Source organism: Sminthopsis crassicaudata, chromosome 2 (assembly GCF_048593235.1).
Source record: "Sminthopsis crassicaudata isolate SCR6 chromosome 2, ASM4859323v1, whole genome shotgun sequence".
Lineage (NCBI taxonomy): Eukaryota > Metazoa > Chordata > Mammalia > Dasyuromorphia > Dasyuridae > Sminthopsis > Sminthopsis crassicaudata.
Genome location: NC_133618.1, coordinates 258,616,780 through 258,760,958, shown reverse-complemented (window position 1 = coordinate 258,760,958; position 144,179 = coordinate 258,616,780). Strand labels below are relative to the sequence as shown.

The window sequence follows — 144,179 nt, the reverse complement described above, 5'->3', positions numbered from 1 at the left end:
CTGAGTTTACCCATCAGTACAGTGATAAATACTAACAAAAGATGTTATCTAAGAATAAAATATAAACACGGATTTGTGTGTCAACTTTTTCACTTCAATTTTGGGATTAAAAGGATGGTCATCTATGGTTCTTTTCAACAATGAGGTGATTCAGGTCAATTCCAATAGACTTGTGATGGAGAGAACCATCTACATCCTGAGAGAAAACTGTGGGGACTGAAGATGGATCACAACATAGTATTTTCACCTTTTTGTTGTTATTGTTGTTTGGTTTTTTTTTTTCATTTTTTTTTCCTTTTTGATCTGATTTTTCTTGTGCAGCATCATAAATGTGGAAATATGTATGGAAGAATTGTACATGTTTAACATTTATGGATTATTTAATGTCTGGGGAGAACATGGGGAAAGGGAGGAATAAAATTTTAGAACATAAGATTTTGCACAAAAACTATCTTTGCATATATTTTGAAAAAAAAACCCTATTATTAAAAAAAAAAAAAAAAAAAAAAAAAAAAAGATGGTCGTCAGAGATCCTGACCAGGGTTTTAAATTAGTTGAGCCATTGACAGTTGTTTTATTGTCAGTCAAGAGCAATAGAGTTTGGGCAATTTGCTAATTGATAGAGGCCAGAAATTCTTCGAATATTTGATATTGAAATTAATCAGATTTTTCAGAGAAGAACCAATTGCTATGTTGTATAGTGTACCACAAAGTACTTGGTAAATGAATGTAACATCATCTGCTGTGAGAAGAAAAAGCTAGATGACTTTTTCTGTCAAGAGAAAAGTACTAGCAGGATAATACTGATCTGTTGCTGTTGGATTGGGTACTAAAATACCTGCTTGGTCTGATACTTCCACCTTTCTCATCACATCAAAAATAGTGGTACATACCATAGAAACTGAAATTCCAGTGTAAGAAGATGTAAAACACAAAGCCACAATTTTTTTAAAATAAGATAGCAACATTCTCTTTTTAATTAAAAAATATTTATGTTGTAACAACTCCTTGGTTAGGCTGTTTCTGGAAGGTTAGGTCTATGATGCTACATTTAAATTTTAGTGTATAATGGAAACTCTTTGGGGAACAGCTTACATAAGAGGAAATTCATCTCTACAACCTGTGTTGTACTTTCAGGTTCCTGCACCCTCAGAGAATACTGACAGCAGGCTTCTTGAATGAGATTGCCTCTCCTTGGTCAAACTGAGATTTTATATCATCCCTAACTCAAAGAACCTATTTATTCTTATATAGGCAGCACAGGGTTCAGACCTGGATCGTTTGTATGAGGCTTTCCTCATTAGTGGAGAGACTGATGACTGGCTGTTGCATATCTCCACAGGGCTGTGCTTAGAAGAGGAGAGATATTCTTTCTTCCGGTTTTAAGAGAGTTCACACACACTCTTAGAACACTAAGCTGTCTTCAGGGAGAGACCTATATAGAAAGAGAAAGCAGTTTAAAAAGCAGACATATGGGAGAAAACCAGTTTCTCAAAATGTCCTTAATTTCTAGCTTCCTTCACTAGAGACTTCAGGGAATTTCTCCTTGAGTGAGCTTGGAAGCTTTCTCTAGATGGAGCTGAGAGAATTTGCTTAATGGGAGAGCTCATTTATTGTGTTTATTGCATAGTATGCTTTCATAGCATCTTTTTTCTCTTGGTTATCTGCTTGGATAAATGAATTTATTATTCACTATTTGTGAAGGCCTTTTATTAAGTAAAACATGGGGGGAAGGGTCAAACTTTTAATAAAAGATTGATAAATTCCTTCCTTTTTAAAGAATTATGATCAGGAAAGTATTTTTAATTCATTATAAAATTATTCCCCTAGACTAGGACTTCTTGAACTTTTTCACTTGAAGGGCAACTAGATGACTTGTGGATTAGAGCACCAGTCCTGAAGTCAGGAGGACTTGAGTTCAAATTGGCCTCAGACACTTAACATGTCTTGGCTCTGTGATCCTGGGCAAGTCACTTAACCCCAATTACCTCAGGGAGGAAAAATTTTTCCACTTGTGACCCCTTTTTGCCTGAGAAATTTTTAGGTGACTTCAGATACATAGACATATAAAATAGGTATACAAATCAAACATTTACTGATAATAAATCATAATTTTATGACCCCCATATTCAGTTACAAGACCCTACAGTTTAAAAAGCTGGGCCCTAAACTACCAGTATTCAGCAGGGTAATAATAATTAGCATTTTAAAAGCACTCACTGGGCACTGCTCTTAATGCTCTACAAATATCTCATTTAATCTTCACAACAACTCTGGGAGGTAGTTGCTATTTATTATGCCCATTTTGCAGTTAAAGAAACTAAAGCAAAGAGAGGATTTCACAGCAGTAAGTAGTTGAAGCTGAATTTGAATTTAAGACACCTGGGGGCAGCTAGGTGGCACAGTGGATAGAGCACCAGTCCTGAAGTCAGGAGGACCTGAGTTCAAATCTGATCTCAGACACTTCACACTTCCTAGCTGTGTGACCCTGGGCAAGTCACTTAACCCCAGACTCAGGGGAAAAAAAAAAAAAAAGAATTTAAGACACCTGTAGGATCTAGATCCAGATCTAGTACTCTGTCTACTATACCACCAAGCTGGCTAATCTCATACAATCTCTGAGGAATGCAGAGCAGCCAGTTCCCAAAGGACTGACCCCTTCTCCTGCTCCCTTCCAGGCAAGGATCAAAGCCTCTGGAGAGGGATGGGTAAGATTCCTGAGACATTCACCCAATTCTCACTCCAAACGCATTTAGACATAACCCACATGCTCAACGCAAAACCCCAGTGCTTGCTGTATTATCTGCCCTGCTGTGCATCACTTCCCCAGTTTCTGTTATCTTGGATGAGTGTTTGCTAGATAACAACGATTGTCTTGTATATGACAAGTTTGTGATTGGAGGGAACTAAGTAGGCCAAGAATAAGCCATTATTTTTCAATCTAGAATAGGACTTTCCTCCCAGAATGACCAGGAAAAGTAGTTTTTAGTCTGAATTGCACCTCCTCCCCCCTGGAACAAGGAGTATTATGTCCTTATGCTGCAAATATTTGCTATGGATTAGATAGATATCATTCTAGCCTAGAGATGGGATAATGGAGGAATAAACCCTAGTCACTTCTCTCTTCCTGCTTCAATTGAAAATGGAAATGGGGCTTTCTGGATCCCAGATATTATCTGTTTTTATCCCTGCACAATAGGCAGTCTGGGGCCCTGTGGCTCAGGTTTAAGCCTTGTAACATGAGCTAATCTATATTATATATTTTTTTGTCTTTATATGATTTACATTTCCTAATAAATTATCCTTCCACTGAGCCCTCCACTTTTGAGCCATGTTTTACAACAAAGAGTTAAAAATAGAAGGGAGGAAAAAAGTCAATAAAACTCATCAAAAATGTATGACATTATCAGCCAGCTTTATTTTCAAGGTCACTTTTCTGGCATTCCTAGAATGAATGCTTCCTCTGGATCTAGAAGCTCCACAAACCTTGAATCAATCCAATTCCAATACAACAAACCTTCATGTATATAATGCTTCCTTGGTCTTGTTTGTCTCCTCATTATTCCCCCATATTCCATACATCCCAATGGAGGGAAATGTGTATGACCTGAGTAGCTTCAGGGGACTAACATAAAAGTAATTGTCCAAACACACCAAAACACGAGCTACTTGTAGCATTGCAGCCAAGTTTTTTTACAACAAAGGCCATTGATTTTTTATGGTAGATTGGTCAGACATGGTAAGCTTGCAGGCTATTGTAGGGACTCTGCTAAATGGGCTGTATTGTTTCCTCCCTCTCTCCTGCCCTTTTCCTGGGCATCCAAGCATCTCAGTGAACTTGTTAATGAGGTCATGGTTGCTTTGATGAGGAGCTCACCACCGAGAAAAAAAAAAAAAAAAAGACCTGGAAGAGAGGGGAATCATGCTTAATATACCATGTGCACTTAATCCCAGGGCCCAAATACAGCAGGCTGAGGAATAGGGATGAATATTAGAAACAAGCAAACAAAAAAATCTTTTTATTGATCACTGTACTTTTTATTATTTGCTTGTCAATGAGCCAGGAAGCAGCTATGGTCTCTACAGGAGTTAATATAGGGAGCAACCTCAACCAGATTTGTGAAAATGCCCTTTCCTACTCTTTTTAACTTTGATATTGGGGTGGGGGATACCTGATACAAGTGTCCTCTGGGCAAATATGTACCCTTAGAAAAAATGAAGTTGTGAGAGCAGATTTTAATGGGACTTTATGGCTGATATCTGTCTGTGGAGAGTTCAGTTCTTGTAAGAAGCAATGAATCTCGAACTGTTCATGAGTGTTTATGTTGTGATTTGTAAAAGGTATTCTCCAGTTGATAAGTGGTCAAAGGATATGATCAAGCAATTGTTAGAAGAAATCAAAACAAGCTATAGTCATAAAATATATCTAAATCATTATTGACAAGAGAAATGCAAATTAAAAACAACTCTGAACTATGACCTCATACTTATCAGATTAGCTGATATGGCAGAATAGGAAAATGACAAATGCTAGAAGGAATGTGGAAAAGTAATGCACTTTTGATGATACAACCATTATGGAGAATGATTTGGAACTATGCCCTAAAGGCTATAAAAATGTACATGATTTTTACCTAATAAGACCACTACTGGGTCTATAATCACACAAATATCAAAACAAAAAAGGACCTATATATATAAAATATTTATAGAAATTCTCTTTGAGATCTTAAAGAAGGGAAAGGGAAAAAATGTTTGTGGCAGTCCTTTTTGTAGTGTCAAGAAACTGGAAACTGAGTGAATGCCCATCAGAGAATGGCTGAATAAGTTATGATATGTATTAGGCAATATTGTTCTATAAGAAACAAAAAGGAGGATGATTTTAGAGAGGCCTGGAGATAGTTACATGAACATCAGTTAGCATCAGCTAAGTAAAATGAGCAGAAGCAGGAGATCATTGTACACAGCATCAAGATTATATGATGATCAATTTTGATGGACATGGCTCTTTCCAACAATGAGATGATTCAGACCAATGGTCTTGTGATAAAGAGCCATCTATACTCAGAGAGAGGACTATGGGAACTGAGTGTGGATCATAACATAAGAGTTGTCATTCTTTCTGTTATTGTTTGCTTGCATTTTGTTTTCTTTCTCGATTTTTTTTCTTCTTGATCTGATTTTTCTTGTGCAGCAAGATAATTGTATAAATATGTATACATATATAGGATTTAATATATATTTTAACATATTTAACATTTATTGGATTTCCCACCATCTAGGGGAAGGGTTGGGGGAAGGAGGGGAAAATTTGGAACAGAAGGCTTTGCAATTGAAAAATTACCCATGTATATATTTTGTAAATAAAAAGCTTTAATTAAAAAGAAAAGAAAAGAAACTAGAAAGGCCAAAAAGAAAATTAAATAAATAAAATTTAATTAAGAAATATGTTGTAATTTTATTTGTAATGTTGTTTAGTTAATTTTTGTAATTAGTAGCACAATTTATATTTCTTCAAATTCCATAATTAGGAGATAAGAATCTTAATTAGAATCACTATTGATCAGAGAAATGCAAATCAAGACAAATCTGAGATATCACTACACACCTCTTAGATTGGCTAAAATGACAGGAAAAGATAATGACAAATGTTGGAGGGGATGTGAGAAAACTGGGTAAATTGGTGGTGGAACTGTGAACAGATCCAGCCATTCTGGAGAGCAATTTGGAATTATGCTCAAAAAGTTATCAAACTGTACATTATGACCCAGCAGCATTACTACTGAGCTTATATCCCAAAGAGATCTTAAAGGAGGGAAAGGTACCTGTATGTGCAAGAATGTTTGTGGCAGCCCTCTTTGTAGTGGCCAGAAACTAGAAACTGAGTGGATGCCTGGAGAATGACTGAATAAGTTATAGTGTATGAATGATATAGAACATAATTGTTCTATAAGAAATGACCAGTGGGATGAATACAGAGAGGCCTGGGGAGACTTACATAAGCTGATGCTGAGTGAAAGGAGCAGGACCAGGAGAATGTTGTTATTAACAAGATTATGCTATGATCCATTCTGAGGGACATGGTTTTTTTCAATAATGAGATGATTGAGGCCAGTTCCAATGATTTTGTGATGAAGAGAGCCATCTGCACGCAGAGAGAGGATTCTAGAAACTGAGTGTGGATCACTACCTAGTATTTTCACTCTTTTTGTTGTTTGCTTGCATTTTGTTTTCTTTCTCATTTTCTCCCTTTTTGATCTGTTCTTGTGCAGCATGATAATTGTGAAAATATGTATAGAATAATTGCACATGTTTAACAAATTTCGGATTACCTGCTGTCTAGGAGAGGGGGTGAGAGGAAAGGAGGGGAAAAATCTGGAATACTGGGTTTTGCTAGGATGAATGTTGAAAATTATCTATGCATATGTTTTGAAAATAAAAAAAGCTTTAATAATAATAAAAAAGGAGGGGAAAGAATCTTAATTAGGGCAGAGAATGAGCTAATTTGGGTAGATTTATGAAATATTGTATGATAACCTTCAAAGCATTTTAAACCATAGACTAAACAAAATAAAGACTGGGGACCCTAGGAAGTCAGGAAGGTCTGAGTGTGCAGAGGTCTAGGCAGGCTCAGGGTGAAGGGAGGCTTTGTCCTGCTAAGCTCTAGTTCATAGCACTACCTGGTGGTTAATATAGAGACTGCAATCTGAGAACTAATCGCTTCCCATACATCTGGGAGGTAAGAGGGTGTGGTCTGTCATCCATCCACCTTGTCTTTCTGTTTCTTTTAATAGACTGCCTTCTGTGTCAAGAAAAGCCAAGAAGTATTTGTTAATCACTTGCTCTGTTCCTAGAAGAGGAAACACCCGTTTCTTTTTTCAAAGTTATTATTCTTATTATATCATTATTATTTACTAACCCCTACAATGTTTGGTTGTTGTCCTTTGTCTCCAAGAGGACCAAAATGACATCACCATTTTAGAGTCAAGTTGCAGGGTGTCCGACTGTGGCTGATAGATCAAGAAGAGCTCAGAGTACTACAGACAGCGCACAAATTGTCCATATGAACAGTCGGGGTGACTTTTCTAATTGTGCACATTTTGCGTTTCCTTTGAGCTAATTCAATCTCACTTTGCTCATAGAGCACAAGGGCACGCCATGCTGGGCTGAGTGTCCTTGTATCACTTTTTCTGACCACCTTGTGAGCGCTTGTCCTCTATGAATTCTCCATAAAATAATCTTTCTGGCAAGTATACATTTCAAGACAAAGATGAAGAATCATACAATGAGTACATCCTTACCAGAAAAAGCCTCCCCTTCACCATTTACATGACAAGTGGTCATCCAGTCTTTACTTGGAAATCTGTAATGAGGGGAACTCCTATTTCTTTATCTATATCCTTTTAGGTAACTCTAATTTTCAGGACATTTTCTTCTATATCTAGCTTAAATTTACCTCTTTGTAATTTAATTTTAAAGTGCTCATTTGACAATTGAGTAGAGAACATATTGAGAGAGGGGAATCATGGAAGTAGTAAGGGGCTGTTAAAATAGTACAGGTAAGAGAAGAAGAGGGTTTAGACCAGGGTAGTTGCCTTGTGAATGGACAGAAGGGGATAAAGGCAAGTGAGGTTGTAGATATAAAACTGACTGAATTTGGCAGCATAAGAGATAAGAGGGTTAAGATTAAAGAGTTAAGACACAGAAAAGAGTCAAAAATGACTCCAAGGTTATAGACCTTTTCTAAGCTTACCTGAAAGAGGCAAGCTTAGAAAATGGATTAATTTGAGAGCAGGTGGACAGAGATAACAAGTTTTGTTTGTGACATATTGAGTTTGAAATGCTGATGAAACATTTAGGTTAAAATGAGCAGATTAGGTTAAAAACAATGCAGGACCCAGGAAAGATTAGGCCTAGAGATATTGATTTGAAAATTGAGAATTAAGCCCATGAGCAGGAAGAGAAAAAGGCATAAGGAAGAACCTTACAGGACATTAGTGGGCAGGAGATACATAGTAATACAGCAAAGGAGGCTGAAAAGCCAGTACCTCAAAAATTCACTGGGTTTGGGTTTTTGTTTTTTTGGGGTTTTTTTCACTTTCGAATCTGTATGAATGGAGCTGGAAGAAGTGAAAGCTTGCTGAACTGGGCCATCACAAATTTATGTCATAAAATCCCAAAGGGGGCCTCACTGTAACGAGATGTGCCTTGGACCCTTATGCCTGAAATATTCTTCTTTATCTTTGCTTCCTGACAGTTTCTTCAAAAACTCAGTTCATATCCCAACTTCTGCAGCAAATTTTTCTTGGACCCCCCTCCCACTCTTCCATCCCCTGCGCCCCTTCACCGCTGCTAAAATAAGAACACTTCCTATTAAAATATTTATTTTCTCATTAATTATTGATTTTCACCTGTCCGGGACATCTACTCTTCCAAGGGTATATAAAAGGTCAGCAGACCCCCTATATCCAATCCATTCAAAAGTCAAGATTTCATCCTGTAATATCATTGCTTTTCTTTAAAACAAAGCACAGACAATGATTTGTATAATTAGCACTTAGTGCATAAGAGCTTGGTAAATATTCTATCTGCCAAATATCTGTCTATTTTATCTATTTTAACTTTCTAACTTTTTCTATACATGGTTGTTTGTGTGTTCTTTCCTACTAGAATGTGAACTTCTTATGGGAAGTGATCATGCCTTTCTTTATATCGCCAGCTCTCAAATATTAAATACTTAATAAATGCCTCTTGATTAGTTTTCCCATTTGTTGGTTGTATGATCAGATAAATGCTTTCACCCCTTAGTTGCTCTCTGTGATGGTCCTTTATGTCATGTTTGATGAGAAGTTCTTAAGCTAAAGGATAAGATCCGGGGAAGTAAATTTTGTTTTGTGATGATAAACCAATATTTAATAAGGCAATTCTAGTCCTTTACTCCTATCGGATATAAGAGAGGGAAGGAGTAAATACCCAGACCTGGCCATTCTTCAACTTCCTTCAAGCCTGGCAGCTCCATGATACAGTGCATAGAGACTGGTCTGAGTAAGGAAGATCTGAGTTCAAATCTAACCTCAGACATTTACCAACTGTGGGATCCTGGGCAAGTCACTTTACCTCTCCCTCCTTCAGTTTCCTCAGTCATATGTAATATGAGTCCCAAAGCCCACTGGTACTTGACTCTCTCCTCTTGGTGGAGATCAATGCCTTAAAGAAGAGAAGAATTGGCAAGAGCCAGAGAGAAGAAACCTGAGGCATTTCTTTGGAGTTCCTTCTGGCTTTTCTGCTTCTTCAGGCTTGGCAATTACTTCTGGCTCCAGTTTAGAAATAGAAGATGGATAATACCAACCTCACATCAGGATGCTGTGGGAAGGACTCTGGGAGGAAGCTGTCAGAAGAGGAGCTGGCAGTCTCCATCATCTCTCTATCCCTAGAATGCCGTTCCAGAGACTCTGGGAAATTTCCCCTTCAATGAGACCAGTGACTCTTTCTTTTGGTTAAGTTAAGTAGCCCTTTCCTTTCTTCCTCTCTCCCTTCATTCTTTTTTCCTTTCCTCCCTCATTTCTTCTCTCCCTTCTTTCCTTCCTCAAGGAAGAAACTCTAGTATATCTTGAAGAAGAGTCAGCCAGATTTCAGAGCTATTTAGCTGTACCACCCACCTGCAGTCACATTTAGACTACACATGTGGACAGATGTATCCTTGAGCACTTTACTATTCTCTATGGTTACTGTGGATTTGCTATGAAAGTACGTGTGTGTGTAGAGGACTTGCATATGTTCAACATATATTGTTAATCAATTACTATCTAGAGGAGGGGAGTGCGGAAAGGGAGGGACAAAAATTTGGAACACGAGTTTTGCAGGGATGAATGCTGAAAACTACTTTTGCATATATTGTGAAAATAAAAAGCTATAATTAATGGGGGAAAGAAAAGTATACATTTTCACACATCTGTATGTATATTTGTATCTATATGTATTAGCAGGGAAAGTTTTAAGTTTTTGCTTTTGTATTCTTAGCTCAGCACAATGCTTGGAAGATAAATACTTGTGATTAGTCTTTGGACAATAAACACGGAGGTTTATATTCAGACTTTCCACTTTGGAAAGACCTTTCAGAGTTTGCAATCTGTTGGGACAGACTTAAAAAGTTCAGGGTTGATCAATTAGGAAATGGCTGAATAAGTTATGTTTATGAAGGTAATGGGAATGTTATTGTTCTATAAGAAATGATGAACAGGCTGATTTCGGAAAAGCCTAAAAAGACTTACTTGAACTGATGTTCATGTAAGTGAAGTGAGCAGAACCAAGAGAACATTGTACACAGCAACAACAAGATTATGTGATGATCAGTTGTGATGATCTTGGCTCTTCAGTTGTAAGGGAGAGAGCCATCTGCATCCAAAGAGAGAACTATGGAGATTGAATGTGGATCAAAACATACTATTTTCACCTTTTTGTTATTTGCTTTTTTCTTCTTGTGGTTTTTTTCCCCTTTTGATCTGATTTTTCTTCTACAGCAAGACAAATATGGACATATGCTTAGAAGAATTGCATATTATCAAATTGTTTGCTGTCTTGGGGAGGAGGAATGGAGGAAAGAAGAAAAAATTGGAACCCAAGATTTTGCAAAGGTGAATGTTGAAAACCATCTGCATGAGCATGATATTTGTGGAAATATATATAGAAGAATTGCACATGTTTAACATATGTTGGATTACTTTCCATCTAGTGGAAGGAGTAGGGGGAGGAGAGGAAAAAACTTAGAACACAAGATTTTGTAAGGGTGAATGTTGAAAATTATCCATGTATATATTTTGAACATAAAAAGCTTTAATTAAAAAAGAATCAGAAAAGAAAAAGAAAGAAAACTATTTGCACATATGTGGACAAATAAAATACTATTAACAGAAAATTTAATTTAATTTTTAAAAAGTTCTGGATCACTGCCATATCTCAAGGAGGCATCTAAAAATTATATTCCTTTAATATTAATATCCTTTTAAAAGTTCAAGATCAAATTGAAAGAGGTGTTTTTTTTCCTCCTAATTTAAACAGTCAGTTTATGGAGAGGCAGGGATTAAGATACCTGTCATTATGTCAGGAGTACTCCCAACAAAAGTTGATTGATGGGAAAATTTAATGTGAGCCCTTACTGAAACTGTCATTAACTTTATTCCTCATGTAGAATAAATGCATTTAGCTTTTAATTTTGAATTCAACACAAACTTCCTATCTCTTTGATCCTTATGACTTGAGCTGGAGAATTAGAAGAGTCCACTGAATTCCTAGAAGGATTTCAGCCAGGTATGCCCCAATCTGAATTTTTATTTTAACTCTTTTATACTTAGATTCAATTGTTCAATCATTTTTCAGTTGTGTCTGACTCTTTATCACCTCATTTGGGGTTTTCTTGGCGAAGATTCTGGAAAAGTTTGCCATTTCCTTCTCCAGCTCATTTTATAAGTAAGTAAAATAAGGTAAACAGGGTTAAGTGACTTGCCCAGTGTCATACAGTTAGTGTGTGCTATCAGATTTGAATTCAGGAAGAGTCTTCTTGACTCCAGATTCAGCATTCTCTATCCACTGCACAATCTAACTGCTCAATGAATGCTTATAATCATCTTTGAGGGGAAAAAAAAAACAAAACATTTTCCTATTATTGACTAACTTTTTCTTGCTGAGCAAATATAGGGGGGAATTTGAATTGAAAATGAGTAGTAAAAGAGAAGTTCTGCTGGATTAGCAATTTATTTTTCTTTATTTGTAAAACTAGTATATTAACTTTAAAGTCAGAGGACTTGGATTCAAATTATGCTTCTGACACTATGTGACCTGTAACAAATAATTTAACTTAATTTCCCTGGACCTCTAATGTCCCTTCTACCTTATAATCTATGATTCTTTGATGAAAAGAAAGAATTCATTCTCTTCACCTATGATTTGTGTGATGGTTGAAAAGTAAATGCTCACCTAGGACCATACTATTGTTTGAATGGACTTGGATTAATTTGTTTATATTTAAGTTCTAAATCAAATTAGGAGAAGAAGAGGAAAAGAGGAAAAATTAGATTTAATGGATCAAATAACTTCCTAACAATCAGTGCTGTCTAAAATTTGAAAGACGTAGTGTATTCTCCTTCACTGCAGGTTTTCAATCAAAGACTGGATGGGAACACTGTTTTTCAGGTATGAATTGTACCATCTATGGCTTCTAAAATCCTGAACTTTTGTGATCCTGATATCATAAAATGGCTAACAATTTAAGTTGTATTTCTTAAAAAGAAAAATATATATCCACAAATATCTAGAGGGATTATAAGCAGCTTTTAATATGCAGCTAGAATAAATAAGAAAAAAGATTGGCACGAGTACTATAATATATAAGCAACTTTGAATTTTAAAAAAAGGAATCAAAATGTTCAGCAATCTCAAAAAGATTATGATTTTCATATTCCACTAGTGACTGTGAAGATTAAAGTACATCAATTCTTGTTTCTTCAGAAGGAATTTGCCTCATTCCTTTGAATATTAATGAAATATTCTAAAGGGGAAAATACATCAAGAGAAGCTACAGTTAGATTAGTTTGACATTGTCTTGTTTTCCAGGATAATTTAAATGTCTTCTGATTAAAAGTTTCTGAAAAAAAAAGTGGCTCATTTTTCCAGCCTATTTCTTAGCTTTAAACTTTATGTTAAAGTTAGGTTCTGCTTCCAAAGTCAAGGGAGCACTGTCCCAAACTTCAGATTTTTAATGCTGCTGTTTTCAGACCTAGTTCTGGGAGTCCGTAAAAGTTTTCAATTCTTCCAAGGTAGTATGCTCTAAGGAGATATGTGCTCACTGCAAGCACAAGTGTTAGAGCTCTCTTGGCCCTGGAATTGTGAACAGGGCTCCTGTTCCTATGTGGCTGCAAGTACTAAGGCTCCTCCTCTTTGTTCTGGGACTTGAATCCAGAGCTAGTTTTCTTACTATTAAAGAAATTAGCTCTTTTCCCTCCCCCCAACTTACTTCATAGCCATTAATTGTGGCTTAGTGAGATCTCTGCTCCTGGAGGAAGCAACTTGAGTTGTTTTAAAAAATAGCTATTACATACTAGTTCTCAAAAAAGCAATAGCCATGAGTAGAGCCAAGATGGGCTTAATTTTGACAACTGACTCCCTACATTTGATTCTCTAATTTTGTCAATTTTGTTTCCTAATTTTAAATTTCTATTTTTGACTCCCTAGTTTTAATTTTTACTATTTGACTCCCTAATTTTGATTTAACTCAATTTTAACTTACTCAATTTGACAATATGACTACATAATTTCAATTCTCTAATTTTTACAATTAAACTTTTTACATTTTGACTCACTAACTTTGAATTCTTGATTTTGATTCTTTAATTTTTGACAATCTATTTCCCTAGCTTTCACTCCCTAATTTTGACAATTTGATTCCCTTGATGTCAAGGTCATCTACTACAATCATTCTGACTTTTGTCTTTGGACTTTGGGTTTTGATGATTCTGGAAGAGAAAGTGAAGTCGGCAACTTTGTGGAAAATTTTCCTTACTTAAATTCAATTCACTTGGAAGTCAAGACATCACTCATTGATTTTTTAAAATGAAGGACAAACAACGATCTTTCTCAGGTCATCCTGAATCACAGAAACAAAGAGCCAAAAAGAGCTTCATTGACCATCTTATCCAACCCATACACAAAGGAGATCTCCATAATTACATATCCAAGAAATGATGGTCCAGCCTCTGCTTGAAGACCTTTAAGGAGAGGAAAACTACTGCTTATTGAGGCAAGAAATTCCACTTTTGGATAGTTCTAATTGTTAAGTTTTGGGGTATTTTGTTTTGTTTTTCCTGACAGGAAGCCTAAATCAGGATGGATAGAGAGAAAGAGAAGTTTCAGGGTGAGAAGACTACAAGGGTGAAAGAAAATCTAGAAAAAATTTAAATCCTTTTTTTCCACAAAATAATTCTTCAAATACTTAAAAGACCCTATCATTATTTGCACCATCTGTCCTCCAGGGCAAACTTCTAAATTCTTTCAACAGATCCTCATAATGCACAGGTATAAGGCTTTTCATCTAATATTCTGAATGTTTTCCAACTTGTCAATATCTTCTTGAACAAAATATTGCAGATGAACTCTGACTTGGCAGTATAGACATACTGTCACTTTTTTTATTCCTGGAGTTATGGCTCTCTTAATGCTATTCAAGATTGCATTAGCTTTTTTGGCTGCCATGCCACACTGAGACTTATATTGAACTTGCAATATACTAAAATGTCCAATCTTTTTTCAGAAAAACTGCTGTTTAATCATATTTCCTTTATTTTTCATTTGAAAAGGCAAGTTGTGAGGGGCATCTAGGTGACACAGTGGATAGGACACCAGCCCTGAAGTCAGGAGGACCTGAGTTCAAATGTGGTCTTAGACACTTAACACTTCCTAGCTGTGTGACCCTGGGAAGGTCACTTAACCCCAATTACCTCAGGCCAAAACAAATTTAAGTTATTAAACTCAAGCATAAGACTTTTCATTTATTCCTATTATTGAAAAATTTATTTAATTTTCTGCAAATTTCTCTTCTTTAGTCAAAGCACCATTCTTTATTTTTATTGTCCATCTTTCATTTTTGATGAGGAACAATCATGAGGTGGTAGTTTAATTTGTGAGTGAATTGGATTTAAGGGAGGAAGAACTGCACAAAGTACTTTTTCTTCCAGATTTCTTCCACATTCACTGAACTCTAGTGACAAAGATAAAAGTCAGGAAGACTTTACAATGGTCCACGATACAATGGATGATCTTGGTATCTTTAATGTCTGACCAAGCTCTCAATGCTCCTCAATGCCTGCATAAGTCGCCTGAGAACACATTACTCATAACCACCCATTCCAACGGGGAAATCTTCACATGACTTGGTAGAGATTTCCATAACTCACAGACAGGCTTAAGGTCTATCACTTACCCTCAACCTGGCAAACCAACCACCAAGACAGTTTTACCAGGCTGTGGCCACTGGGCATTCTACAGGTGAGAGGTGGGTGACAGATGGACATCAAAGAAAGACGAGCAGCCCTGAAAAGGACCACATGTGCTAATCCTCCCAGAATACTCCATATTTCTCCCTTTATTCCCTTTATTAAAGAACTTGGATATATGTACTGGTGAATGTCTAAACCAAATCCTTTGCTGAACTGGACAAAATCTTTACATTTTATTTAAAAATTAAAGACAAATAGACATAGTATAGAGCTGGAAAAACAGGTAAGAGTAATAAGTAAACTATTAACAGGATATGTTTAAGGCAAATTAAAGCAAAGCAAAATTTCCCATGGGAAAGAAAATTTCTCTAAGTCCTTCAAGGTAGCAAGCAATATCTAATCTTTCCATAGTCCTTGGCAATAATGTCCATTTTTCTAGAAGTACAACAAAATCAGATAGAACTTGAACTTTGATTCCACACTATTACATTTTAGTTAATTAGATTCATCCCAATGTATTAAACTGTTTAGATTCTTTTAAATCTTGATTCTATCATGCAATGTGTTAGCTAGCAGTGTACTGAAAAATGTTTAGCAATTTGTCCTGTAGGGAAAAAAAAGTGACATACTTTTAAAATTATTAATGTTTTCTCCATCCCTTTAAGTCTAGATAATAAATTTTAAAAAATAAATCAGACCAATTTGCAGAATTTGCCCATTTTTAAGGTATAAATGCTCACATTGAAAACTTATAACAGTTGTCATAAGCTGATAACAGCTACAGAGTACCATTGGTATTAACTCTCAGATTTGTGTCCCCTGAAAATAAGCAGCCATCTGTCTTTATCCAAATTATTAATAAAAGTAGTAAGCAGAAGAGGAACAAATACAAATCTTTGTGGTACTCCACTATAGAACTTCTTCCAAGTTGATATCAAGCCCTTCCTTAGTGACTACTCTTTAGATTTGACCATTCAAGTAGTTTTGAATATATGTAATTGTCTTATAGACTGGTCTATATCATTCCATCTTTTCCACAAAATAGCATGAGATATAGTATAAAATCTATTTATAAAATTAGGATAAACTATCTATTCAATATTGTTTTGATCTACCAATTTTCTGATTAACTATATGTATATGTATATGTGTGTATACATACATGCACACAGTATTCTCAGTGTAGTAATGTTGCCCAAAAAAAGAAATAGACTGGAATAACATTCTTGGAGAAGCCATACTGAATCTTTATTATCATTATTTTCTTTGCTAGAGGTTCATTAACTCTTTTTACTACTGTTTTAGAATTTTTCCAGGAGTCAAATTGAAACTCACTGGTATATAGATTAGATACACAATATAAGCAATAAAGACTATCCCTGCCCTCAAGAAACTTATATTCTAATGGGATAAGGCAAAGCATAAAAGAAAGCAGAATTTAAGGAGGGCAACAATTTATGGTTATCATGATTCAGGGTCAGCTTTAGAACAAGTCTTGTATTTGAAAATCAGATTTTCCATTCAGCTCTGGTCTTTTCATAGGAAATGCTTGGAAACCCTCTGTAGCATTTTCCTACTCTACTACTCTGTTTTTAACTCTTTGTTAGAGTAGGGCTCTGTTTTCAGAGTGGAGGGTGCCCTGTTCCAAGCTTCAGGGGTTTTGTGCAGCTGTTTTCAGAGAGCCTTCTAGGAACCTGACCACAAGCCCTCTTTTCTATCCTGGAGCTGTTAGGTGTGTCCCCACTTCACCGTAGCAGATAAGATCTAGTGTGCTGGTTGGGCTCCCACAGGATGGGGCTGATCTGGGACCGCACATTAGGTTTTCACTGGTTGCCACAGACCCTCTCCACTGACTTTCTGAGTCCTCTCTGGTGTCCCCAGGCTGAGAGACCCAGAAGCCTCCAGTACTGCTGCTGATTCAGAAGTCCTTCCCCACTCACACTGAGGTCTGGTAAGGAACTGGGGCTGTGCTGGGATTGTGCACCTGGCTCCCACTCTGGTTCCATGGACTTTCTCTGCTGACCTTCCAGGCCCTCCTTAGTGTTTCTGGGCTGAGACGTCTAGAAGCCACCAGGACTGCTGGTCTGACTGGGCTGGGTTGGTCTGGGCCTGGGAGCTGCACCAATGTCCTGCTACTCTGATGTCACAGACTTTTTGTGCTGAACTTCTAAGTTGCCTTCAGCTGGAAAATGTTATACTCTGTCTTTTTGGATATTCTGAGGTTCTAAAATTTGCTGCATACTTCAAGGCACATAGTGGTTAAACTGAACAATTCTATGGACAAACAACAAATTCTGCAATCAACCAAGAGAAAGATTTTCAAATATAAAGGAAAGAAAATTCAAAGAATGAAAAATTCTTCTGTACCCACCAGAAATAGCTTGAGGGAATAGAACAATGTGTTCCAAAGAGCAAAGCTCAAGATGGAGCCAATTGTTCCCTACCCTGCCAATCTGATCATAAATGAAAAAGATGAATGTTCAATCAAAAAAGAGAAAAACATTAGAAATATTTCTATAAAGAAAACTAGATTTGAAGAAATAATTTCCTTCTCAACAATATCCCTAACAATAGAGGTACAAGAAAAATAAACAAATATAGCAAACAACAAAACAACTACAAAAAGACCATTTTTTTCTTCTCTTCCTATGGGAGAAGATGATGATAGTAGAAGTCAAATAGAAAATGGTTGTGAAAAAATAGATAAAAAACATTATAGATTAAAGTTCACAATACCTTATCTAACTGTGAATCAATATTTTTGGGGGGCAAGGATTATATTGCCAGAATAGGAAACCACATAAAAGGGGGTAAAAAAAGAATCTGCAGTGTACCTTTATTAAACCAAAGGCTAACAATGAAGGAAAAATTACTCTTTTAATCTCTCAGAAAGAAGAGAGAATATAGGAGAATGAGTGAGGAGGCAAAAGGAGGCATTGAAAAAAAAGGGGAAAGGGAGAAATCTTATATCAGTGGTGATTGTTGTTTGTATACAATTCTTTGTGACTCCATTTGGGGTTTTCTTGGTAAAGATACCAGTTTGCCATTTCTTTCTCCAAATAGGGTCATAAAGGGATACAACTGAAGAACAACTCAACATGTATCTTGTATATACAACATATCTTGTATCTTGTATACATCTTATTTTTATACAGTCTATTTCCATCTGACTCTGAACTACTTGAGAAAAGTGTCTATCTTTTTTTTTTTGCCTTTCTTTGTATCACAATAATTTAGAACATAGTAGGTCATGATAAATAATTTATTGACTTGACAATTTCCATGTCACAGCTATCAGATTAGCAAAATGATAACAAGAGAGATGGCATTTATTGGACAGGGACACTAATACACTACTAGTGGAACTGTGAATTGATCCAACCATTCTCATAAAGAACCTGGAACTATACTAAAAAGGCAGTACTTATGCATACCCTTTGATGCAGCAATACCATTACTATGCCCCAATAAGATCAAAGAAAGAAGAAAAAAATCAAATGCACTAAAATATTCATAGCAACTCTTTATGTTGTAGCAAAGAATAAGAAACTAAGAGGGTACTTATTAGTTGAAGAATAGTTGAACAAAAATTATGACATATGAACAAAATTATGATAGATGAATACATCATGAGAAATGATTTTTAAAAATGATAATTTCTCATGAAACCTGGGAAGACTTATATAAACTGATGGAGAATAAAGTGAGCATATTCAAGAGGTGGTCAGTCAACAAGCATTTATTGTGCCTTCTAAGTTGCACAGAGTGTGGTGAGCTCTAGAAATCAATTCACATACAAGGGTAAGGCTAAAATCACTCTATCCAATTTAACTCTAGTATCATGTAAGAACACATATAGTGTTCTTATTCAATTAATCAAGGACTCAATTGATCAGTCATTCCAAGAGTTTAGTCTAAGTGGGAAAAGTTGTTAAAAATCATTAGAAAGCCTGTAGTGACTACATAGGAAGTCTTTTGCAAGTGAGTGAAAGACTTGATAACATCCTATGCAACCCATATAAAAAGAGAGAGTTTAGAAGCCAAGAGAATTGAACAAGTGGAGAGAAGAGAGTACGATTTAGAGGAGGTTATTAGGAGAGCATTCTGACTTGGGAGACTGAGAGCACATTTTCTCTCAGAATTGCTTTTCAGTACTGCTCCAACTATCTAAACTATTACAAAGGACATGATTGAAAGAGAGGAGCAGAGCTATAAGCTCAGTTTTAGTGTGGTCTCCCCTTTTCTACCATTATTTGGAGAAAATTCTTGCAAATTTCAAAGGGTTTGGAAGATTTGGGATTTCCCATTTCCCACTTGTGAATTTGCAATGGATCTATTTGACCAATAAATCAATAAGTATTTATAAAGCACCTACCAATTTCCAGGATATATGTTGTTTCCTAAGCAAGAGAAAGAAGTTTTTCTTCCTCCCTGATGGTTATGAACATATGGCAAGGAGAACGTGTGTGTGTGTGTGTGTGTGTGTGTGTGTGTGTGTGTAGAGGATCCTGAAACTGGATCTCAAGTCCTGAATGTTTCTTCTGTTTCGTCTTCCTTCACTGGTCAGTAATCCTAAGAAACAGATGTGCCCACCCTTGACATTCACAGAGCACACTCTCAGCTCCATGAGAAGAGTCTCAAGCCGGCAAATCGGGGTGCTCTCCGTCTGGATTCGTTCTCTGAGCAGGCATGGAGGAGAGCCTGTGCAAGGAGGTGAAGCTGTGACATAGAAGTCTTTGTTTGATGAACAACAAAAGCCATTTTGGCTGTATCAGTGTTGGGGCAAGGTGGGGGTGGGGAAAGGGAGAGGGTGATGTTTAATTAATTTCGAAAGGCAGGCTGTAACCAAGTGTGGAGGTCTTTACATTTTAAAAAGGAGGGTCTATCCTTTATTTCAGAGGCTACAGGATCTACCCAAATTTCTTAAGCAGGGACATGGCTAAATCTCCATTGGGAATATCACATTGGCCACTGTATATAGGACAGATTGAAGAGGAGAAAGACTGCAAGGACTTAAATATATTTAAAAATTCTAGGTGGGCAGTCCTAGATAAGTGGAGAAGGGTTTCCTCTTTCTCAGACCATTATGAGTAGAGAAAAGGGACTGGATATGAGAGTTGTTGAGGAGATAGAGTATATACATACACACATATACACCTGCCCTCCCTGCCCCCATCTACACACACTTATCTTTCCTTTCCCTGCTTTCTTTGCTTTAATTCTGCTCCTTAAATTGCCTTGCTATTACTTATCCCCCCCCATCTATGAATACCTCCCCCGTATTCTTCTCTCATCCTTTGCTTCCCTGTCCTCCCATCATCTAGTGTTAATGTACCAACTCTACTTTCCTCTCCTTAAGCTAAGTAATTTTACTGCCAGAAGATTTTGATTCTTCTTACTTGAGAAAGTAAAGGCATCTACTATCAGCTTCTTATTACCTAATCCATGCCTCACATTCCCATTCTCTGTTCCTTTGAAGGAGGTGACCTTTCTCCTTACCAAGGTCAAATCTTCAATATGTGTGCGCTTGATCCTATCCTTGGACTTGATTACTGTTGTACAAGGGAGTCCTGTGACTCAGCAGAGGAACCTCAGCCCCATACGCCTCAAGGTTAGTGGAGGTAGCTGGGCCTGAGAGCAATTTCACCCAAGCCAAGATTAAATGCTTTCTCTGCAGCTTGGTGGTGCAGTGGATAGATGGAGGGACTTGGAGTTAAGAAGATCTAAATTCTAGTCCTGCCTCAGGCATGCTATGTGATCCTGGGCAAACACCTCAGTTTCCTCAGCTACACAGTGGGGATGACGATGCTACCTATTTCACAGGTTTGTTGTGAGAACTAACAGAGGCATGGATATAAAGTGTTTTGTAAGCCTTGGAACACTATGTAAGTTCTAGCTTCTATTATTGAACCTGGCCCAAAGCCAATTGGTATGAGACTCTTCTCACAATAGAGATAAATGTCCAGTGCCTTCCAGACAGTCAGAGAGCAACTGATGAGTGTGGAAGAAAAGAGAGAGCGGATCTGGGCTCTTCAGCCAATTTGGCTTCTTCTGTCTTCCAGATTCAAGAGAGATCTGCAATGACAACTTCCCTTCAAGTTGCTTAAGCGAAAGAAAGACTCTGGACAGAAGTTAACATGGGAGGAACTTGCAATGTGCGTGGAGATTCTATCCACTTATTACATTAGAAAGTTTGGAGAATTTCTCTTTGAAGTTTAGGACGTTGTCTCCCTCTTTCCTTCTCTTTTGTTTGAGCTGAGTTATCTTGCTCCCATTGGGAGAGTTCAGGTATTGTCTGGAATGGATCCTCAGCTGTGTACTTTCTCTGGTTTCTACTTTTTCTATCATCTTGGATATATTTTTTTCTTTGCTATTGGCTACATATGTATTCATTGTAAAACTGGCATGTGGTGGGAAGGGGATCAAACCTAAGATATAAAGTTTGGCCTCCTCTTCCTCCATTAGGAAATAGTGATCAGTAATTTAGCTTTAACCAAAGAATTACATCTCCTAAACTAACAATACTTAGGGGAGCAGGTAGGTACAACTTTATCCCAATGCTCCATGGCTTAAGAGAGCCTAGCAGCCAGCCTCTAGTCCCAAACTCCTGCTTACCTTCCCGGCAGGAATGAAAGTCTCTTTTGGAATAAAGGAAAGAAAGGAAATGTTAAGTGTCTAATCTTGTCTTTCCTGAAGCCACATCCAACACTTCTTGCTAAATTATTACTAATGAATAGTACTATGATTAATATTCACTAAATTTATATCTAGAACTCAGGGGTTCTGACTTCTCTCCTTCCTTTCCCCCCTTATTTTATATGCCTTATCCAAGATAATTCTGTTTCTTCATCAAGAGTGTCAAGAAATGTCTGTATAACCTGCTTGGATAAAGTCCAGCAAGACTGTGTCACACATACCTGGGAAGAAGGGGAGAGAAAAAGGAGCCATCTACATCTAACCTTTTGAAGACCAGAAGCTGGCTCAGCTCACATATTCATAGGACTTAAAGTTAAAGCTGGGAGGGTTTTTAGGGACCACCTACTCCAACCCCCTCATTTTACAGAGAGGAAAGTTGAAGCACAAAAGAGTTGTATGGCGTGCTCTAGGACACACAATTAGTGAGTAACAGAGGTAGGACTGAAATCTAGATCCTCTGGTTCCAAACCCAAATATCAGTCCCCATTCTCATCCCAGCCCTGCTCAACCCAGTAGCATTACTTAGCCAACACAGGTAGTTCTTCATGTGCTGTAAGAGTAATGACACAGACCAAGTAGGGAGTTACCAGAGATGGCAAAGTGCAAGGAAGAACAAAGTGCAAGAAAGGTAACAACATTCACAAAACAACAACAAGAAAATGATAATAGAATAACAGAAGCTAGGTGACATCCTGGAACCAGGAGGAGCAGGGTTCAAATTCAGCCTCACTTACTTACCTTCAGACCTGGGCGGACAAGGTGCCTCCCTTTGATATGGATGTAACAGTCTGTGAATCTCTCTGGATCTCAACTTCTTTGTCTAAAGAGAGAGGAATTAATTCTATGGGGTGATTTCTTCTGAGCCTTCTGGGTCTGAGTTCTGTGAGAACAGGAGACTAGTTTACTGTCCCAAACCCTCAACGCCTCTTCCCGTGGCAGGGTCCTGGGAGAACTACCACTCATTCAGCCGAGGCCCACAGGCATTGGTAGCCTTCATGTAATAGGACCGCTCTAGGCCCCGTGTCACCAGTGAACGAGCATTCAACTGGATGGCTGTCACATCCTTGCACTGGAAGCCTGAGGAAGCGTTTACTTTGAGTATTCCGAAAATCTTTTAAATCCCTATTGTGCTCCAAAAAGTAAAGCTGTCTTTTGTCCAGCAGATGGCAATAACACACTCTAATTATTTGTTGCAGTAATTAAATAATAATGAATCATGTATACTAGGAGTGTCAAGAGGCTCAAATGAGACAAGGGATATAAAGCACTTTGCAAACCTTAAAGTTGTATATAAGCACCTGTTACCATTATCTCTATTATTTTTGCTGCAGTTGAGTCATTTTAGTTTGTGTCACATTCTTTGGGGTTTCTTGGTAAAGATACTGGCCTGTGTTGCCATTTCTTTCTCCAGTTCATTTAACAGATGAGGCACTGGGGTTTAAGTGACTTGCCTAAGTCACACAGTTAGGAAGTGTCTAAGGCCAGATTTGAACTTGTGAGGAAGTCTTCCTGACTCTATTTAGGCCCAATGAAGGCATCTCTGGAAATAGTGGGAATAGGAGTAGTGGAGGCAGAGAAGGAGAAGGGAGGAGAAAAAGGAGGAGGAGGAGCAAGAGGAGCAAGAGGAAGGGGAAGAGAAGGAGGGAGAAAAGGAGAAAAAAATAATAGGAATATAAATAATATTAGTAGTATGGTGGTGGTGATAGTCATCAGCTGGCCTCCAATCTGGTGATAACTTAATTCCCTGAGTCTTTAACGTCACTCCTCCTGAGCTGAAGCAACAAATATATGTATGAACTTCAAAGTTTAATCTGTACCATTAACACTTTAAGTCTAGCCAATCGACAAAACAAGTGCCAATTTCTGAGGTGTAAGTCCTTACACTGAAAACTTAATTTCTGGTAACCAAGCCAGTTAGAATTGGCTCCAGCACATCCCTAAACACTACTCTATATTTTTTCAAAAGTCCACAATATCAACATATTAATTCACTAAATTCCTGAAAATTAAGAGGATCTGGGCAATTTTTGTAAGTGGAGACTCTAAGGCATTAGAAAGTGAAACATTTGCCTAAAATCTCGCAATTACAAAATATTAAATTCTGGAAGTTGAACCCAATTCTCTTCTGGAAGGGAAAGAGATTGTGATAGCTTATTTTCCTCCAAGACCACTTGCAGGTACACTACAATCTACTCCTACTACTACAAAATTCATTAAAAAGTCATTTCAGTTGGAAACCAGAAAACACTGCATGCTTTATTTTCATAATACTGCTTCCTTACTTGGGTTTGATTTAGGCTAACATTCAAGTCAATTTGTATTTTCTGTATATACACCTACTGGCAATGAATAGAGGTATTTTAAGTGGGGAAGAGAAGTCAGGCCAGAATTTAAAAGTTGCCATGGATATGCACAAGTTTGAGAACATGTTCATATTCAACTAATCAAATCTTTGCTTTTGCCTTTGAACTATGCTGTGCATAAGCATACTTGTATATTTATGCTTCTATCTGTGGCTTTAAAGCTGAGTAAACTACCCTCTGGTGTTATTTTTGGAGGGGGATTTCTGGGCCCCAAGTAGGGTGATAGATCTTTATAGAAATGTTACTGTCAGATGACTTCAGAGTGATTATGAAACTAGCCTCTTTCTGAAATCCCAGACACATCATAAAGCTAGTCTTCAAAAAAACCCAAAAACTTTCTTGAGGAACAATTTGGTTTATAAAATACAGTAATAGCATATTATGGACTTAGAGCCTTACTTTTCTCCAGATTCTATTTGAATCATTTCTTCCTTGTCCACAGGAAAATGATGTCTTTGTTTAGAACCCAAAAAATTAGCACTGTCCTCTCTGGCTCTATACATGTATTATTAACAGTAGCACTGTTATGAAATCCTGAATTCTAAGATCTAAAAGGTATGTGCAGGAAGTATCATCACTGATTTCTTGGATTCTAATAGGGCTTCAGATCTGACTACATTTTACCTAGTGTCAAAGGCAAAACCATAATTAGGGAAGGGGGAATTGAGGCTTCTTAAGGAGAATACAAAATTTGGAGAGCACTAACAATGGGTACAATCCTTCCAGGTAAAAAACAGTTTAACACCTTGTTAACAAGAAGCTAATCACTAGGAAGCTGCCAGATGGACATCTAGATGGTGCAGTGCATAGAGAACATAGCCTAGAATCAAAATGTACCTGAGTTCAAATCCGGTCTCAGACACTTACTGAGCTGTATGACTCTAAGCAAGTCACTTAATCCTGTTTGCCTCAGTTTCCTCATCTGTAAAATGATCTGGAGAAAGAAATGGTAAATTATCCCAGTATCTCCCAAGAAAACCCCAGATGAGGTTACGAAGAGCTGACTTGGCTGAAAACAACTAAACAAACAACCGGAGAGTAAGCTTCTCTTGACCTCCTCTGTTCTCTCCTCCCCTTCAAGGAGGCATAATAGTGCCCTGGAAAGGCCTATCTTTCTTTCCTCATATGAGGACACAAATCATGCTGTTCTTCCTCTTTTCTCCCCATCTCAAGTCAATCCCTCTTCAAGTCATTCCCAGTTTGTCTTCCAGGCCATCAATGACTTGTGATCCTTATCCTGATACAAATATTACTCTTCATGGCTTTGATCAAAGGGACTTTCATGAATGTCCCACATAAAATGCTAATTTATGTCATGAAGCAGATGTCATCCCATTCCAGGAATCTAAGCCTTACTACTGAAGTCTAGGGTATGTAGGACCAGGGAGGATCTGACTTGCAAGAAAATATTTCTCTGTCTCTGTCTCTGTCTCTGTCTCTCTGTCTCTGTCTCTCTCTCTCTCTCTCTCTCTCTCTCTCTCTCTCTCTCTCTCTCTCTCTCTCTCTCTGTCTCTCTCCATCCCTCCCTCTCTCTCTCTCTGTCTCTCTCCTTCCTTTCTTCTCCTGCCCTCCCTCCCTCTCTCTTTCTCTCTCTCTCTGTCTCTCTCTGTCTCTCTCTCTGTCTCTCTCTGTCTCTCTCTGTCTCTCTCTGTCTCTCTCTCTCTCTCTCTCTCTCTCTCTCTCTCTCTCTGTCTCTCTCTGTCTCTCTCTGTGTCTCTGTCTCTGTCTCTCTCTCTCTCTCTCTCTCTCTCTCTCTCTCTCTCTCTCTCTCTCTCTCTCTCTGTCTCTCTCCATCCCTCCCTTTCTCTCTCTCTGTCTCTCTCCTTCCTTTCTTCTCCTGCCCTCCCTCCCTCTGTCTTTCTCTCTCTATCTCTGTCTCTCCCCCCCCCTCCCTCCCCTTCCTCTTTAGTAGTTGATGCTATTAGATGTAATGGAAGTCTGGCATATCAAAAGAATCCCTCAGGTAGCATTTTGTAGCATAGGAGCTTATTTCCATTAGACTAATGATAATAAAGAATGGAAATGACTTGGAAAGACTGTAGAGTACTTATGAATGTTCTGTGGCTAGTTCCGATTGGCCAGCTAGGTGATAAAGAGGTGGCTCTTTGGCTGTGGAGATATTCAAAAAGACCTGCCAGGCTCTCACAGCTTCTTTGTCTTCATTCTTTTGGGGATCTCATTGACTAACCTTTGTTCTCAGTGATAAAGGCGATAGAACCTATGGCCTTGTGAGGAAAATCTAGATGTGACTAAAATATCCTCAAGTTTCAGCTTTGTCCGTAGCCAATGAAACATTGAGATATGAAGAAAATATAACCTCTCTCTGTGGATGCATCATTCTAGTCTGGTTTTGCAGTCAGTGAAGCACTGATGTCCTGAGGGGAAAGGTATAATCTTCTGAATACTAACCTAGAAAGCAAGAATTCATGCAGCAGTAATGCTGAACTTGTTTTGAACTTGGTGGGAGCTATGCTATGTAGAAGGGCAGCTGGGTGGTACAGGAGATAGAGTGCCAGAATCATCTTCCTAAATTCAAATCTGCCTTCAGACTCTTTCACCAGCTGTGTGATCCTGGGCAATCACTTAGCCTATTTGCTTCCGTTTCTTCTCAGTAAAATGAGCTAGAGAAGGAAATGGCAAATTATTTCAGTATCTCTGCCAAAAAATCAAACAAACCTAAATGGGGTCACAAAATGACTAGACAATAATAACATGTTAGGTCAAATGCATTTTTCTTAGATATTGAAATGGCATAGTAGAAGAGTTTATAGCCTTAAGGTATCAGGGAAAATATTTATACATTGTTCTTGTCATATCTTTGAAGTAAATATCCCTTTGGTTTGAGCTTCAGGTGTTAAATGGAACAAAGATAGTACCTAAATGGGGGCAATACAGGTGAGTCAATGGCAATAGAGACAATATACTTCAGTCCCTTAAGGCATTTATTTTCTCTAGAATCTTGAAGGAGAGAAATAGTTTCCTGGTCCCATTTGAGTGGATCAAAGTATTTACACTATTTTTTTCTAGGGGTCCCCATATATTCCAGTGTTTCTATAAGGCGCTTCTATTCTGTGTCATCACAATTCTCTGAAAAGAGGTTTTTTAGAGTCCTCCACATGGAGAAAAGCCAAATAAGAAACTCTATGCCTGCACAGACCTTTCCCTATCATTACACATATCTTGGACCCCATTTGATTTTTTTTTTTTTTTTGGATAGGTATTTCTGATGATTGGGCCTTGTAGATCTCTCACTATTTATTTTTCTAGTATCTCCCTAAGTGATGTCATCTTCTAGATGGGGAAACAACCTTGGAAACCTGTCATAACAGAATTTTTCTTGTTGTAGGAAACATACTCAAACATCCTGATCTTCAATACAGCATGTTTAAATTAAAAAAAAAAAAATCAGAATATCACATCAATGACTTTCTTTAAAGAACATGATTGAGAAGGGCTGGAATTCGTGTTTGAAATGTCAATAATTAACAATTGTCAATAATTAAGCTACTTATTCTCGATAAACTGCCTCTCAGAGCTTTGTTATTTAAAGTTCAAAAAAGTTGTTTTTCTAAGCCTGTTCAACAAGTGAGACATGCAGTTTATGATTTTCATTTGCTATTCAAGATCTGAAATTTCCCAGTCAGATTTTAGCAAGACAAGTTTTACTTTCTTTTCCGTTAAAAAAGAGAGAGGGTGGGGATAGAGAAAAAGGGGGGGAGGAAAGAGAAAAGGGGGAAGAGAGAGATAGAGACACAGATACAGACACAGACAGAGAGGAGAAAGGAAGGGAGAGAAGAGAGGGAGATTAAGATTTCGAGAATCAGACTGCTCTGGGACTAGTAATGAGTCACCCTCTTTTTTAAGCTGGTAACAGCCCCTCCCAGTGTGCTAAAGTAACATGACGTCAGAATTGAGTCTGGGCTTTTAACTTCTACAAGCCCCAACCACTCCACTGACTTCATAGGCTACTGAGGAGGAAGACAAGGAGTGCTAATTCTGTGGGTGTGTCACAATTCTCCCCAGAGTTAGCATGGACCTTGATTCTGGGCTCCTGGGTCATCTTCCCAACTCTGCTGCCAATCTCTTGCGTGATCTTGGTGGAGTCACTGCTCCCCTCTGTTCCTCAGTTTCTCCGTCTGTAACAATGGGGAGATTATTTTTCAACAACAGGTAACATATGGAATTGTAACATATTTCTCTGATGGCTAATGATGTATTCAGTGTTTCAAATTTGACTAATGGAAGTTTTTAAAGTTTGAGTATATTGGCTTATTATTTCTTTTCTTCTCCTCAGAACATTTCCCTCGGGTGAGCAGAGACAGCCTAATACTCCCTGGAGCCTGATATCAATGGGACATGGACAAAATGCAGCAAAAGTTTCTCTGACTTCTGGACAAGACCCTGTCCAGGTAGTCTCTGATACTGGACCCCTCAGTCCAGTTCTGGATCAGGTAGGCACTACTTGGTAGTAACAGAAAAAACGTTATTTTATTCAAAAGGGACCCCTAGCTAGTTAAGGCTGTGGAGTTGCCCTTTGGATGATAATGATAGTAAAACTGGAGATAAGGATTTCCAGGACTGGAAACTGGCTGCTTATTCCGAGAATGAGTGTATGTGATCTAAATGAGGGAAACCCCAGATTCATTTCAAGGTTGAAAAGCTGGGAGATCCCCTATCTGTATAACTTTTCTGAGTGTGAAGGGTGGTTTGGTTTGCTCTGAAATGTAGAGCTATGGGAGGAAGATAAAGTGTCTCAAGGTTTCTAGCTGTGAAACCATTATCATCAAACCATCTGGTAGTTTTGTGCCTAATTCCGAAGAGAATATATTTGTAGTGTTTTATTAAAAGCCCTTTATAATTTTATTCTTACTTCTCCCCATATATATTTTATCTTATGGAAAGGAAATATTTTTTATATTAAATAATTTAATCATCCTTACATTCTGAGAGAACTCTACATCTTTTTTTTTTTTTAATTGTGGAAGACAATGAGGTAGAAAATTTTAAAAATTGTTATTTTGATCAATTAGAGCCGTGGATAAAAAAAAAAAAAAATCCTTTGGCAGTAGAGACATTGGTGAACTGGGCAAGGATGGAGGTCAATTTTTGAAAAGACTAAGTTTAATCAGAAAGGGAAAGAGAGATAAGAGAAGTTAGAACTTTCAGCCAGAAAGAAGGAGGCTTATATTAGATGCTGGAAATTAATCTTGGATGGTCTTCATATCAAGTTTAGATTCAGAACGGGTATGCATTGAAGAAAAAAAAGCCAACCACTGAGACAATCTATGAAAGGAACATCCAGAGTTCAGTGTTATAGGGGAAAGCATAGTTTATCCAAGCCAAGAAGTTGATCATGAATGTTGCAATGGCATATGCTGGTATTTGTACAGCTATTTTCCAACTTCAAGTTCAACTGTTATTTCTGAGGATTCAAAAGATAACTTGAAGAAACTTTTTCTAAGCAATTACTAAGTACTAGACAGTGTATAAAACACTTTACAAATATTATCTCATTTGATTCTCAAGAGCTTTGGGAGATAGATGCTCTTAATATGCCTCTTTTAGGGGGCAGCTAGGTGGCGCAGTGGAGTAGAGCACCAGCCTTGAATTCAGGAGAGTCGGGGTTCAAATTTGACCTCAGACACTTAACCCTTCCTGGCTGTGTGACCCTGGGCAAGTCACTTAACCCCAGCCTCAGGGGAAAAAAAATGCCCCTTTTACAGTTGAGAAAACTGAGGCAGAGATTAAATGATGAGTCACAGAGTTAGTAAGGGTCTAAGGCCAAAATTGAACACAGGTTTTCCTAATTCCAGGCCCAGAGTTCTATTCACTAGACTAACTAGTTGTCTCTTTAGAGAACATCATTCCCTTCATTATTTTTGATTTTACTGTTTTTTTGAAGTTATTGCATAAAACATCCCTCACTGGAGATGAAAAGAGAAGAGGAAAATTAATTTAAAGAAAATTTTAAAATAAATTCAATTCTTTTTCTTTTAAGAATATAGGATAATTTTTTTTAAAGTATTAGGCTTAATTTTTTGCCAAATAATTTTGATAGGAAATTTTACAAAAGAATTTATTTACTAAAACAATGGATTGTATGTAAATGATACTTCTGAAGTGTTTTTAAAATCTTTATTTTCTTTAAAATAGGGACTGGAACTTTGATTTCATTGGTACAGGGAACTCCCCTGTGGAGTTCCTTTTACTAAGGTAGGTAGGCCAGCAATCTGCTTCTCGGTAATTTATAGGTTGAGAGAGCTGCCTAGAGTCTCTAGAGATAAAGTATTTTGGGTCTCTTTTTTCAGGTTTATTTAAATTTTTTCTATAATAGCTTTTTATTTTTCAAAATACATCCAAACATAGTTTTCAACATTCACTCTTGCAAAACCTTGTTTTCCATATTTTTCTCCCTCCCTCCCTTCTCCTCCCTTTTCTTCCTTTCTTCCCTAGACAGGAAGTAATCCAATAGGTTAAACATGTGCAATTCTTCTGAACATATTTCCACATTTATCATGTTGCACGAAAAAAATCAGATCAAAATGAAGAAAAAAATGAGAGGAAAAAAAACAAGTAAACTACAATAACAAAAAAAGGTCAAAATACTATGTTGTGATCCACATTCAGTTCCAATAGTCCTCTCCCTGAATGCAGATGGCTTTCTCCATCACAAGTCTACTGTAATTGGCCTGAATAACCTCATTATTGAAAAAGCCAAGTTCATCACATAAATCTTGTTGCTCTTGTGTACAATATTCTTTTGGTTCTACTCACTTCATTCAGCATCAGTTCTTGTAAATCTTTCTGGGCTTTTCTGAAATCATCCTGATGATTGTTTCTTACAGAATTATAATATTCCATTACATTTATATATCATAATTTATTCAGTCATTCCCCAATTGATGGGCATCCACTCAGTTTCTATTTTTTCTTTGCCACACAAAAACAGGGCTGCTACAAATATTTTTGCACATGTGGGTCCTTTCCCCTTTTTTATGATCTCTTTGGAATACAGACCCAGTAGAGACACTGTTGGATCAAATGGTATGATAGCTTTTGGGGAGATAAAATGATTTGTTCAGGATAATGCTAAGAAGCTAGATCTGCACTTAGGCCTCCCTAGTTCTGACTTTATCTCTCAATCTATTAAACTATGTTGACTTTTCTTTAAAAGATAATGAATTTGTTCAACAAATAACCTTGTTAGAAGGGACCTCAGAGATCATCCAGTCCTACCCACTCATTTTACAAATATTAAAACTTTAGAGACATTATCAAGTCACTTGCTTATAGTCACATAATAGTGTTCGAGTCATTTCTCTTAGAATATATCAGTGCCTTTTCCCAGTCTCTTCTTAAAAGCAAATTTCAGCAGTTTATTCAAAATTATTCAAATTTTAAAAAGAGGGTGGAGGTGGTTGGGTCTGTAATTTTACTGTAATTCCTTAGAAATTGAATGACATAAAGTTGAACAACTTCCTCATATTCTAGTCTACACAGGCTTCCTATTGTCTGATAGTGTATTAACAATATCATTTGGGACTGTCATATCTTTGAAATTCTGTAATACAGCAGAAGATTCTTGAAAGTTATCTATTTGATTTAAAATAAAGCCCTGGGGAAGAATCTTTGACTATTTCCAATCATTGGCTATAAAAAAAAAAATTCCATTTTAAAGCCTCCTTTTTCAGGTATGTCTAATTTAATTTTAACTATAATTGAGACCTGTCTTCATCAGCAATCGGAAAGGTCTTGATTTGTTGTAGAAATAGCATAGTCTTAGAGAAATTTCTACTCTAAGTAAAATGTATCTAAGGATAATTTAAACTATTATTTAGGGTGCTTGGTTTGGATTATTTTAACTAATTATGTAACATCCTTATAGCTATCTAGAATCAAAGAATGCTAAAGTTGAATGGGAATTTAGGAATCAGACTACAACTGCCTCATGTTAACTTTCATATCTATTGATGTAATTTTATTCTCATAACAACTCTGTTAAGAGGCAGCAAAGGTGTTGACAAGAATACAGTTCAAATGCTACCCCCAAGACACATATTAGTTGTAAGGCTACAGGGCTTACACTCAAACTCTCATGATGTTCCAGCAACTCTGTAACACTAAATTTCAAGGAAATTGCTTTGCTGAAACGCCTTGGTTTTTCTAGTAGTTGCTATATGGGGAACTGCTTTTCTTGATAAAATTATGAGTCCAAATTTCCTCTTTCTCTTTCCACCTGTCTCCCTACAGGGAAAAATCCCACCAGTTCCATGTAGCAGATACTCTCATTAAACAAATGAGGCAAATGAGAGAATACAGGTCACCTAAGCAGTGAGTGGGCCCCTGGGTTTAAGAATCCTAGAACTCCAGATTCCTAGCTTTTTCCTATTTAAATTAGACAATTCAGCTTCAGGGCTAGCTGTTTCCTCCAGATATGTTTTTTGCCTTCAAGTACCTTTATATCAGGTACTGTGTCTTTCATAAAGATCTATACCAGAGGAGTTTTAACTGGTTAAATTATTTTCAATTTTTTTTTCAAATAATTTAGCCATCTCTTGTAGCATAACATTCTTTGAAAGGTGCCAGAATATTCAAGGTAAAGGAACATTAGCTTAAGATATTTGTTTAATTTCTTCTGTATTGTTTCAGAATATTAGAGTCTTAATCTCAAAGACTGATAAGCATCGAGTTACAGAATTAGGGGATGATTTTGAAAAGTTGTCAAATTCAGGGTATTTTCTGGGCAAAGTTTCACTGTTCCTCATTTTTATTCCTTTCAAGAACCTTCTGATATAAAACATTCTATTATTTATTATTGCTATCCATTGAGGAGAATTATGTGAAATATATAAGGTGATTACTTGGATTAGAGGTTACCTGCTGCTGGTTTTTTGATACAGTGGCTTATTTCACACCAGCATGTTCTGGGGGCAAGGAGTGAAGCTAATTAGTTCAATTAGTTAAAAAAAAACAAACCTTTTTTGGGGCCTTAGGATCTCCATCTCAATTCAACATTCATTAAGCACCTACTGGATGCCCTGCACTGGAGAAAGGAAGTTGTTGTTTTAAAGCAGCCCTTGCTTATAAGCAATTTACAGCTTAATGGAGAAAATAATAATTGATAGACGGGAGAAAAAATTTTCAAATGCCAGTATTATTTTTAGTAAGGCGGGGATGGTATTGTCAAATTTCTTCCAGCTGTGTAAGACTAAAGAGAAAGTGACGCCCTTGGCCCTGACGCCTGGGGAGGGGTGGGCCCACTTAGGAATTTTATGCAAAGGCCCTGCCCCATATCAATGGGGCACCTGTGTATATAATCCATAGTATCTCACTACTTCAAGGAAAAGAGGAGGTGCATTTTTCTTCATTTTCCCCCAGGATCCAAGACTGGCCTTTGCAATTATACCGTGTGGAAAAATGCTCATTCTTTAAAGACTAAGTAACTGAGATAGGAAGGGTTTCCAGCTCGGACCAAACAAAGCAGAATCCTAAGCTCGGGCTACTCGAGGGGAGTTATTCCTGTAAGCTGCCCCACAGGGAGCCTCCCTCATACCTCCCCACCCCGGGGGTGAGAGGACCCCCAACCGAGCTCGGAAAAGGCGGGAGGACGACTTAAGTAATAACGGTCGCCACCTAGCCGGCCAATCAGCGGTGGCTGCGGCTCTCCATTTCCCCCCCGCCCCTCGCTCCGTTCTTCCCAGGCTTTCCCCCACCCCCAACTCCGTTCTTCTCCGCGGTCCCCCCTATCGCCGCCGCGGCCGCCTCTTGGGCCCTCCTCCTGCCTGTCAGTCACTGCCCCGGGAGTAGGGGGGTGGGGCCGGCGGCGGCGGCTGCGGCGGCGACTCAGGCTCCAGTTCCGGGGCGATCGGCGGCCGTTGGGGTGAGTTGTAGGCGGTTTGGGGCCGCTGAAGCCCGGAGCGGGAGGGGAGACGGGGAGAGCGTAGCATTGAGCCGGGCCGAGCCCGCCCGAACCGAGGGAAGCGGCAGTGGCCGTAGCCATCCCTGGAGGGGGCGGACGGGTTGAGAGCTGGGGGCCCGGTCTCCTGCGTCCCCTCCTCAGGCGTCCGAGGAAGGGAGCGGGGGAACGCTCCGGGCCCTTCGGGACGGGTCCTCCGGCTCCCCGGGCCCTTCTTGCCCACGCTTCCTTGGGCCAGGTCGGCCTGGGCCGGGGCACGCTCCTCGGCCTCGGCCTTCTCTTGCTCGCGCCGCCCAGGCGGACCCTCACCCTCGCGGACATTGGGCCCGGGGTGGGAAAGGTGTGGGGAGGCCAGTGTGGGGGTAGGGAGGTGGGGGGAAACCGAGATTTCCAAACTCTGTTTCGCCCTTATTTGCATCGAGTCCTGGAGAGAGGAAGTCGGCGGGGGGGTGGGGGTGGGGAAGGACCTGGTGGAGGGGAATTTCCAGCTCTTCCCCAGGATCGGGGCTTGACAGGAAGCGCTTCGCCTGGAGCCCTTGACATGTTTCTCAGCGGAGGAGAGGAGCTCTGCAAATGGGGGAAGGCCCCTGGGGCCCCTCTCCCGGGTCCCCCCCCCCCCCCCAGGGACTTTACCCTGGGAATCGTCCTGAAACCGAAAGCCAGCGTTTTGTTTTGTGATTGTTTTATCTGTGCAGACCATGAATGGACTCCCCCGGCCGGTTGGTCCCAAAGACTCCTGACCTATGAGTGCGTGCATGCCTTTCCTGGGGGCAGGCCTGAAGGGCTCGGTGTGGGTGGGAGAGCCTCGCACTCTTTTTAAACCCTCACTTTCCATAGTGCTGGGGTCCGGAGAGGGCGAAGGAGACCCCTGCTATTGGAATTCACCTCGGTGCTTTTACAAAGAACTTCCCCTCTGGATTCTCAGCATGTACTGCGTGGAATATTTTTATTGTTTTGAGGGTACTCTACTTGATCAGCTCCAGTTAAATGTATGGCTTTATATCCAGGCTTCAGACTCCCTTGTCTTTAATTATCTTTAATCCTGTTCTAGGCTCCTTTACGACCTTTAATAGTTTTTATTGTTTTACAGATAATGAAACGTGAGACTCCCCGAAATACTAAGTCACTGCTTGTTTAAGTTCATAAAATACTATAGTTTCTATCTGGCAGAATCAGGATTTTATGCGCAGTCTTCAGACTCCCAGCTCCCTGGTCTTTAAGAGAATGCTCTGTTTCTTTTAGGGTCATTCAGCTTCACCTGTATCGGATGGCCAAAGAATGTATTACACTCCCTAGCAAGCTTCATCTTAGTGGGTCACCGGTCAAGAGCGTGATCTCATCCCTGTGGGAAAAACAGTTGAAAAAATAATTTTTTTTTTTTTTTTCTGTTTTCGGTGGAGTGGCGACTTTTTAGATCAGGGACAGCACACTTTGTCATTTACTAGGACTTAAAGCCTTGATAGCAAAGCATGAAAGTCTGATTAGAATGAAATTTGGCTTTCCTTGTTTGGAGCCTTAGATCTGGTTTCTAGTCTCAATCATGGATATGATACAAGTTGTATCATTTTGAGCAAACTGTTTCATCAGCAGATACCCATTCTGTCACATAGAACAAGCACTGGATTAGGTCTTTGGAGACCTGGATTCAAATCTTAGCTTTTCTACTATGTAAAAATGCAATTTGGGATAAATCATTTTAGCTATTTGGGCCCCAGCGTCTTTATTTGTAAATGGGGGAAAGAGGCAGATTAGATCTATTATTAGGATTTTTGGAAATTTAAAGAGGCAAATTTTAATTTTGTTATAAAGAAAAAACTTTCTAGCAGGGCTTTTCCAGAGTGCAGTGGTTTTTTTTGGAGGAGCTAATCAGTTCCCCTTTCCTGGAAGTCTTCATTACAAAGCCTGATTAACTTCTTTCCAGGGTATAGTTGCAGTGATTCTTTTTTGGATATGGGTTAGACCATAGTCAATCTTTTGAAGTCTTTTACAACTCTGAAATTTGTAATTCTTTGCTTTTTTCCTTCAACTTTCTCTTTAAAAAACTTTCCATGAATCCCTAACAGAGCGAATATAGAAATAGAAGATATAATGCTGCTTTTTGAGAAACTTGTATTCTACTAGGAGATCAAAAATAAGCCACTGGAAAAAAAATGTAAATAGTTGAATATTAAACCATTTGATATTGACTGACATTCATATGATCATCTTAGGATGGACTATCTGGGCTGGAATAATCAGAAGGCTTCTTAGGATTTAAAGGATAGATAGGGGTTGGGCCTTGAAGAATGGGTAGAATTTAGATGGTATGTGGTGCAAAAGTGCTATATTTTGAGTCTCTGTAAGAGATGGGGGATGGGGAGGGGACTAGTTAGACTAATGGCCATTAAGATCCCATCCAGCTCTGTAGCTATGTTTTTGGTTTTTTTTTTGTCCTTCCTGGAACACAGTTTCCTCATCTGTAAAATGAGAGAAGTTAATGATTTTTGAGGTTCCTTCCTTCTCTAAATCTATAATCTGGTAATAGAAGGATACTTCCAAATTCCTAACATCCGGTCCTTCACTCTATCCACTATGCTTCCTATCTATCCTATCAGAGGCAGTTAAGTGACTCAGTGGATCTAGAGTCAAGGAGATCGGAATTCAAATTCATCTCAAATCCGTTTACTAGCTGTGTAGTCTTGGGCAAATAATTTAACTTCCTTATGGCTTAGTATTCCCATCTGCAAAATGAGGATAATGGCATCTTCCATTTCAGATAATATAAAATGGAGATATTTGTAAAGTGGGGTAAAACTTAAGAGTACTTTTAAAGTGTTATTATCTCACAGCATTGTAAGAATAAAATAAACTGTGAAATCAATTTAAGGGGTAAAATACTTTGTAATTGAAAGATACTATTTTTCTCTGAGAATGTCATATTTTCAATCATGAAAAAATGTATTTTGTAAGTAATTTCAGCACAATAATGCAACCATAATCTACTTTTTCTACTTTGTGAAGTCTCCATATTGCTCCATATTGCTGCATGCCTAAGCAATCTTTATGAAGAGATTGCTGTTAAAATTGTTTTCCATGTTATTATGCAAAATTAAAAATATATATTTCAGTACCTTTTGTCTTTATTTCTACATATGTTCTTTTTTTTTTTTTTTTTTTCTTCCTCTTTTTCTGAGGCAATTGGGGTTAAATGACTTGCCCAGGGTCACACAGCTAGGAAGTATTAAGTGTTTGAAACCAGATTTGACTCGGGTCCTCCTGATTTCAGGGCTGGTGCTCTACCCACTGTGCCACCTATCTGCCCCCAGATATATTCCTGTACTACTCCTTCCTTGATAGCTTTCTCCTATAAAAACCCAGTGATATAATAGTACTTGTGTTCCAATTCTGCTTTTGATACACTGATTTTATTTTAGGCTTGTCATTTTACCTCCCTGAACCTCAGTTTCCTTATCTGTAAAATGAGAGAACTTCCAGTTTAGGCTGTTTTTGCTTCTACCTCAATAGTCTTTTACCTCTCAAGGAAAAAGAGAAGATATATTTCTTCATTCCTTTTTCACTGTTTTGAGTTCCAATTTAGTGGAAGAATGCTATTCCTGAAAATTGACATTTGAATGATGTTTTGATAAAAATTATAATAGTTAAATGGAAAAACCTGGCCAGTTTTTGAGAGTACAAAGGAGCTAGACTTTGGTAGTATATAATTTGTATAGTTGTAAAAATTGCATCTTTTTGCCATAGTTGATGAAAAGCCCTCTTTAAAATCCCTTTCATACTTATAAGATTTAAGTTATTATTAAATGATATTTTGTGTTATTTGGTGAACAGCCAGTTAGAAAGTTATTGATCGTAATATGCAACACCTGTGTCGATTATGGGCAGAAGTGTGCTATAGTATATCCCTGGCTCTTGACTCAAATATGAGTTGTATTTGAAAACATATCATTGTAAAAATTTCTTACCAGTAGAAAAATTGACCTAGGTGGAAAAAATTATGTTTTCATGCTGCAACCAGCACAATGTTATGGATACTGGGTTGTGTGTGTGTGTTTTTTTTTTTTTTTTTTTTTTTTTAATGTTTTCAAAACTTGGTATCTTTAAAATCATTTATAAAAATAATTTTATTAGTGTTTTAGTCATTGAACTGTTTAGTATTCATAAGAATGGATTTTGTGTAATGAAAAGAAATTGGAATGAATTGGGGTATGTGATACAGGGTAAGCTTCATGAGGGCAGAATCTGTGTCTTTGAATCTTACAATATTTCTTGAATTAGTATTTATCTGCTTAAAATATTTGTTGAATGAATGAAAGACGTCCCTCCCTTTAAAATTAAATAATTTTTGGATTGAACTATATGCAACAAATTAAATGAATATACATTTGAATCTATTAATACTTAAAATTTGATTTCTGCACACCTGATAATCTCTCTATTTGTTGCAGAGTAGTTTACATATAAGCAGGTCCTTAATGAATGTTTGTGAATTGAATAGTGCTTCCTCTGTTGCCCTTTATTCATTTCTGTGTTGGGGCATTGTTTTTTCTTTTTATAACAAAATAATCAATAGATAAAATTAGCACCTACTATATTCCAAGCATTGGAAATATAAGTAAAAGTACTCTAAACAATTCTGTTTGCAAGGAACTTTCTAATAATAAGCATCCATAAGTACTTTTAGATTTGCAAAGCAATTGATGTATATTGTATTTTTTGATCTTTACAACTGTCCTGTGAGCTAAAGACTCATTTTATAGATGAACAAATTGAATTGCAAAGAAATCAAATGACCTCTCTATAGTCACAAAGCTACTAAGGATTATTGGGTCAAAGAGTGTGTGTGTGTGTGTGTGTGTGTGTGTGTGTGTGTGTGTGTGTGTGTGTGTGTGTGTATTTTGGTGACTCCTGTATACTACCAGATTGCTCTCCTAAAAAGTTCTTTCAAGCCTTCAATTCCACCACCAAGTATGAATCCATTAAACTTTGCCAACATTGTTTTATATCTCTTTCTTTCTAATTTGATAGTTATGAAAATAATAATAAATTGTTAATAACCTATTATGTATTGAGTATTAGTGATATAAATTTAAAAGTTAAGACAAACATGCCCGCCTTCTGGAGCCTCCCTCTAGAGGGATAAAAAGAGATAATCACTTAGTTTACGCAGTCCCAGGAATTGTGAGTATAAATAAAGACCAGTGGATTATTACAGTCTTAAGCAACAGCAACAATATTGATTTGATTGTTTTTTCTTGGAGTGTGGGGATTGGGGGGAAGATGGCTAGTTAATGGGACCTAGACAGGTGCCACTTAACTAAGCACTAAGCCTTGGTCTCCTAGTGACTAGCTGCTTAGGTAGTGATGATAATGATCACAATAACTAGCACATATAGTGCCTGCTATGTAGTAGGTGCTATGTTAAATACTTTGCAGATATTATCTACTTTGATCTTCACACAAAGATCCTGAGATGGAACTGCCATTATTCCCATTTTACAATTGAGGAGGTAGACAGAAGTGAAGTCAGACTCACATAGTATCTGAGGCTGGACTTGGACTTGAAGCTTTTCTGGCTCCAGATGCAGAGTAGCGCTACAGAATACTAGCTACATACAGAATATCTAGCTACAGAATACTGTGTTGAAATTTTAATAGTTTAAACAGTTTAAATTATTTAAATTATTAAAGCTGGATGGGGGGGGAGGGAGAGAATTTTAAATTTTCCTGATTATCAGTGGAATTAATGGTATTGTTTATATTCATATTTTTTGACTATCTAGTGGGGAGAAGGCACTACTTTTGAATATTTATAATTAGTCATTATAAATATATATGCTAATATTTACCTATTAAATTTGTTGCAAGTATTTTAACTTTTCATTTTTTGCAATGAAAGACAATTTCTTCCATTTGTTTAATAATTTATATCTGTTTTCAGTTGGAATAAAATAAATACATTATTTCCTTTTTTTCCCCATTTTATAATTCATTTTCTTGTCCTTAATTCTGTGATCCAGCAGGAATTTAGAATGGCATATATTGTTCTTTTATTTTTAAAATAATATTTTAAAATATTCCAAAATAAATGAGTACTATTCTTCCTAGAGCATTTATGGATTATCAAGCACTGTGTAAAACCATTGTAGATACAAAAAGAGGCCAAAGCCAGTTCCTGCCCTCAAGAAGCTCATAGTCTAATAAACAGCGCTGTACAGAATAAATAGGAAGTAAATAAGGGAGGAAAATACTAGAATTAAGATGGGATTTACGTTATTAAGAAAATGGGATTTTAGTTGGGACTGGAGCATTGAAATGGATATTATTTCCACACATAAACAGGAATTTGGTATCTTTTTTTTTTTTTTTTTTTTTTTTTTTTTTTGTAGAGAATTTTTCCCCTAAAAGTACTAATTGCATTATCAATTATTTAATTCTTTCTTTTCTATTCTCTTTTTTAAACTTAGGTTACCTTTTGTTCTTTCTGCTTAAATGAAGTTCAAACCTGCCTGTGGCTGATTTTGTTAGGAGTATTATAACAATTAATATCCAAAGTTAGTTTTATTAAACTATAACTTGAAGAGTTAGGTCTGATTCCTGTTCCTGCTTCCTTTCTTATGAAGTCAGGATAAAAGCTACCTATGACATTATAGAAGTGTTACACAAACTGATTAAATTCTATCCAAGATTAGTGTTATCTAAACTGTGACTTAGAGAGTTAATTAGAGCTGGGCTCTGATCCTAGTTCTTTTCTTGGTAAAAAAAAAAAAAAAAAAAAAAAAAAGGCACAATTGTCCAAGACCTACTTCACAGAAATGTTATGAAAATTGATGAAATGTCTACAGTCTGCTCTAGCCCAGATTTCTTAATGGTTCTTGCCCATGCTCTGTTCACTGTCTTCCTGCCTTTTTTGGCTAGAAGATTCTGGTGTGGGAAATCTTGGTTATTTATAGTAAGCAAGTGAGACAGGAGAGAGGGAAAAAACCAAAGGTGACAATAATACAGTTTTACTTAGAAAAAAATTCTTAATGCAATAATGTACAAATTAACTTGGACAAAGTAAATTAATTTATTGACTTTTACAGTAAAGTTTTCACATTTTTATTTAAACAAACCTTAATAAACAACATGTTTTCCTTTTGCTGTAATCATTTGTTTTACAAAATTTGACAGGGTTTTCAGTTTTGAGGTATATTCTTTAATATATCATTATGAAACCACACATCACATTGGATCATAAGCACAACTTTTGACAAGCATTCTATGTTTCCAAGTCTAGCCTTGATTATAGCCATATAAGTTTTCATTTAAGTTTGTCAGGAAAACTTTTATTTTCATCTTTTGGACAGATTTTTTTTATTATAAAGATTTTTTATGACTCTGTATGCATGAGTAATTTTTTTTTATAACATTATCCCTTGTATTCAGTTTCCCCTTACTCCCTCTCCTAGATGACAGGCAATCCCATACATTTTACATGTGTTACAGTATAACCTAGATATAATATATGTGTGTAAATCCAATTTTCTTGTTGCACATTAAGTATTAGATTCCAAAGGTATAAGTAACCTGGGTAGATAGACAGTAGTGCTAACAATTTATATTCACTTCCCAGTGTTCCTTCTCTGGGTGTAGTTGTTTCTGTCCATCATTGATCAACTGGAAGTGAGTTGGATCTTCTTTATGTTGAAGATATCCACTTCCATCAGAATATATCTTCATACAGCATTGAAGTGTACAGTGATCTTCTGGTTCTATTCATTTCACTCAGCATCAGTTCATGCAAGTCTCTCCAAGCCTTTCTGAATTCATCCTGCTGGTCATTTCTTACAGAGCAATCATATTCCATAACCTTCATATACCATTCTCCAATTAATGGACATCCATTCATCTTCCAGTTTCTAGATACAACAAAAAGAGCTGCCACAAACATTTTGGCACATACAGGTCCCTTTCCCCTCCTCAGTATTTCTTTGGGATATAAGCCCAATAGCAGCAATGCTGGATCAAAGGGTATGCACAGTTTGATAACTTTTTGGGCATAATTCCAGATTGCTCTTGGACAGATTTCTTAATCTGTGATATATGGCATAGTATATAATCATGTTAAAAAGTCTAGCTCTATTTTAGAATTTCTGTAATTTTTAAGTAGTTCAATATATTTACTAGAACTCAGTACTTCAAGGAGGAAAAGATTTTCAGGCATGCTGGAATTTTTTAAATCCCTTAAAATTTTTTTTTTGAGTGGATGGATTTGTATTCTGATTAAGATTCCCAGGTCTTAAAGGCTCACTTGGACCTATTCTTATGGTGTTTTTGGCTTTAACATTGAATAAGGAAGTCTCCTCAGTAAAAAAACAAACAAACAAAAAACATTCTTTAGTACTCCAGGCTTTGTACTGTCATGCCCATAATAAATTATGAGGGTGTGGTTTTTTGGTTGTTGTTTTGTTTTTAACATAGCATTGATTAGTAAGTTTTTTTTTTTAAACTGTTCTTCCAACTGTACACTAGAGCAGTCAGTAACAATCCCTTTTGATCCTCTGCTGAAGGTCGTTGTGTGGTGTGTGTGTGTGTGTGTGTGTGTGTGTGTGTGTGTGTGTGTTATTTAGGTTATTTTGCATGGACAGTTTTTTTCTCTTTTGACTTTCCTTTGCACTTCACGATATTGATGCTATTTCACTGTTAGTTTTAATGGGTCTTAACTTCTCAGCAACAGCTACCATGTTATCTCTAACATCTTTAAAGTTGCACACATAATACTGAAATGTGTGCTTTAGAGTTGTAATTTTTGTATGTTTTTTTTTAATCTATTCTTTAAAACCACATTGTTAAAAAATGCAATTAAGGTGAACAGTGTAATGTGGTTATGGAACTAAATCTAAGACTCAGCTCACAGAAGCATCTAACTAAAAGTTAGTCACCAAAATGACTTTACTAAATTATAGACCTGACATTTATCATTTCCTCATTCAGTAAGCTCCAGTGGATCTATCAATTCTAGGATCAAATACAAAAACCCTTTCTTTGCTTGGTGCTGTCTAATGATACTCTGGATAATAAACAAAGTACTTTGAAAATATTAGGCATTATTGATTAATTTCAAATGATGGCATTATTTGTAATTTCAGATTTCAAAGGTGATTCTTAATGATTCTTGCCTATACCTTTGTCTCCCTGCCTTTTCAGCTAGAAGATTCTGGTGTGGGAAATCTTGGTTATTTATAGTAAGCAAAAGTTGAATCTTTAGTGAATGGAGTTTTAAGATGTTACTAACACAAATAATATTACAAAATAATGTAATCGCTGTAGGCAAGTATTTGTTCTCCACCTCCCTGTCTTATTCAGTTTGCATGTATAAACGAATCATAAATTGCAGAATTGGAAATTCTCCTAGCAGCAGTGGCTTGCTTGATTTACTTTTGTTACTTTGACCTAACTAGTTGCATTTTAAATAAGTCCCAAAGCTTTAATTCATTTTTAATCTCATAAATAGTATTGCAAGTGACATTTCAATCTAATATTTTTTTGTAGGCTTTTGATTAAACTCAATGAAGTTTGCTGCATCAATTGACACTTCCTTTCATGAAAGATTTCTTTGTAGTATGTGATGCTTGCTACTTGATAGCATTTTATCCATAGTAGAACTTCTTTCAGAATTGGGAGGCAGTACTCTCCAACTCTGTTGCTGTTTTATCAACTAAGTTTATGTAATACTTTATATAATACACTTCAATATTGTTGTGTCTCAGGAATAGGGAGGCCCAAGGAATGAAAGAAAAACTGTGAATGACAGGTCAATGGAGCACACATTTATTAAATTTGCAGTCTTAATGGGCATGGTTTGTGGCACCCAAAAATACAGTATTAGCATCAAAGATCACTGATTACAGATTACTGTAACATATAATAATGATGAAAAATTTGAAATGTTGTAAGAATTATCAAAGTGTAACTTAGACAATATGTTAGTGCATATTGTTGGAAAAATGATTCAATAGACTTTGATAATGCAGAGTTGCCGTAGACCTTCAGTTTATTAAAACACAACAACATATCTGTGAAGAGTAATAAAGCAAAATGCAAAAAAGGGGGGGGGGAGTAAGCCTGTTATAAGGTCCTGAATGGTGGGTGTAACTGAAGAAGTGAGAAAATTGATTCCCGAGACAGTCTGGAACACCACAGGGGTAGAGATTTAGCTCCATGGTCACTCTCCAGGAAGTTCTTCCAGTCAGAAATCCAAGTTTTGAGGCCTACCTTCTGTAGAATTCTTGGGCAGCCTCACCTTGCTATGCCTTGTTAGAAATCCCGCTCATGTTGATGAGGCTTGGCTCCCCTTGATTCCTGGTCAGGAAACCAAAAATGATGTCGTTTGGCACAGGGCAGGGAGTTTTGGGAACCCCCTTTTGGTTGGTGCAAGTCCTTTTTTTTTTTTTTTTTTTGGTAGCTTTTTATTTACAAGATATATGCATGGGTAATTTTATAGCACTTACAATTGCCAAGCCTTTTGTTCCAATTGTTTCCCTCCTTCCCCCAGATGGCAGGTTGACCAATACATGTTAAATATGTTAAAATATAAATTAAATACAGTATATGTATACATGTCCATACAGTTATTTTGCTGTACAAAAAGAATCGGACTTTGAAATAATGTACGATTAGCCTGTGAAGGAATCAAAAATGTAGGCAGACAAAATTAGAGGGATTGAGAATTCAATGTAATGGTTCATAGTCATCTCCCAGAGTTCTTTTCCTGGGTGTAGCTGGTTCAGTTCATTACTGTTCTATTGGAACTGATTTGGTTCATCTCATTGTTGAAAATGGCCACGTCCATCAAAATTGATCATATAGTATTGTTGTTGAACGATCTCCTGGTCCTGCTCATTTCACTCAGCATCAGTTCATGTAAGTCTCTCCAGGCCTTTCTGAAATCATCCTGCTGGTCATTTCTTACAGAACAATAATATTCATATATCACAATTTATTCAGCCTTTCTCCAATTGATGAACATCCATGTAGTTTCCAGTTTCTGGCCACTACAAAGCGGGCTGGGTGCAAGTCCTTCTTAAATGAATTTATGAACCCAAAAAGTTAAACTGTCAAAAGAAGTTTATTATTAGAACTGAAAAGTCAGCTTTTATAGGCTGACTTTCTTAGTGGCAAGGTCCTAACAGAGAAGTAAAGAGGGGTAGGGTCCTGTTAGGGAAATAGGGGAGAGAGAGAAAGAGGGAGTAATGCTGAAAGAGAATGTCTTTTCAGCAGGCTTAGGATTGCAGCTATGCCAAGGAGAGAGAGAGGTTCCTTGGCATGATTAGATCCTCTACAAGGGATTGAGCTGAAGGAAGCTTGTTATATGGGTAGCTCTTGGTGGGGACTGGGAGCAGTTTGAGTTGAAATCAAAATAATCTTCTAATTGAATGTGTCTCTAATGTCCCTAGACTAATTTCCAACTCAGTAGAAGTCCATAGAAATCTAGTTCTCCAACTCCAGCTAAATAGGAGTGGCCCAAGACTCAACTAGTCCCACCCAGATAACAGAATGAAACCACTTTATCTTGATTCTCTGGGGCGGGTCTCTTAGGGGAGAGCTTCTCTGAGGGAGTTTCCCAAGCTTCCCCCCCCCCCCCCAAAGTCCGGAAGAGAGAGTGAGAGTTTTGGAGATCCGTTCATCAATGTCATAGAAGTTAAATTTTCCCCATAAAATCTACTTATGGGCCTTTCTGTGGCTGCTGCCCTCCTTTGGGTCAGTCTATCATGGCACTCTGCCTTGTGGTGATTTTTCCCCTTATCCTTCTCCCATGCCATGTGGTATCTACACTAACTCCACTATGCTTCCCAACTCCACTTTTTTTACTTACACCTAACTAACTTTTAGGATGGTGGCTCCCTTTCAAGATTTAGCCTGCCTACAAAGGGTATGGGCCAACTAGTTCAACTCTTTCTACTGGGAAATTGTGAGTTCCACTGAGTTACTTGTATTTCATATGCTCTGCCACTTTTTCATATTTACCTTTCCTAATGTCTGTTGTATCCCTTCATCTTGTCCATAACCTATTCCTTTAAATGTATCTACCTTTTCCCCCAAAAAAACTGGCCATTGTGAATTCTTCATATGACTTCAACTTTTTGTGTCTACCATAAACTGATGTCTACATCAACTATATCATTTATATTTGGTATGTTTCATAAGTCAAGCATTTAATACATGTTTACTGTATGCTAGACACTAGGGTTACAAAGATTAAAATAAAATAGTTCCTGCCCTTGAGAAACTTGTATTCTGGAGAAAATGTGTACATAGAGGTAGATATTTAGTCTCTATAAAATAAATAGAAGATAATGGACACTAGGAAGTGGTTAGCACCAAGAAAAGCTTCCTGTGGAGGTAGCATTATCCAAATTGAACTTTTTTTTTTTTAATTTTTATTTTATTTTATAATTATAACATTTTTTTGACAGTACATATGCATGGGTAATTTTTTACAACATTATCCCTTGCACTTACTTCTATTCAGATTTTTTCCCTCCCTCCCCCAACCCCCTCCCCCAGATGGCAAGCAGTCTTATATATGTTAAATATATTACAGTATATTCTAGATACAATATATGTGTGTAGAACCGAATTTTTTGTTGCACAGGAAGAATTGGATTCAGAAGGTAAAAATAACAGTTTACACTCATTTCCCATTGTTCCTTTTCTGGATGTAGCTGGTTCTGTCCATCATTAATCAATTGGAATTGGATTAGCTCTTCTCTATGTTGAAGAAATCCACTTCCATCAGCATACATCCTCGTACAGTATCATTGTTGAAGTGTATAATGATCTTCTGGTTCTGCTCGTTTCACTCAGCATCAGTTGATGTAAGTCTCTCCAAGCCTCTCTGTATTTCTCCTGCTGGTCATTTCTTACAGAACAATAATATTCCATAACATTCATATACCATAGTTTACCCAACCATTCTCCAATTGATGGGCATCCATTCAACTTCCAGTTTCTAGCCACTATGAAAAGGGCTGCCACAAACATTTTGGCACATACAGGTCCCTTTCCCTTCTTTAGTAGTTCCTTGGGGTATAAGCCCAATAGTAGTATGGCTGGGTCAAAGGGTATGCACATTTTGATAACTTTTTGGGCATAATTCCAGATTGCTCTCCAGAATGGTTGGATTCTTTCACAACTCCACCAACAATGCATCAGTGTCCCAGTTTTCCCACAGCCCCTCCAACATTCATCGTTATTTGTTCCTGTCATCTTAGCCAATCTGACAGGTGTGTAATGATACCTCAGAGTTGTCTTAATTTGCATTTCTCTGATCAATAGTGATTTGGAACACTCTTTCATATGAGTGGAAATAGTTTTAATTTCATCATCTGAAAATTGTCTGTTCATATCCTTTGACCATTTATCAATTGGAGAATGGCTTGATTTCTTATAAATTAAAGTCAATTCTCTGTATATTTTGGAGATGAGGCCTTTATCAGAACCTTTAACTGTAAAAAATTTTTTCCCAATTTGTTACTTCCCTTCTAATCTTGTTTGCATTAGTTTTGTTTGTGCAGAAACTTTTTAATTTGGTGTAATCAAAATGTTCTATTTTGTGATCAATAATGGTCTCTAGTTCTCCCTTGGACACAAACTCCTTCCTCCTCCACAAGTCTGAGAGGTAAACCATCCCATGTTCCTCCAATTTATTTATGATTTCGTTCTTTATGCCTAAATCTTGGACCCATTTTGATCTAATCTTAGTATGTGGTGTTAAATGTGGGTCCATGCCTAGTTTCTGCCATACTAATTTCCAGTTTTCCCAGCAGTTTTTGTCAAATAATGAATTCTTATCCCAAAATTTGGGATCTTTGGGTTTGTCAAAGATTAGATTGCTATTTTTATTCACTATCTTGCCCTGTGAACCTAACCTATGCCACTGATCAACTAGTCTCAAATTGAACTTTGGAAGAAGCTAGATATGTAAAGATGAAAAGATGAGGAATGTGGTGGAAAGGATAGCAAATCATCAGGTTAGTTGCATTGTGTAGGATAAGTGAAGTATAATATGAAGTGCTTGGAAAGGTAGGCTGGAGCCAGATTGAAGGGTTTTGAATATAAGAGCGCATATTATCATGCTAGCAACAGAGCTTCTGGAGCTCTTTAAGGAGATTGATGGGGGCAGCTAGGTGGCGAAGTGCATAGAGGACCAGCCTCCAGCCTTGAATTCAGGAGGACCTGAGTTCAAATGTGGTCTCAGACACTTAACACTTCCTAGCTGTGTGACCCTGGGCAAGTCACTTAACCCCAGCCTCAGGGGGAAAAAAAAAAAAGAAGAAGGGGATTGATATGATCTGACCTATGTTTTAGGACTTTTAGCTATGGGGAGTATGGATTGAATAGGATAAAGACTGATGAGAAGACAGCCAATTGAAGAAGCTGTTTTAATTGTTCAGGTAAGAGAATCTGAACTAAAATAGTACTATGTGATTTAGTATCGACCATAAAAACAGACTCTCAGAGCAAGAAAAAGCAAAAAAGGGTTTATTATGATCTCTGCCATGGGGCAAGGTGTTTTGTCAGCAAAGAAGTGCAAAGCATAAACTGCAAAACATCAGATTAAATAGAATAGAATCCCCCCCATGATCTTTTCTTCCTTTGGGGGAGTCCAGGCTTATATACCCTAAATCCAGAAATCTAAAATAAGTCAGTAATAATAAACTCTTAATTTAAATTTCCCTAGAGAACTAATTGCTACACCAGTAGATATCCAAAGGCATCATCACCTATAAAAGAAGTACTTAAATGCTAATTAAGAGGTGGTGGGAAACCTAAGGGGACAAGCCTACAACTTTTAGCTGTAGCTCTGTTTATTATAAAGTCTCAAGTCACAATTAAAGTATAGTTTAAAGCTATATACCCATGAGAGAATTCCACACAGAACCCACATGTGATAGTGGGGAAAAGACAGATATAAGAGATGTTATGAAGATAGAATTGACAAATGTGATAACTGATTGGAAATCAGGTGTAAGGGAGATTGAAGAGTTGAGAAGAACTTCTAAAGACCAGAAGGCCAGTGTTGTTCTTGGCAAAATCAGGAAAGTCAGATAGGAGGAGGGATAGATTTGGAAAAGAGGCAGAATTCTCTTGAATATGTTGAGTTTGAGATGTCTATGGAACATCCAGTTAGAAATGTCTAATAGAAAGTTAGTGTTGTGGGAATACAACTCAGAAGACAGATTAGGATGGATATATGAATTAGGAATCGTCTGCTTAAAAATGTATCCATGGAAGTCAGCAATCACCAAGAAAGGAGGACATATATGTAGAGAAAAGAGAGCTCAGGATAGAACCTTTGGATATACCTAGAGATTTGGGGGTGAGAGGGGAACAGTATATAGAATAATGATGCAACAAAGAAAACAGTAGGCTAGTAAGTATTTCCTAAGGAAGATTCTGGAATAACTGAATATCTCTGTATGGATGGCCTGAAAAAGCAACTGATGTGGGATTCAGAATATTTTATTTAGTAGCCCTGATTTGAGCATTAGATATTTAAGCAAACCATTTAATAATAATAAAAGTATCTACTATGTCAAAATCATGGAAATGTGATGCAGAAAACAGATTTTAAGATATAATACATAAAAAATCATTAGAAACCAAAATATCTTTGTTTCCTCCACCAAATTCCTCTCCTGTAGGCTTACATAAGACTATTAGCTAAACATTCCAAGGATGGATAAAATGAATTTAAGTTGAAGAAGAAAAGAAAGGATACATCAGTCAACCAATAGGTACTAAGTACCAATTGTGTGTCCAGCATTATGTTAAGATAATCTAGAAAAATAAAGAAATGCAAGATTCCTTGCCCTTAAGGAGTTTATGATTTGGTTGGGAAAGGTGAGAGGGACATATGTGAACTAAGAATTCTAAAATTTGTTGTTAAAAAGGAATAGTGTAGTTTCTCTTCTCAGGTGTTTAAAAAATTAGCATCTGTCTCCTCTGATAAGAGTTCTTTAGGTATTATACCTCCCAGAAGCAAAATCCCTTTCTGCTCTGTTTTAATGAATTTGTGAACTGTTATAGACAGATATTTCTGGTTAGGAGGGAGTACATAGTTTATTTTTGTAAAAATCTTAAAAAGCCATTAGAAATTATCTAACATGGTCTTTTGCAGTGTTCACTTTGTAAATCATGGTAATTTGAGAGTGAAAACTTTTTTTTAAAGGGAATACTTGTATTCTAATGCTTTTAAATTAAAACAGCTTTACTATTTTTAAAAAAACATTTTGGCATGCTCTATAAAGAGGAATTATTATTATTAATTGCTTGAAAATTGGTTGCTGTAAGAAGTCAATATGGTTATTGAGTCAGCATAACTTGTGAGGCTATATATATAAGTAGAAATGCCATTTTATGTGCTTTTCAAGAGTACTTTGGTTTAAAGGAGAACATTTAGTGTAAATAGGAAATTTCAGTGTTTTGATAATCTTTTCAAAAGGAACTACTAAAACCTTTCTGCTTAAAGTTTTTAAGGTGTTAAAGTGCCTATATTTTGGAGTTTTGTTGTCAGCTTGTTCACAAGCTGAGTAGAGACATTTGCTGAAGAATAAGACCTAGGTTTAAATTTCCCCATACCTATGTACTTAGGAGGCTTGCTATATACTGTACTCTAATAGAGAATCCTTTGTGAAACTGATATTTATTTTTGACATAATTACCCTCCTAACTTGCATGCTTTTGTAAATTGAGATCTTTTCATATGTTTTTAACAATAATATAAAAACTACATACATGTGTTTTTGACATACAGCGTGTATATGTGTATATATTTGTATTTATACATTTATGTGTATATGCACGCTCACATATATATAACCTTTTGTTGAAAATGAGTTCCTTGAAGTTATTGTGATTTCTTTGAAGGAAACCATTTGTGTGGTGAGACAATTGAAAGAATAAAATAATGATGAACAGAGACTAGGGGAAAAAAAGTGATTAATACAGGATTAAGACTTTTAAACAACATTTTAATATGAGGTTCATTCCTAATAAATTCAGTAAAAATGACAAAGCAGCCTAGTAAAGTTCTGTTGGGAAACTTACATTTGTATAAATGCTAATGTCTGCCTGGAAATAGTTCTTCCAGAGTTTAGATCATCATTATTGAGGTTTTTGTTTTGTTTTTAATTATAGGAGCATTACAAAAGAAAACTTGTAATTACCAGCAAGTTATTGCAATAGTCCAGGCATGAGGTCAGAGGAGAAAATGAGGCAGGTTGGAGAGATATTACAAAGGTGAAATAAACAGGCCTTGGCAGTAGTTTGGATACAGGAGAGTGAGGGATAGTGAGGAGTTAAAGATGGCATGACACTGAGCCTTAGGGACTGAAAGGTATAGGGATGGTGTTGCCCTTGACGGTAATGAGGAAGCCATAGGTGAGAAAGGGTTTAGGGAGAAAGATAATGAGTTCACTTTTTATATGTTCTGTTTAAGGTGTCTACTGGCTATCCAATTTGAGGTGTTTAAAAGGCAGGTGGAAATATGAAATTGGAGGTCACTTGAGAGATTAGGGGCAGGATAGATAGTTTTGAGAATTAGCACAGAGCTAGTAAATAATAAAATCCATGGGAGTTGATGAGACCACCAAGTGTAGGTGGTATAAAGGGAGAACAGAAGCAAACAGCATCCAGGACAGAACTTTGGGGATACATAAAAGCTTTAATTGGAATGAGAATTCAGCTAAGGAGACTAAACAATTGGAGATGTAAGAGAACCAAGCTGAATAGTATGCAGAATATCTAAAGAGAATGATGTAAAAGAGGAAAGTGATCTACAATATCAAAGACTACCGAAGGGTCAATGAGGACAATAAGAATAGAGAAAAGGTCGTTGGATTTGTCAATTAAGAGATAATTTTGGAGAGAGCAGTTTTAGTGGAATAATGTCAGAAGTTAGATTGTAGGGAGTTGAGAGAAAGAAGAGAAAGTAAAGCCACCTTTTGTAGCTGGAGATGGCTTTTATTTTTTTTTCTTCATTGGTATTTTATTTTTCCAATTACATGCAAGGATAGTTTTCCACATTCACTTTTGTAGTTTCATATTACATATTTTTTCTTCTTCCTTCCCCAAAACAGCAAACCATCTGATGTAGGCTATACATGTACAGGGCTTTTAAACATATTTTTGTAATAATTATGTTGGGAAAAAATTATGAGGAAAAAAACAAATTTAAAACAAGGTGAAAATGGTATGCTTAGATTCACATTAGGTCTCTCTAGATACAAATGGCATTTTCTATTGAAATTGTCTCTGATCACTGTATTGCTAAGAAGAACTAAGTGTGGTTGATAATTGATCCTATGTGATCATCATTGATCACAATGTTGCTATCAATATTTACAATGTTCTCCTAGTTCTGCTCACTTCAGTTAGGATCAGTAAGTCTTTCCAGACCTTTCTGAAATCAACTTGCTCATCAACAAAGATGCCTTTTCTGGAAGTTTAGCCACAAAAGGCAGACAAAATATATAAGATTGACAGCAAGGATGGAAGGATCAAATATGATGTTGTTTTTGTTTGTTTGTTTGTTTTTGTATGGGAAGGAGGCATTAAACAGGTAGAGACTGAGAACAAAATGTCAAAGGAGATAGGTTGGAATGGGATCACTTGAGCAAATAGAGAGCAAGTAGTCTTGGGAAAGAGTAAAGCAACCTTATCATGTGAGGTAACGGTAGTAGAAGGTGGAATCTGAGTGGCATAAAATAATGAAAAGGAATTAGGGAGTTCACAGTGAATGACTTCAATTTTTTCTGTAAAATAGGAAGTGATGGTCTCATGGGCGGAGGGGAAACCATGGGAAACTTAAGATGGGATGAAAAGGTTTAGAAGAGCTATTGTGAAGAGTGGGTTGGTGAATCAATAAGAATTAAAAAGCATTGCTTGGAAACAAGGAGGTCAAGTTGAAGTTGTATAACAAAAATTTGTAGTGCACCCAGTCAGAATAATAGTGTGATTTTCTGTTTTCATTCAGCAGCATTGTGTAGGAGTGAACCGAAGCTAAGGCTCAGCCAGGCACATTCAGTAAATGTTAAGGGTATTTGGTATTTGGACAAAGTAGAGTTAAATTACTTCACCAAGGATGAAATGGGGAAAAGAAGTGAAAGTGTTAACAGAGAATTGAGGAGTTAAGGATTGAAGGTCCTGATATAGACAAAAATTAAGGTGTAGTAAAGGGAGAAGTGGAGAGCAGTAAATAATGAGTGGATTTCAGAATTCTCAAAAAGGAGGTAATACTTTTTTTGTGATGATAAGATCCAGGGCATAACCATTTTTATTTGTATATGTGACTGAATTACCGTGGAAGAGTAGTTCATGGGAAGTTGAAGAACAAAATGATTAAGGTTTTTGAATGACATTAGTACCTATTATGGGGGCAGGAGTTGAGGAGGAGAGAGGTCTGTAGACTACAGTTGGGAATAGACAATTAGTTGGGAAATGATCAGTCATTTAGCAGACATTCATTAAATGTGCTTAGTGCCAGGAATGAAAACTTTTTTGTTCTTTTTCTCAAGGAGGAGACATTACATTACTAGATACATCCAAAATAGTGCTCTCAGAAGGGGAGGCACAGACACACTGAAGGTGGATGGAGTGGGGGTGATAGGGAAAGGCCTTCTCCAGAAGGTGGGATTTAAATTTAATAAGATCCAGGGAAGTGAAGAGGCAGAAGAGGTGAGGAATTTGAGTACTTCAGACATGAAGAGGGACAGCTGCTAGTGGAGGTTTATGTTTTGTGTGAGAAACAGCCAGCAAGTTACAATACTTAAATAATGTGGTATGATGAGAGTAATAAGAATGTTACAAAGATAGAGGTGACCAGATTTTATGAAAAATGTTACCTGGAATTGAAGGTAACAGTCACTGGAGTTTATTGAGTAGGGAAAATGATATAGTTAGATTTAAATACCTCAGAATTGTTATGTAAATGTAATAGGATAATATTATACCATAAAAATTATGGATATAAAGAATTCAGAGAAACAAGAAAAAACTTAGATGGATTGTAGAGTGAAGTAAGCAGGACCACGGAAACAATATATATAGCACACAGGAAATGAGAACAAAAGAAATTGAAACTTAATGCTCTTTAATTTTAATAACCAAATTTGTCCCCCCTGAAGGTAAAAATAAAAAAAAAAAAAAAAAGAAAAGAAAAAGAAACAATACCTTCCTTTTTTGCAGACATGAAAAAATGTGTGGAATTTTTTATATTTGATTTATATTAATTTTGTTTAATTACTCTTATTTTTATTTTACTACTGCTGCAACAGAGAAATAAATACTTTTGGATGTTTTTCAGAAATTAAGGTGACATCAAAAATAATATATCATTTTAAAACTTAAAAATCATCATAGATGGGGCAGCTAGGTGGTGCAGTGGATAGAGCACCAGCCTTGAATTCAGGAGGACCTGAGTTCAAATGTGGTCTCAGACACTTAACCCTTCCTAGCTGTGTGACCCTGGACAAGTCACTTAACCCCAGCCTGGAGGCGGGGGAGAATCATCATAGAGACCTTAAGGATAAACTAATGACCAAGGATAAGGCTATAACTAAGTTCACAAAAGTTAATCACCAGTTTGACTTTAGGTTGATAAATTTTTAAATAACCACATGAAGAATTTGGATTGTAAAACTATATTGGTGGAAGAAGGAATCCATACCAATGAAATCACAGATATTTGAAACTAAAAGAATTAGTAGATAAGATTACCAATCTGCTATTTGTGATCTTTGCAAGATTGAAGAACAGGAAAGATGGAAAGAGTACAAATGTTGTTTCTGTTTTCCAAAAAATGAAGAGGAAAAAAATCTTGAGAGAAGAATCTTCAAACAATGGACTTAATATACCTATATTTTATTCTTGACAATTTAGAAAAATAAAGGGAGAGATTAGTGAACATCTGGAAAAGAAAATGATGGTCATACAGAGCTTCAGATAACTTCAGCAAGAACTCATTCAACCAATCTTCATTTTAACTGTGTAGTGATTTAGCATTGTGTCTGAAATCCAAATCACTTTGGCTTGCTTTGATTGGCCAATCAAAGATCCCAGCTTTTGTCACAGACCAGTACTGGTAATCCTAGAAACAAAGGCAAAAGGAACTATTTCTTGCCCTTAAAGACTTTCTTCTAATTGAAGATTTATAAAACACATGTAAAAGAACATCACTAAAGCTTCATTTTTAGATAGCACTTTTGACCTTATCCCTTTGCAGATTTTATAGGAACTTTGTACGAAGGATAACATAAATTTGAAATTTTGCCTCATTTGCTAAAACCTGACATTTGAAGTAAAAGACCTTCATTACCAATCTCTCAATAGTCAGGATTATTTTATTACCTTCCCTTGTTTATTCCTTTTTTTTTTTTTTTTTTTAAGGAAGGTCTTGTCATCTCAGAAGAAACCCTATTTTTTCTTATTCTGACTTAATATCAAATAAATGTAATATTTCCATATACATTGTAGAACAAAAGGAGGTTATTGTATATTAAATAGTGAATTTATTGTGTAGAGCTTGCTTTTTAAAGTATGTAATAAAGTAATTATGAAACTTTGAAAGTTGTCAATTGCCTTATTTTTTGCGGCCTTCCTTCTGTTCTTTTTGCTATATTGTAAAAAGAAAAGAAAGAAAGAAACGATTCTTCAGTGATACTTTCTTTCCTCCCGTCCCCTTTCTTTTCTTTTCCTCTACTTTCTTCATTTTCCCTTGAGCTTATCACATATTCCATGGTCCGTGAAAGCCCCCAAAGCTTTTATAATAAATAGGCATGGTCAAGTAAAACACTTACCCATGTTGTCTTTTTCTAAAAGCATACATTTTACTTCACATCTTAAGTCTATAGACTCCATCAAAATATAGCTAATATGTTTTATCACTAGTGCTCTATCTAGAATCAGTTGATCAGTACATTGATCAATTATCAAGTTTTTCAAAATTGTTTTTATAATACTGTTATTATATAACTTGTTCTATAGTTTCTGCTTACTTCATTCTGAGCTGGTAAACATTTTTATTGAATGGGGTAAGTCAGGCCAAATAGCACTCTATGAACTTTGAGATATGTAGCAGAAAACCTGTTATATATAAATTATTTGATGCTATGTAGGTAGGGTATATGAGGGCAATCTTAGTCTATCTATTTTGGGAGTTCTATTCTTAGATTGCCCTCCATCAGGTATGGGGCAGCTTTAACTTGTCCAGGAATTCAGCTTTGAAACTTGAGTTGTGAGAGAATCAAAAGAGTCTTATTTTCCTGTAAGCTTTGAATACTAATAAATGAAAATACTCTAAATTGAACAATTAGAAATTAAGGCTTCTTTTCTGAAAGGAAAGGGGAGCCTCACTCAGCATGTTTAATTTATCTTGGACTGGAACTTATGAGTACTGGCCCTGGTTCTTCCCTTTACTAAATATAAAATATAACTTCCTTGAAATTCCTGATTTCTAAAGGAAGGTAAACTTAATGATCTCTAGAGTCCCTGTCATCCCTAAAATTCTGTGATTAGGGATTCATAGTCATAAATTTCTAACTCTTAAATTTTGGGTAAACATTGTGTCCTTTTCTGCTTAAAGGACTGTTTCCCCCAAGAGTTTATAAAAAATCTCAACTATGATCTACTATTTTCTCTTACAGGGTCTTGAAATTCATTTGGGGGTTGTAGCTCACATGGCAACAGCAAATTCTACTCCTCCAGGCTCTTTAGATTTGCTTCAGCCTGGATTTTCAAAGGATATCCTAGGAACAAAACTAGAAGATAAATATCTCTGCTCTGCATGCAAGAACATTTTGAGAAGACCATTTCAAGCTCAGTGTGGACATCGTTACTGCTCTTACTGTCTGACCAGCATCATAAGGTACAGATCATGATTTTTGAAACTTTTAAGACCCAGCATAGTGGTAATAATGTGTTCTTTGCTTATGCAGAAATGATCTTTCAGCATTTATTAGGTAACTGTCATGTGTAAGGCACTGTGCTAAGTGTTAGGGATACAAAGAAAAATAAAAAACAGCCCCTTCTCTAAAGAAGCTCACTGTCTAACGGGGAGACAACATACAATTATGTACAACAAACTATGTATAGGATAAATTGAGAATTATCAACTGGAGGGAAGGCAGTAGCTTTAAAGCAGATCAGGAAAAAATAGGAATTGGATTTTATCTGGGATATAAAGAAAGTCAGGAGGCCAGAATTAGGAAGGAGAACACTCCATTCATGGGGACAGACAGGAATTAGGAAATAGTGTCATGTCAGAAACTTAAGGAGAGGAGTGTCAGTTATACATATTCTTTTGTCATTGTTATAGGGAATTAGGATGTGGGTGTTAAATAAATACTAGTTGGGCAATGGCTATGAAAGACTAGAGGTTCCATTAAATTTACATAAGAATTAGTTTTTTCTGAAATAATAAATTATGATTTTGGTAGCATTTATTTATCAGATATTGTACCTTGTCAGAATATTTGTAAGCTCATATTTCTTCTCTATTTTCATAAGCACTGGGCCTCAGAATTGTGCTGCCTGCATTCAGGAGGGAATATATGAAGAAGGCATTTCTATTTTAGAAAGTAGTTCGGTAAGTAAAAGGTCTCTAAATTGTAAATACTTTAATTGCTAAATTGAATTTGCTTTGGTTTCAGAAATCATAGGATAAAATTTTAGAGTTGTAAAATTATTTCTTAACATTTAAACTTTATTAAGAGACTATTCTGTCAAGAGACTTGGCTTAGCTAAGGTTACAAAGACAAAAGCAGACAGTTCTTATGCTCATGGGTGATAATGAGTTTGTTAGTGTTTCTTCTATGCAAGATATTTTTTCTAGAGGAAATCGTAACCTCAGAGGAACATCTCTTTATTTTTTCTAAGGCTTTTCCAGATAATGCTGCTCGAAGAGAAGTAGAAAGCCTACCGGCTATCTGTGTCAATAATGGTTGCACATGGAAAGGCACTATAAAGGAATATGAGGTAAAGATTGGAGTTTTTCCATTTGCTTTCATATAGTTCTTTTTTTATGCATGTCTTAGTGGATACATGACTGAACTGTAAAATAATTTATTAAGTGTTTATTATGTGGCAGGTAGTCTACCACTGTTATTACCCTCATCAGCACCACTACTACTACTATCTACTACTTAATGTTTACTAATGCCAGGTTTTGTACTAAGTGCTTCACAGATGTTATCTTGTTTGATCTTAACCCTCTGTGAGGTAAGTGTTATTATTATCCTAATTGTACAAGGAAAGTAAGGCTAAGCACTTTTACCCACTGAGCCCCATTGTTGCCTCTAATGCTTGCTAAATAGTGGAGATATAAGTATGAAATTCAAGCTAATCCTTGACCTCAAGGAGTTTACACTTGAGTGTGAGATGAAGGGAGAATTTTTTCTGTGAAATATGAATCAAAGCTCTTAGCTGAAAAGGTAAAGAGAGGAAAGGGAGCCACTAGAGGTTTGAAGAAGGATGAAAAGGGTTTGGGAAAACTATTGTGAAGTACGACCTAACTAGCAGGCAGAAAGGGATTACCTTGCCACAGTGAAGATCCAATTGAGAGGATGTAACATAAATTTGTAGGGGCTTTAGTCAGCATAGCTTTGTGATTTCTCCAGCTTTGCTCAACAACATATGAGGAGGAGTGAAGACAGTGGAGGGTGAGAATGAAGCTGAGGCTGGGAAGGACAAGACTGGCAGGATAACAAGCACAAGGAACCCAAGATAAAAAGGAAGTGTAGAGTTGAACTGGTTTATCAAGGAAAGGGTTGAGATAGGGGAAGGAAGGAAATTATCACTATCACACGGGTGTTGATCTGGGAAAGACTTAAAGAGTAAAGAGATCATAGTGAGGTTGAACAAGGTTGGGGGTTTCAAGACAGAAGGAGAGGTAGAAAGACAATAGATCGTGATCAGATAAAGGAATTTCAGAGTGCATGAACATGGAAGATAGTGCATTTGTTGATGATAGCAGTATCAAAGGTATGACCATTCCTGCGTATAAATGAGGGTAGGAGAATATAAATTATGTGAAATAACAACTAAGCTGTTGAATTGGACAGTTAAAGTGAGGGAATGAAAGTATCATTATGTATATTGAAGTCTGCTAGTATGAAGAGTTGAGGAAGAAAGACTGTGAACCAAACACGGGACCTATTTAAAAAGAAAGGGAAGTTTCTAAGAAGTCAGCAGACATTAAGAATAAGGATTTTGTTTGGGTAGTAGATATGGAGTGAATAAACCTCTCAAAGGAAGAGAAATTATTAAGTGATTATAGTACAGGGAGAAATTATTTCAGCTCTTACCTCAACCTAGGAATCAGGGAAATGAATGAAAGAAAAGTAATGGTAGAAAGGGTGGCCAGGGATACTATATCATCACGAGGGAAATCATGTTTTTGATGAGGGTCAGAAAATAGGATAGGAAAGAAAATTTAAGATAAAGGCAAGTTTGTTACCTGTGAAGCACAAGATCACTGTTAAAGGGGGTAGGTAACTGTAGTGTGACATTGGGGTGGATGGGTTGAAAAGAGTGGGATAAGGGAATGGACTAGTGGGGACAGAAAAGAGGTTTGAATAATATCAGGAAAACCTTCAGAATCATTGAGGTGGTGGGATGGGTGTAACCAGATGAGTTAATTATTGAAGAATGAATTCAAGGGGGTTATTAATATCCCTGGCTATTAGGCAGTTCAGGTGAGGGCACCAGTGAAGGGAGTTGGAATGACAATCCTTTTAATTCTGAAGACAACCATTAAGGATAAGGATTGGACTCCTATTTGATTGCATTGGCATAGATAACTCTTGGGTGAGAAAACTCCCTCTATCAATGAGCGGGGCACCTTCTCTATAGTCTCTGAAGAGCTGCAATAGAACAAAGCTTCTTAAACTGTGGATCATGACTCCATATGAGTTCACGTAAACTGAAGGTAGGGGTTGTGAAATTGTATTTTATTTTATTTTTTTATCAATAAATGTTTGATTTATATACCTATTTTATATACTAAATACTTGGGTCATATAAAAATTTCTACGGCAAAAAGAGATCATGAGTGAAAAAAGGTTAAGAAGCCTTGCAATAAATAAAGCACTAAGAGGTCAAGTCATTCTCCCAGCTTCACACAGTCCATCTAAATTAGAGAAGACTTTAACCCAGGTCTTTCTGGCTTCCTAACCAACTCTATCCACTGTACAACATTGCCTTTAATATAAGTAATTACAGAATAAATATGGCAATAATAAATACTAATAAGTTAAATACAAAGCAATTAGGGAGGGAGGGAATGCTAGTGTTTGGGATCAAGGAATACTTCTTTTCATATGAGTATAGATGGCTTTAATTTCATCACCTGAAAATTGTTCATATCCTTTGAGCAGTTGTCAGTTGGGAGATGACTTGTATTCTTATAAATTTGATAGTGTTTTTTATATATTTTAGAAATGAGACCTATATCAGAAACACTGAGGAAAGGCTTCTTTTGAAAGGAGATGCTAGATTTATGTGTTGAAGGAAGAGATGATTCTGTGATATTTAAAGTTATGAAGGAGGTGCATTCCAGGCATTTGGGGTGAAATGAAAGAGTACAGAGATGGGAGATGTAGTACCATGTGTAAAAAGTAGAAAGAAGCCTAAGAGTTCAGAGATAGAGAATATAATTTCCAGGAATGTTGGAAAAATAGAACTATGGGGCCACTGAAGCTTATTGAGTAAAGGAACAATATGATCAGATATCTGCTCAAGGAAAATCACTTTGGTATCTATGTGGAGGATGGACTGGAATGGGAGAAATTTGAGACACAGAGAAGAGTTAGTAGGCTATTAAAATTATCTAGCCAACCGTTAATGAGAACCTGAACTAAGGTGATGTCTGTATTGAATAGAGAAAAAAGATTAGATACAAAATATACACAGATTAAAGAAAAAACAAAATTTGATGCTTCATTGAGTCTGTGTGATGGGAGGAAATGAAGATAAAGTCAAGATTATAAGCCTGAGAAACTAAAAGGATGATGGTGCCTCAGATAGAAATTGGGAAGATGGAAAGAGGAGTAGGTTCAAAGAGAAAGATGAGTTTTGTGTTAGATGTTGTCAAGTTATTAACAACATCCAGTTTAAAGGCCAGTTGTGTTGTGATATTCAAACTCAAAAAAGAGAATAGGACTGGACATAGAGATGTGTGAGTTGTCTCCTGAGAGATGATAATTACATTCATGGGAAATTGATGAGATTGCTAAAGAGAAATTAAAAGAAAAAAAGTCAAAAACAGATGATTAGGAAACACCCACAATTGGGGTGTGATGATGAGCCAGCCTAGGAAACTGAAAAGGAAAACTAATAGGGCATAGATTCACAAAGGTCTATTGAGGAGTGTCCAGGAAGAGAGCTGTGATCGGCAATGTCATTTTGTAGCAGAGGGTTCAAGAAGGATGAAGACTGAAAAAAAATCTTCAGATGGGACAATTTAGATCATTGGTTACCTTTAAAGGAAGGCATTTCATCATAGGGATGAGGGAATGAGAGTATCATTATGTATATTGAAATCTGCTAGTCTGAAGAGTATATATATTCCAGGCATTTGGGATGAAATTATTTGAGCAATAAATGAGAAGAAAGGAAATGGAAGCAGCAAGGGGAGTTGGGCTAAGGAGAGCTGGAAAACATTAGCTTAAAGGGGGATGATGGAGTCGAGTGTGGCAACTGGCTGGCTCAATGGATGTGGAGTCAGGAAGACTTGAGTTCAAATTTGGGTTCAGACATTTAGTTGTGTGGCCAGGACATGTCACTTTTTTTGCCTCAATTTTCTCAACTATAAACTGGGAGATATTAAAAGTACTTATCTCTCAGGGTGGTTGTGAGGACTTAGCACAGTGAACATTGTATGTGCTTAATAAATGCTTATTCCTTTCTCATCTCTTTTTAATGATGGGGGTAGATTTAGACATGTTTGAAGGCAGGAAAGAAGAAATCAGGAGATGGGAAAAGGTTGAAATTTAGAGAAAGGAGAGACAATGGGCAGCCTATTGTGACAGAGGAGGTGGTGTGATCAAGGATACATATCTCATTATCAGAGACTAGGAGAAAGGAGGAATAAATAATTTGGGAGTGATGTTATAAGGGGTTTTGAGATGAAGAGAAAAGGATAAGAAAACACTCACAGAAAATGGGCTTGTTTTTTCTTAGGTAAGAAGCAAGGTCCTCAACTGGAACTTCCTAAAGGTAGAAGTGTTCAGGAGAAAGGGAAAGTTTGGGACAAGCTTTTGTAAGGAGTGAGAGAAGTACTGGGAGAACTAAGTGGATTGTCTTGCTGCAGCAAAGGTCTAGTTAAAGTCAGTTAATATGAATTTATAGTGTACATAGTTACTGACAGCTCCTAGTAAAGTATTGACAATCTCTTAAGCTTCTAAGACTAAGAAAAATACCTACTCAGAGCATTCAAATTTTTTGGAATGTATACAGTAAATTTTTCCTATCCTGGAAATTTGATAGCTTTTTTTTTTTTTTTTTTTTTAAACTGTAGCTTTGTTTTCTTGGTGTGCTGTATCACTTGTGTTATATAGAGTGTTTCTTAGTGATTGATCTGTTTTTGGCCCTTTTTTCTTCTCATCTCTCTTTAGTGATCTCATTAGTTTCTCATGGTTGTGATTGTCATCCCTTTGCATAAAAACTCATACATCTCTAAGTCTTTTGAAAACACATGAAATTGAGAGTATAATTGAAATATGTGGTTTTATCCCTTAAGGAAAGTATAGTTTTGTACTAAGTGACTACCTTTTCTCATGTATAGACCTTTGACATGTCAAAGCAAACATCAAAACAAGCAAATATTTCTTAAATGCTTACTATGTGTTCTGGGATGATGGGCAGGACAGGATGAGAGGCAAATATGGAACAATACCTGTCCTGAAATAGTTTACATTCTATCAAATGTCCATTTTAGAGTTTGATCCTATAAGAAATGGGGAAAGAGACCTAGTGTCAGCTAACATAGACCTGTCTTGCAGACTATCCATAGACACAATTCCAAAATATAGTGGTGTCGGGATTCATTTGGTTGTAGCTAAATTGTGTGTGTGTGATATTGAAGAATAAGATTTAGCATTATCTTAAGTCCTTTTGTGTTCTGGTAATTTTTTAAAAATTGGCAGAGTATATAATCATTACAAAAATATGTCAGAATTGCCATAGGAAAACAAAAAGAGTCATGTTGTAGGCCACACTGGGAAGTTACTCCAAAGCATAAAGTTTTCAAAATTTTGTTCCTAACTCCAAAGAGAATATAAATTATGTCTATAAACCACCAGATTTTACTTCATATTAAAGTTTTTCTGGGAGTATTCAAGTTCTAAGCAGAACTTATTGTGATTAACCTCTAAGATCTAAGGAAATAAGGTTGCAAGCCAATAATTATTGAAAATTCAGGAAGTTATCACTGATCTACTACAATTTACTCACTGAAATGAATATAATATATATAATTTCATATACATTAATTCAGCTTCCCAAGAACTCTGTGATATAGGCAGGGTAGGCTTTAATATTGCCATTTTACTAATAAGGAAGTTGATTCTCTGGCCAGAGAAATTACCTAAGGTCTTCTGAATTCTGGTCCATTTCTAGTCCATGATACTATATTACTTCTCTTAGTGATCTGTTTTAAGTAAAATATTCCTCTCCTTTGGAAGAAGAATGATTGATATTTGGGGGCATGAAACAAGGAACACATAATAAGTTCATCAAAGATCTTAAAAACTCCTTGAGGCCACATTTGAGATAATATGTCTGACTGGCCTGGTCTAGGTCATTTTTTGCTCTTTGGAAGTGGTGGTTTTTTGTTCTTATCCATTTCTTCTCTTCAGAGAACTTATGGCCATGTCCAGTGTTTCCTTGGAAAATAAATCTTACTTTAATAGAGAAGAGTTCATAAACCTTTTAATAGCTATATTGTGCATTTATAAATAATTTTTAAGGTCTTGAGAAACCATGATTAAAATAACTACCAATTTGATGGCAGTTAGCTCCTTTTATACATGCCCCAATTAATAGCTGAAGTTTTTAAGTTTGTTTTGGTGTACAGTATTATCAGGCTAATGTGCTTATATTTGAGGCTAAAGATCCTGTCCTTTGTATTATTAAAAAGGCCCACAATTAAATGAAGTTTAAAGACATGTGACCCTTAAAAAAAGAAGTGCTAGATAATTTGGGAGCTGGTAAATGAAGTAGAAGAATAGTTTTAGATTAATAATATTAATAATTAACATTTATATAGATTTTTAAGGTTTTTAAAGGGCTTTGTAGAAGTCTCTCATTGGAACCTTACCTTACAACAATTTTTTGACTACTACAGGTATTATTATTGTTGTTATTCCCATTTTATGGATTTGAAAATTGAGATTCAAAGTAAATGTTTTGACCATAAATAAGTATCAGAGGATAGAAAGAAAAGGTTAGTAAGATCACTTGTCTGATTATTTGATTAAATACAAACATATCTAAATTGGAAGTGAGGTAGAACACAATCTGGCCTATCATGAAATGGTATTTGACCTAGCTTGGATGTTTGAAATATCCTAACCTCTCTACCCAGTTTGGTATGGCTATCTGTTTAGAAAGCCTGTGAGTGGTGTGTGGTGCTGCCATTTGCATGAGGACAAATAAATGGAGACTGCATGAGGAGGAACTGGTTACTGTGTTTCACCAGTTTCTCTTATACAGCTTTTTTTCACCATCTACCCAAGGCATAGAATATATGAAAGTCCTGAACACAAGTGTATTTAGTGTTTGGGCAGCTTTGTAGAAACTGTGTCTCCATAGATTCACTCCACAGACTGCAGCCAAAAAATGTGGGCTGTGGGCTGTGGGCTGTAATTGTAACTCCTGCCAGGCATGCAGTGTGGAAAGTCCCTAGTTGTGCCATTTGAGAACAGCAGTGGAAAGTACCTAAGAGGAGTCATTGTTTGTTCATTTGAAAAGGGCAAAGTGTTTCTGTAGGGACTCCTCGTCTGGTTAGCCTTTGATTATGAATGATAAAGCCTTATCATTAGCTTTTAAAATTAGTAAGTCTTATAGAGCCAAAAAGAGATGAAATAACTTATAGGTAAAATTTAAGCAAAACTACTCTCTGGCACGAACATTTCCTTTTACTTCTTAAAACTAGCAAAATTTATTTTCACTTTAGGCTGCTCAGAATCATCTGTTTCTACTCTAATTCCAAGTTGTCTGAATTAGGTACGCTGTAGAAAATTATAAAGATTTGAATTAAAGTCAGAAAAATCCCATTTGGCAATGAATGCCAGTTTTTCTTTTCTCTGAAACCCTTACCAAGATACTTAACAAAAGATGGTGTGGGCTGTTTTTAACCATTGGTAGAATAAAGCACAGTTTTAAAAATTTGTGCAAAATATGGAAAAATTCAACAGTCTTTGAAATAATAAATAGGATCAAGTTTGTTTTTATTGAAATTTAAAAGTATGATTACTCTATTTACTTAAAATTCAGTTAAAATCTACTAATTGAATCAAATATTGATGGCTTATATTAATCTAGGTAAGGTTAATGAGAGAAAAATAGGAACTTCCTTTTAGGTATAAAGTTGTAGTCACAGGGTTTCTTGGCAGATAGGAAGGACCAGGCAATGATATCTACTTCGTTGTAAGAACTCTAGATTCATCTAGGGATTAAGATAGTAAAGCAGTTCTTCTAAATCCAAAGTGATACAGGATTTAAATCAGCTCAGTTGGAAATTGGATTTGTATGGTTTAGTCTTTGGCTATTTAGAATTGTTGAAGAAAATGTTATTTATTAAAGCCAAGAAGCAAAACCAGTTAATTATACTGGTTTTTAATTAACATGTTTTATAAAATCCAAGTTACAGATAACAGTCTGGGTTTGACATTATCTATTAGAGTCCATAATTTAGGCTAAGTAAAATGAACTAATATTTTCTGTTTTATTCTAGGAATTAGGAAATTTCTAATATTTGCCAAAATATTTCTGAAATTGGTAGAAAAGACTTTTGAAGAAAAGAATTTCCCCAAAATATTTGAAGAAATACTTCCCTGTTTCCTACATACATACCTATCTACAAGCTAGCCATTTTATTTGTAGGACCCTGAGTGATTTTTCCACTTACTATTTGGTGGCAAGATTGAACTATTCCATTATAGACTTGGGATTTTTTTGTAATGCTGTACTACAAAAATTGAGATTCTCTATCTAGCTTTTAGAGTTTTGTGTTAATATAGGTTTTAATGTAATGCTTGTTACTCTTCAGTACCTGCTATTAAAATTTTAGGAATACTTATGATTAAGCCTGTACTTAATGGTATCACAGCTTTAAGTATTATGAGGAAGGATTTACTGGGAGTTTTCATTTCTATTTGAACATACTCTTCTTAGCAGGATTTTAATAGCAAGCCATTATTGATAGTTGATTTAGAAGGTAGGGCTCTTGCCTTATTTTGGGCAACACTTGAACACTTTGAAAGAGAATTTGAACAGATTAGAATTACCTCATTAATGTTAATGCATTTGTGGATTTGATGTTCTGATTCCAAAGATAAAAGCTCCTAAACTGAATATGAAGGAAAAAAGTCTTGAGGAAAAGCTAATGGTATTTAGATTAAGAGATCTGAAAAGTCAATCTAAACTCTATCTACACCATACACAAGTACATCCCAAGGGCTGTGTAGGTGTGAGTTTAGAAAAAAGGTTACAACATAGGCTTCATTAGTCATTGTCTAGGATTTTCATATATTTTGCTCACTTCTAAAATATCTAATCTTTGCTTCTTAACAGCTGTGTTAATTCACATGGAATGAGAATACTTAGTGAGCATATTTGTGGATACTTAAAACTGTAGAGTAACAAAGGGTAAACTAAATCTGTGTTTTCTGGCATGTTTCTTTCAGTCAGTCAAATTGTTTCTCTAAAAAAGCCCAGAAAAATCCCCTAAGTAGGCCTTATAACTCTTGTTATAAAACAAGCACTAAACCAGTTGCATATCACTAGAGAACAAACACTGATATTAGGGCAGTCCCAGATAGTCAATATTTAAACTTATTTCAATCTACTTTTGAATGTAGAAAAAATGGTGAAGGTAAGAAGGTTAACAAAGGCTCATCTAGCAAGTAATGCTGTCCACTATCTTCTTTAATTTAAAAAAAAAAAAAAAAGGTATCAAAATCAGCAAAGAGTTTTCTGTAATTTTGGCACCAATTTTCATAGAAGTAACAAATATGTTAACTGATGTAGACAGACTATTAGACAAAGGTTGGTTTCCCTCCTGGTCATATGCATTCATGTGGTTCCAAGTGGTTTCTTTGAGAGTTCCTGAGAATAGCTTTTTGAAAGCATTTGTCATGTTTGAGAAAATTAACAAAGTAAGCACTTTTTGCTGTGGGATTGTTTCTTTTAAAAACAAAACGTAATGTTACCCAGAAAAAAATATACATATATTTATATATATAGAATAACAAGTTATTCTTTCTATTTTCCAGAATTTGTTATCAGGCCCTTAATTAAAAATTTCTGAGTTTTTTTTTTAATTCCCATACACCCAATTTATGTATTGTTTGAATTTTTGAAAGCTTCTGAATTCTTAAAACTTTGTAAAAGTTATATATAAGGGAAGGGGGATGTCTTTAGGTGATGTTTCAATCTAGAGAAAGCTTAGATATTTCATTGAGCTCTTTGACAAAGCAGTACTTTGGTATGATGCAAAAACTCGTGCCATGTAGTGTATTATCTCTATTCTTCATATGAGCAGTTGAATCTATTGGTTCCTTTTTTTTTTTTTTTTTTTTTTTTTTTTACATTAATAATTATATACTGAACATATACATGCAACAGTCACCAGTCACAAAATAGACTGTGTTCCTTAATTAGTAAATTCTTTTTTTTTTTTTTTTTTTGACTTACACTTTTTTTTTTTTTTATTATTTATATATATATATATATATTTTATAATATTATCCCTTGTATTCATTTTTCCAAATTACCCCCCCTCCCTCTATTCCCTCCCCCCGACGACAGGCAATACCATACATTTTACATGTGTTACAATATAGTCTAGGTACAATACATGTGTGCGAATATCATTTTCTTGTTGCACAATAAACATTAGAATCCGAAGGTACATGCAACCTGGGCAGACAGATATTAGTGCTAACAATTTTCATTCCCCTCCCAGTGTTTCTTCTCTGGGTGCAGCTACCTCTGTCCATCATTGATCAACTGGAAGTGAGTTGGATCTTCTTTATGTTGAAGATTTCCACTTCCATCAGAATACATCCTCATACAGTATTGTTGTTGAAGTGTACAGTGATCTTCTGGTTCTGCTCATTTCACTCAGCATCAGTTGATTTAAGTCTCTCCAGGCCTCTCTATATTCCTCCTGCTGGTCATTTCTTACTGAGCAATAATATTCCATAACCTTCATATACCACAATTTACCCAACCATTCTCCAACTGATGGACATCCATTCATCCTCCAGTTTCTAGCTACAACAAAAAGAGCTGCCACAAACAATTAGTAAATTCTTAATGTAAAAATAATACATAGCAAACTATATTTTGTTTGAAAACATAAAAATAAGTAAAACCACCTCTAGTGCACTCTGTAATCAGCTGTACTGGTCTACTTACTGTTACTTGAACATGACACTACAGCTCTCATATCTTTGCCTTTGTACTGGCTGTCCTCTATGCTTTCCCTTCTCACCTTCACCTCATAGAATAATCAATCAATCCCTGGTTTCCTTCAAGAACTCAGATATTACCTTCTTCAGGATTTCCTTCTTGGATATTCAGTGTGAAAACAAACTGTCTTAGACAATTTCCCAAAGAAATACGAAGTATCAGCATTCATTTATCTGTTTCAAAGACTGGAAAGGAATTTATCAGAAATTAGGTTTAGAACAATGAATAATACTATATACTATAATAAACTCAAAATGGATATTAAATGGATAATACAATATTTTTTAAAATATGAGAAAATTCTTAACCAAAGGAGGAACAAAGAAGATAACTTTTTTTTAAGTTTTCATATTGAAAAGACTTTTGCACAAGCAAAATCAATGCATCAATAAGAAATAACTTTTTTGCCTGAGGAGAAAAAATCCTTTGTACTAGATATCTCTGATGTGTAAGATAAGTAGGGAATCAACACAAAATAGACTAGGAATCAGCTAGGTGGCATAAAGGTAGATAAAGTTGAGAAGACAGAGTTCAAATCTAGCCTCAAACATTAAATACCTACGGGACCCTGGGTAAGTTACTTAACTCTGTTGGCCTCAATTCCTCCTCTGTAAAAATGAGCTGGAAAAGGAATGGCAAATAGTTTTGATACCTTTGCCAAGAAAACCCCAAATGGGATCATGAAAAGTCAGACATGACTGAAATGACTGAACAATGAGCAACAAAAAATAAGGCCAAGAGCTATTCCCCATGGGATATGCGATCAGAGGACATGGACAAATAATTCTCAAAAGAAATTCACACTGTACCCAGCCATACTACTACTGGGCTTATACCCCAAGGAACTACTAAAGAAGGGAAAGGGTCCTGTATGTGCCAAAATGTTTGTGGCAACCCTTTTCATAGTGGCTAGAAGCTGGAAGATGAATGGATGTCCATCAATTGGAGAATGGTTGGGTAAACTATGGTATATGAATGTTATGGAATATTATTGTTCTGTAAGAAATGACCAGCAGGAGAAATACAGAGAGGCTTGGAGAGACTTACATCAACTGATGCTGAGTGAAACGAGCAGAACCAGAAGATCATTATACACTTCAACAATGATACTGTACGAGGATGTATGCTGATGGAAGTGGATTTCTTCAACATAGAGAAGAGCTAATCCAATTCCAATTGATTAATGATGGACAGAACCAGCTACATCCAGAAAAGGAACACTGGGAAATGAATGTAAACTGTTATTTTTACCTTCTGAATCCAATTCTTCCTGTGCAACAAAAAATTCGGTTCTACACACATATATTGTATCTAGAATATACTGTAATATATTTAACATATATAAGACTGCTTGCCATCTGGGGGAGGCGGTTGGGGGAGGAAGGGAAAAAATCTGAATAGAAGTAAGTGCAAGGGATAATGTTGTAAAAAATTACCCATGCATATGTACTGTCAAAAAAATGTTATAATTATAAAATAAAATAAAAATTAAAAAAAAAAAAAGAAAATAAAAAAGCTTTATAAAAATTTAAAAAAAAAGAGGAAAAAAATAAGAATAAAAGAATATTAACTCAAAAAAAAAAAAAAGAAAAGAAATTCACACTGTAACGGCTTTATGAAAAATTGTTCCAAATCTCTGATAGGAGAAATTTAAATCAAAATGACACTAAGGTCACCTCAGACCCAGTTAATTGCCAAAGGTGAAAAAGATAGGAATAATCACAGGGTTGATGAGGTCAATGAAAGAAAGGCACACTGATACATTACTAGTGGAATAATGAATTGGCACAATAATTTTAGGAAACAATTTGAAATTATTCTAGAAGAGTAGATAAAATGTTCATATCCTTTGACCCTGAGATCCTACAGCTAGACTCTCTCAAAAAGGTCAAAGACAGAAAGAAAGGAAAAAGTTTCCTAAATAGTCATAGTGGCACTTTTTATGGTAGCAAAGAACCTGAAACAGACAATAGATGCCTGTCACTTAGAGAACAGCAAAACAAAACACCCCCACACACACACACACAAAATGGTATATAAATACATTAGACTATATCTATGCCATAAGATTTACATATGAGGAATTCAGAGATGCACTGGAAATTTTATGTGAGTTGCAAATAGAAGCAGGAAAATCATAGATTTGAAAAGAATAAGGGGGGAAAATAGATAATTATATATATATATATATATATATATTTTTTTTTTTTGCTAAGACAATTGGAGTTAAGGAACTTGCCCAGGGTCACACAGCTAGGAAGTGTTAAGTGTCTGAGACCATATTTGAACTCAGGTCCTCCTGACTTCAGAGCTGTTGCTCTATCCATTGTGCCACCAAGCTGTCTTATTACACATATTGTCAAACAGATCAAGGTGTTATTTAGTTTTGGTGAAGTGCTTTTTTTTTCCTCTTTAAAAAAATTTTTTATTACAAGAGATGGCTTGCTTGGTAGAGAAGGGAGGGATATGTTCAGAAATAAATGTGATGTATAAACTAAACATATAATAAAAATAAGATTTTTTTTTAAACCACCATGTGAAAATTTCAAATCACTTAATTTTTTTCTTTATTTTTAACATTCATTTTTTTTTAAATTGATTTCCAAATTTTTTCCTTCAACTCATCTCATATTGAGCAGGCAAATAATGTCATATCAATTATACATGTGAAGTCATGCAAAACATTCTCATGTTAGCCATATTGCTAATGATAATCATAAAAGCGAGAAACATAATGAATCTATTCTTCATTTTGTATTTAATTCATCAGTTTTTTCCCTGCAGATGGTATCGTTTTTTCATCATGGGTCCTGTCTTTTCACAGTTGATCAGTCTTAACAATATTGCTATTACTCTGTATATAATGTTCTAGTTTTATGCACTTAACTTTCCATTATTTTCCCATAAATCTTCCCAGATTTTCCTGAAACTATCCTGTTTGTCATTTCTTAACATAATAGATTTCCATCATAATCGTATCACAACTTGTTCAGCCACATATAAATATTTTTGTACATATGAGTCCTTTTCCCTCCAAATCACTAATAAAAGAAATTCCTATTAAAACATTCCTGTGATTTCACCTTGCACCACATTCATCAGATGGGCAAACATAATCAAAGACCAAAATTATCATTGTGGAATGGATTGTAGAAGACAGTGAACCTGTGCCTCATTTTCCTACCTTGTAAAATTAGGAGGTTGGAATGAATTTCTCTGCAATCCCTTTCAGTGCTAACAGAATGGTACTATGAATAAAATCCAGAATTTGGAGTCAGAGGATTTTAAATTTGGTTGATCCTAGAGGGCAAAAACAGGAGCAATGGGTAAACATTTCAAAGATACAAACTTAGGCTTGATGTCAGAAAAAACTTCTCTATAACTTAGAAATAGAATGGTGATTTTCTTTTCATTGGAGGTTTGTCAGATATGTCAGATATAAACAGTTGTGTTTATACTATGATACTTTTTTTTTTTTTTTTAGCTGAGGCAATAGGGGTTAAGTGACTTGCCCATGGTCACACAGCTAGGAAAGTGTTTTAAGTGTCTAAGACCAGATATGAACTCAGGTCATCCTGAATTCAGGGCTGGTTCTCTATTCACTGTGCCACCTAGCTCCTCCCTATGATACATTTCTTTAGATATAAATTGTTGTCTAGATAGGTAGGTAACTATTGAGTTTCCTTCCAACTCTAGAATTCTTTGATTGTGATAAATACTATTGATTGAAGTACAGAGTACAATACAAAATATGACCCAGTATATATCATATTTGTGGAAAATTAGGCCATTAATACTGAATGTATTGATTACCATGTGCCCATTCCTATGGTAAACACTGTGGGTAAAACAAAAAACTTAATTTATTTGTAGTCCTAGGCCTCAAGAAGTTTAAAAATTTTTATCACATTAAATTCCACTTATTTATAGAGGATGTCCCAAAAATTTTAGTGCACTCCCCCAACCCCTCTCCAGTTTTAAGTTGTTAAAGTTAAAAAATTGTCCAAAGACCTTTAGGATACCCTGTATATTGCTTTACATTATTTTTCCTTATTTTTTTTCACATGAATATACTTGTAAATTCGTTGAGAATAGGGACTGTTAAGTTGCCTCCCTTTAAAATTTTATTCACAATACATGTCACAATAAAAACAACAAAACCACTTAATACACACTAAGTGAATGAGGAAAGGTTATGAAAAAATGTTTTATTTTTTATTCCTTTCCCATCTTTTATTTTTTAGTACCATTCATCATTTTTTAATTTTAATTTTTCAAAATACATGCAAAAGTAGTTTTCAAAATTCACCCTTACAAAACCTTGTGTTCCAAATTTTTCTCTCTCCCTGTACACAGCAAGTAATAGGTTAAATACGTACAATTCTTCTAAACATATTTCCACATTTATCATGCTCATTAAGGTCTCTCCATGTAACGTGCTCTCCTGGCAGTTACAATTACTAGTCTGTCCTAGACCCACCAGAGTACCTTTGACCACTGTCCTCTGCAGTGTGAACTCTACCCGGCTCGCCTCCTCTGAGGCTTTCAAAGGTCTCTGGCCACAATCTATTGAATCTATAGCTTAATAACTGGTAGCGCACTCAAAAACAGCCACATGTAATCTTAAAAGCCTTTATTATACCTACTCACATAATGCCCTAACTGATGCCCTGACTTGTTGGTTCCCGAGTGAACACCTGGTCAGAAGACCCATGTGTTCACTACCAAAACCCTTACCTCTTTTGGCTATCCATCTTGGCTTGGCCACCCAGGCTAGGAAGCCAAGGTGAAGAACGCCAGGTTAAAGAGGCCGCCTGCTGCCTGCAGTGGGCTTATATAGGGCCTGTGAGGTCACACACACAGCCAATCAGCGAGAGAGTCACCCATTACAAAGCTATCTCAATATGGCCAGGATCCCGCTCAAGGGCAGTCCTAATATCCACAGAAATTACTTCCAGGCCTCAATCTCCCAATGCGCTGTGGCACCCATTTAAAGGCCCCTTACATCTCCAGGCCTTTCTGAAATCATCCTGCTGGTTGTTTCTTACAGAATAATAATATTCCGTAGCATTCATACACCATAACTTATTTAGCAATTTCCCAGCCTGATGGGCATTCACTCACTTTTCAGTTCCTTACTACTACAAAAAGGGCTACCACAAACATTTTTGCACATGTGGGTCCTTTTCACTTTTTTGGGGATACAGACCCAGTAAAGACACTGCTGGATCAAAGGGTATGCACAGTTTAATAACCTTTTGGGCATAGTTCCAAATTGTTCTCCAGAATGGTTGGATCAATTTACAACCTCATCAATAATATATTAGTATCCCAGTTTTCCCACATCCCCTCCAACATTTATCATTATTTTTTCCTGTCATTTTAGCCAACCTGAGAGGTGTGAAGTGGTACCTCAGAGCTGTCTTAATTCACATTTCTCTAACAGTAATTTAGAGCATTTTTTTTCATATGACTAGCAATGGGTTTAATTTCTTAATCTGCAAATTGTCTGTTCATATTCTTTGACCATTTATCAATTGAAGAATGACTTATATTCTTTAAATTTGAGTCATTTCTCTATACATTTTAGAAATGAGGCCTTTATCAAAAAGTTTTTCCCAGTTTTCTGCTTCCCTTCTAATCTTGGTTACATTGGTTTTGTTTGTACAAAAACTTTTTAATTTAATATAATTAAAATCATTCATTTTTGTATTTCATGATGTTTTCAAGTTCTTTGGACATAAATTCCTTCCTTCTCCACAGATCTGAGACATAGACTAATACCTTATTTTTCTAATATGCTCATAGTATCACACTTTATGTTTGTCATGAACTCATTTCGATCTTATCTTAGTATAAGATATTAGGTATTGTTCATTGCCTAGTTTTTACGTACTATTTTCTAATTTTTCCAGCACCTTTTTTGTCAAATAGTTCCAGAAACTGAAGTCTTTGGGTTTATCAAACACTGTATCATTATAGTCATTGACTGTTGTGTCTTGTGAATTTAACCTCTTCCACTGATTCACTGCTCTATTTTTTAGCTAGTACCAAATGGTTTTGATGACTGTTGCTTTATAATACAGTTGTAGGCACCTGTCAGATTGGCTAAGATGACAGGAACAAATAATGATGAATGTTGGAGGGGATGTGGGAAAACTGGTACACTAATACATTGTTGGTGGAGTTGTGAAAGAATCCAACCATTCTGGAAAGCAAATGCCCAAAAAGTTATCAAACTGTGCATACCCTTTGATCCAGCAGTGCTACTACTGGGCTTATATCCCAAAGAAATACTAAAGAGGGGAAAGGGACCTGTGTGTGCCAAAATGTTTGTAGCAGCTTTTTTCGTAGTGGCTAGAAACCAGAAGATGAATGGATGTCCATCAATTGAAGAATGGTTGGGTAAATTATGGTATATGAAGGTTATGGAATATGATTGCTCTGTAAGAAATGACCAGCAGGATGAATTCAGAAAGGCTTGGAGAGACTTGCAGGAACTGATGCTGAGTGAAATGAGCAGAACCAGGAGATCATTATACTTAACAACAATACTGTATGAAGATGTATTCTGATGGAAGTGGATATCTTCAACATAAAGAAGATCCAACTCACTTCCACCTGATCAATGATGGACAGAAACAACTACACCCAGAGAAGGAACACTGGGAATTGAATGTAAAATATTAGCACTACTGTCTATCTACCCAGGTTACTTATACCTTTGGAATCTAATACTTAATGTGCAACAAGAAAATTGGATTTACACACATATATTATATCTAGGTTATACTGTAACATATGTAAAATGTATGAGATTACCTGTCATCTAGAGGAGGGAGTAGAGGGAAGGAGGGGAAAATCTGGAAAAATGAATATAAGGGATAATGTTATAAAAAAAATTACTCATGCATATATACTGTCAAAAAATGTATAAATATAAAATTAATAAAAAAAAAATAATAATATAGTTGTAGGTCTGGCACAGCTAGGCCACCTTTGTTTGCATTTTTTTAAAATTCATTTGAAATTCTTGAACTTTTGTTCTTCCAGATGAATTTTGTTGTTATTTTTCTAGCTCTATTAAGTAATTCCTTGGAATTTGATTGGTACGGCACCGAATAAGTATATGAAAAGATATTTTTAAAGAAAGGTTAGTACAGGTATAATTAGGTTGGTAGCAAATTTGGAAAAAACCAAATATGAGAGAAAGAAGGAAGGGCAAACAAAAATAGGAAGAGAATGGCAGAAAGGTTTAGGATTCAGTGCCTAAAGCAAATATATTGATGCTTCTAACCTAATGTCAGTAGTATGGGTATGTAGAAGATTTTTTTCCCTTTAATCATTGAAATTGCATTAACTCAGCAATATTTTCTTGACTCCTTTTGGCTAAAATCATTTTGAAGTGTCATTAAGATAGTTACTTGGGATTAGCATATAGCCTGTGACTTAACAAAGTGATTAAGGCTGGAGCAATCTAGTGGATTAGGTCTTTTAAAATGAAAGTCAAAAGTTCTTACTTTCTTTAAGTTTAATGTTCCCCTTCAGTGGGCACATTTGAGAATTTGGCATTTGGTATTTAGTGGCTTGGCACTGTGAGCTAAATTGATCATCTACAAAAGGAAATGACAGTATTAGATAGTAGAAGAAAAGTGTCCCTGATGAGTATTTGATATAAATGGGAGAGGGAGTTCAGATAGGGGAAAGTACAGCAGGAAATTAAATAGATACTCTGAGAAAAGAAGACTTTATTTATTTTTTTTCTTCAGACTCTCACTAGGTGAGAGAGACCTGTTTCTTCTAAGGGCAATCACAAGTTTTATTACTCTAGGAAATTTGCTGAAAGGCGACAGAACGTGTAACAATAAAGTTCTTATACCTCTGACTGCTGCTCTAAAGTATCTCTTCATGTATTTTAAAAGAGGTGATGATTTTGTTTTCTCTTCAGCAAAGTCTGGGGAAGAATATTCCTCATTTTCTTCTTATCATTTTTCTTTCCTCTTTAAATCTAACAAAAGATAAGATTTTCAGTGTACTTTTTCTTTGCTACAGTTATCCAGCCATATCTGTAAGGGATCTCGTTCATCAGCTTGTTCATTTCGTCCAAGATGCAAAAGAAGGAACATTCCTCCAATTTATAACTATCATTTTGATCCAATGGTGACTACTTTACATGTAGAGTCTTTAGAGCAGCACCTTTAAACCTAATTCCAGAATAAGAAAGTGAAGGCATATATACATGACCCTCTTATTGTGGCACTATCAGGGAGTTAATTAAGTTAACTGACCAAACAGCAGATCACTATTTCAGTGACTCCCGGTAAATGTCCCATTGTTTGCTCTATTGAACCTGCTCCCTTTGTTGCCACAGAGCTGCCATGAAGGACACTGCCCATTCATGTTAATCGAGTGCCCAGCATGTAAGTGGATGATCAAACTGGGTGAGAAGGAACATCATTCTGAGCGGGAATGCCCAAAGAGAAGCCTCAACTGCAGATACTGCAAAGCTCTTTTCTACTATCCTGACATTAAGGTATGAGACCAAAAGCAGGAGTAACTTGGCCACATCACGCTTTTATAATGTGGTTCTTTTCACCCAAATTCACTGATTTAGGATCTGTGGAGATCTATGATGAAAACTGCAGTAGAACATATGAATTTCTAATGGCTGGAGAGCAGCCATTTTGGAAATGCTTAAGCTGAGTGATTTTTTTAATAGTAAAATGATGGTATATTATTAATAACACATACATGGTACAATAAACATATTAGTTTTTAAATCTGCAAAGTTGGTTTCCATCCTGGTTTTATTTTTTGTTGCTCACTTTTATTCTTATCATAAAGAATTGCAATATAGGTGAGTTGTGTGGTAGTATGACTTAACTTTTGAGATAAAGTGACTACAGAACAGTTTTTAATGCTTTCATTTTCCCTTTGGCATTTCTCAAGTTTCCCTGTGATTATATCAGAATAAAAAAAATGAATTGGTTGAGGACCATCCATGACAGTATTAGAAACCTCGGTACAATTCTTTCATACTTTCTAAAACCATTCTGCAGTAGGACTCCAGACAAACTATTTGGGGCACTGGAGATGATGAGCTAGGAAACACAAGGAGAGGTCATAGTTGATATATTTTCTCTGCCTCCTAGAACCAGCCTTCAGATTATCTATAAATGGCAGTGACTTCCTTTTCTACAAGTAGTGTTTATCCTCACTAGGAATCCTGGTTGATTTTTAGACAGCATAGTATTGTCCCATTACATGATGAGACATTAGCAGTGCTAATGAGATCATTCCTTTGTTCCCATTTTCTTTCCTCTTTTTCTTTCAATTTAATCCAATAAACTTTTACTTAAGTGCCTTCTTTGTATTATACTTTTGGTGGTAATCTCAGTATGAACTCATTGTGCTGACTATAGAAGTCATTGTTGGACTTGAATCAGATTCATGTGAAATCAATTCACTTGCCTTAGATTTATTATTGTTGGGTGTTCTGCCTTTATTTTAAGAGGTCCTATTTTTTCCTTTTAGATTTTGGGATTGTGTAGGAAGATTTACAGTTGAGTGGAGTGAAAAAAATCTGTTGGAATGAAAGATTTGATAGACATTCAACTAAATATTATTTGGTCTGGTACATTGATTGAGTGGTCTTAATATTTTTGACTGAAGTAGAAGTGAATGTGTTGTTAAAACAATGATCAGTTCTCATTTCTCACATCCAGCATTTTATAATATTAAAGTAATTTGTCATAAAGCAGATACATGGTTTAAAAAACAACCCAAGTGTTCTAATGACAATGGTTTTAGTAGTCTGGGCTCTTACAGTGTTTATATAGAAGAGAGAGTAATGGTGACTGTAAAAAGATAAATAATAACAAAAGGATGTGATTTAGCATATTTTTTGATTGTTAGACTCATTATTAATAGGAAACATCTTGTTCCCAAAAGTTTCTAGCTAACTTGTTTCATTTAGTAGAAACATTTAAGGAATAGTAAGATTGAAGTTTTGAGTGACAATTTTCCTCCTTCCCTTTCACCTCCCCCGTTAAAGAAATAAAAACTCAAAACCCTTATAACACCTAAACATACTTAAGCAAAACAGATGTTCATATTGACCACATCCAAAAATGCATATCGTTTTGTATATTAGTCCATCACTTTTTAAAATCAAGAACTGGATAGCATTCTTTGTCATTTGGAATCAGGTTTGACTGTTAACAGAATTTTTAATTCTTTCAGAATTGTTTGGTTGTTTTTGTTTTTTTGGGGTTTGAATCAATTCAGACAGTGCTTGCGAAGGATTTCTTTCTGAAGCAGTTTCTTTATTCCTTAAAGCACAATAGTATTTCATTGCATTCATATTCTATAATTTGTTCATCCATTCTTAATTGATTTAGCATCTCCAGTTTTCAATTCTTTTCCACTACAAAAGGAGCTTTTGAAAATATATTGTTCCAGGTATATTCCTTTTTCTTTTATAAAACTTGGGAGTAGAATATAAAGTTTAGTAACTTTATGGTTTTAGTTATAGTTTTTCAGAATGGCAATACCAATTCACAGTTTTACCAATACTGTGTCAGTGTCTCTTTTTCCACAGCTCTTCCGACCTTTGTAATTTTCTTTTCTTTTTTTCTTTTCTTTTCTTTTCTTTTTTTTTTTTTTTTTCCATTTAATCTGATGAGGGTAAGGTGAAATCTCAGAATTGTATTAATTTGTATTTCTCTTATCACTAGTGATTTGGAGGGGGTTTTTTCATATGCCTACAAAGTAGCTTGGATTTCAGCCCTTGATAATTGCTTATTGAAATCCTTTGACCTTAATTTTCTTCTTTAACAATTAACAAGCATTTATTAAGCACTTAACCATTTGCTAGACATTTTACTAAATGCTAGAATAGAGAAGAAATATGATAAGAGAGGGCAAAGAAAACTAATGTTTAAAAATAGACCTGACATACAAGGGATATGTCCTAAAAAAGTCAGCATAGTTTTAAGCTATTATTATTCTTTAGCTTAAAATGTCACTAAGACTTTTGGAGATATGTTATATACATAATATCTGTGGTAAAGGCAAACTAAAATGTTAGTACTATCTTTAGATCACCGAATGTTTTTTAGCAAGGGTTGTATAAAGGCCGAAGTCTATAGGAATATTGTTCATCAACCATAGAATTCTTGAAGTAGGATCTGGTATGCTGATTTTAGAGCCCTATGGAAACTTGCTATTCTAAGGCACATTGGCAAAAATGATGAAATGTTCTCCCTTTCTGTCTTCACTGCTCAAACCTCTTAATTTAGAACCAACAAGTATTTTGAACTAGGAAGTTTCTGCTTAATTAGTCAGTGCTACTTTAGTGAAAGAAAACCCTTTGGAAAAAGTTTCAGTTTCTGTATTAAGAAGATTATGGGAAGAGATCTTTTTCATGGCTTTAAGAAACTATACAAATGGAAGAATTGCCCCGGCAATACTTTGCTTTCTTGATTAATTTTTATTACCAAAATTGAAATTAAAATGGAAAAAGTTGATTGAGATAAGGTACCTCACTTCAGGGTTACTTTTGATTATTGGTCCTAATGATTCTTGTCTCTTTTTTTTGAAGGCCCATGATGAGGTCTGTCCCAAATTTCCCTTGACTTGTGAAGGCTGTGGTAAGAAAAAAATTCTTCGAGAAAAAGTAAGTTGAGTTTCTTTAAGTATTTTAGGGCTGGGGATAAGAAAATATTACTCATCTTGTAAACATTGCATTTATACTGAATGACATTGAAACAAAATTACATACTCAGTCCTAAGAGGTCCAGAAAACAAAAACAAAAAAATGATTCACCCCCATGCCAAAAATCTTGAAGATAAGAACATTAAGAAAAAATTCTTACAGGTGAGTTGTTAAGTGGCTATTTCCAATAATGTTTGGTTGTTTTTTTTTTTTTAAATGTTTTTTCCTACAAATTACTTGATTCCTAAGTATGATAATTCTGTACATCTCTTACGCACTTATCTCCACTGAACTATTACAAAAATCTCCTAATTGTTCTTCTTACATGAAGATTCTCCTTTTTCTAGTCCATCCTTCATGCAGCTGCCAAATTTGAAATATTCTTAAAGCACAAGTCTGATTATGTCTCTCTTCAGGAAGTTTTGGTAGTAGCTACTCATTGTTTCTAGGATATAATTACCTATGTTTGGCATTTAAAGCTTTTTAGAATCTGGTTTTCACCTGTTTTGTAGGCTGATTACTCATTATTGCCCCCACATAATTTTTAGTGCTATGATGACTTTCCTGTCAATATTATTTTATTTCAGGACAATTGCATAGCAAGTAAGATTTTATCAGTTAATCCAGGAACACCAACGACTAAAGTATTGAAGTAACTGTGAATAAAAAATAATTTTTCAATGATAAACAAGATCCATAGGCCTCAAAAAGCAATACTTTGCTTAGGGATTTGGGATTTTTCTGATAAGTGTTCAGATATTCTTAAGTCATGTGTGTTGATATAGACACGCCTTGAAGAAAGAGTAGGCCTTTTTCCCCATCCTGGGAACTTGTTTATTTCATTCAGTATGTTTTTATTAAGTATCTGTTGTTTACCAAAACATTTTACTTTTATTTATAATAGAAGACAGATTTTAAAAAAAAAAAAAAAAAAAAAGATAGATTACTGACTAGGACAAACTTTTTATTTTTTTAAGCTAAAAGTAACTATAGTTAAAAGAGGAAATCTGATTTTTTAAAAAAGTGTTTTGGGGGAGGATTCTGGGAAGATGGATGAGTAGGTTGGTAAATTTCAATCTCTCCAGATTTCCCCCACAAATAGAACAAATTTGCACCTCAGGGCAAACATAAACTGGTGAAAAATCAAGAAGAGTTGGGGCCAAATAGGCATCCAAAAAGATCTGAAGAAAATCCCTTGGCTGGGAATTATCCCTTGTGAAGTGTGCTCCTCCAGGCTAGGTCTGGGGAGCCCTGGGGCAAACTGAGTGTGGCTGGAACCTCAGCAGAAGCTTAGAAACTTTCACCTCCTGAACTGCTTGAAAAGTCAGAATCTGAGTCTAAGGAGACTGAGTGAACTTCAGCAAATTGGGAATGCCCAGGCCCAGCTGTGCTGCAGGGACAGGGCCCTAGGCAAGAAAGAACCAACACAATCAGTGAGTACAGAAGCAGTGGGCACTTGCTAGAATTTAGAGCTTTTGGTTTGGGTTTCCTGGCTAAAAGGAAGAGCTGAAGTGAAGCCAGTGAGGCACCATTTCCCCACTCCACAATTATTAAAAAAAAAACAACAACCCTGAACTGGTAAAAAAAGAAAGAACCCCACCATAGAAACCTACTATGGGAGCAGGGAAGATGGGTTCATCTTCAGAGGAAGACACTGAAGTAAAAAAGCTTATACCCCAGAGAATAACATAACATAGTTCTAAAAACCTACTCAGACATTGGGAATGGGTTAAATAGGCAACACTACATATATATCATGCCCTCCAAAACTTAGAAAGAAATAAGGGGGAAGAGATAGACAGATGGAGAAGCAGACAAGGGGAGGAGTCCATGGGTGGGGAAAATTTAAGTAAATAGCAAGCCAAGTTAAGGAACAGAATTAAAGTAAAGAGTCAGCAGGGATAGGAAAGATGTGTGTGGAGTAGAGAGGTGATATGTGTATGTATATATGTATATGTGTATTATGTATCTACATAAGTATATAGAAATAAATCTTTTCTTAGTTATAAGCTTGCTTGGGGGGAGTGAAGGAAGAATAAAGTGCAAAGGTTGCACAGAAGAGAACCTAAGAACAATTTATAAGGCAATAAAGATAGATTTTTTTTTTTTTAAGACTAGGGTTAAGTGACTTGCCCAGGGTCACACAGCTAGGAAGTGTTAAGTATCTGAGACCAGATTTGAACTCTGGTCCTCCTGAATTCAAGGCTGGTGCTCTATCCACTGCGCCACCTAGCTGCCCCGAAAGATAGATATTCAGGAATATAATTTTATTCATTCATATATATATATATATATATATATATATATATATATATATATATATATATATATATATATATACACACACACACACACTTTCTTGATCTAGTAATTTGTTGTTACATATCCTCCTTTATGTTCTGCTGGGCACATAAACAATGTTATATTCTCTTTTGTTTTGGTTTTCCTTTTCTGTTTTTTTGTTTTTAATTCTGTTTTTTGATGTAACATTTTTAATGTGAAGAAACCCTGTATAGTCCACTGATTATACTATATAGTGTTTTTCTTCTAAGTAGCTCAAAAATTTTTAATTTGTATTCTCTTTATAGCTATTATAATATTCCTCTAAGATCAATAAACTCAGTATGCTTATTTCTATTTTAAAGATGGAAAAAGAAGGCAAGAATGATTATCATGCTTTACCAAGGTCATAGTACCATAAAATCATAAAGTTAGAAAGTAAGGTATAATAGGAAAAATACTGTACTTAAGAGTTTAAAAGAACCTGGATTCAAATCCTAGCTCTACCAGTTAAACAAAATCATCTGATATTGTTAACTTGCCTGGCTCTGTGTGCAATATTTTGTACTCACAATCCCTCACATCTCTGCCAAAGGGAGAAGAGTTTATTTCCTTCTTTTTCCTCCAGGATCAGAATTTGTCAAAATAGCTGCTCACTATTTAGCTTTTTTTTTTTTTTTTTTAAATTAACATTATTATTAAAATTATTATGTGTATTATTCTGGTTCTGCTTACTTTGTTCCTCATTAGTTCATAAAAGTCTTCCCATGTATCTCTGATCTTATATTCTTTTATTAAAACACAGTAATATTCTATAGTATTCACATTCTATATTCTTTTAAATCATTCTTGATTAGATAACTATCCTCTTTACATCTTTAGATTTCCTCATCTAAAGGGCTTAGACTAGATGATCTCTAATATCCTTTGCCATTCTAACTTTGTGATCCTGTGAATCATAGTAATTAACTTTTGCTTCTATTCATGTTTCTACTTCCCTGTTAAAACCTAAATTATATTAAACAATTGGTTGTTCTATTTCAAATGTCCCAGCAAAGATTCGCTTGGTAACTCATTCTCATGTTAACTCATTCAAATGATGGATAAATTTAAGCCCATTTACTTCATCTTATTGTTCCATGTCTATTTCTTCTTGGTGTGGAGGTGAATAATACTTTATAGTAGTCCTCCAACTATGAACTGTTTAATATTGAGGACTATTGGTTGACTCACCTTCCAGGATTCTTTTATAGAAAATGATTTGTTGAGACAGTTGATTAAATATTCTGATTTTTTTTTTTGTTCTTCATAAAAAGATTTTATTGATCTCTTTTATTTTGGCATCAACTATAATTTCACTGCAACTTTCACTGTACCCAGAGAGCCATCCATATAACAGTAATTTGTCCATATGTATTTTAGTTGATATTTCCCAATGAATAAAAAAAAACCTATTGTTAGAGTAGACTTGAATGCTCTCTTCATTATCCAGATGTTGAAAACAAACAACAAAAAAAGTTAAACAGTATTCTAAAATATCAGGCCAAAAATCTTTGAGAATATACTTAACTTATAGTAAAACTTTGTGCCCTTCATAATTGATGAAGCAAATACAATAGTATTGTGTGTAGTAGAAAAACATGTTTCATCCACCATGATTACTAGAACATAGATTTAATGAAGAGAATTTTACCAGTAGCATTTAAGTTATGGACAGGGACTACTTTCATTTCTATCTTTGTATTCCTTGGACCTAGCATAGTACATGATAAGTAGCATATGCCTAATAAATGCTAGTTGAATTGTACTAAGTCCTAGAGGCAGTAGGAACCATTTGAGATTTTTAAATAGGGGAATGATATAATCAGATGTTTTGCTTTAGGCAAATTACATTATATGGAGAATGACTTGGAGAGGCTAAAGATTATTGCAGTAATCAAATTGACAAGTGATAGGGGCTTAGATTGGGTGGACAGCCAGATAAATCAAAAGAAAAAGGATTGTTATGAGATATTGTGCATGTAGCACACGTTATGGAGCTACAATATCAGCTTCTGCTCATAATGATGAAGTTAGGATCCAAATCATGGCTATGAGGTCTTTTCAGGGCTCTAGAATTTGTGCTGAGGAGATAGTATCTTTTCTAGAACCCCTTTCCATCTTAATTGTGAGAAGATTATTATTTACTTAGCCAAATTTAAGTAGCATTTAAAAAGAATTATTTACTAAGATAATATAGTAAGAACAATTAATACAAAACAACTCCTAGATAGCACTGCAATCTCCTGTAAGTCCAAGAGAAAGTGGGATCAAACCTAGAGATGACATATGGCAAAAAGATCTTGGTCTCTTTAAGTTATTTTCTTCCTTCTTATGGTGCTCAAGATGTTCACCTTGGGCATAATGTAGCTTATTTTCTGGGCTTCTAGTGGTGCTTTTCTACACTATATCCAGGCTGTACTCTGTTGCCCATGCACATACTGCCACCAACTGCTACTGTCTTGGGGGATGTTGTTAGGCCACTGTTGAGAAGATGGGAAGTACAAACCCCTGAGGACCTTTGAAAGTTGAAAGGTTCTCCTGATTCATAGCACATGGCAGAGTTTTCTAAGCCAATCCAGATGTATTTCCTATGCAATTTTACTTTGCCTGGTGAAAGACTTTTTCTTCACATCATCATCATAATATTTATATAGCATGTACTCTGTGCCAGGCACTATGCTAAGCACTTTGCAATCATTGTCTTAATTGATCCTTTCAACTATCTGGGAGGCAGGTACTATTGTTATTCCCATTTTGCAGACAGAGATTAAGTGACTCCACCAAGGTCACACAACTAGTAAGAGTCTGAGCCCAGATTTGAATTCATTTCTTCTTGACCTCAGATCCACTACTCTTACCTACCACTTTACCTGACTTCCTAGCAGAGTGAATATTTAAAGAGAAATGGAGACTAAAGAGTTGTGAATAATTCGTGGGCTGTAAAATTGGATATCTAGAAGAATGGAGATGCCCTCAATTGAAATAAGGAAGTTGCAGCATGTTTCTTGAAAGCTCATTATTTATTATTGTCTTTTGCATACTAGCCCCTGACTGGGAAAGGAAGGTGGTTTAGAGAAAGGTAATGAATTTCATTTTGGATGTGTATTTGAGTTCTTTACATGATATCTTAGTAGAAATGTCAAGCACACGCTTGGAACTGGAACTCAAGAGAGATGTTAGGGCTGGACAAATAGATTTGGGAGTCTTCTACATAGGGATGTCAAATTAAATCTGTTGAAACAGATAAGTTCTTAAAGAGAAAATGTAAAGAGGGCCTAGGACAGAGCCTTGGAGGTTTGTTAGAGGAAAGAAGGTAATGATCTAACAAAGGAAACTGAGGAGTGTTAAAACAAGGAGGAGCAACACAAAGAGAGTGGTGTTATGAAAATATGTGAAGAGTATGAAGGAAGGAATGAACAACAATGTCACAAGCAGCAGAGTGGTCAAGAAGAATGAAGATTGAAAAGACCATTATTTTTTAGCATTTGTTAGATTTTGGTGGCATTGAAGAAAAAGGGTATTGTCAATAGAGTGGTGGGTTAGAAGCCAGTTTAGAGAGGGATTAAAGTATAGTGGAATGTGATGGGCTATGAAGTGAGTGTAGATAACTATTCCTAAGAGATTTTTTGACTGTGATTCAGTCGAAAAAAATTTAATATGAATGAGGAAAATTACAGATTGATAATTTATAGGACTAGGTCAAGTAAAAGTTTTTTAAAGATGAGGACAGTGAAATATTTGTGTAGACAGAAAGGAAGGAACCAGTACGTAAAGAGAATTTGAAAGTGTTTTGTGATCAAAGAGATGTGCTTCCCATTGGAAATAGTAAGGAATGTTTTTAAGGGCACAAGTAGAACCAAGGTTTTAGCAAAGAGAAGAGCCACTTATTTATCAGAGACTGGAGCAAAGGAAGAAAGAATGGGAAACTGATATAGAGGGATTCAAGGTGTCAAATGGGAAAGAAGAGGAAGTTCCTGTTGGCTTTACTTTTTCAATAAAGGAGGAGGCAAAGTCCTCTGCAGAGAGGGAGAAAGAGGAGGGGTGATAATAACTTCCTCTCTGAATGTAATGTTGTCTGTGGAAGGAAGCTCTCTTGTAGTATGCTAACTTGTAGTAAGAAATCAAAACTCTCTGAGGATTAAGACTGTTTCACTTTTTGTTTTTGCATTTCCCCTAATGCCTAGAACATAGTTGGTACTTAATATTTGTTGAATTGATTCAGTTTTTTGTTGTGTTTCCTTCTCTGTTTAGTTTCAGGACCATGTCAAGGCCTGTGGCAAATGCAAAGGGCCCTGTAAATTCCATGTTGTTGGCTGTACCGAAATGGTGAGTAAGCAGAGTTTATGTTTGTCATACAGAGAAGACTGTTGCTGTTTAGTATATATAGCTTATAAAGATCAAGAATAACTGAATCTTATCCTTTTAGATTTTTTTCTATTTCAAGAGCTGAAACATTATAAAACCCAGAATGAATCTTCTGTGTTATTCTGCTATCATATTATTTTATATATTTAAAATCAGAAATCAGATTGTTACTGTTTTGGGGATGGGGAAGATAAGGAAAGGAGGGAGAAAAATTTGCAATTCAAAATCTTACAAAAATGAATGTTGGAAGCATTCATATAATTGTTTATATGAAATACTATTGAAAACAGTAAAAAAAATTGATTGTATTATTTTAGGTAAAATTTATGCTCTATCTTGTAATCTTATAAATTGTTACCTCTGAATGTTTTTCTTAACATTCCTTATACTACAAGATGTCAGGGAGATTACTTCATGTTCTCCTTTTCAGAATTTAAATAATTATTTGAAACAATCAGCTCAACCTTCTAGAAATTGAAAACCTTGGTAGAGAGGCAAGATATATACATAATTTGCCACAAAAAAATTAAAAAGTATTAAAATAATAATGGTATGGATTAAAATTATTTAAATTATAAGACTTAGACTTGTATTTTATCAGGAAAGATGTGTTAGAATAAGTAAGTTTTGAGCTATCAAATATAGATTCAGAAATGGGCATGATAATATAATAAAATTGCAAGTGTAATAAATCCAAGATGATTTAATAATCAAATTATGTATGAGCCTTTCTGATTACATATTAATCATACATGTATTGAGCATTCTGTATACACAATTGTAAACAATGCAACCTGTTTTTAACCCAAGAATTTTGGGATATTTGAATCTTGCAGATTTTAAGAATTTAAAAGGATAAATTGATTGATATACAATTAAAGAAATTTCAAATTTCATTCGTAAATTTATTTAAGCAAAATTTGCAGTGAAGGAACCGAAGATTAAAAAAAAAAACTTCTGCATTAATTTACCTGAGTGTTAGTATTAGCTCTGCAGAAACTTATGGAGGCTGGTATATAGTAAGGTATGTTGGGAACAAACCTGAACTCTTTGAAGTAAGGTATTTTGTACATTTATTTTATGGTCAAAAATGGATAATCTGGTCAATTATATTGTAAGTAGAAGCAATTGCCATTAGTTTTTATCATATTTCAGATTCTTAGATGATATTTAAAATGGGAAATTTATCTGTTTTGACTCTTGAATGCAAAATGTAGCTGATTTACCTATAGTCAATAATGGATACACTATTATCCTTGAAAAGAACCTGAGGAGGTCAGAATTTGTCATGGCATTAAAATTTTGTTTCCTCAAAATTTATATCAGAATAAGTTTCTGGTAATCTTTGAGGTCCTTCATCTTTCCACCTTTAAATGTATATATGTCTTCTTTTCGCATCTTGAGTTAAAATTGTATTTCCCTTTGTAAATATGTATTACTGAAAGCTATGTTCACTTAACAGTTGTCCCTCTTTTCTCTAGGTGGAAAATGAAAAACAGCAGGATCATGAAATTCAGAAGGTGGCTGAGCACCTCTGCATGTTGTTAAATTTTGTCCTTGAGGCTAGGAATTTCCATGGAGATATTGGTCCCCTCCTTGGTCAAGGAGACATGGGGGGCTGGGGAAACAACTCATTGACCTTAGGGTCAGAGGTGTCCAAATCTTCAGAGCTGTTGGAAAGATGTGAAACCTTGGAAAGAAAAACAGTCACTTTTGAGAACATTGTCTGTGTCTTAAACCGGGAAGTAGAGAGAGTGTCCATGACGGCTGAAGCTTGTAGCAGGCAGCATCGCCTAGACCAGGAGAAAATCGAAACTCTAAATACCAAGGTCTGTAATGCTGGGGAGTTGCAGCGATTTTTTTTCCTTTGGGATTGTATGCCCCATGTGTGTTGCATGTGTGGCCTTCTGACTATTCCTACTGGTTTTTATTTAAACCTTGCACTTCAAAAGCATAGAATTTAGAGGTGGAAGAGACAATGGATATCATCTGGTCCAACATTCATTTTACGTATGAAGAAATCAAGGCCACAAGCTAGATAGTGACAGAGGTGGGAATACAGCCCTAGTCTCCTCATTCCTGATTTATTGCTGTTTTTTCTACATTGTACTACCTGCCTTCTTTCAGTAGTGATCTTGGGAGCTGAAGATCTGGCTCTAAAGATTTCTAAAAAGGTATTATAAAACTTATTTTCTTATCTCCCCAAATCCTTATCAAATAGCTTATTACTAGGTGAACATTGTTACCTTAATTGTTTTCAAGAAGTAGCAATCTACTGTTGCTACTTTTTTCTTCATCCTGTTCACCACAATGGTAGAAATATTCCTGGAGTGGAGTGTTTTCTGATGGTCTCTAGCAGTAGTTTTTTCATAGTTTTTGAGGCTGAAGTATCTGAGTTATTCTTGGTGTCCTGAAATCTCAGTTCCCAGATCATATTTGTATTTTAGACACCAGTTAAATGTATCCCAATAGATTCTTTCAAGGAACAACCCATAAAGATGACTGAGGAAACATCTCTTGGAAATTCTTGTCTTACAAAAAATTGATAGAAAGTTTAGATGTGGGGAATTGGAATTGTCGTACTTTGTTAAATTGGATTTTAGTGGCAGATTATAATCTTTAGCTTTGCCCATAATTTTGAGAATGCTTTTGATGGTATATGGGTCAGAAGATGGCAACAGGACCTCAGTCACTCCCTTGGAGTTATGCAGATATGTAGGTCTAATAAGACTACAATTTGTATTCTAACCTATTAGGTCCAGCAGCTGGAAAGGAGTATAGGATTGAAAGACCTGGCAATGGCTGACATGGAACAGAAGATCCTTGAGATGGAAGCTTCTACTTATGATGGAATTTTCATATGGAAGATAACTGACTTTGCTAGGAAACGCCAGGAAGCCATGGCTGGCCGCTCTCCTGCCATCTTCTCTCCAGGTTGTTCTCTCGAAAATAACCTTGTAACTGGCATCTTTTTCTGTGCTCCACATATTTCATTTATTCAGGTGGGCATGTGGAAATGTCACCTGCAATTCTGTAGCTCAGTTTACTTCACTGGGTAGACTTGGGTGTTAAACAGGGTAAAAAAAAAAAAAAAGGGAACTATCTATTCTCAAACTTGTGAATTTCTTTAAGTTCCTCCTTTTCTCCTGATACTGTGCTATTAATATCCTAGCATAGTGATAACATTATTACCTGAAGGTCTTGATGCTCCCTGACATATACTCAGTTTCTTCTTATTCTTCATGACTTATCCAAGACAAATGTTGAATTTTAGTTTTGTTTTCCTCTTCTAAGTGATATTTGATAGAACTACCTCTATCATCAGTTGGGGAGCTTAGAGATTATAGGTTCTCAGCATATTTGGGCTAAGAACAAGTTAGGTAAGACAGATTTATTGATTCAAATATTTTATCATGTATTCCACAACTAAAGAAAAATGTTTTGGGGATTTTCTTGTTTTGAATTATCTTTACACTGGACTCCTCTTTGCTAGTTCATAATAGTCAGGAATTGATCCTAATGAGGTTTTCTGACTTTTATGTAAAGACAGCATAGATCTTTGGTTATATAGATCTTAATATCATAGAAGAATTATTCTGGAGCAAATGTGAAAGAAAAGACCTTTAATGTTGAAATGAAAGACTTTATTTGACAAAAATCGTTTAAGATACTTCTTTTCCCTGCAAAAACTTCTGCCTCCTCTAGCACATCTTGATTAACTTCTCAAACAGAAGACACCTTTTCCAACAGATATTCATATTCACTTTGAAAGTGTCAAGCGATTAACTTTTTGGGGGTATTACTCAAGTCAACTTGGTGATGACTTTAAAGTGATTAAAAAGGGAACTGAGTATAATAATCCAGGTTTCTCTTAGTTGAGATGAGGAAAGTAGAAGTTTCATTAGGAAAAGCCAGAGGTACAATGAAAATGGAGTTGAGGTTGCAATAGATTAGTAAAGATTCCCCTAATGTCTAACAAGGAATAATATTTTGTCAGCTTTTTCCTACAGTCATAACTCTGCTCTTACTAAATTCATAAGTAAACTCCTAACTTGATTTTAAATTTCCTTTGGGCCTGAGTTTGTGGCTTTTATGTAGAGTTTATTTTCTTCCAGCTTTGTTTTGGATCTCTTTATTCAAACTGCACATCTTTCTGAGATGATAATCTTAAAATGGGAAAGTCTCCACAGCATTTGTGACATCATGTCATATCCTTGTTATTTTTAATGATTCACCAATGATTCTAGGAATCAATTGTTTGTTCATCTGCATCTTTGTAATGTCTGTACTTATGCCTTTTCTAAATTTTTCATTGAAATTATGTATCTAGAGTTAGATTATTAAAGGTAAATACTTTTCTAAGTCCTTTATCTGGCCATTTTAAAATTTAATATGAATTTGTTATCTTTTGGAATTTATCATTGGGTTAGTAATATATCCTACAAAGTGTTGGTTCCCATTTACCTGATAGTGCTTTCTTTAGAGGCTAACTTGGTGGGGATGTTGCTTTATTTAAAATCAGTTTGTGTTTTTTTTTCTCAGCCATTTCTTTCTTTGGCTTTGAAAACTGAATCCTTTATAGACAGGCAGCCTTCTATCTCTATCTCTTTTGGAAATTGGAAGCCTGATTGTTGGGAAACCTCAAGAGAGTTTCTGTAAGAATAATCCCACTTGACAAGTCAGATTTTTCTTCCCTCTATCCTCTCCCAGTTTTGTCCAGATATTTATTATGTGCATTTTGCATCGCTTTGTTAGCCTTCTACACGAGCAAATATGGCTATAAGATGTGTTTGAGAATTTATCTGAATGGGGATGGCACTGGACGTGGGACCCACCTTTCTCTTTTCTTTGTCGTGATGAAAGGACCAAATGATGCACTTCTACGTTGGCCCTTTAACCAAAAGGTAAGTCTGACCTGATAAACATAGGTCTTGTCTTTCAAATCTAGTAGCAATGAGAGCTTCTCAGTTACTATCTTGCCTTTCATTTTCCTCCACAAACATCTACCTAGTTCCCAGAGGACTCTCCATGGCCAGGCTTAATTCTCATGAGACTTACTGTAAAAAATAGTGTAACTAAGGTCTTCCACCTACAAATCATACTCCTGTTTTAGAAAGCCATCTGACATGTGAAGTTTAAGCAAACCATATTCATGTAGTATGCCTCTCTAATTGAGAGTTTACAGATTTTTATATTTTGGTTATCCAAAATCACTCTTCAATCAGTTGAATTAAAGATCCATAGATTGGGCCAAATGAGAAAAGTGATCTTTCTTGTTATAATAGACAAAAAAATAAGCTTTTTTTTTTTTTTTTTTTAACTTACCAATGCCTTATCCTAATATGGAGCCTTTTTCTACTTCTTAATAGGAATAAAAAGAGGAAGATATACTCCTGGCATTTGGTTTGAAATCTGGTGGACAAATGATTTATTAGCCCGTTTTTAGTGTAATAGATCTTTTGTGTCCAAAAAAGTCTCTCTTCCTTTATATTTATGTTTACAAATGGCTCTGGGGAAATTAGATCTTTTAAGTCATGTTTTCCTCTGGAAAAGTACACTTTCTGCAGGGAAAGTAACATATGCTTCCCAGTCTCTTGGATAAACATACATTTTTATGGGGTAAGCATTAGTGGATTAAAAAACACAGAAGTGAGTTTTGAGTTTGTAGCCCTTCAACTTTCAGGCTCCATGTATGGAAGATACATTAATCAAGCAATGAATAGATAATATTTGGATTCTTTAAAATTAATACCAAGAATTTAACAAGCACTTAGTGCTGTTCCTGGTTCCTTTGAAGAATGGATTTTGGGATCTCATGGCCACTGTTACAAAAAGCAAGTCTCATCCTGTTTCTTATGGAATGTAAATGATCTTGTTTTTTGGATCCTGGAAAAACAGGAAGCTCTGATTGTAAAGCTTGGAATCTGATGTGACAGTTTCTTCAGTCCTGGGGCTTTCCAGGCTTTCAGCTGAGTTCTGGGAAGTGTGGTGGGTGTGAGGAAGTTGAGTACAGGAGAATAGAATTGAGCTTTCAAATCAAGTTATCTCTAAGAAACTACTTAACTTACTCTGCCTTCTCTTTGTGCTCTCTGCTCACAGGTGACATTAATGCTGCTAGATCAGAACAACCGGGAACATGTGATTGATGCCTTCAGGCCTGACGTGACATCTTCCTCTTTCCAAAGGCCAGTCAGTGATATGAACATTGCCAGTGGCTGCCCCCTCTTCTGTCCTGTCTCCAAAATGGAGTCAAAGAATTCTTATGTGCGCGATGACGCCATTTTCATCAAAGCCATCGTTGATTTGACGGGTCTTTAATGCCACTTTCCATCAACAAAATGGGAGCCTAGTGCCAGCCTGGTTTGGAAGTGTCTCAGGCAGGGGTCTCACCTCCACACCTGTGGGCAGAGCCCCCCAACACACGCCAAGCTCATAGGGCAAAGGGGTGGGGCCAAGGAAGGCCTGCGGGGAAAGGCCCTGACCTTCAGCTGAGAGAGATATACAGGACCAAGAGAAGGCACTGGCTAGACCTTGGATATTAGAGGCACTTGGTTTAAGACTTGTCAACAGAGGGAGTCAGTGAATGGGCAACTACTTCTAGGAAATAGGCAATTCAATCCAGGACTGGTTTGAGATTTGCTGTGGGTCTGCAAGCTCCTGCCTATAAAAGATACTTGATACACTATCTGTGTTGTTATAAGGGGGGTGGGGATAGCAGACTTACTTTAAGGGAGGGGGGTGGGGAAACAAGTTAGTCAAGAAAGTATTTCTCTCTGGCACTGTGCTTAAAGGACTCTTTCCAGCAGGGTTGTTAGTTTAGACCCTGCAGCCTTGATAGCACAGAGGAGCAGAAAAGGATTCAGGAGAATTGACAAGAAAAGTCTGTCAAGGACCCACTATGGCTCAAAAGGTGCCCCTTGCTGGCACCTGGGATAGTAGGAAATCACTTTGATCACCTAAATCTGATCATGCAGGGACACAAAGCCACATTAGGATGGTGGCAGTGATCCCGGGGATAGAATTGGCTCATAGAAGTAACTACTGATTAGCCAGCCAAAGAATTTTCTAACATGGCCTTTCATTAAAGGAAGGCCAATTCATTCTCTTGATTCCCTGCCTATACCCATTTCATGTGGCAAAGGCTATCTGTTGGATGGCCATGCAGGGAAGTTACTATGATAGGATATGGTTAATCATGTCCTTCAATCCCTACTAGTTTTAAACAAAATAGTTCCTACCATACTACATTGAGGGGGAGGTGGGAAGAAAGAATAGGGATTATCTACCCCCTGGGCCCACACCAATGATTTGTATTATCTGCATTATCAAATGAGAGAAACAATCACTATTAAATCTTTTTTTTTTTTTTAAGTATTTTTTGTGGATACTGACAAGCTGATATGCATTCAACTCCATGTCTCCCTGAATGTTTGATACTCAGTAGTTCTCTAGAATATCTCATTCATCTGGGATTTTTCCAGTATCATTTTCCCCCATCACACATCCCTCACCTTCCTTTTGGGGGGCAATTATTGCCTAGAAAACAGGTTACAGTCATTTTGTTACTTTGCTAATGACCTTTGTGTAGGGAACCCAAGTATAAGAAAATAAGTTGCCATTATAAGGAAGCTGAAGGGTGATTGAGGGAAGAGTACTAGTTTCCTTGTGATGTAAAGGTGAAGTAATCTAGATGTAGTAAGAGCCAGTCTTAGACTGGGAAAGACATACGTATATTTGGATGCTTTTTCCTCTTTGAACCCTTTATTTTATCTGAATCAGTACAAGAATTTGGAAAGTTGGGTCATCCCTACTGATGCTGCCTTCTAGAATGTGGCTCAAACCTTTCTGATGACAGTCATCTACCTAACACATCTGTGTGAAAAAGGATGGATAACAACCAAAGGGTTTAGAGAACCAATTATGGTGCAAACTATTCCTCGACCCCTAATCTCTGATCATCATTCTGTGATCCTGGTTCCATCCTCAGATCAGAATGTAAATTTTTTTTTTTTAAACATCAGTTAAATTTCAGATGCTGAAGAGCCAACAGTGAGCAAAAAATTGACACAAAATTCGCAGGCTATCTCACCTGAGGGATGAGCTTCATATAATAGTTAAGTCATATTTATCCTAGGATCTTTCACATAATATTCTCATTAGATTGCCTAAATCTTAAGCACTTAATTATTTTTGAAGGCAGACTTATTTCTGCCAAATATCCTTTGAGAAGTCTGGAGTTTCCCAAAGCTCCGAAAGTCCTTATTCCTTTCAGAGGAGAGGGCTAATAAACTCATCGTCACATAATCTATGGCCCTGGGAGCCAGAATGAATGTTGGCCTGTTGTTCTTGCCTCTTGATTTCCTAAAGCAGAGGTAGGGAACATCCTACCCTTGGGCTGTATAAGGCCCAAGAAATCACTTTGGCAATTGCAGGAAATGATGAGCTGAAATAAGTACAACTTCCTAGTGCTTAAGTTCTATAAGTTGTTAACTTTGTGTGGCCCATAAAAGATGTTATAAATAACCAAATGGTACTTGGCAGAAAAAAGGTTTTCCCACATCTTGTCCTAAAATGTGGTGGAGGTATTTACTCTTTAATGTGTCATTAGTCTTTTGAGTTATTGAGAAGAAGTGATTAGAATCCTCCTGTACCATTATTACTTGACTGCACCAAATGCACATCTCCAGGCTCAACACTTTTGATCCTTTAAAAAAAATCTTCTATCAATGACTATATCACTCTTTTCCCAAATTTATTCTTCTACATGTAGTCAAGCAAAACACAATTGGGCTGTGTCTAAAAATGGAGGACTAATTTTGTACCAGTAACCCCCCTTTGTGAGAAGGAAACGTGCTAGTTAGTCCTCTTAAGCTTGAAGATTTAACTCTTCCCTGTACTCTACTAATAGCCTGATACCTGACACATGGTAAGCTTAATAAATTCTTGCTTGAGAAAGTGTTTTCTTCTTCACCCCCATTTGTTTTTTTGAGGTAAAAATCTGACTATTGCAGATCAGTTTCTATTATTAGGGCTCCTAAGGCAAAAATGATTTAGGATCTAATTCACATAAATCAGTTTTTCATTTTATTAGGTATCTGGAGGCATTCTAGATATGGAATAGAGAAAAGCAGTTTCCTGATTAGCTTAGGTAGTTAAATTATATCCTTTGTAGTGAAGAAAGCTTTATATATTCTCTTTGCAGAGTGTATTGATGGGGAATGACTAGAATTCTTTTTTTTCCTGTTCCTGGAGCTTGCAATGTACTCTGATATCCAACTTTAAATACATGGACTGTTTCTTAATAGCGAAGATATGTGTCCAGAAAAAAGGGACCAAAATCATAAGGGGCAGGTTGTAATGTTTTAACTTTGAGAAAAATCTTAGAAAAATCATGATAGTCTTTAGATAATTGCCCCAGAAGGAAAGTTTAATTGCAGAGCAGCAGATTATAACTCAACTTAAGAAAATGTATCCTAAGTTGGAGCTGTTCTGAGATGGAATGTATTCCCCAAAAGGACAGAGGGAAAATCACTAGACATGAGATAGAAGAGACCTTAAGAGACAAATTTATCCCATCCTTATTCAAATGAATCTTAAGAGCAGGAGTTAATGACTGAGGTCACTTTCAAATCTTAGATCTAAGGAATCAAGAATTGTTTGGTTTGGCGACACTTAGCAAATGAGATGAGCAATTTTAGGTTGGCATTTGCACTTCACAATTTCGACTATTCACCTCAACACTGGCTACTATAAGGGATGAAGTCTGTGGCCCTTCCCTACTGCATGCTGCTAATATTAACAACCTTATTTTAGGCAGAGGCCCTATCCCAAGTATTTGTATACAACACAATACATACATAAAGCAAAACACAAGGGGTATTCAATGTTTATTCAGGGCTGGAGTGAGGTGCACTGGAGAGGCAGACATGCAGTTCGATCCCAGGACCCCACAAGGACCTATCCCAACAGTTTTCACCAAGGTAGATCCAGCAACCCCTCCCTGCAGCTTCCCAGATTGGCCCCAGACTTAAGTTACAAGCTACTTAGATGCTGGTGTTCAAAATAAGTTATTTAAGAAAAAGAATGGGGCAAAGCCTCAGAGTATGGGGAAGGAGCCACCTCCATCCCTGGACCCTGTAGTAACTGTACCATTCTTTAATAGGTTGAATCTATCAGCAGTGCCAACTGTTTGTAAATCCCCAGCTAGATGAAGGCAACAGAAGAGCTTCAGGTCCAAACTGGGTTCAATCAAGCTAAGAATCTCTTTCTAACCAAAGCAAATCTCAAAGACCAAATGAACTCATTTGAGCCACATTAGAGAAATGTTTATCTTTAGTGAGAGTCAATTGGGAAAATGTGAAATAAACTGTAGTGTTACAAAAAGAAAAAAAAAGTGTAAAGTGAAAACCTCTAAGGAGATGAGTCCTTGATCAGAATGGTTGTCCCTAACTTCCAGGTGGATAGTGAGCAACTCCTCTGAGAGGGGGCCCAGTCTACCTGACAAGCCCATACAACTCAGCTTTCTTACAAACCTCAAAAATTGGGAACCCTAGCTTTGAAATAGAACACATCGAAACCTAAGTAAAAGGAAGGTTCAAATAACCTATTTTGTAAAATTATTTCTAATCATAAATCCTACTCAGTTGTCCCTGTGCTAGAATTGAAGTAGTGAGGGTAAGGTGAGAAGGGCGGAGGTGAAACAGTCTGTGTCTGAAATCCTCTTTCTCCTCTAATTCTGCCAACATTGCTATCCCACACAGACTGTGCCCCCCCAAATGGTTCGTGTTAATGGCTAGGTCTCATCTTGTGGCAGAACTGCTGCAAACTCAAGAATGGGAAAGGACTCTTCAGCTCAGTACCAAGATGCCATCAACAAAAGAGGGTCCCGAACATGTGGGTGACGGGCACTGTCACTTGGCAGGCTCTCTAGTCCCTGAAGTTCAGAGAGTAAGATGGAAGTCATTGCTTGGTGAGGGACTTGGTCTTCTGAGTCAAACCAGCCACACCAGTCTTGACTCCTCTCTGATTTGTTGATGGCCTGAGCACTTAGAACAATCCCCTGCAAACCAAGGTATCTGCTCCTCAGAAGAACTTGTCAGTTCAAGATAGTAAGATGGGATTCCTCAGCTCTTTTGGCTGCCCAGCCAGGAAAAGAAGAGTGGACGGGGCCGTGGACGAGAGGCTTGGTGGATGCGCACTGTGCGGGGAGACCGCCATACTTTGATGGTATTATCGTCACTGGCACTCAGCAACAGCTCCTGTTCCAGGGGACTAAAGGCCACAGAGTTGACCACATCTTTATGCCGGAGCTTGGCCAAGCAGATGTTGTAGTGTCGGTCCCAGACATAGCCGTGTCGGTCTTCGGCACCACTGTAGGATACATGTGAGACAGGATAAGTCAGAGCTAATCGGAGTTTATCCCCAAACCCTTCACTTTGTCCTTCAACCCCAGGGTAGATACTATAGGTAGAATCCTGAGAGAAAAGCCAAGATCCCTGTAGTAGGAAAATAGCTATGTGCTTGACTACTCAGGCCCTTCCCCATCACGAGTGTCCTGCCTCATATTGCCCTATATTGCAAGCTTGGTTCCTTGGCTTCTATTGGTACTTAATGCTTAGCATCTCTTCTCCCATTCTGAGTCCTATTCATATGACGATCTTGTATAAATGAGTAGAAATCACCTCAACCCAAATTTCCCCACCTCAGCTGGGATAGAAGTCTTCTTCCCTCACCACATTTCCCCCAAGGAATCTGTCAATTCCACCTGGGATGGAAGCTTTATGGATTTGGGCTTTACCTGGCAACAAAATCCCTGCTGACATCAAGGAAAATGAAGAAGCACTCATCATTGGGAGTATAGGCACGGTGGGCCCTGAGGGCCCTCTTCACTTCCTTCATAGTCTTAAGGTCAAACACGTGTAAGTCAATCTCCTCAGCAATAGGTGGTGGTTGCATGGGGTCTGACACCACTGAGCCACTGGGCCATGAGCGGCTATTGACATATAGGTACCTGGATAAGGGGAATGAGAAGTTTGGATCTCAAAAAAGAAACCACTGATGCCCCCATGAAGGCAAGCATGCCTCAGTCAATGACCAATTCCTGCCCCTAGGAGCCAGTTTGGTTGGTAACTTGCTCCCCAACCGCACCTGTGGTCAGGTGACAGGCCCATCCCAATGATGTGTCCGTGGATATCGATCACATGATCCAATGAGTCAAAGAACTCATCTGAGCGCCGCTCCTCTCCCAGCACTGGCCCTGCTGTTGTCATCTGGTGAGGAAGGATCTGCTTAATCCCTAATGGGGAAAGAGAAAAGATTTAAGGTGAAGGGGCAGGAAATCAGGCTGTTAGGAACTGTGGTCTGAATAAGTCTCGAGTCTTTTCTACTTCTACTCTACCCTAAATATTAATACTTCTGTCCCTACCACCAAAAGCATTACTTAAAATAACTGGACTAAGAATGACAGAGCCCAGGATTACAAAAGCAATAAGAAAAAAAGTAAAGATAATAAATGTCAATGAAGATACCTTACATTGCTCTGGAGCTTTTAACTTTTTTCCCAAAGGGTTAGGTAACTTGGGTTCTTATTTTTCTTTAGTATCTCCAGAAGGACATGTATCATCTCTAGATTAGAAGTGTGGAAATTGAGGAAGGGTAAGTGATTTGTCATTTCCAACACTTCATGACCTTGTTTGAGGGTTTCCTGGCAAAGATATTGGAGTGGTTTGCCATTTCCTTCTCCAGCTTGTCTCCAGAAAAGAAACTGAGGCATGAGAAGCTGAAGCAAACAGTAAAATGATTCAGGTTCACACAGCTGTCTGGGGTCAGACCTGAATTCAAGAAGGTGAGTCTTCCTAAATGAAGATCTAGTATTCTTATTGATTTCACCCCCTCACTGTCTTTTTAAGTTACTCAAGAGGTAAAGAACTAGCACCAGAGTTGAAAAGAGACCAGAGACACCTTGTAAAATAGTGCTGGGCCAGAGGTATAAAGAAGCTACGTCTATCAGTTTATAGAGCCATGAGTTTTTGTGTTATATCTCTTCCTTCAAACAGAAAAGCCAGTCATTCAGTTAGGAATTACTACTACTGTAGCTTTACTGGGCTCTTCTTAAGTCCTACGGGTAGTTATCTACCTGAAAATGGCTACTTAAAGGCTGTAACACTGCCACCTTGTGGTTCTGAACAGCACTACCAGGCATAGAACAGTTAGGGACCTCCTGGCCTTCTTTCCTCACTAACTCCACTCTTCAGTTCCTCAAACTCACTTCTATCCCCTCCAATTTGAGAATTCTATTTATACCCAGTTGGTTCTTCCTTTTCTTGAGCACTCAGATAACCTCTTTATCCTCTGGGCCTTCTCTGATCTCATCTCCCTTTTCCCTTCAAGTTAACACTAATGCACTGCCTATATGAGATGCTCTCACTCCTGACCTTCCTTTGGCATCATGAGGTTATATGAGTTTATCTTGGTACCTATCTGGTGTGGGGAATAGGTGAGGCAGCCAGTGGTAAAGATCAAATATTTCTTCTTATCACTGCTCTCTATGTTGGCCTCTGGAGCTTTGGTCCGTCTCTGGGCCAGAAACTCTGCAACTTTGCTCTCCAGCTCTTGTTCTGACAAGACAGGTCGAGCCCGCCCCTCCATGATATCATCTAGGAAGCGCCGCAACCCCTCCTTGGAGCCCCGCAGGGACTGGGTCTCTGGTGGGAGTCGATCCCAGCCATCTTCTTCCTCATTATCACTGCCCAGGTCAAAAACCCGACAAGGAGAGGTGGTGACAGAAGCCGGCTGGGGTCCAGCATCCAGCAGGAGGTCTGGGTTGTCATAGCGACTGCAGTCTGCCACCATCACAGTGCGGATTGTGCTGGCATTGAGGTTCTGGATTTTGAAGAGTCGCTTCACCACATTAACATTCTCTGACTCGACATCCTGGAGGAAAGCACAAACTAAGAGTAAGAAGCATTCTAACTGCATTATGAAGTCAGTATTGGCTCAAAATGTGGGATACCTACAGAACCCTGAAAGGAAGATTATTAGTCTCACAGGAGGAAAGATACCTCGCAAGGTTGAATAGCCCAATGTGTCTCAGAAAATCAGGATTATAAGTATATATAATCCCCAACTTCAGATAAGATCTTTCTCTAGACCTGCTGTCATGTAAGAACCCTACCCATAAAACAATCCAAGGACCTCTATTCCCCTTAATGCTAGAGTCCTCCAAGAATCTCAAGAGTGTCTGCCTGACCTGAAAGGCATTGTTGAGCCAGAGCACAGAGCAGGATGTGATGTCTCCAATCCGATGTAGATTCCCAGAGATCAAATTGGTTTCATTAAGCCAGCATCCAAACACATCATATGGTTTGTTTCGTACTCGTGAGAGGAGAGCAAAGTTGTCTGTTGAGCAGAAAGGCAAGAAATGAAGGAAAGCGTAAAATAAGCCAGGGATGAAGCTGTGGCTGAATGGGAGGGCAGAAGTGGTGTCTGTCCCTCTACTTTTGGAGAGGAGAAGGCTCTCTCTGGGGAGCCCCTGGCAATAAAAGAAAAATACTTTATCTGGCAAAGTGAACTGGGGGTGGTTGTGAGGAAGGTACACAAATGGGGGATGGCTCTATATTCTTACCCAAGCTGATGACAGCAATCTCTCCTGATGAAGAATTGTGGGGCCCCAGGAAGACTCCTGACACAAGGAGCAGTGTGTCATCCTGGTTAAACTGGGAAAACTGGGTGTAACTCCAGTTGTAAGGCCTCATGTTGGAGCTATGGAGGAGTGAGATGGCCAGGTCATTGTTCCAGATCTGTGAGAACAGAAAGAAGAACAGAAAGGGGACTCATGCTTCAAAGGGTGAGATTCCCATTAACAACATCATTCACCTTGTCCGACAAATCTTAAAAGCCAATATGATAGGAGGAAGAGTCAAAGCTGAAAACATCCTAAAGCAAGATTCCTATTACAGCTTGGGTCACTATAATCTAATTTCCACAAATCAGTGCAATTGTTCCACACTCAATACACCCAATGAATGCATCCCAAGGAGTTAATTAGTAAGTCCTGATAGTTCAGCTCTGTGTGCAATGGTTCCCATTCCTTTCAGGTAGAAAAAAGGCCCAGGAAAAAAAACTATCCTGAAAGCTGATGAACTCTCTTCCTAAAGTTGGGTGGGGATTCTGATGTGACTCAAGCTAGTAGAGGGGATGGCAAGAGATAAAGGAGCTTCACACTTTGAACTTCAGCAATTTGAACAGAGCTGTAAGTGGTAACTGAGTGAGATTTCTCACCAGGAGATCTATAAGGAACCCTAAAGCTAGGGCTACTGACCAAATTTCCCAAAATAATCTCATCTTAATATCTCTATGTGGGTCAAAATCACTAGGGCTAAAAGATGATTTCAGATTGGGAGGTGATTTCAAACCCAAAGGAATGTAACTAGCTAAGCTTTAGTGTGGCCACAATTTTAACTTCTCCCATCTTTTCAAGTTGGACACAAGGACTTAAAAGGCTAAATATCCAGAATCGTTAGCCAGGCCAAAGTATAAATTGAAATCTTCATATTCTTTCCATTGTTAATGTTTTGGTAATTTTCTTTGTAATTATATATAAAACTCACTTATGATCTTCCAAAATCTCCATTTCTACCTAGGTTTATGTTTGCCTCAAAAAGTTATTCTGACTCAAGAAGCCAGACTTATCTTAAGACATGGGCCTATTTTGGTAAAGGACTTTGGTTAGGACTCCCTAGAGAGGGTGTGTGGCCCCAGGGAATAGAAGGCACCTTGGTTCAACAGGAACTACAGTAGTCCAAGGTACTCTGCAGGCTCTAAGTCTTACCTTTACCGTACAGTCCTTGGAACAGGATGCAAACAGGTATCCTGTATGTGAAAAGCTGAGATGGAGGACCTGATCAGTATGTTCTCTCAAGGTCTGTACTTCCACACAAGGGATGGTGTCATAGAGCCTCTGAAACTCCTCATACCAGGAGACAGCAGCTGTACCACACAAAGCCAAAGGAGGGTATCATTTTGGGGGCAATAGGGCAAAAAATGAGGAAGGTACAAATGATTTCTAAAGAGCAAACTTGTTTTTTATAGAATAACCTAATAAAAATAGCCATCGGCTGTGCTCTGCTGATTTACTGGCAGGACCCCATCTCCTCCAAATCTGCATACAAATTACCAATATGAAGCTCCATAAATATACTGTATTTCCCCTAGATATTAATATATTGCTCTCTCTACAGAAGGCATCTGAGAACCTGTGGGACCTTAGGTGAGTCAATTCCCTTTTCAATTTCTTCTTCTATAAAATTCAGGAGTTAGACTAGATGATCTCTGTCTCTTGCAGCTTTATATCTATGGCCCTGAGTAATGTTATTCCAATCTGACCAGGGGCCAGTCATCAGCAAACTGTGACACAAGTTTCATGTATCTCAAGCCCAGTGTTTAACTCCAAGACTTAAAAAAAAAAAAAAAAAAAAGCTGCCTCCTTCCCCCAGGGAAGATGGTGCTCAACCTCAACTTTACCATCTATTCACTGACCTGGATGACGGGGGACATCTCGGGCCACTTGGTAGTATCGGTAAAACAGCTCCTTCCACAGGAACTCATCTCGAGACACTGCCTGCCACTGGCGGCACACCAACCCTGCGGCTAGCACATCTTCATGGCTCAGGCTCAAGAAGATCTGGTAAATAATACTGTCTGGAAGGAAGGGGTTGCCCCCATCATCCATCGTGTCATTCTGTCCCCAAGGACTCTGAAATCACATGCACCTGAGTCAGACAAAATAACAAGAATGGGGGGACAAGGTAGTGGCATAATAAAAACCAACAAGAGCAAAACTGACATTTATATATACCATTCGATCTTCACAACAACTTGAGCTAGGCACCATAGATATCATTATACCTATTTTGTAGACCAGTTAAACTTTTAAGCACTGACTATGTGCTAAGCCCTGAGCTAAGTACTGGGGATACAAAGCTGGCAAAAGAGAGTTCCTGCCCTCAAAGAGATAATCCAATGATGAGAAAAATTTAAGGTCCAGAAGACTTGACTATGGTCACAGAATAAGATTGAGAAATATTTATTTAGGACTTCCTGATCCCAAATCTAGTCTGGTTGCCTGGCCTACTGAGGACTAAGGAGTAAGGAGAAATGGATAAGCAAAGCAACAACAGGAACAGAGTGTCTGGGGCTCAAGTAGTCGCCTTGTTTCTCATAGTAGTCAAATAAACATTCATTAAATACTTGCTACCAACTAGAAACTAAGGTATTGAAGATAGAAAGATAAAAGTTAAACAATTTCTACCTTCAAGAAGTTTATGATCTAAGCAAGAGACAAAGATAATACTTCTAAATTTAAGCTACCAAAGGTTAAAACCACACAAAGACTCTTGGGACATTATTCTGTGTTTATAAAAAATAGTTAATTTTTTTGGTGGGGTAGGACAGAGGAGATAGGGAGCTATATGTCCATATATATATATATAGGAAAGATAATTGAGAGGGGTGAATATTAATCTAAGTTGGCAGGAGACTCTTCTACAATTTTCCAAGGATGTACCAATAATCTAGGGATAAGGAAAAGAAGGCCACCTCTGGTCTGCATTATTGCCTGCCTTCTTCCAGGCTAACAATCTCTGCAACACTGGCTTTCTATGGACTTGACCTTGAAATTATTGAGGAGCTGGTCTTAGACAAGGATTTTTGAGTACAAAACAAAGGGTGGCAGGCCAAACGTTATGGCCCTGGAATTATCCACTTGCTTTGACAATTCCTACAGCCTGGGACCCCTTCATTCAGATTTGCCTCCCAATGAGCTTTCCTCGACCACTTGGGCTCCAGGGACCAAACTTTTCAGAGCACTGAAAAAGAACTAGCCTATCCTGTCCAAGGAAGGCCAGAGGGAGCTGATCCTTGATTTCTGAAACCTAGGTCAAAGTCAAGACTTTATCTGTGTGAAGAATCTTCTAGGCAACAGACCAAAATGTGATCCTTTCCCTGGTCAGGAAACTAGAACTATTTGCAACAGTGGATGAAAGAACAATGGAAAATTGGAAATCAAGGTGTAAGCAAAATAAGGAGCTTGCCCGGACCCAGGGAATGAGACAAATGCTCACCCTACAGTCTATGAGGCTCTGCTAATTTCTAGATTATATAAATGAAACGCAGGATTTGGGTGAAGAGTTGTAATCCAAATTCCTGGTAAATAAGGGCCTCTAGTCTGGGGGTTCCTTACACCTTGTTCTCCCTAAATGTGGGGTACAGTTTAACAGAACGGTTGCAACGATACTTGCCAGGGTCGCACAGTAACTTTGTGAAGGGCCGGTGAGGGACCTTTGGGAGTGGGGTGAGCTTCAATGGGAGAGCAGGAGATGAGGCTGGCAGGAAGCCTGGTCTAAGAGGCTGGAGAGGGAGAGAAGCCCATGGGCAGGGAAGCGGAGGACAGAAGGGATGCGAAGGAGGCGAGGTTAGAGAAGGCGCTGCCGGGGAAGGGTGGGGGCCTTCCCGGCATTCTCTTGGGGGAAGGCGCTTTCAGGAAAGGGATCCCTTAGGAGAGATGCTGTTGAGGAGAGGAGCGCTCTGGGGTCAGGCTGGGCCCCCAGGGATTCACTTTTTTTGGGGGGACTCTCCTAAGGGTCTAAGCGGGGCATTCTGTGGAGGAGGGATCCCTGGAGCAATCATTCCTGAGCAGGAGTCCCTACTGGGGGGAGCTTTGAGAGTGAGGTGTCAAGGAAGCAGGCTGGAGAGGGGAGTCCTTTGAAGGTGAGGAGTCTGTTAGGAAGGTGGGCCCCGGGAGGGGGAGGGGGAGGTGTCAGTTGGGAAGGTGAGGGGTCTCCCTAGGGAGGGGCTCTTTGAGGATGAAGTCTGCTGGGGAAGGTTCCCTAAAGGGGTCCTTACTGGAAGCTCCATTAGTAGTGAAGTATCTGTTGGGAAGGGGTCCCCGCTGGGGGGCCTTTGGGAGAGTGGGGGCCTTGGGTTCTTTGCGGTAGGGTATTCAGGGAGGTGGAAAAGTCCCTATTGGGGGTCAGGGAGGTCCCTGCGGGGGAGAGATGTGTCAGGTACTGGGCTGGGGTGGGGGGGTGTCCCGCAGGGGGACGTCTCTCGGGTGGGAGGCCTGCGGGGAGGAGGCCTGCCTCGGCGGGGCGCTGTCGGGGCGCGCTCACAGTGGGAGAGAGGCCCCCGCTGGCGGGGCGAGGCCGCAGGACGCGCTCCCCCACTCACCCCACGGGAGCCGCCACACGGAGCCGGAACCGAAGCCGGAGCCGGGTCGAGGAGGGGGGCGGGGCTCGAGGGGAGAGGCGAGAGAAGCCCCGGGCCGGGCCGCTCTGCCCCCGGCCCCCACTTCCGCTCGCGCGCCGAGTCGCCGCAGCCGTCGCTCTCTCCGCGTCTCTATGATGTGGGTCCTCCCCAGGCTGGATGCCTCGAACCCAGAAGCATCGATGGTGGCTCCTCCCAGCCGTCTCACCCCGCCTTCTCCCCGCCCAGGCTCTCGCAGTTCTGGTTCTCGTGCTCGCCTCCTTCCTCTTCTGCGCCTGCACCAGACCGAACACGGTCCCCAAGCAGATTGCCGCCGGCCACCAGGAGGCAGCAAGCTTCGGTTCCTGAGCCGCGGGCCGCCTGAATCTTAGCAATAACGACCTTCAAAACCAATGAGTGCAATCCGTTCTTTGTACCGGTCAAAAAACTGAAACCGAAAGCGGGGGTGCTCTGCCCGCGGTCACGCTGTGATAACGAGAATAGCCGTAGGCCGTGCAAACTGAGCTGCAAGGTCTGCGACACTCGCCCCCACACTCAGAGGCACAGGGCTTCTCGTTTTCTCCTAAGCACGGTTCTAGCAGGCAGGCGCTATTGTTATCCCCATTTTACAGATGGGGAAGTCTAAGAAAAACCGAGGCTAAGTGAATTCCTCAGTCGCACGGAGTCAGTAAGTCTGAATCTGAATTTGAACTCAGGTCCAGTACTTCAAGGTCATTTCTTTATTCACGATATCTGTCACAGTCTCCCACCCCAAAAATAGAGTAAGGAGGGGCCGCTAGGTGGCGCGGTGGGTAGAACCCCAGCCCTGAATTCAGGAGGACCCGAGTTCAAATTTGATCTCAGACACTTCACACTTCCTAGCTGTGTGACCCTGGGCAAGTCACTTAACCCCAGCTCAGGAAAAACACACAGACACACACACACACACACACACACACACACACACACAGACACACACACACAGACACAAATAGAGGAAGGGAAGCAGAATTTGAACCAAGGCTCTCTGATTTCAAACCCCCAGCTCTTGCGAGGGCTACTTTCCGGTCTGGAGATTCAGGGAGCCTCTGGTGAAATGTACAGCATTATTGTACTGCTATAACTGGACACGTGGGCAGAATCACGGAGGGGGGGAACAACTCCCTGAGCCCACACTGGCACGGCCAGCGCTTGTGGAGCGAGAGAGAGTCTGAACCCACGGCGCCTGGGCCGGACCACGGGAACTGCAGTCGGAGCCCCGAAGGGCTGAGGAATCCTCCAGGTCCCCTCCTCGTTTTCCAGACGAGCAAACGGAGGCCCAGACCAGTGACGGGCCAGCTCCCGCAAATCTCAGTCCGGCGTTCCTTCCTCCGGTCCACGGTTTTCTGTTCGGACTGTTACTTCTTCCCGAAACGGCCCACACGCACCCTTTCAGCCTCGGCTTGTGGAATTCCCACCCACCTCCAGACAAACTGTATCAAGCACACCTACACCGTCAGTTCTTCAGCAATTCCAAAAGCGCACATACCGTGTGTATGTACTGAAGAGAGTGGGGACGGAATCCCTTTTCCAAATTTTTTTTTTAATACACATTTCTTTATGAATCCTGTTGGGAGAGAAAAATCAGCACAAGAGGGAAAAAGCATAAGAGAAAAAATAGAATAAAAAGAAAGAAAAAAGTGAACATAGTGTCGTTGATTTACATTCAGTCTCCAAGAATTACTTTTCAGAATATTTGAATTACAGAAAATTGCATTGAATCAAAGAATAGGTATTGCAGCCTGTTCATGCTGCAGGTTGGTTTTTAAAGTTTTAAAGTACAGAAGTATAATGTCTTTGAAAATGGAAGTAACATTTATTTAGTTAACTAGTGAATAGGATGCATTTTGTTTATGCATATATTATATATCTGGTATGACTTTAATGAACTTGATGACATTTTAGATCATAGGATACAGCGTATTAATAGCTAAATACTGAATCACAAAGAAACTCTGATTGTTAGTATCACTGAATTTAGATTATTGATAGCTGCTTCAGATGTATGGGTATAACACAGACGGGGAAGTTGATGGCCCCCTCAATTTCCAGTTCTTTGTAAAGGTCCAAAACTTGTAAATGCTCTTTCTCCTTCAGTGTTGAGCACCGGGCTCGGTGGTGAATAAATCTTTGTCAAATGGATGAATTCAGCCACTAATATTAGCAGCTTCTGTCAAAGTCCTCCTCTGATGCCTTGTTGAGAGATTATAAATTCCCTGAAGATAATGTCTTTCATATATACTTTGGCTTCTCTGTTGCTTGCTCATATCAGACATTGAATGAATATTTAATGGATTGAACTGAATCCTGTCACGGAGATCACTTTAAGTTCTTAAAGACTGTTCCATTAGGGAACAAACAGACGTAAGTGAGCTAGAAAGGATTCTAGAATTGGGCTGGTCAAGAACTAGGCATGTGATTGTCTTGCAAGGAAAATTCAGCAATGTTCATCACCAGATGTTTGTCCACTAGAGAATTTTTTTTAATAACTTTTTTTTTTTAACTTTTGAAAGACTGCTAAGACACAGAAGTGTGGCAACCTTCTGCTTTATTATTCTGAATGTCACTCTCATTTATAAAATGATCACAATGATGTTTTTACTTTCAACCTTAAGCGGTAGGATGCTGTCGAAATGGATAGAAAGCTAGCATTGGAGATGGAAAGCTCTGCCTTCCCTCCTTCACTCACTGGCTTGGAGAAGTCAGCTAATCTCTCACTGCTCCAGGATCTAGGCAACTCCAGACCATAGTTACAGTGAAAATGCTAATCTGCTTTGTTGGAGGGAGTTTCCTTACCTGGGAATTCTCCCCCTCCCCCTGAGCCACACAATATTCTGGACAACTCTAGTACTGCAAACTATCGTCAAGATGCTGAGCATCTGATATGCATTTTTTAAAAATCATTATAGCTTTTTATTTCAAAACATATGCATGGGTAATTTTTCAATATTGATCTTTGCCAAATCTTCTGTTCCAACTTTTCCCCTCCACCCTCCCCTACCTCCTCCCCTAGATGGCAGGTAGTCCAATACATGTTAAATATATTAAAGTATATCTTCGATACAATACATGTATACATGTTTATACAGTTATCTTGCTGCACAAGAAAAATCCGATCTAGAAAGAAAAAAATGAGAAGAAAAGAAAAATGCAACCAAACAATAACAGAAAGAGTGAGAATGCTATGTTGTGGTCCACACTCATTTCCCATAGTTCTCTCTCTGGGTGTAAATGACTCTCTTCATTACTAAACAATTGTCCAAAAAATGAATTTAAGTTCAACTTTAAATTTAACTCAAGTACTAACAAACGTAACTTATGGAACAGGTTTGAATCATCTCATTGTTGAAGAGAATCATGACCATCAGAATTGATCATCATATAGACTTCTTGTTGCCATGTGCAATGATCTCCTGGTTCTGCTCGTTTCACTCAGCATCAGTTCATGTAAGTCTCTCCAAGCCTCTCTGTATTCCTCCTGTTGGTCATTTCTTACAGAACAATAATATTCCATAACATTCATATACCACAATTTATTCAGCCATTCTCCAATTGATGGGCATCCACTCAGTTTCCAGTTTCTTGCCACTACAAAAAGGGCTGCCACAAACATTTTGCATATGTAGGTTCTTTCCTTTAAGATCTCTTTGGGATATAAGTAGAAACACTGCTGGGTCAAAGGGTATGCACAATTTGACAACTTTCTGAGCATAGTTCCAAATTGCTCTCCAGAATGGTTGGACTCATTCACAATTCCACCAACAATGCATCAGTGTCCCAGTTTTCCCACATCCCCTCCAACATTTATCATTATCTTTTCCTGTCATCTTAGCCAATCTGACAGGTGTGTAGTGGTATCTTAATTTGCATTTCTCTGATCAATAATGATTTAGAGCACCTTTTCATATGACTACAAATAGTTTCAATCTCTTCATCTGAAAATTGTCTGTTAATGTCCTTTGAACATTTATCAATTGGAGAGTGGCTTGATTTTTTATATAAATTTGAGTCAGTTCTCTATATATTTTGGAAATGAAAATTTTATCAGAACCTTTGAATTTTAAAAATGTTTTCACCTGGGAATTGTCTAGATCAATGAGGTCAAAGGTCCAGTCCCAATCCCATTATCGACTTTACAGGATTATTACAAGGAAATGAGAGCTACTGCTAGCACAATTCAGTAGGAAGGATAGGATACACTTGGAAACATGTCTTACCTAATACTTTGGTGAATCTAGCATCGCTCTTCTATAAGGTTTCTCTCCACTAAAGGAAGAAAGTAGGCTTTCCTTCATACTTTTTATCTTATGAGATTTTATATCTGCATTTTCCCATAAAGTCTCCACAAAAGATCTACTCATCTCTGGAGCCTCTCCATTGGTTCTTTTGTGGAAGGGAGGCAGGACAAACATACCTTTCATTCTGTCTGACTGTCTGTCTAGTGCTATCTCTCAATCTCACCAACTAATGTTTTCTGGACATGCACTCCTTACCTACATTTTATACTTTTTTACTGCTCCTCAAATATTGGTCTCCTTACACTAACCATATGTATTTCCATTTCTTTTTGGGTGTGTTGTAATTTTAATGTTATTGTTCTTTTAAATGGTGCAGGGAATTGCTGAGAGCAAAATGGAGTCATGGGCAAAGGGCTGATTTTGGAGCCAGGAAGTTGGGCTCTTAGACCCATTTCTTATATATGTTAGTTGTGTGTGGACATCTGAACCACACAATATTCTGGACAACTCTCTAACACTGCAAACTATCGTCAAGATGCTGAGTATCTGATATGCATTGACAGAGTAAATTTCTATACTAGAAATTCTCTATACTTGTATAATTAGTGATCCAAACCTTTTCTCTACCCTGCTACATATTTATATGTATGTGCATATATGTAATCTTGCTAAAATAAATATAATTAGTAACTATAGTGCTTAATGACTTATTAAGAGAAACAAGTTATTGATCCTCAAATCAGTCTATTGTTATCCTCATTTTACAGTTGAGTAAACTGAGATGAAAGGTTAAGCAACTTGCCCAGAATCACAGTAAGTATCTAAGATTGGATTTGAATTCACATTTTCCTGAAGTCCTCCAGATCCAGCTGAAATAAGGGAAATGATCTTTCATTTCTACAGTCCTATCTGTTTTACTCAATCAACAAATAAACATTCTTTTTTTTTTTAACAACACTATGCATTTCTCATGATGGCAGTGTTCAGACCAGGGACTCCCCAAAAGCAAGGTGTCTAAAAATGGAGGTTCCCCCCCTTGGTGAAGTACCTCTCCCTCTTCCCCTTGACCCATTTAGGCCCTGCTATGCAGATAGATGGACTCTGACTTATTGATCCGCCTTTCCCTGGCTCTGAGACCTTTCCTCCTACCGCTAATTCTCATTCTCATTGAGTAATCATCACTATGCTGCTATGGAGGTCTGCCCTTCTCCTCCCTCTGCTCCTGGTCCCTGGCACCTCTGCTCAGAGACGGAAGAAGCCCTCACCACCTCTGGTTCTCCTCGACAAAATCCAACCTCAGGCCAACTTTGACCCTCATCAGGTAGGGGCAGTGAGGAAAGTGGGGAGACAGAGTTGGGCCCTTCTCCATTTTCAGTTTTTGGGGGGAGGGAGAGACACAGAGAGAGAAGCAGAGGCAGGGTTGCTCTAAAAAAACTCAAGGACCCCTCTTGCCCCAAGTAGGATCTTCCCAGTGATCCCAAAGCTGAGGCTAAGATGAAGCTTAAGAGGCCTCCTTAGAACCAGGGCTCCCCAAGATGAAGCTTCAGACACCTCCTTTAGAACAAGGGCTCCCCCCAGAAACTGAGCAGAAATACCTTCAATCTTGTTGTCTACCTGTAAGCTATCCTAAAACTTCTGGATCTTGTTCATTCTGTCCCATAAACACTCTGCTCTTAGCAACTGAAAAAGGTTGGAGGGAAGGGTTTCTTTTGCCTGCTAGCGCCTGGAGAGTTCCTCATTCCCCTCTGGCTACCCTGAGGCTGTTCCCTAACCTAGGAGCCATGGTCAAGGTTCTCTAGTCCCAGTCCACTTGTCCCCTCAGTTTTCAGGAACATGGTTCCTGGTGGCAGTATCCTCCAAGTGCAGCCATCTTCTGGAGTCTAGCCACAGGTCAGAGGCTACATGGATTCAGGCTATGGTATCCGGCCCAGCCCTGGCTGTCAGCACATTCAGGAAACTGTGAGTAAACTGCAGAGAGATAGCCTGACACAGAGGGATGTGAGTTTAATGGTGTTTGCTACTTATGATATGGGAAGGATGTGTGACTTGCTCTCTGGATAACTAAAAAGAAAAGCCTTCCTCTCTCGAAGGGGTCCCAATTTCCTTTTATGTAAAATGAAGATATTATAGTATATGGTTTTTGAGGTTGCTTCTGCAGTCTTAATCCTGCAAGTACCTTTTCCTATGACATTAAAGCATTGTTACAGGCCCTAAGGTTTGCAAGGCATGAGTCATCACAACAACGCTGGGAAGTAGGTGATAGCATTTCCATTTTACAAATGAGGAAACTGAGGCAGTCTGTGAAAAAGTAACTGTCATACAGCTAGCAAATGTGTTCAGATAAATTTGAACTCAGTATTTCCTGACTCCAAGTTATTGCTGTCTCCACTACCTAGATGTTTACATGAACACACATATACATGCACAAGTCACAGGGTATCCCCCAAAACTTAAAACAACTAAGACTTTTGAGGCAATTGTGTCATATCTCTTAAGAATTATGATACTTATATCTCTCTTATATACTCGAAAAGGGGTCAAGCCTGTCTTAAGCCAAGGCAATGAAATGGGATCAGGAGGGGTTTATCATTTCTTTTTAGGTAGATTTATTAGCATCCAGATTCAAAATGCACATTGTATTTTGCATATTGCCTCAACCAAAAAAAAAAATTACACTTAATAATATTTTATTTTTTTTCCAATTACACATAAAGATAGTTTTTAACATTCATTTTTGTAAATTTTTAAGCTCCAATTTCCTCCCCTTCTCCAAATTTTTTTTTTTTTTTTTTTTTTTTTTTTTTTTTTTGCTAAGGCAGTTGGGATAAGGTGATTTGCCCAGGGTCAGTCACATAGTTAAGAAGTGTTAAGTATTAAATATCTGAGATTTGAATTCAAGTCCTTCTGACTTCAGGGCTGGTCCTCTATCCACCACGCTACCTCACTGCCCCAAGTCTTAATATTTTAAAAACTTTTCTTTTCCTGCAGCTAGAAAATCATGAATATAGGATGTGCTGGCAAATTTTTAACAGCCAATTCTCCATTAAGGATACAGGACACATTTTTACATGTAGTCTACATTATTAACTTTTCTACCATCATTTTCTTAAGTCTAGACTCTAGAAAATCAACAAGATGACAATTCAAACCCTGATTTGTAGTATTTGTTTGCCGATTTCCAAGCTGTAATTGCTTATGCTAAAAATTTAAAAATCAACCTTGTTTAAAAAACATACCTAGTGGCATCTAGTAAAAAAACATTGTTTTTTAAAATAATAATAATAAATAAAATAAAAATTGTTCTTTTAAAAATGATAATAATTTTAAAATAAGTAAAATGAAAACATTGTTCTTGAGTTTTTATGAATCAATATTAAATCCAGGCACTTGTGGGCAATAGTTCAGTCTATAATAATGATCTGGCTCTAGTCAGGTTGAGTCCTCCAAAATATTTTAAGCTCTGTATTTGTATTTTGGGGATTTTTCATCTTCTAGTCCATGAAAGACACAAAGAGCTTTTGATGCATAATTATATCCACCAATTCATGTCTTAGTATCCAATAGGTTAAAAAAATAACTGTTTTTATTATTATTACTCCAATACTTTTACCAATATAAGTTTACCAAAGTGGGTGCTCTTTCTACACTGGACATCACAACCCTCATTTGCCTTAGGAGACAAATCTTTAAGAGAGTTTATGGTGAAAAAATCAAATCTCCCAGCAGTCAACCTGAAGGAGCCTCATAAAACCTTTTGAAACCACTCCTTATACAAGAAATGCAGTCATTACCTGGTCCAAACTCAAAATTTTTCAATCTTGATAGGACCTATCAAAAGATTAGTTGCTGTCTTGAGGAGGCAGGAGGGAAGAAGAAAACTTTGGAACACAAAGTTTTTTTTTTTTAAATTAATGTTAAAAACTATCTTTACATGTGTTTGGAAGAATAAAATATTATTTTTAAAAAGTTACATTCCTTTGATATAGCCTTCAAGAACCCAGGGTCACTTCTATACTATGATCATAATAATAGCAAGAACTTTAAGATTTGAAAAGGACTTTACATATTAGCATAATCTTTTCATTTCATCCTATAACAAACATATGAAGTAGGTGCTGTTATTACCCCCATTTTACAGATGAGGATACTGAGACTCAAAAAGGTTATCTGCTCAAGGTTACAGATAATTCTCATTCTTCCTCTGTATCCCTTTCCAATCTCCCTTGAGATCCTTTCTTCAGTGTTCCTTAATATCTAATTTAAGTTATTTTTTGAGTAACCCTTGAATCAGGGTGACAAGTTGCCTTCCTTATCTCTTCCTTATCTGCTCTTTAGGGATGGGATCTGTTGGCAAATCAAACAAAAATATGAGCCCACTGAGCTTCAGGGCAGATACCATCTCCAAGGTAAGAATGGGTATTAGGGGAGGGGATATAGAGAACAACAGTGATTAAGAGGCCCAGAATTGAGAAGTCCTAGGTCCTGACTCAATTCTAATGAGTACTACCTGGAAGGAAATGATGGGAGGAGAAAGGGATAGTAGTAGGTGTTTGAATTCTGGGAGATGCACCCTAGACATTGAGAAGATGGGAGAGGAAATGGAGATAAACAGGGTGACAGCTACTGGGCGTCTGAGGTGGAATTTGAATTTAGGAGTTGCAGACTTCAGGCCCTGGAGCAGGTGCTCTCCTCTTCTTTAAAACATTAGATCCAAGGTGAGATGACAGTTTCTGTTCCTAGGTAGAAGACAACGCAGCCGTGGTGTGGAAATAGTGGTGGGGGAGACAGATTACCACCAATATGCCATCTTATACTACCAGAGGGACCAGCAATTCTCCATAAAACTCTATGGTAAGAAGGGGGCTAGAGATGGCCATGGGACAGAGAGTAGCACTGAGGATGGTGGAGAAAGAGAGGCAAGAGCTGAGACTCATACATCGCCCATCTTTGTCCCTAGCCTCTGATATTTGCACTGACATAGAAACAAAAAAAAAATAAATTGAATTTTGATTGGTCTCCCCAAGCATCTTTCAGAAACCCATTCCCAGAACCACTTCATTTCTTCCCCTGCAGCTAGGTCCTTCCCTGTTAGTGATGATGTCTTGAGCAAGTATGAGCAACAAGTCACTGATGCCACATTAAGTGAAGACTTCATCTTTTATTTCCCCACTTATGGTGAGTTTCCCCACCCATGTTACCTTCCTATTGGCTTAGCTCTTGAAACCAGTCTCTTATATTCTAGGCTTTCTCAGAATCTCAGATTTGGAAGGGACCTCAGAGGAGCTTCCCACTGCCCATGTCTTAATGCTCTCTTTTCTTAAATTTTATTTTTTTAGTGATATTTGGAGTTTTAAGTTGTCTCTTTCCCTTTCTCTCACATTAGAGAAGGCCAACATTTGATATAAATATATATGGAACCAATAATATAATGCATACTTCCATATATCATTTCTTTCTCTGGAGGTAAATAGCATTTTCCTTTTTAAATCCTTTGTAGTTGATTTGAGTAATTATATTATTCAAATTATCTTAGTTGTTGACAGTTATTCTTCAGACACTATTACTGTTACTATATATAATCTTTTGTAGATTCTGCTCATTTCACTCTGCACTGTGTCATGCAAGACCAACCTGCTTGTCATTTCTTTTAGTACAGTAGTGCTGCATTACAATCATATACTACAACTTGTTTAGTCATTCTCTAATCCACATCCATCCCTTTACTTTCCCATTCTTTGCCATGACCAAGAGAAGTGCTATAAATATTTTATAACATAATAGTTTTCCTTTTTCACTTTGGGAAACAGACCTAATAGTGGTATTGCTAAGCTAAAGATTATATTCCGTTTTATAATTCTGGGCATAATTCCAGCTTGCTCTCTAAAATGTTTGGATCAGTTCAGAGTTCTACCAATAGTATATTAGTGTCCAAATTTTTCACATCTCTTTCAACATTTGTCATTTTCCCCTTCTAGCCTTTTAGCAAATCTAATAGGTGTAAGATGGTATTTCAGAATTGTTTTTATTTTCATTTCTCCAATCAATAATGATTTAGAACATTTTTTCATGTGATTGTAATTGCTTTGATTTCTTCTTCCCAAAACTGCCTGTTCATATCCTTTGACCATTTATCAATTGAAGAATGACTCATACTCTCATAAATTTGACTCAGTTATAGCTATATATATATATATATATATATATATATATATATATATATATATATATATATACTTAAGCTATCTGAGAAACTAACTATAAAATTCCCCCCCCCTCCCGTTTTCTTTTTTCCTTCTAATCTTGGCTACATAAACTTTATTTATATAAAACGTTTTTAATTTAATGCAATCAAAATTATCCATTTTATATCCCACAAAGCTCTCTATCTCTTGTTTATTCACAAATTCTTTTCATCTATAAATTGGATAGGTAATATGGTCCTTGCTCTTCCAACTGACTTATGACATCTCCTTTTATTTTTTTATTTTTTTTAATTAATTTTTTTTATTATATATATATATTTTTTATAATATTATCCCTTGTATTCATTTTTCCAAATTACCCCCCCTCCCTCTATTCCCTCCCCCCGATGACATCTCCTTTTATATCTAGGGATATCACAACTTCTTGAAAACTCAGTTTTCCCAGCTGTAAAATGAATTCAATATTATCTCTTAAGGTCCTTTCCAGATCTTAATTCTGTGAGCCTCTGACTGAGTGGACAACTGGTGATTCTAACCTTGACTTGACTTCCTCCCTTCCCTTTTCCTTTTCCCTCTATTTGGGCAGAGACTAAGACAATAAAGATTTTTAATGGGTACTCCCAGTACTATGGCACCTTTTGTGCCTACTCAGATGGCCTAATCCTTTGACCTCTACACCCACAGGGTTTTGTGATTCCTCCCATGACTTCCAGATCCTGGATGGTGAGTGCAGCTTTGGGTTTGGGTTGGGAATAAGGAATGGGGAACATACAAAGAAGGCATCTTGGACCATCCCCAACCCAGGAGAATGGGCACTTCATTGTTAGCTTCTCCCTTCACCAGAAACACACAATCCCATATAATACCTTATTATATATCCATAGGGACTGACAGCCTTTTATTTTCTAGGAGCCGAACAATATCAATATGGTTTAGAAGAAAAATATCTAATGTTGGATTTAAGAGACCTTACTCTGAACTCAGATACTAGCTGTGTGACCTTGGATATATATCAGCAAACCTCCTGGAGCCTCAATTTCCTCAGTGAGCTCCAGTGAATTCTTTCTCTTTGTTGATTGCTACTTATTTTTGTTAATTTTGGAAAGTTTTCTTGAACAATTTCCTGAAATCTGGTGTTCATGTTCTTTTGTTTTCCTAAATTTGGAGATGCTGCTGTGTCTTGACCTACCTTCCAGGGCTGTAACTTGAGGCTATATTTTCCAATTCTTTCAATAATTGAATAATTTTCCAATGTTATTTTTCTACTTAAGAGTGTTACCCTATAGTCCTGATTTTTGCTATGAGAAGCCTTCTTCAGTTGGGTTTTTGACAATTATTATTACTTCTTTCAGACCTTTAAAAAATTTAATTCTAGCCTCAGTTTCCCTAACATTTTTTTTTACTTTCTCTGAACTGTTGTGATTTTCATGATGGTGTTAATTCATGTCTAAAATAAAAGCATCATTTATTCAGATTGAGGCAGTCTTAGAGGATAGCTTACACTGTTCCTTTTCCATCTGTAGTCCTGCTGGTACTTTTACTACTTTATCTCCTCATTTTTTCCCCATTGTATCAATGTTCTCCACTTCTCTCCTCTGTTTTATCTGATTTTCATTTTCTTGTGTGATTTAAAAAAAAAATCTATTCATCTGACTTTCTCATGCTAGTTTTTTGAGAGGCATATGAGTAGGAAGCCTCTGATATGAACGTTGAATTCTTCCATTTTGAGCAGAAAGTCTTCAGGTTCCTCATCTGTAAGATGGGGCAATTCTTTCCATCTTTTAATTACAGGGTTGAGATGGAGAATGTTCTTGGTGCATACTATAACACTATATGAATGTGAACTATAAGAGTTACAGTTCACTTGGTCTGAGTGGTGGAGGCATAGGCTACAATTGACCATAATTCTCAGTCTGTTTTCTGTGTTGCAGAAATGAAAAGCTGAGTTGGAATGGAGAGGCCGGGGCCTGGCACAGTACCCCTTCAGTGAGAGGGCAGGCGACTTGTCAGCTGCTTCCAGACTACAGTCATATCATGACTACTGTCCATTCAGAGATCGGGGACTTGTTCCCAAGATTCTGGGACTGGTGCTTTTTCTAGACCTTTGACCCTATTATTTCCCCAATCCTCTAATCCAATGACCCTAATTCCAATGGCTTCTGATTTTACTGACTCCTGTCTCAAGCATGGAATTTGATTTCCAGGTGGCTCCAATAGGTTTCAGCCTTTTTTGGGCAGGTGCCCCATATCTGAAGGCATTTCTTAAGTCTACAAAGTCATCTAAGGACTTAGACTGGAGTGTAAGAAGATGATTTTTTTTTTCATTAAAATTGTTCCTGTCAAACCTGAAGAATTCTTTTAGATTATCTCGTTTCTCTCTGACAGAGTCTGTCTTAGAATTCATATCCAACATTTTATAGACCCTATAATCCTCTTAGGCTATTGTCTTTCTGACTCATCATTTCTAGTCACTGAGAAAGGATGAGCCAAGGCCACAAATACTAGGGAACGCGCATGCACGCACCCGCACGCGCGCGTGCACACACACACACACACACACACACACACACCCTATTTTGGCAAATATTTTAGCCTTTTGTTTAAAAGAAAGAAAAGAAACAAAGAATCTTTGAGTAGTGGGGGTTGATACATCTGTTCATGAATCTCTCTTTCTCTCAGGATTCCTTAGGAAGAAGGATCAAGGTCTCCCAGTAGCAACTGTATTTATTCAGCCCAAGAAGAAACAGTTTGTTCCTGAGTATTATATGCCTTCCCATAGTGGCCCTGTCCTTGAAGCCTTGAGAAAAGGATAAGATGGCAGAAGATCTAGAGCAGGGACTGGCATGGGTTTCAAGGGAAAAAAATAAATGTGTACCAAGGAAGGAAGTGGAGAGCCACAGGCCATTCTCTGTCCAGAATGAGACGCTAAATGAAGAAGCAGTGTGGTATGGTGGGCAAAGAGTCCTGGGCAAGGAGTGAGGAGACATGGGTTCTGAACTGGATCTACCTCCAGCTGACTATGTGTGAATCACTTCTTCCAGGTCTGTTTCCTCATCCATAAAATGAAGGAATTAGACTAGAGAGTTCCCTAATGTCCTTTGAATTCTGCCAGGTAACTATGATTCTCTGTGAATACAGCTTTCTTTCGGCTATGAAATTGTTTATAAGCTTCTTTCCTTTGACATCACCATTATTTAGAGCTTCTGGACTCATGCTCTCTCAGGCTTAGACAAATCACCCTTCTCTAGTCCCTGTTTCCTTATCTGCAAATTGAAGGACTTGGTCTAGAGTTTTTAACCTTTTTACAAGTCATGGAAATATGGAAAAGCCTATGTATGGACCCCTTTTTCAGAATGTTGTTTTTAAATGCATAAAAAATTATATAGGACTGCTAGGAAAAGTAGTTATATTAAAATAGTTTTCTCGGCTCTTGAAACCATCCAAGATGGCAGAATGGAAGGAAGCAGTACAGCCCCAAACTCCTCTCACCACTACAACACTCTAAGAAGGCCAGAGTAGTATATAGGAAATTGAGGGACCATTGGACATCTTTCCAGTCCAAGGTCATAAATTTGACTAAAGACAAGTAATTGGGGCAGGATTTCTGGGATGGGAGTGGACTCAGATTCCAGACACAATGCCCAGAGTTCTAAGCTAGACCAGCAGCAGAGAATAGAGCTAATCACCTAGCCATCAAGCACAAAAGTGAAGGGTCTTTCAGAGGATCAGGAACTCAGATTTCATGCCTAGAGCTCCTAGCTAGTCCTGCAACACACAGATTCCCAGAATGGACTTTGGACTTAGACTCAGCCTAGATCAACTGTTTCAGAAGCTAGGAAATGAACAAAGCACCCAATTGACCCAGTCAGGCAGAGGAGATCATAGAGTCAGTCACCACCACAAGGGAAGAGGGGTCAGGGTGTTTCTCAGAGGCATCAGAATGCCAATTCAGCCCCAAAAGAATCCCAAGATAGTTCAACAATGTCAGGGTGCCCAGAGAAGATCAGTAGAAAAATAACTAAACCAAAAAAGAATATGGATGCTAGGGATGCCCAAGACAGACTCAGAAGGGAAGAATAAATCCAAAACTCTGCCTTTAAGCAAAGCTTTAAAGATAAACAGTTTGGCCACAAGATCATTTAGAATTCTTGGAAGAAATAAGGTAAGAATTTTAAAATAAGTAGAAATGATATTATAAATTAAATGAAAGCAATAGAGGGAAATAATTTTGAAGGAAATGAAAGCCACGGAGGTTAATCTTGAAAAGAGAATGAATATTTTGGGATAAGAGTTATAAAACTTCACCCAAATAACAGACCCTCTAAAAATTAGAATGGTTCAACAAGAAGTTAATGATTCCATGAGACCATCTGATAAACAAAGTCAAAAGATTGAGGAATAAATGAAAATGAAAGCTATAAAATATCAAAAGCAATTGAACTGGAAAACAGATCAAGGAGAACTCATTTAAGGATCATCAACTTATTTAAAAATCAAGACCAAAAAAGCCTATATTTCATATTTCAAAAAATCATAAATGAAAACTGCTTTGTCTTTTAGAATTAAAGAATAAAATTAAAATAGAAAGAATCCACCAACTTGAAGGAAATCCCAAAATGAAAATTCCTGGGAGTGTTATAGCCAAAATTCAGAGTTTTCAGATCAAAAAGAAAATGCTTCAGTAAGTTGGAAAGAAAGAGTTTAAATACTGAGGAGCCATAGTCAGGATTACAGAAGATTTGGCAGTTACTGCTTATAAAGGAGATATCTTAGAATATAATATTCTAAAAAAGCAAAAGAGATAAAAATAGAAGATTTTCAAAAAATATTGTTAAAAAGACCTAAGCTTAGTAGAAATTTTGAAATATAAATATAGGCATAAAGAGAACATAAAAACAAATACTAGTGGATAATCAGAAAAGCCTTTATAAAGGATGATCTTTGCTTTTAATGGAGGAGAGTAATGATACAAATGTCCTTTCAGAACTTTAATGTCAGCTGGGTTCATAGGGGAATTCAAATGAGCTGAAGGGCCTGGTCATGTTTTTGATATGTTTTCATCATTTTAAAAGGATAAAGGAAAGGAGAGAAGGAAGGCTAAAAAGGGGGGGAGGGGAAGAAAAGTAGAAGAACCATTATCCCAATAACTAGAAAGCACAAGGAAGGGATGAGGATAGTTGGCATCCCCTCATTTGAATTGTTACAGAATTGAGAAGAATTAGGGGGACAATTTATACCATAATAACAGCATTGTAAAAGCAAACAATTTTGAAAGAGTTAAAAACACTGATTAAAATAGATGACTAATGACTTAGAATGTTACCCACCTCCTAATAGAGAGGTGATAGACTGGAAATGAAGGGGGGCACATTAAGTTTTGGATATGGTGAAGATGGGAAATGTATTTTGCTTGTGTGTTTGTTGCAGGATCTTTTGGTTTCCACCACCACCATCTTGGTGAGGCGGGTGATGGGAGAGAGAAACAGAGACATGTCTTTGACAGAGAGACAGAAAAACAGATAATGCTTGTTAATTGAAAAAATAAATTTTTTTTAATTCAAAAATAAATTCAAGTAAAGCAAAGGAGAAAAGGTAGCATAACAGTTCAAAAATGTAAAAGTCCATAGATATCAATTTAAGAATCTCTGGCCTATATGATAATCTATTCTATAACTTTGTAGCCTCTACCAAGGGGGTCCTATTTGGGCTCTGATGGGTGATGGTTGTGAGGAAGAATTCCAACCTTTTACCCTTTCCCCAACCTTTGTGAAATTCCAGATAAAACTGCCCTGTCATCATCATGTTTATCTACAGAGTGGATCCATCTGGAACCCATCTGCTGCCCCCTCCTCACACAGCCTGGTAGGAATCTGGCTTGAGTTCTTCCTGCTGACCATATTCCTACTAAAGCTAACAGTAGGGATCATGCAATGAGGTTAGAACGGCTTTGAACTCTCACTGTCACACTCACCTCCAGACCTGCCCTTCTCCTTCCTGGGCTCATTCTGAGCAAGATTGAGAGCACCTCTGGAGCTAAAGGGGTAGCAATGACTAAGGACCCCATCCTCACCTCCTACTACTTGGGGGTCCACGTGCTACATCCCCTGTAGGGCCATGAGCGTAGAGACAGGACACAGATGATTTAGAGCTGAGGGGGACCTTAAAAGTTCATTTAGGCCAGGCCCCTCATGTGGACCATCTGGGAATGAGTGAATATGAGTTCTCTCTTCCTGCCCCAGGGATGTCCTGTCAGCTGGACAGGCTCTGCTTTGAATGCCAAGGCATTCTGTACTTTCTTGGCTCTATCCCTCTAGATTGGAATTTCTATTCAGAGGACCCCATTTCTCTGTGTGCCAAAAGTCTGGAGGCTTTTGAATAGAGGAGGAGACCTATCCTTTTCACTAAACAATATTCTTGGTGATCCTGTCCCATTGGCCTGAGGACCAGAACACAGGACATTCCGTGCTAGGGACACCACATTCTTGATATGCCTATGAAAGAAGGTGGTTTCTTTAACCTGCCAGCCTTCCCACTCTGTCCTCCTACACTCCTCTGTTTGGCTATGATAAATAGCCCATTCTACTTTTGGCAGAGACAGGTATTCCTTGGCTTCTCATCAGTTACCTGATAATGGATGGATTCTGCCCAACTACTTGAGTAGAAGAAAATCATTTGACCTCTCTCCTGAACAGGACAACAATAACAGAGGTAGAAACCCCCAAAGAACAGAGCTGGACTGGTTGTGGCTCCCTGGTCTTCTAGCTACATTTTTTCTGTGGTGGATATCTATTCTATACTTGCTTAAATGAATGAATGGGTAAATGGAGTACTTAAAACTATGCTTTTTTTTTTTTTTTGCTTTTTTTTTTTTTTTTTTCCTGAGGCTGGGGTTAAGTGACTTGCCCAGGATCACACAGCTAGGAAGTGTTAAGTGTCTGAGATCACATTTGAACTCGGGTCCTCCTGAATTCAAGGCTGGTGCTCTATCCACTGCACCACCTAGCTGCTCCTATCCTGTTTTTTAGGGACACAAAACTAGGAGGAGCTAGGGAAGAAATCATCATGGAGTCTTCTTCTCAGTCTCTTTCTTCTTCCTCCTCTCCCCACCAACAGAACCTTCTTGCTCTCCTTCTCTCCTTTTCCATCTTTTGAAATACCAACCAACAAAAGAAAGGGGGGTAAGCTTTAGCTCTACAAGTTGATAACCTTTGCTAAATATAGCAATGAATGAATTAACTGACTAGTGGCCAGGCACCAAGCTGAGCCCATTAAAAGCCAAGTTCTTCATGTACCTTCTTCCATACATGAACAGGTCCAGCCTTCAACACTTTCTCAGGATCTCCCCTGTGATATAACCAACTAGAAGAAAGATGTCTCTTAGTCCAATGTGGACAGGAATAATCCTGCTTGGGTCCCTAAATAATCATCTCCAGACTTCTGCACCAGTCCTCTCAAAAATTCCTCTGCAGTTTGATTTCCAAGCAAAGAAGGTAAGTGGAGTCCACTAGAACTATAGGTATGATAAGAGGGGCAGGGATGGGGGTGAGGGTGCAGTTTTATGTCAAATTCCTGTTTTATAACACTTGAGAAGAAGGGAAGGGAGAGTAGTGATAAAGATCTATACAAAGAGTAAGGTTGTGTGGTAGAAAGAAAAGAAAAGGAAAAGAAAAGAAAAGAAAAGAAAGAGAAAGAAAGAAAGAAAGAAAAAGAAAGAAAGAAAGAAAGAAAGAAAGAAAGAAAGAAAGAAAGAAAGAAAGAAAGAAAGAAAGAAAGAAAGAAAGAAAGAAAGAAAGAAAGAAAGAAAGAAAGAAAGAAAGAAAGAAAGAAAGAAAGAAAGAAAGAAAGAAAGAAAGAAAGAAAGAAAGACTAAAGTTCTGATCCCAGCTCTGTTAGAGACATTTTAGTCCTGAGGAAGCTACCAATTGGATGGGGGAGATGTGGTCTCCACACTCTTTGGAGTCTGTGTGAGTATTAATTGTTCAGGGCAGATACAGGACTTAGAATGCCATAAGCTAGGAGAAACTCCTAAATAATCTTGTATCTACTTTGTGTTCGTGTTATAACATAAATTTCTGGAGGGCAGGAACTATTTCACCTTTGTCTTTGTATTCCTAGCATGTAGCATAATTCCTAATATATGCCAGGTGATTGCTACATGCTTGTTGGTTGATGCATCTCAAAAACCATCTTTTTCCAGCTCCTCACTTTTAAAGAGGAGGAAATTGAGGACCCGAGAAGCCAAGGGGTTTACTACAGATAGTAAGTTACAATGCAGAGCCTCAAATCCAAGTCTCCTGAAGCCAAATATGATGTTCTTTCTTCTGCTCTTTCTTATCATCCAGGATGGCAATAATCCATAAAAATCCCACATTCAATTATCAGACACATGTCATGAGACCAATTTTTAGGAAGCTTTCTCTGCTCTTACCCAATTAAAAGTCTTCTCTTATTCCTCTCTTCTCAGGGTATTTTGTCTAGACTTCCCTTCTCTCCCTTTAATGTTCTATCTTGAATTACTTTTCCTAATAGTAGGTTGAATATTCCTTGAGATCTACACTATTTTTCATTTCACTAACCACTAGGCCACTTCCAGGTTCTCTGTTCTCTGGGGTTGTACTGCATATGAGTCCTATAAAATAATTGCTAGAGCAGCATAGGAACTACATAGGCTCAGCATTCTATTCATGTGGACCTCCAATCACCAACTTTCCCTTCAGTTCCAAGGGAAATGGTATGTCATCGGCCTGGCAGGGAGAAACATCAACACTGAAAGCCTGAGACACTATAAGATGTATGCTGCTATATACCAGCTACAAGCAGACCACAGCTACAGAGTTATCTCCAATCTGACCATGTGAGGGATGCACTTGGGGGAAGAGAGAAGGTTGGGCAGGGGAAAGATCTGCTCCCCTTTCTTTCCAAGCACCTGAAGCCCTTGGGCTCCAGGATTCCATCTTGCCTACACTGGGGCCCATCACATGTCTTACATAGTAATCTGATAAGTGTCTACTCTGGTATCTGAGGAGCCAGAGTGTGGGGGACCCCACCATACATACACATACCCCATTCCTTTTTCCAGGGGTGAGTCCTGTGATATTGGGCTCAGGACTTTTGTCCCAAAGGGCAAACCAGGTCAATTTGCCTTGGACAATTTTAAAGGTAAGTGTGGGGACCTCTCAGGCAAGTTGCTCAGGTGGGGGGATCATAGCTGAGAAAGGGATATTGCCCAATAACATCTTCTGCCTGGGGTTGGGGTTGAGGATTCTAGTGTCATCCTCTCCCTCTGATGAAGCACTGTCAGAAGAGGGGACCTTGGGGTCTCAGATGGGGACCAGACCTCCTGAGTTCTGAGTCTCTGACCATGTCCCCCCCTCTCTCACTGGGACCAGCCTATGGTGTTACGAAGTATGTGTTCAGAGTGGTGAAGACCAATTACGACGAGTTTGCCATACTATTCTTTCTCAGTGTCAAAAAGAACAAGGTGAACTTCATGGCAAGCCTATATGGTATGTCTTTAGTTGTTTTTCCAATTCCTTTGCTGGTGTTATCCTTGGCTATTTCCTCCCATACCCCAAAAGAATTCCTGAGTGGGAGGCAAGAGTGAGAAAAGAAGAAAGAATCCCTGAGCTCCCTCCCCTTCAATGAGCCCCTCTCCCCCATCAGCCACTGCTTCCCAGAGTCAGGTGCAATCTGATGGAATATATGGAGTCAGAAAACAAAGTCCTCATATTATCATTTACTAACTGGGTGCTAGTGGGCACATCACTTAAATTCTCAATTTTTCCATCCATTAAATAAGATGAACAATACCAACACCACCTGGATTATAGAGAAGAAAGTGATTTGTGAGCTTTAAAATACATACAAACACTTAGGTATATAGTTACACACACACACACACATATATATACCATGCTATATGTATACATGCTATATACACATGTATATGTTTTATATGCACATGCATATATCTATATAAATATACAGGCATATGTATGTATTTTAGCTCCTATATGTAGATATATAGATAAATATACATATGTAATATATACAGCAATTAGATAGTACAATGGATATGACACTAGAGTTGATCTGAGGAAGACTTATGTTCAAATTCTGCCTTTAAACTTGCTAATTGTGTGTGCCTGGGCAAGTCATATAACCTCTCACAGCCTCAGTTTCCTCATCTATAAAATAGTAATAATAGGTATAATAATATTATTATATGATGATGGATATTATTATAATAATGGAATCTATTTTACAGGATTGTGAAGATCAGATAACATGTTAAGTGCTTTGCAGCTTTTAAAGTAATACACAAAGACTGGTTATTTTAAAAGATATTTATGTGTGTATACATATATACACATGTATGTATAGTTATACCCACATGTGTGTGATATACATGTACATATATATACTTGTATTCATATATGCACATACATGCACATAGAAGGAGAGAAAGGGACTATTATTATAATTCCCCAAAAGAGATAATAACAATGTGCCTCCCCCACATTTTTTGCTGAGCCCCCTCCTTTCACTGATTTTTTTACTTAACGCAGTAGGTGCTTGATAAATGTTTGTTGATTGACTGACCCCTTTCCCTTCTTTCACAGAGTCCTTATCTCCCTCACTGAGACCAAATGACCTATATTTAAAGAGAGTGGAACTTAGCTCCCACATAGAGTCACTAACCCCAAGTTCTAGTCAGCAATATGTCACCCACATCTTAGAATCTCAAGCTGTGGCTCTTTCCCCCATGAGTCCTTGTACCATTTCTAGATCCTTCTCTTGATGAGTAGGACGCCAAGCATATGTGAGTAGGTCTCAGGACAGGGCTCAGTTAGAGCTCAAGACAAGGTTGAGGGATTGGGATGAGTATTGGAGGCAGAAATAAGTTGAGGAGCTGGACTCTCTGGGAGAAAACCTCAGGGACTGAAGCTTTGTTGCCTCCTTTGCTATAGGGAGAACAAAAGAACTCAGACGTGGGCCAAAGGAAAAGTTCATTAAATTTGCCCAATCATTGGGCCTCTCTGATGAATTCCTTCTCTTCCTTCACAAAGATGGTAAGGTCTAGGATGGTGTGTATGGGGTTGGGGATGGGAGGAAATATGTCTTTGGAGGCCAGAGAGTTGTCCCTGCCCCCAGTGACAACTTCCATTTCTCTGGTTCCTCCCAAATTTCACCTGCCCCAGAGAAGTGTATCAATGATTAGACCCAAGTATGATGTGAGTATGAGTCCCCTAAAACCTAGAGGAACACTGAAGGGAAGGATGTTTACTAGAGGGCCTGGGCCTTCTGGGCATAGAAGTGATAGGAGCCCCTAGGATCTGTCTCCTTGTCATCTTCCCCCTGTTTTCCTCTCTCTCCCTCTTCCTCTCTTCTCTATTGTGCAATTTTTTTTCTCCATTTCACCTTCTTCCTTTAAAGGTTATTCTTTATTTTTCTTCTTCTCTGATATAGACACGTGAGTTATTAACACTTATTATTCCTTGTATATTTTCTGTTTCTGTATTTGACTAACAATTTTCCCTTGCTGTCTCATTATCCTATCACTATTCTTAGATTTATTCTCATTTTCTCTATCTCATTTTCTTTCTCCCCATTTACTCTATCTCTGTATCCTTTTCTTTGAGGCTTTCTTCCTACTTTCTTCTCCTTCCCATCGCTGTCTGCCTCTGTCCCTAGTTCTCTCTGTACTCCATTCTCTCTGTCCCTTATTTATCTGTGTCTTTTTCTTTTTCTTTTCTTTTTTTTTTTTTTTCTTTTTCTTGTCTCGGTCTTTTTCTGTTCCTGTGTCATCTCTAAACCATGTCAAACCAGCACCCAGGCCCACACTAAACCTTCCCCTATTTCCTAGATCTCATTCTTCCATTTCTGGCTGCTTCTCAGATATCTCAAGTTCCATAGTCTACAGCCCACCTTGGCTCCCTCTACCAAGTCCACCTCCATCTTTGTCCATCTGCTGCTAGAGAACTGGAGACACCTGGTCCCTGCTCTTATCTGTTTCTCGGTATGGCTATCTTGGCTCCATTCTACGTTTTACCATAGAGGCTGCTTGGGATTCTTACCTCGGATCTCCCTTCAGGGGACAATAAATGCAGATTATCAAGAACTAGAGTCTGAATTTCTTGAAGTGGGGAAGAGAAAATGGGATCTTATTTTAGCTAAAAGAACAGCCAGTTGTTCATTTTGTGCCAAGGATACCTCTGCGCAGTGGTTTCCCCTGGAGTCCAGGGTCTCATACTCAAATTTTGCAGATTCAGAAATTCAATTTCTTCAGTTCCCCTAGGAATGATAATACTCTGAGGAAATGAGTATCCCAGTAAAACTCATAAGAGATCCATTTATAAACCAGATACCCATTTATTACTTTACAATGAGAGAAACACTAAAAGAAGTAGCAGGGCTAGCTGTGTGACTGAATCTTGGGCCAATTCTCTTGGTGGTTAAATTTGCTCATGAGAAAAGATTCCTGATCGGCAGATCTAAGACTAGAAGAGAACTCTGAAATCTAATCATTAAAGAGAACAAACAACAGATTATTAAAGAGATAGTTGCTGACCATCTAGATAGAAATGTGATGATTATAGTCAGGATGGCTTCATCAAGAACAGATCATGCCAGATTAACCTCTTTTTCCCCCTTTTTTTGGGGAAAAGATTACTAAACCAATAAAGGAAGGGAATGCTGTGGATATGATTTACCTAGATTTTAGCAAAGTTCTTTTTTTTAAAAAAAGATAGTATTTTATTTTCCATGCAAAGATAGTTTGCAATAGTCACCTTTGCAAAACCTAATGTTTCAAATTTTTCTCTCTCCCTTTTCCATTGCCCTTTTCCCAAGACAGCAAGCAATTCAATATAGATTAAACATGTGCAATTCTTCTGAACATATTTTCTTATTCATCATGCTATAGCAAAGCTCTTGATAAAACATTATTTTTGTAGAGAGAATAGAGAGATATGGATTTACCCTGTACAAACAAAATGGATTCAGAATTGACTGGCTGTATAGATTCAAAGAGACATTGTTTATGATTTAATGTTAATGTAATAGGAGGTCTCCAATGCAATGACCCAGGGAATCTGTGCTTGGCTCTGTGCTATTCCAACATTGTTATCACTGATTTACATAAAGGCATAGATGACATGCTTATCAAATTTGCAGATGATACAAAATTGGAAGGGACAGGTGACATATTGGCTGACAAAGTTGGGAGCCAAAAAAAATCAAGAATCCAGTGAGATGGAACTCAGTGGGACCCAAAGGCAGAGTCTTAGACTTGGATCCAAAAATATCAATTTCATGAGTATAAGAGGGGAGAAGTGTGATTAAGAGAGCAACTATTATGAAAAAAAAAAAGTGAGCATTTTAGTAGATTACAAGCTCTGTGTGAGTCAGCCAAAAAAAAAAAAAAAAAAAAAAACCTGCATTAAGAAGGCATGTCTTCTGGGAATAGGGAGATGATATCACAGCAGTACTCTGTCCTTGTCACATCTCATATAGAGTATTGTGTTCAGTTCTAGACCACACACTTCAAGAAGGGCAACTGATAAGCTGAAAAGTGTCTAGAGAAGGGAAACCAGAGTGGTTAAGAGCCCCTGACACAAGAGGATCAGTTGAAGAAACTGGGGGTGTTTAACCTGAAAAGAGGTCTCAGGGGGATATGATAGCAGAGTTGAAATATTTAAAGGTGTTCTATTTGTTCTGCTTGGCTGCATCCCCCTAGGAGGGCCAGCACCTGAATCTAGGTCTTCTGTATCCATATTCAACTCTTTTCTCACTGTATACCAGGCCAATGGTGAACAGTGGACCAAATCAAAGGTATTGTATGTTACAATAATTTATTTCCATCAAATTGTGGTAGATCAATGAATTAATTTTCCATTTAGTAATATAGGGAGTGTTTCAGTCTAAAATATAGGGGCCAGCCATTAGATCCAAACTGGCTTCTCCCCTGAAGGACAATGTTGGGCAAACATGCACTGACTCATTTTACTACTGAATGCTTCTTTCTTAATAATTGCCACTAGGCATTAAAATTCACACTGTAATCAGTGTGTCCTCATCAGGCATGTTACAATTTCCAAGATTACAGCTGCTCTTACATTAGTTATATTGTAAAATGTTGCCTTCCTTTTTAGCCTTCTTGAGGACATAGAGACCATACCTTCCTTCAGATTAGGGTCTCCCCACGGAAACAAAGAAGAAATTTGACTATGAAGTCTCTAAAATAATGTTTTAGTCTTAGATTCTGTCAGCTGCCCCAAGGTTTGGAAGAGGAGGACTGATAATAATAGCTAACATTTATATAGAATTTACTATGTGCCAGGCATTGTGTTAAGCAGTTTACAATTAATATCTCATTTGATCCTCACAACAAACCTGGAAGATAGGTGCTACTATTATCCCCATGTTACAGATGAGGAAACTTGAGGCAAACAAGTGATTTGCCCAAGATCACACAGTTGTTAAAGGTCTGAGCCAGAAGTAGGTCAGCTAGGCAGCATGGTAGAGCCAGGAAGACCTAAGTTCAAATCAGCCTCAGGTGCTATCTGTGTGATCCTGGGCAAGTCACTTAACTCTTTTTGCCTCAATTTCCTCATCTGTAAAATGAACTAAAGAAGAAAAAGGTAAACAACTCCAGTATCTTTGCCAAGAAAACCCCAAAATGGACTCACAAAGAGACAGACATAACTGAAATGACTGTACAAGAAAAATTCCTGACTCCATGCCTACTACTCTAAACACTGAGTACCAGTGTGGTTGAGACTATCTCCTTTATCCCCTTGGGCTACTCAAACAATGGCAGAACAAGGAGAAGGTAATTCAACAAATAAACATTAAATTGCTTTTATATTATAGTCTATGTATTATGTACAAGTGGGATGGAGAGGGAAAAAAAAAGATATAAATAAAATATAGGGTCTGTGCCCCCATGACACTTAAAATGTAGTAAAATCTCTACAATGTAGTTTAAAAAAAGTTTTAGAAAAAGATTTGGCAATTTCTATAATATCTCAATATCCATCCCTCACCTCTTTCACTATTGGGAAGTCCTCTTTGATCTAGCCAAAGTTTTGTTGTTTGTTTTTTGTTTGGGGTTTTTTGTTTATTTTTGCTTTTGCTTTTTTGCTAAGTGGTCCCTGTTCAAGATAAAGGTTCCCCACTTAGAATAAAAGAGTTAAGATCTTGTGGCACATCAGATAGGAATAAGTGTGGAATTGGGGGAAAGAGTTCAGCTCAAAAGGGGAGAAGCATCAGTGACAGGGAGCTCATGACTAGGGATCCAACTGACCCCCCTACCACCATCCCTATAGGTACTAGAAATAGAACAGATGGTGAGAGGAAAAAAAGAAGAATGTGGGAAAGAATGAATAATGATTTTCATACTCATTAAAATTCCTCCCTCTCTAACACAAAGTCATAAATCCCAGAACCATTACACAATGGCTAAATGATCAAAGGTTATGAACAAATAATTCTCCAAAAATTAACTATTAACAACTATGTTAAAGAGTGTTCCAAATTACTAGAAATAAAAGAAATGAAAATCAAAACAACTCTGAGGTTTCATCCAGTAAACTATGTTTTTGGTATCATTTTTGGAGGCATTTGGGGTTAAATGACTTACATAAGGTCATATAGCTAGTACGTGTCTGAGGCTGGATTTGAACTAAGGTTCTGACTGCAGGGCTCTACCACTGCTTCTACACTTAGTAAACTGGCAAAAAAAAAAAAAAATGACAAAAGACAGAAATTGTCAGTGTTGAAGGGGAAGAGTGGGAGGGAAAGGGCATGCTAAGACATTGGTGGTAGAGCCATGGATTGATAGTAGAAAGTAATTTAAAATAATAAAATTGTTAAAATATCCCTTGATTCAGAAATTCTACTGCCAGACATAGACCCCAAGGAGATCAATGATAGAAAGTCCCTGTACATAAAAGAGGGGCAGTTAGGTGGCACAGTGGCTAGACTGCCAGGTCTGGAGTCAGGAAAATTCACCTCCTTGATTTTAAATCTGATCTCAGACACTAACTATTCGACTCTGGGCAAGTCATTTCATCCTGTTTGCCTCCATTTCCTCATCTGTTAAATGAACTAGAAAATAAAATGGGAAACCAATTTCAGTATCTTTGCCAAGAAAACTCCAATATGTGGTCACAAAGAGACAGACACAACTGAAATGACATGAACAACAACATGTACAAAAAATATTTATAGCAACAGTTTTTTTGTAATAGAAACAAATTGGAAGCAAAATAGATGATCAATGTTTGGGAAATGCCAAACTAAGTTGTGGTACATTAATGTAATGGAATTATTAATGTGCTGTTAAGAAATGATGAGTATAATGAGAAGCATGGGGAGACTGATATGAACTTATGTAAAGTATAGTAAAGCAGTAGCAGAATAACAATATTTGTAATAACCACAACAAAGAAACAAAGAAGAAAACTATCAAAACTGATTGATACAAAAATTATAATAACAAAGATTGTTCCCAAAGAAAAGATATAAAAAGAAGCTATTCTTTATTGAGGTAGAGGATGAATAGCATGAGGGAACATTATATATACTTCTTTTTTGATAGTTTTTGATTAGTTTTGTGAAACTTTTTCCACACTCCTTTGAAAAATACTTTGTAATGATGGATGTGGCTCTCTTCAACAATGAGATGAACCAAATCAGTTCCAATAGAGCAGTATGAACTGAACCAGCTACACCCAGCGAAAGAACTCTGGGAGATGACTATGAACCAGTGCATAGAATTCCCAATCCCTCTACCTTTGTCCGCCTGCATTTTCAATTTCCTTCACAGGCTAATTGTACACTATTTCAAAGTCCGATTCCTTTTGTACAGCAAAACAACTGTTTGGACATGTATACATATATTGTATTTAATTTATACTTTAACATATTTAACATGTATTGGACAACCTGCCATCTGGGGGAAGGGGGTGGGGGGAAGGAGGGGAAAAATTGGAACAAAAGGCTTGGCAATTGTCAGTGCTGTAAAATTACCCATGCATATATCTGGTAAATAAAAAGCTATAATAATAAAACAAACAAACAAACAAAAAATACTTTGTAAGCATGGCTCTCTAGAAGAGGCAGAGGAGAAGAATACTTTGGTTTTTTGTTTTATTTTTTAATTAATTTTTATAATCTCTTTTTATTTTTCCAAATACATGCAAAGATAGTTTTCAACATTCATCGTCACAAAATCATATGTTCCAAATTTTTTTCTCTCCCCCCTCCCCTAAACAACAAACAATCCAATATAAATTAAGCAAATACAGTTCAAGAATACTTTGTGAAATGTATATGTAAAAACAACCAAAAAAATCAATAAGATTATTTTTTAATTTTATTAATTTATTATTTTTAATACCATTTTATTTTTTTCAAATACATGCAAGAATAATTTTCATCATCCCCCTTTGCAAAATCTTGTGTTCCAAATTTTTCTCCCTCTCTTCTCACTTCCTCCCTCCCCAAGATGGCAAGTAATCTGATTGATATAAGTTAAATATGTGCAATTCTTCTAAACATATCTCCATATTTGTCATGCTTAATAAGAAAAGTCAAATAAAATTATTTTTAAAATAGAAGTGCAAATCAAAACAAGTCTGAAGTTTCAATTCTTACCCAAGAAATTGACCTCCCAAAATGGAAACTGACAAAACATTGAAACAGTCTGTATAGGAGAGGCTACAGGAATACAGATGTTTTAATCCTTTTAGTCTCTCTGAGTCTGAGTTTCCTCCTCTATAAGAAGAGGGTGTTAGACTAGATGATCTTTAAGTCACTTTCAGCCAGCAACCCATAAGCCTATAATTCAATGTTGGTAGAGAAGTAAATTGATCCCACCATTTTTAGAAAGCCATTTGGAATTATGCTTTATTTTTTTGGTTAAGTGACTAAAATGTTCATACCACTGGGGCCAGAAATCCCATTGCTAGGCATATATTCCAAGGAGGTCAAAACCAGAAAGGTTACATATATGCCAAAATTTTGTAATAGTACTTTTTATAGTAGCAAAGAAATAGAAAAAAATTTGGTTTCCATAAATTGGGAAGTGGCTAGATAAATGATAGTATGTCTATTCATCAATTAACCCATAAGCATTAAGCAGCCAGTAATAATGATAATAATAGATAACATTTATATAGCATTTACTGTATATCACAAAAATCAACTAGGTGGCTCAGTGGATAGATGGGCTTGAAATTAAAACAAAACAAAACAAAACAAAACAAAACAAAAAACAAAAACAAAAACAAAAAAAAACAAAAAAAAAAAAAAAAAAACCCAACCCTGAGTTTATATCTGCCTTCAGGCACTTACTAGCTCAGTAATCCCGTAAAATGGAGAAGGAAATGGCAAACCACACTCTATCTTTGCCAAGAAAACCCCGAAAACAAGTCCATTTGGGCTGTAGTGTCAAACACCCCTGAACAACTCAACATGTGCCAGGTACTGTGCTAATTCCTCTCATCATATGACACCCCTTCAAATACTTGAATACAGCTATTGCATGTAGCCAGTTTCCTATAAGCTAAATATTGTTGTTCAATCATGTCTGACTCTTCATGGCCCCATTTGGGGTTTTCTTGGTTCCTTTTCCAGCTCATTTTACAGATGAGGAAACTGGAGGTAAGTAGAGTTAAGTGACTTGTCCAGGATCACACAGCTAGTACGTGTCCATTTAAACTCAGGTCTTCCTGACTCTCAAGCCTGGAACTCCGTCCACTGTGCCCCCTAGCTGCTCCAAGGTATAGATAGATATGATTCTTCAAATAGCAAGGGATTCTATTTTCTTCATTCATCTATCATTAATGCCCCATCTTTTTTCACAACAAAGAAAATGAAAAGCCCTTTCTTTCCCCTGCCCAATTTCTCCCTCTCAAAGCAGAGAGTAAAAGGCAACATAGGGGAAATGTTTGAGAGGTTTCTTCTCTTTCAGATTGTACACAGTGTTAGCAGTCAATCCTGCCTTTCTCCACCCAGTCAGTTCTCAGCAAATCAATATCTGTCTTAAAGTCAGCACAATCACCAGAAAAAGTTATGGATATTGCCTGTTACCCTTGATCTGCTACTCTCACCTCCCAGATTCTCTCTTCTATGAGTGGCTCCTCTCCTTATCTCCTCTTCCTCTTTCTCTGGCTCCTCCTGAGCTTAGCTTCCTCACTTGCTTCTGTATTCATGTGTTCATCTCCTACCCTATCTCTCCTCTGCTCTCTAGCTTTTAAAGCTTCAAATCAGGGCTTCGTTGTAAGCAGTGATTCATTTTTAATTTATATTGTAAAACTCAAAAATTCTTCTCTTCTGTCCAATATGATACAAGCAGTCCTTATATAATCATCCCACAGTCTTGTTATTCGATTTGTAATTTATCAGCAATATAACCTCAAATTTTTAAAAATAGTCACATATAAATGAATTGATGACTATAATTTCTTGTAGTCAGTGCTCAGTCTTTAAAAAGATTTTTGTAATTTTTATTTTTTTTTCATTTAATATAAAGAGCAAGTCTCTCATGTTCTCAGAAGAATCTGTCTCTCTTCAATATTTTATCTAAGAGATAGTTCTTCTCGGACAAATTTTATTTGTGTTTTGTACACAAATGAATTCCTGTCAACAACCAAAATGTGTATATGAAAGAAAAGTTCCTTACATACAAAAATTACAACAACATATGTGGAAGGATAGATAAATAGACAGATTGAAAGATAAATGAGAGAGACAGAAGGAAGGGACTGGAGAAGGAACATTTATTAAGAGATAAGGATGTGCTATATTGTATCTAGGATATACTATAACATATTTAACACGTATGGGATTACCTGCCATCTAGGGGAGAGGGTGGAGGGAAGGAGAGGAAAATTCGGGACAGAAGGAGTGCAAGGGATAATGTTGTAAAAAATTACCCAGGCATATGTACTTCCAAAAAAAAAAAGTTATAATTATAAAATTAATTTTTAAAAATTTAAAATAAAATAAAATATAATTGAAAAAAAGAGCTAAGAGTGTGCAAGGCACTGTGCTAAATACTGGAAATACAAATTCAAGCAAAAAGAAATAAGTTCTTATGCTCAAAAAGTTATCAAACTGTGCATACCCTTTGATCCAGCAGTGCTTCTACTGGGCTTATATCCCAAAGAGATTTTAAAGGAGGGAAAGGGACCTGTATGTGCCAAATGTTTGTGGCAGCCCTCTTTGTAGTGGCCAGAAACTGGAAGTTGATAGATGCCCATCAATTGGAGAATGGCTGAATAAATTATGGTATATGAATGTTATGAAATATTATTGTTCTATAAGAAATGACCAACAGAATGATTTCAGAGAGGCCTTACTTGAACTGATGCTGAGGGAAATGAGCAGAACCAGGAGAATATTGTACACAGCAACAACAAGACTATACAATGATCACGTCTGATGGATGTGGTTCTCTTCAACAATGAGATGATTCAAACCAGTTCCACTTGTGCAGTGATGAAGAGAATCAGCTACACTCAGAGAGAGAATTATGGGAAATGAATGTGGACCACAACATAGCATTCTCCCTCTTTGTTATTGTTTGCTTGCATTTTTGTTTTTCTTCTCAAGTGTTTTTTTTTCCTTTCTAGATCCAATCTTTTTTGAGCAGCAAAATAACTATAAATATGTATACATATATTGTGTCTAGCATATACTTTAACATATTTAACATGTATTGGACTACCTGCCATCTAGGGGAGGGAATGGGGATAAGAAGGGAAAAAGTTGGAACAGAAGCTTTTGCAAGGGTCAATGTTGAAAAACTACCCATGCATATGCTTTGTAAAGAAAAAGCTATAATTTTTTTAAAAGTCAGTTCTACCCTTAAGACACTTACATTCTAATGAGAGAAGATAACACATAAAAAGGAGGTGAAAAACTGTAAAGAAAGAGGGAAAGGTCTATGCAGAGACCTATGCAAAGTGTAAATGTCAGAGTCAGGAAGGTAGAATAAATCTTGGTTGGGAGGAAGAATTGGCAAAATTAAGTGAATAACCCTCTCTTTGTTACAGAGATATTAACTATGGGTAAGTGCAGAATGTCAGACACTAATGCAAGTTATTAGCCTTGAATGGTTTTGATAAACCACATTTTTCCCCCTCTTAAAAATCTTTATTATAAGGGATGGTTTGCTGGAGAGGAAAGAGGGAGAGAAATGAATGTGATGGAAAAATACAGGACATTATTTTTTTAAAAATACAAAAAAGAAAAATATTATTCTCCCTACTAACTCATTTCCTTCTTCCCATTTTTCAGTCCAAATCTTTTAGACAGAGGCCTTATTCTTTCTGAATTCAAAAAGCCAGAAAATACTCATATCCTCCCAGCCCTGGAGTAATTTTTACCATATATTTTGACATACATCTTTCTCCAGTTACGAGAATAAGCCAGACTCTGGATACTTTTCTAAGAGGAACCAAGGTCTCATGAAGGCAACAGTGTTTTCTTTCACAAAAAAAGAAACAGTTTGTTCTGATGCAAGTTTGTAAAGCCTTTGTTGCCCTCTACTTTCAACAAATTTCTTCTGGAAAAAGTTGCCAAGTGGGAGAGGGAGGGGTGCAGAGGCAGAGCAGAATTGTGGGAAACAGTCTAAATCACTGAATTATGACCCTGAAGGATCTTCGAAATCTTCGAATCCAACAGCCTCATTTTATAGATATGGTTGTGTGTACTAGAGAGTTAAATAACAAAAATATCTAACATGTATAGTGCATTAAAATTTGCAAAAGGCTTTGCATTTGTTATCACATTTGATATTCCTTAGCCAAGATCACACAGCTACTAATAGCAGATTTGGGACTAGAATTCACATTTTATTCCTTTTTGTTGTTGTTGTTGTTGTTGTTGTTGTTACTGTTGTTGTTGTTGTGAGGCAATTGGGATTAAGTGACTTGCCTAAAATTAAAAAGCTAGTAAGTGTTAAGTATCTGAGATCACATTTGAACTCAGCTCCTCCTGATTCTAGAGCCAGTGCTCTATCCATATGCCATCTAACTTCCCCCCTCCATTGTTATTTACATCATACAGCTCTCAGAAAGATTTTATAAAGATGAAAAGGCAAATGGATTGGTAGTTACTTAAGTTCTCACCACTTCCTTCTTGGTATATTAAAATTGTCCCTGATTTTTTTTTCACATTCTTTTAGTGTCTTTCCCTCCTTGAGATATCGTCCAAATTAATCCCTTTCAAATTAATTCAAAATTGTCTCACTTCAGACATGAATTTTCCCAATATATTTACATGAGTCTTGACCAATCATTCTTCCCACCCTCACTTTCCCAAATACTATTTCTACAGACTAGCAAGTGCCAAGAATCCAGATACCAGGAATCTACCTCAAAGAATGAGGCACTAGTGTTCATATACAATGTTTTTTTCTTTCTGCTAATAAAAATAAATCATTATAGAAAAATTGACAAATTTGTTCCATTTTACGTATCTCTGCTGTTTTCTTGCCAATTTCATTTATGAATCCTTGAGATGACGTGGTTCATTTAAGTTTCAGGTCAAGCCTATCATAATCTTTTTTTTTCCCCTTGATGTTGCTTTTCACTGTTTTATAATATTACTTGTAAATTTCCACCATCTGCCTCTGTAGTATTTTGCAGATGAGTTTGTATTTTCAATCAGTGTTGCCCTTGGCTATGGTTTCTCTCTGCTTGGCAAAGAGATCCAGTGTTTGCAGGCTTAGGAGGTTTGGAGAGGGGTGTTCTTTGGGCCTCTGCCTTATGGAAACTCTTTTTTACATTCTGTTAGGCTTTTGTAGGAAATGACAATAATGTCAATATTGGCTTTTCCCCATTTCCCACTTTTCATTATTGATGGAGTTTTTCAAGAAATCAGGTTGAAGCTGTTGCAATTATTTGCAATCTTCTCTCTTCTCAATGTAAGTTGTCTTTTCAGTTGATTTAGCCTTTGACCTTTGCTTTCTGATTTATGGATAGAGTTTGCTTGACTGTCCCTCAGACAGCTGATTGCCCATATGAGTAACCATTCATTTCCTGCTAATTAAGCTATAATCAACATCATGTTTTTTCTAATACAATTCTAAGTTTGCCATTTCCAGTGCTGCCTTTCTTCTGGAAGAAAATTTTTATTGGCATGCACTGCACCTTCAGATAGAGAGCTTATAAGCCCAGAATATAGATTGAAGGGTATTTTTTTTCTTTCTTTCTTTTTTATTTTTTGCATGGCTAATGTAGAAATTTGTTTTCCTTGACATTAATATTTATAATTGATTTTCTTTTGCCTTCTCAATAAGGGGAATGGGGTGGGGTGGGGGAAGTGATGGGAGGACAATTCAGAACTGAAAATAAAATAAAATTGTTTTTTTTTTCTAAAAAAAAAAATATATATATATATATATATATTAAGGAAAATATTCTACTCTTCATTGACGAACATTCTCATACTTTGTCATACCTTTCACATTCCAGTGACTCTGAACTGCTGTAAATCATCATCCAGACCTCATTTCATATGCCCTACTACCCAGTTCCTCATTCCCATCCCCCTCACCTTCCCACTATAAAGTTTCAACCTAACTCCACCCAGACCATCTATCGGACCACTGGAATGCCTATTCCATAAGCAACAAATTTCTTTTCATCTTCAATGTTTCTCTCCCACTCTTTCCTTCTACCAACTCTTACTGAAGCGTGGCCTGATGACACAGCCTCCTTGGCTACCCCCCTTTCATTACTGGCTGCACCTTCTCCTTTGTGAAGGATCACTGATCAAGGCAGGGAAGTTGGAATACTCTTTGTTCCTCATTGCCATTTCCAGGTTGCCCTCCTTTCTCCATCATTCAGTAATCTATTTTCCTTTGAAGTCCCTACTGATACCTCCCACCCAATGAAAATCTTGGTAGCTTTTGTCTACAGAGCCTTTCCTTCCTCAATGAGTTTGATACTTGGCTCACAATTTTTCTCTCCTCCCCAACTACTGTCCTCATCATACTAGGGGAATTCAACATACATATTTATTCTCCCTTAAATACCCTACCCACTCAGTTCCTCAACCTACTCACTTCCCATGAGCTAGTCCTTCACCTAACCACAGCACACACAAAGATGGTCATAATCTTAATCTTGGCACTACACACAAAATTACTACTTCTATATTTTAAAATTCTGAAATCCCTTTATCCAACCATAACTGATTGGCTTTCCACCTCTCCCTCTTGTATTTCAGGTCTTTTCCCCAACACTAGCCTTTGTCTCTTCCTCTCCCCATCACCCCAACCCTGTACTGTCTTCCTCTCTTGATTACCTAACCCCACCTTAGCATATCACCAATTACACCCAGTCAAGCCTCAGCACTGAACCACTCCTACCATTGTGAAGGGTATGACCAAATATAAAGCCTTCAATCCTATATATAAGCTACTGAAAGAAAGTGGAGAAAATCATGATATTATTCTGATTGGGTCCACTACAAATTTATGTTTACACAGCTTCAACTGGGCCCTCACTGCTGCTAGACAATTCTATTATACTTCTCTTATCAACTCACTATTTCACTCTCCATTTCTCAAGGATTCTGCCCTGGGTCCAAACTTTTTTATCCCTTCTCATACTTCCCATGGTTCTTCCTTTCCCCTCCCTCTCAACTGATATTTTTGCTTCAAATTTTATCCTCCAAATTGAAGCTATTTGCCCAATGAACTCCCTCTTCTCTCCTTTTCCTGATCTATCATTTAGATGCCTTCTTCTACTTTTTCCTCCTCTACCTTGTCTCACTTCAAAGTTAACTTCTCCACTTGTTCAAGCAATCCCATTCCATCTATCTGTTCCAATAGATTGCCCTTTCTGTCATTTCCATTCTTTCACTTATTTTCAATCTCTTCCTGTCTCCTGGTTCATTTCCTACTGCCTAAAAACATGCTCATGTCTTCTCCAACCTGAAAATAATCCTCACATGAACCTTCAATCCTCAAACTGTCATTCTATTTTTCTTCTGTCCTTTCCAGCTAAACTCACAAAAGGAGCATCTACAACAGGTACCTCAACTTTCTCACCTTTTAACCTCTTCTTAATCCCTTACAATATTGCTTCCAATCTTAACATTCTATTGAAAACTGTTCTCTCCAAAGTGACTTATGATATCTTAGCTACTATATCCAATAGGCTTTTCTCAGTCTTTATTCCCCTTGGCTTCTCTGCAGCCTGGGATACTGTTATCTTCTCTCCTCTTTGATACTCTTTTCTATTTAGGTTTTTGGGATATCACTCTCCCCTAATTCTCTATATCCCTAGGTTACCACTCCTCTGTATCCTTTGATGGATCCTCCTTCACTTGAGACCCTCTAATCACAAACAGATTTCCCTCAGGGTTCTGCCCTAAACCCTCTTCTCTTCTCCCTTTATATTATTTCACTTGGTGATCTCATCAGCTTTCATGAATTTAATTACCATCTCTAAGCTGGCTATTCATATATGTATATATATATATATTCTTCCCTAAATTCTCTGCTAACCACCAAACTCACATCTCCAACTGCCTTTCAAATATCTTGAAATGGATGTTCAATAGACATCTTAAACTCAATTCAATATACCCCAAACAAAATTTATTATCTTCTCCCCAAATCCAACCATTTTCCCAATCCTACTAGTCATTCTATCTCTTGCCCTCCATATCCATACTATTGTTGAAGCTTGTTGATTTCATCTTTTTAATAGTTCTTGAATAAGCCCCCTTCTCTATTCTGACATTGCCACTGCTCTGTTGCAGACACTCATGATCACCTCACACCTGGACTATTGTAGTAGCCTACCAGTGCTTCTGCCTACCTCAAGTCTCTCTCCATTCCAATCCATCCTGTAGTGTGATCATATTACCACCTTCTCTCTCCCCAACCTCATTCAATAACACCCCCCCTACCCAGCTTCCTATTGTCACTAAGATCAAATGCAAAATGCCATTCAATGCACTTCATAACCTAGCTCTCTCCTATCTTTCCAGTCTTCTTATATCTTTTCCTTGACAGGTTCTTTCTGATCTATTAACATTTACCTCATGGCTATTTCAAGAACAAAACACTCCATCCTTCAGCTCTAACATTCTTTCTCTGGGGAATACTCTTCCTTCACTTTGACCACTGATCTCATTGCCTGAAGTCCCAAGTAAAATCCCATCTTTTTCATTGCCTTCCCTCTGTTAATTATTCCTGTTTATCATGTATATGACTTATTTTGTATATATGTTTGCATGTTATCTTTATCATTAGATTGTGAGTCCCCGAGGGGAGGAACTATCTTTTGCCACTTTTTGTATCCATAGTATTTAGCTTTGCACCTGGTACATAATAGGCACTTAAGAAATGTTTATTGTTTAATTAATATATAGATACCAATAGTCAACAAGCCTTTGGTTTCTTTCATTTCTAAAATATAATCCTTGTTCTCTAACATGTTTCTTATAATCCTCCCCTGTTCTTGCCTTTATATTGAAATTTTTGAGTATCAAAGTATCACTGCTTTGGAAGATGTGGTCAGATTTTTCATAGACTTTTTCTAGGTATACATCCTCTGAAATTATCTTCCTGGTACAGCACCCCTATAAGGCTGTTGTTCAGTTGTGTCCTACTCTTTGTGATCCCTTTTGGGATTTTTTTTTTGGCAAAGATGCTAGAGTGATGTGCCAATTCCTTCTCCAGCTCATTTTACACATGAAGAAACTGAAGCAAATAGGATCAAGTGACTTGCCTCAAAGAGCTAATAAATGTCTAAAGCCAGAGTTAAATTCAAGGAGGTGATTTTTCCTGACTCCAGGTCTGGAATTCTATCTCTACTGTATTACCTAGTTGCACTATGGGGCCACTTTCCCAGTTCTCACTCACATTGGTCTTTGAATGTCAGCCAACTATTTCTCTCAGAGTTCTGGAAGTAACCTTGAGCAACTGGTATTTTTCTAGTGCTGTCATTCACAAGTCCCCAAAAGTGTGCTTCCCATTAACATCAGTTAAACTTTAGTTCACAAAAAGGGTATTTAATAAGTAGATATAAGAAGAATACTAGCACAAAAGCCTTCCCCAAAAAACTGGGAATGCACTTTTCTCCTGTACATATACATCCTCTAATTTGTTTCCCTAGAGGAAGCCTGTATGGCAGAGGTGAACTTTTCAAGTCCTGGCAGTGGGAGACTTTTCTTCATAAATTTCATTTTAGACATTGCTTTCTGCTAAGCTCCAAGGATCAGTGCTTTTCTAGAGTCCATAGCTAGCATGCTCTTTGCCATGAGGTGTAAATTCTCCCTCAAGTGATTATCCTTCTATGTATGTCCGTGTCCATGTTTAGTCTCAATGTAT

General features: G+C 37.3%; 3 protein-coding genes and 1 long non-coding RNA gene across 14 annotated transcripts; 3 read left to right on the top strand and 1 right to left on the bottom strand.

Moving 5' to 3' along the window:
• The first annotated feature begins 27,992 nt into the window (after positions 1-27,992).
• Positions 27,993-94,468, top strand: TRAF2 (TNF receptor associated factor 2). 6 transcript variants are annotated; one of them, XR_012486351.1, is made up of 12 exons: positions 27,993-28,216; positions 28,341-28,497; positions 56,645-56,865; positions 57,507-57,585; positions 57,876-57,974; positions 77,065-77,226; positions 80,296-80,370; positions 86,983-87,057; positions 88,578-88,925; positions 89,853-90,098; positions 91,852-92,000; positions 93,196-94,468. XR_012486351.1 is itself a non-coding variant. In XM_074289098.1 (12 exons), the coding sequence occupies exons 1-12, from the start codon at positions 28,077-28,079 to the stop codon at positions 93,412-93,414; spliced, it is 1,902 nt and encodes a 633-aa protein (XP_074145199.1). In that variant the 5' UTR covers positions 28,000-28,076; the 3' UTR covers positions 93,415-94,468. The 6 variants fall into 6 exon arrangements, 5 of the variants coding, with proteins under 5 accessions (XP_074145199.1, XP_074145200.1, XP_074145201.1 ...); XM_074289098.1 differs by having other exon boundaries at positions 28,000-28,216; positions 89,853-90,030; XM_074289099.1 differs by lacking the exon at positions 77,065-77,226 and having other exon boundaries at positions 28,000-28,216; positions 89,853-90,030.
• Positions 94,469-96,967: 2,499 nt separating this feature from the next.
• Positions 96,968-106,745, bottom strand: FBXW5 (F-box and WD repeat domain containing 5). 4 transcript variants are annotated; one of them, XM_074289105.1, is made up of 10 exons: positions 106,321-106,745; positions 105,393-105,501; positions 103,633-103,865; positions 102,926-103,083; positions 101,720-101,894; positions 101,345-101,493; positions 100,572-101,028; positions 99,244-99,391; positions 98,894-99,106; positions 96,968-98,466 (listed from the first exon to the last, which is right to left on the bottom strand). In XM_074289105.1, the coding sequence occupies exons 3-10, from the start codon at positions 103,823-103,825 to the stop codon at positions 98,220-98,222; spliced, it is 1,740 nt and encodes a 579-aa protein (XP_074145206.1). In that variant the 5' UTR covers positions 103,826-103,865; positions 105,393-105,501; positions 106,321-106,745; the 3' UTR covers positions 96,968-98,219. The 4 variants fall into 4 exon arrangements, with proteins under 4 accessions (XP_074145206.1, XP_074145205.1, XP_074145204.1 ...); XM_074289104.1 differs by having other exon boundaries at positions 103,633-103,849; XM_074289103.1 differs by lacking the exon at positions 105,393-105,501.
• Positions 100,961-119,165, top strand: C8G (complement C8 gamma chain). Of its 3 annotated transcripts, XM_074289107.1 has the most exons (12): positions 100,961-101,941; positions 103,335-103,363; positions 109,702-109,821; positions 111,380-111,425; positions 111,689-111,933; positions 112,435-112,571; positions 114,948-115,018; positions 115,353-115,463; positions 115,686-115,787; positions 117,500-117,538; positions 117,725-117,859; positions 118,747-119,165. In XM_074289107.1, the coding sequence occupies exons 5-12, from the start codon at positions 111,796-111,798 to the stop codon at positions 118,758-118,760; spliced, it is 747 nt and encodes a 248-aa protein (XP_074145208.1). In that variant the 5' UTR covers positions 100,961-101,941; positions 103,335-103,363; positions 109,702-109,821; positions 111,380-111,425; positions 111,689-111,795; the 3' UTR covers positions 118,761-119,165. The 3 variants fall into 3 exon arrangements, with proteins under 3 accessions (XP_074145208.1, XP_074145209.1, XP_074145210.1); XM_074289108.1 differs by lacking the exon at positions 117,725-117,859; XM_074289109.1 differs by lacking the exons at positions 100,961-101,941; positions 103,335-103,363; positions 109,702-109,821; positions 111,380-111,425 and having other exon boundaries at positions 111,774-111,951; positions 112,442-112,571.
• A 4,092-nt stretch (positions 119,166-123,257) lies between these two features.
• Positions 123,258-128,936, top strand: LOC141553392 (uncharacterized). Its single transcript, XR_012485445.1, has 6 exons — positions 123,258-123,523; positions 124,128-124,305; positions 125,895-125,974; positions 126,205-126,321; positions 127,786-127,887; positions 128,714-128,936. It is a non-coding gene; the product is annotated as an uncharacterized LOC141553392 (long non-coding RNA).
• The last annotated feature ends 15,243 nt before the right edge of the window (positions 128,937-144,179 follow it).

Bases quoted from the DNA above. Each gene is read 5' to 3' on its own strand.
- TRAF2 (XM_074289098.1), top strand. From the start codon at position 28,077: ATGGACCTTGATTCTGGGCTCCTGGGTCATCTTCCCAACTCTGCTGCC. The intron at 87,058-88,577 runs GTGAGTAAGCAG...TCTTTTCTCTAG, and splicing joins TTGTTGGCTGTACCGAAATG to GTGGAAAATGAAAAACAGCA. The intron at 90,031-91,851 runs GTTGTTCTCTCG...TCGCTTTGTTAG, and splicing joins TCCTGCCATCTTCTCTCCAG to CCTTCTACACGAGCAAATAT.
- FBXW5 (XM_074289105.1), bottom strand. From the start codon at position 103,825: ATGGATGATGGGGGCAACCCCTTCCTTCCAGACAGTATTATTTACCAG. The intron at 101,494-101,719 runs GTAAGAATATAG...TCTGCTCAACAG, and splicing joins GATTGCTGTCATCAGCTTGG to ACAACTTTGCTCTCCTCTCA. The intron at 99,107-99,243 runs GTGCGGTTGGGG...CCCCTTATCCAG, and splicing joins GGCCTGTCACCTGACCACAG to GTACCTATATGTCAATAGCC.
- C8G (XM_074289107.1), top strand. From the start codon at position 111,796: ATGCTGCTATGGAGGTCTGCCCTTCTCCTCCCTCTGCTCCTGGTCCCT. The intron at 112,572-114,947 runs GTGAGTAAACTG...TCTGCTCTTTAG, and splicing joins GTCAGCACATTCAGGAAACT to GGATGGGATCTGTTGGCAAA. The intron at 115,788-117,499 runs GTGAGTTTCCCC...CTACACCCACAG, and splicing joins CTTTTATTTCCCCACTTATG to GGTTTTGTGATTCCTCCCAT.